The following is a 138,950-nucleotide window of genomic DNA, read 5'->3' on the forward strand; positions in this document are numbered from 1 at the left end:
ATATCTGTTTTTCTGCGCAGGTCTGTTTCTGACCTAGGCTCACTTCTGGCTGGTTCCTAGAAGCAAAATGTTCGCAAAAGATACAATACATGGAAAGGTCAGCAGCTGCTTCCACTCACAAGGCCTTCACCAGTTTAACAACATGTCTGAACAGATCTTACCATCCAGGTTGCCTCAAATATGACCCTTGAAGTTATTCTCTGTATTTTCTGTTTGTTTCACAAAGCTTAGATCTCTGGGAGTGTCCTTTTGGGAAACTGGTTCCAGGTACGGGATTTCCTGATTCTTTTGTTATTGCAACAACACATTGCAGGACAATTCTGTTTGTTTTTCCCAAATAGGCTTATTTTTAGTTTATCCTACCTAATAACAAAAGTTCTCTGGGTGGTGTAAGATGCATGGGGAAAATATATATAAAGGAGAAACAATGAAACAATGGGTGAGAGACAGCAGGTGACAAAACCCTAAATAAAAGCAGTAGCAAAGGACTAGCAGGCGAACTGTAAAGGAAAACCCAAAAGCAAAACCAAGAAAGCACTCAAACAGGAAAGCACTGGGTTTCAAAAAATAATTTGCAGCTAGAAAGATTATAATTATATATGCAGCCTAATTCTTCCTCTTTTAAACAAATGCAAGACAAAAGGTTTAGCAGAGTAAATGAAGATTCCCGCATAATATAGCCCCAAGCAATGTGTGACTGTAGAACTAGGTGTTAAACATATTCCCGTTAAACATCTCTCTCTTTCCATCTGTAAAATGCCTTTCATTTATGTTGTGTATATTAATCATATTAATTAATCATATTAATCATAATTAATCATATTAATTGTGTAATTAATCACATCTCTTCTTTCTTCAGAGGAGTTCAAGGTGGCATACATGGCTTTCATCCTTTTCTTCTTCTTCTTCTTTTAATCCTGACAACAACACTGGGCTCAGCTGCTTTGGACCACTGCACTGGAAGAAATGAAAGATATAAAACAAATAGGCAGATGAATTGATGGAGAGATGGACCAGATATACAGTAGGGGATGGAGAGATGGACCGGACAAATGACAGGGCAAAGGCCACTCAGCAAGTTTCATGACTCAAAGGGGGCTTGAGACTTTCAATAACGTAAGTTCCAGTCCAACCTTCCCACCACTCCTGTGTAGTAAGTAAACAAGAACCAGCCTGCCTTGCATTTGGTCTTGCTGTCTTAAGAGCCTCGTGGCGCAGTGATTAAAACGCTGTACTGCAGCTAAAACTGTGCTCACGACCTGGGGTTCAAATCCCAGGTAGCCGGCTCAAGGTTGACTCAGCCTTCTATCCTTCCGAGGTCGGTAAAATGAGTACCCAGCTTGCTGGGGGGGGGGGGAATGTGTAGCCTGTATAATTAAAAATTGTAAACCGCCTGGAGAGTGCTTGTAGCGCTATGGGGCGGTATATAAATAAGTCCAATAAATAAATAAATAAATAAATAAATAAATAAATAAATAAATAAATAAATAAATAAATAAATAAATAAATAAGGATCAGCATTCTTTCTGAGTAAAGAAGCTACACTCTCTGCATCACACTCTGTCAGGTGCCTTCTCAGATCTTCTTTATTGCTGAGTAGACCAGCAACACCTTGCATTTGTATTTGTATTCTACAGCCTTAAAGACATGCTTTGCTTTTGAGGAACCTAGCAGAGACCTACATTTCATCTTAAAACATTTCATCTTAAAACATACATCTGGCTGCTTTCTCTGTTTCAGAGATCTTCATTCTTTAAGTTCATAAAATCCTTCCCGCAAGGAGAAACCAGCTGTCAGACTCAGAACATGTTGGAACAGATCTCCAATCCACTTGTTTGATCTGCTCTGCAAATGGTGCGTGTGATCGCTAAACCTGAACCAAAGTGGCTGGCTGGCTGTCAATTTGGCATTTATTTTCAATCTCCCAACATCGCGAAGTGAGTTAAAGTTGATGGCTTAGTCACTTCGCAGTACTGGAAAACTGAAAACTTCCTCTCCTCCTCCATAAAGAGGCAGAGGAAGGAAACAGGGTTCTGGTGTTTTGGGGTGTTTTTTTTTTTAAGAATTTAAATCATTTTATTGCTTTACCTGCCATTAGGACAATCTATAACAAAAGGAATATATTAGCACATATAGTAAGTCAGACTAATAGTCCAGCAACAATACAAAAATGGTCCTCTGGTTTACTATAGCATTCTAGTGCAGTAGATTGTGTTTTTTTAATTTGCTAAGGTGACCTAGCCAAAAAAAAAAAAAAGATTACTCAGGGGTGGGGGTGGGGAATTAAAAATTGACAGCTTCCTCCAAAAGAAGGAGGAGACAGAGGGGGCAATGAGGGAGTTTTTTTCCTCCTTAAAGGCTGGCCAAATAGGGTCACAAGGTGCGTAAGTCATGTGGGTGTAAAGATCTCACTGAATAACATATCACACCTTATAGTGACTCTGTTTAGACCGATCCAGCCTGTTGTAATAGATCCACATAGCTAAGCCCTAAGGTTACTTTAAAGGCTGAGCACATATACCCACACCCACTGGAACCAGGCCTCAGTGGCTTAATGCAATAGGGTTTATAGGTGTTGTATACTTGTGTAACTTTGTGAATTGTTATGTGCCATCATGTTGTTCCAAACATTCAAGCTTAATAGGGGTATCAGTGTATGTGAGATGTTCAAGGAATTGTCTACCATTGCCACCTCCCATGATCTGAACCCAGACATTCTTAACCCTAGGCTGACTCTCTGCCCTCTACACTGTCTCTCACAACAGAGTGCAACCTTGGGACATCCAAAGGCCAGGAATGAGGAGAGAGGAAGGAACTGGGGAGGGAGCCCAGTAGGTATATGCAACTTTACCTGTGGGTCATGCATCCCCTTATTTGTCTGTAGCCCTCCTCACCTCTGGAATGTAGCCCTCAAGACTGTTTGGTATTCATCTCTTGGGTCAGAGATGGTCTTTAACCTCCTGCTACATTACACTAAGGCTCTTATCAAGTTAACAGGCCCAAGCGCACCACAGCATTCCTTCAACTATCTACACATCCCCTCAACCTGTTACAGGCTGTACTTATTTACTCTGCCATAGCCTCTCCTACAGGGGCACTAGAAGGCATTCTAACGAAATGGGCTGTATTCATTTTATTTACCCTTAATTGAATGTTTAATCTCACTATGGGATGGGGTGTTATAGTAGAAGGATGGGAAGCACCCATAAATAAACATTTTTCTATGTCTCTGCACGGAGCGGTGCTGTCACAGAATATTCCTTCCACAGCATGAGTTTTCTAATCTGACTCTGTTTTTTTACCCGGGGAATTTGCACCAATTTAAAGAACTACGATTTAATAAATTGCAGGGGTAATTACCTTCTGGTATTCTTTTTTAAAAACACTCTTGGTTTAAGAGTGAGCTCAGAAAGAAATTGTCCCTTTTCTTGCTGTGGGGATGATAATCCAACAGATAATGTCAGCAGCACGTGTATAATAAGCACTGTAAGCTTCTGCTCGGTGGAAAAACATCATTTTTAAAGCTTTGGCCAGAACTGGTTACAGTGACCGATATACATCCATCCAGTTGGATGTTCAAGGATCACTGCTGTAAAGTGAGAAATGAAGAATATTCAAAGGTATTTCAGGTGTCGCAGAGTTCTGAGTTCTTCCCCGGTCCTGTCAGTGTTGGAAGATGTCCCATTACATGAGTGTGGGAAGACCAGCTTCTCCCTCCTTCTCATGGATGTGGGGTGGGGAGTTGCTGCTGCATTAGCAGTGGCAAACATGAATCATCTTCTCCGCCAGTATCCTACCCTCAGGAGCTCTTCCTCAGATGGAGGCTTTGTCATCGAAGAGAGGCCATAAGGCCTGCCAGGTGCTCGGAAGACCCTGGTCAGTTGTATTCCCAATAAAAGCATTTCCCAGAACAAAAGCAAACTTCTCCCAGTAAAAGCATTTGTCAGAACAGAAAAGCAAACTTCTTCTGGAGGGCCTCACGACCCACCCTCTCTCTCTCTCTCTCTCTCTCTCTCTCTCTCTCTCTCTCTCAGGTGCAGTCCATGGAAACGTGGGGCAAATAAAAAATGTTAGTCTTTAAAGTGACATTAAGACTCTTCACTGTTTAACTCTGAGGAGAGGACACTCAGAAGGAGGCACAGGGCCGTCTGTCTGGGAAAAGACCATTACTGGAAGTGGGTGCCCTTCCCAACAGTGTACAGAGAGTCATGAACTGGCACTGCCCTCCAGTCAGTGCTTGAGACAAGGGTCCTTACCTTACTTTCATTTAAGGAAGAACCTTACACGGGACATTGCAGTAAGAGGAGGCAATTTAGCACGGTCAGTGAGGGGAAAAAAAGAAGTGGCTGAAAAGCTGGTTAAAATAAGATGGACAGGGGCTGTGGAAATGGGTGAGAAAGAAGCAACAGCAGTGTCTGTGAACCTTTCTCCTAGCTGGTCTCGCCTATCAATAAATGGACAACCTAACCTCAAGAGCTTAGGTTGATCTGGGTGCCAAAGGTGTATCGGGGGAATATAGAAAAGAAAGGTGCAAGAGAAATAACAGGAAACCATGAAAGGGGGATCATTCCATGGCTAATCACATATCCAGAAAGAGGGGAGAGTCATTGAAGCAAACAAGACATGTATTTTTTAAATGTTAGCCTGTGTAGAGAATTGGGGAAGGAGGAATTAAACTCTGGCTCTAAAATATACCAGCAACAAGGCTATACTAGCTGGGACATTCTGAAAGCTACAGTCAATACTGTATATATATTTCCCCATCTCTAGTTTATATTTTGGCCTGGCGTGCTCTGGTCCATGGGGTCACGAAGAGTCAGACACAACTAAACGACTAAACAACAACAAAAATTTATATTTTAGCCAACCAACCAAGAGTCTGTGGTACCTTGTGCCCTTCTATCTCTTCCAACATATGGCAACCCTAACAGGACTCACCTTATTTTGTTTTATTTCATTTAAAATATTTTTACCCTGCTTTTATCACAAAAAGGACCCAAAACCTTTGCCATACCTCTGTGTGTTTCTGTGGCCAGGCACGGATGTAAACTAATAAATTCATTATAGCATGAGCTTTCACACACTGTAAACCCGCTTGGTCATATGCAGGAAACGAAACCCACATTTCAAATGCATACACCTCTAAGCATGTAAGTCCTGCTCAGCCCGAATACAGGAGAACGGAGCGGGTGAGGAGGGAGTGCTCTGATCAGCCACTCATCGCCACTACTTAGATCACACGATTACCAATTAATCTGAAGAAGAGAGTCTCCACCTGATCAGGGATCCAGATTTCCCAGAATTCTTTGTCTCATGGAAACCCCTTGTGTGAACAGAATCATCTTCTCTTCAGACTCTTTGGTACAGAAAAGAAACTGTTACTCAGGTTCAAATCTCCAGTGATACATAGGAATTTTCAGGTGAATTTGAATTCATCTTTCTCTCACCCTAGGCTCTGTCTGAAGAAGCTGTTTGTCCGCTTGTTTTTTCCGCCCCAGTAGCGACTCTGACATCAGCAACAGAGTCGCCTGTGAGGTAACTCTTTCACCCACTGCATTCCGCATGGCCCATTTTGCCCAATTTAGAATGCAAAAAGATACAGTGGTACCTCGACTTGAAAACATCCCTACATAAGAACGATTCAAGTTAAGAATGGCTCCGTTCGCAAAAAGGTGCTTCGACTTGAGAACGGAGCCTCGACTTAAGAACCAAAAAAAGGGGGGGGGACTTTTCCTGCCCTTTTTTTAACCTAAGTTTACTTTAGGTCAAAAGAACAAAAAAATAAAATAAAAATTCACCCCCTAGTGGTATATACGGATTAACCAGCTTTGTATTAGTTCCTATAGGAACTAACGGTTCGACTTAAGAATAGCGCCTCGACTTAAGAACGAAAAACAGCAGATACGATTAAATGGTTATCAATGCATTCCTATGGGAAATGGTGCTTCGATTTAAGAATGTTTCGACTTAAGAACGCTGTCCCAATACGGATTAAGTTCTTAAGTCGAGGTACCACTGTGCTGCTGACAGAAAACAGCCTATGTCACAAAGGATCAAGTGAATTGTGGTTGATGTTATACAATGTTTCCCCGAAAATAAGACAGGATCTTATATTAAATTGTGCTCCAAAAACGCATTAGGGCTCATTTTCAGTGGGTGTTTTGTTTTTTGTTTTTTCATTTACAACCATCTGCATTTATTCAAATACAGTCATGCTGTCTTCTTCTGGTTGCTGCACAAGGGTGGAGGACGGGGTTTCACTTAACTGGAGCTTATTTTGGGGTTGTAGGGCTCATATTACGAGCATCCTGAAAAATCATACTGGGGCTTATTTTCAGGTTAGATGGAAACGGGGTAGTATTTCCAGGGCAGATATAGGATGGAATGGGATTTTGGAAATGTTGCAGATTGCAACATTTGTGTTATTGGTTGTGTGGTCCGTTGCTGATAGGAAGTAGTGGTGACTATGGCTGGGAGGCCACTTCTGGGCAAGTGCTGACCTAAGGCGTTGATGTGGTTTCAGCAGAAGATATATGTGATAAGTGATGCTTGTCATTTTCTCCTCTAGGTTTGCCTGTAGTAAATTCTTCCTGGTATCAGTCCAGCCTTGTCAATTTGTTTTGTCTTTTCTTTTTTTTTTATTGGGTGGATAATTTGAAAAATGACTAATCTAAGTCCTTAGGTTGTGAGTCTCTGTCCAACAAGTTTCAACAGTGGTGGTTCTACCCTTGAGCTTTGCTGTAGCGCTGTTTTTCTCCATGGTTTGTTCTACCATATAATACAAGAAAGAAACCAAAGGCTTAATTTTTGCTGCACAAGAACAAACACTCCAAACCAACATCATGAAAGAGAAGATCCAAGGAATTAGTGCTAAAAGCCAATGTCGACTCTGCCAAGAAAAAGATGAAACTGTGTCACATCTCATCTGTGAATGTCCAGAGATTACACAAACAGATTACAAAAGTAGACATGAAAACAAAATAGCCGCCTAGAGTGGTCTTAATTGACTAGATAGGCGGGATATAAATAAAACAAACAAACAAATAAACAAATAAACAAATAAACAAATAAACAAATAAACAAATAAACAAATAAATAAATAAATAAATAAATAAATAAATAAATAAATAAATAAATAAATAAATAAAATTAGTGCACTGGTTATTATGCAAAAAATACAACTTGCCAGCCTCCAAAATTTATTCAACTATGGCCCTTTTTTCCAAGTGTAGCCGTGTCCTGAGCTGAAATCAAATACAAGTCCTTTAGGTTTAATAATAACAATGAAGAGAGCAACAGCAACAAGATACAGTCAATTTGTCTCCAGCTAAGGGTGGTCCAGTTTTCTAGGTATAATAACATCGTCTGAAACAGCTCACCTGTCCTTCCATTTGGAGCGCAGTCTGGGAATACAAATAATAAACATCTCTCTTTTTTCTTTTATTTTTGCCAAAATCAGACTCTCCAAACACACTATCCAACTTTGGCACTGATCAGGCAAACAACAGCTGCCCTTCCCCCTTGTGTTCTTGCTCGTAGTAGACCTTATGTGGAACCCAAATCCACAGTTGGGTAAAACCATTATTAGAACCAGACAAAAAGCAATAAAACCTGCATGAGCTTTCAAATTCTCCAGAATTCTTCCTTCAGGTGAGGTGGTACATTAAAAAAGCCCAAAATATAGGACTGTGAGATTTAGAACTGAAACTCAGGGTGTGGTCAGAAGGCAAGAAAGGCGCATTTGCACTGGAAAGGGTTGCTTTGCCAAGAGTGAGGTCCCTTAAAATGACCTTCCATCCATGCGGGAATAGGTCCTCCCCAGCCCCCCAAAAGTAGTAGCCCTTTTGATGGGCCACAAAAGTCCAGGCTGGGCACAGATCACAGTGTGGTTGTCCATATGTAGTAATAATAATAATAATAATCTCAGAACTGCAGAGCTGGAAGAGATCCTATGGATCATCGAGTCCATCCCCTTTTAAGGAGGCACTGTAGGGAATCAAACTCTCAATCTCGGGCTCTGCAGCCAGATGCCTCAACCCAGGGGCTCCTCATGCAATCACTGGGAAATAGATTGCACGGGAATGCTCCATACACAGTCCAAAATGCAAGCCTTACATCCGAGTGATGACACATCCAGTCCCAAAATAGATAAGAGCATAATAAATGAAACACTTCCTTCAGGGATTTAGTGAGGGGTTCAGATTACACCAGATTAACTCACTGGGACAATAATCTTTTTTTTTTTTTTAAAGTACCAGTGTATACTTGAATGAAAAAACAATGGACGTCCGCCCTTTATGAAAACAAAAGCATCCCCAAATCATTGGAACTCAGTTTTTTTCCATTGTCTTAGAGAAAATGCATGAGTCCCTGAATAGCATGGAGCCACGTGGAAATTTTTACATCAGCAGATATGGTGATGAAAGGTATATAGTGTGTGTGCTAGTTATCAAAATGCAAATTGAAACCAAGCTGTGGGTGCTGTACGTGCCCTGCTTGGCCTCCTTCTCCTCCTTCTTTAGCCACCTTCATGGATACTCTGACTTTGGATGCAGCAACCCTAAACAACGTTCTGTTGTATCCAAACTAGTCTTCCAGGTTCTTCAGCTAAGAGGGTTTTCTTCTTTCCTCCTTACGACATTCTTTCAGATAAGTAAACACACAGAGGACAGGCACTCTCTTTCCAAATATGGGGTTTTTATGTATGGAGAATTAGTGCAGGGATATCGCCCCAGAGGGAGACCACAGCTGCGATACAAGGACATCTGCAAGCGGGATCTGAAGGGCTTAGGAATGGACCTCAACAGATGGGAAACCCTGACATCTGAGCGTTCAGCCTGGAGGCAGACGATGCATCACGGCCTCTCCCAATTTAAAGAGACCCTTGTCCAGCAGGCCGAGGCAAAGAGGCAGTCCCAAAAGCAGCCAAATCAGGGAGCTGGACAGGGGGAAGATTATATTTGTCCTCAGTGTGGAAGGGATTGTCACTCTCAAATCGGCCTCCTCAGCCACACTAGACGCTGTTCCAAGTCCTCTATACAGAGCACGTTACCATAGTCTTTCGAGACTAAAGGATGCCTAACGAACAGGACACACACACACACACACAGAGAGAGAGAGAGAGAGAGAGAGAGAGAGAGAGAGAGAGAGAGAGAGATTCGTTCCTTGCCACAAGACAGAGCCAAGTAAAGATGAAGCAGGGGCTACAGGACCCCCTTCCTTATCTCCTTGCTGTAGGAGGTGGAAGCATAGTGCAGTGTAATCCCTATCCAGCAGGGGAAAGCCCTTTCCTCTTATTTATTTATTTATTTATTGGACTTATATACCGCCCCATAGCGCTACAAGCACTCTCCAGGCGGTTTACAATTTTAATTATACAGGCTACACATTGCCCCCCCAGCAAGCTGGGTACTCATTTTACCGACCTTGGAAGGATGGAAGGCTGAGTCAACCTTGAGCCGGCTACCTGGGATTTGAACCCCAGGTTGTGAGCACAGTTTTAGTTGCAGTACAGCGTTTTAACCACTGCGCCACGAGGCGGGTTCTGCCCTGAATGTAGAATTGTCCACAGCCAAAAGGAAAAAAAGGTTCAATTAGGAAACCGCTTATAAGGGCTAACTGAGCATGAACAGGTGCTTGCATGGGGAAATGGATGCATTGTGGAGCGCTTGTGGAGCACTCCATTGCCATCTATTTCCTGGAGATCACTGGCATAAAAAGAAATGCTCTCCAGCCCAACCCCAATAAATACCCCTTTGGCTCCTGCTGGAGTGATTCCCCAACAGATGGAAGGGTCACTTTAAGGGAGACCACGCCATTTCGAATGCAATGAGGTGTGATCAGGAGTGTTTACCCAAAATATTTTGTGTGGTTATTTTCTAAAATAAAACCTGCTCCTGTTTCAAAGAAAGGCATACAGTATACTGTTTTTCAGATAGAAATCTGTGAGTCTGTGTTGTCAGAATTTGAACAGAGCCAGCCCGACCATTTGGCAGAGTGAAGCAACCGCCTCGGGCAGAAGATTGTGGATGCCGTAAAGGCGAGCAGATACTGAGTTATTTAGTTTATTCTGATCTTATTTTTAATTTTTTTTAAAAAAAACATTAACAATGACCATTTTAACAATATTCATCAGTATATTAATTCATATCAAGTCCTGTATTCAGAATTTATTTATGTGCTGATTTTAAAACCCAATTAAAAACTTGGTTGTTTACCCAGGTCTTCCCTCCAGCCAATTCTTAACTTTCCCTTACTTTTTCTATCTTTATTTTATTGTAGTTCTTTTGTATTATTATGTATTTGACAGTGTTTTTATTTTCTGATTTTATATTGGAAGCCGCCTATAGTGGACCGTTGGTCCAGATAGGCGGGATAAAAATCAAATAAATAAATAAATAAATAAATAAATAAATAAATAAATAAATAAATAAATAAATAAATAAATAAATAAAATTTTCATGACAGAAACACAAGTCCTTTGCGATTTTTTTACCTCAGGTACCAAAGTAACTTGGTTACTCTTTAGAGTATCTTGACTTATGTTAGGGGGGATACCATTTGCTGCTCCGCCTCAGGTAGCAAAACATCATAGGCTAACCCTGGGTTTGAACAGACCTCCTGGCCCAATAAATATTTTAAAGTTTACTTTTGTAATTGCTTGTTTACATTTATGCTATGGTCTACTAGACACTTGTGGAGCTTTTAGGACAGGGTGGGTGGGATAAACCATGCATCCCATTTTGACTGTTGCTCAAAAAATTCCATCAAATAGATCAAACTGAAGACAAAGAAGGAATACAGAATGTGCTTTGTTTCTTTCCCACCCTCTGTATCAGTGGTGGTTTCTCCTTAGGAAAAAGTGGCCAAAATCCTGTTTCTCTGTGTAGTAAATTGCACTAAATTAGGTCCATTGAGCGAATGCCTTCATCACGTTTCATTGCTAAAATAAGCTGCAATTAGAATAGGCCCAGACTGGCCTGGCTGCCAGATGGTGCGGGGTATAAATCTAATAAATAAATATATAGGTCCATTTGAATGAGTAGAACTTATGGGAGCTGGGAATGAAACCTCATCTCTTTTGGAATTGCCAGCTGACATGAATCCTCCACCCCTTGGAGCAAAGGAGGGGAGACAGAGAAGCCAAGCACTTTCCCTGGGCTCCTCAGGCAGAAGGGGTGTGTGTGTGTGTGTGTGTGTGTGTGTGTGTGTGTGTGTGTGTGTGTGTGTGTGTGTGTGTGTGTGTGTGTGTGTGTGTGTGTGTGTGTGTGTGTGTGTGTGTGTGTGTGTGTGTGTGTGTGTGTGTGTGTGTGTGTGAGAGAGAGAGAGAGAGAGAGAGAGAGAGAGAGAGAGAGAGAGAGAGAGAGAGAGAGAGAGAGAGAGAGAGGGCTAGAGGGAGGCTAGAGGGAGGAGAAGCACATCCCGACCATAATACGCCCTAAGACACATCCTGTCGCTTCTGTGTTTCCCCCAAAAATAAGACAAGGTCTTATATTAATTTTTGCTCCAAAAATGCATTAGGGCTTATTTTCAGGGGATGTTTTATTTTTATTTTTTTCATTTACAACCATAGTCGTTAAGTCATGTCCGACTCTTCATGACCCCATGAACCAGAGCACGCCAAACCCTCCTGTCTTCCACTGCCTCCCGGAGTTGGGTCAAATTCGTAGCTTCTGTGACACTGTCCAACCATCTCGTCCTCTGTCGTCCCCTTCTTCTCTTGCCTTCACACTTTCCCAACATTAAGGTCTTTTCCAGGGAGTCCTCTCTTCTCATCAGTTGGCCAAGTATTGGCTTACAACCATCTATGTTTATTCAAATACAGCCATGTCATCTTCTTCTGGTTGATGCACAATGCCAGGGCGGGCTTTTGCTTAACTAGGGTTTATTTTTGGGGTAGGGCTTATATAACGAGCATTCTGAAAAATCATGTGTGTTTAGTCGTTTAGTCGTGTCCGACTCTTCGTGACCCCATGGACCAGAGCACGCCAGGCCCTCCTGTCTTCTACTGCCTCCCGGAGTTGTGTCAGGTTCATGTTGGTTGCTTCGCAGACACTGTCCAGCCATCTCATCCTCGGTCGTCCCCTTCTCCTCTTGCCATCACACCTTCCTAACATCAAGGTTTTTTCCAAGGACTCTTTTCTTCTCATGAGATGGCCAAAGTACTGGAGCCTCAGCTTCAGGATCTGTCCTTCAAGTGAGCATTCAGGGTTGATTTCCTTTAGAACTGATAGGTTTGTTCTCCTTGCAGTCCAGGGGATTCTCAAGAGCCTCCTCCAGCACCACAATTCAAAGGCATCAATTCTTCGGCGGTCTGCTTTCTTTATGGTCCAGCTCTCACTTCCATACATCATGACAGGAAAAACCATAGCTTTGACTATTCGGACTTTTGTTGGCAAGGTGATGTCTCTGCTTTTCAAGATGCTGTCAAGATTTGTCATCGCTTTCCTCCCAAGAAGAAGGCGCCTTTTAATTTCAGGGCTGCTGTCTCCATCTGCAGTGATCATGGAGCCCAGGAAGATAAAATTTGACACTGCCTCCATATCTTCCCCTTCTATTTCCCAGGAGGTGATGGGACCAGTGGCCATGATCTTAGTTTTTTTGATGTTGAGTTTCAGACCGTTTTTTGCACTCTCCTCTTTCACTCTCATTACAAGGTTCTTTAATTCCTCCTCACTTTCTGCCATCAGAGTGGTATCATCTGCATATCGGAGGTTGTTGATATTTCTTCCGGCAAACTTAATTCCGGCTTGGGTTTCTTCCAGTCCAGCCTTCCGCATGATGTATTCTGCATATAAGTTAAATAAGCTGGGGGACAATATACACCCTTGTCGTACTCCTTTCCCAATTTTGAACCACTCAGTTGTTCCATGACCAGTTCTAACTGTTGCTTCCTGTCCCACATATAGGTTTCTCAGGAGACAGATAAAGTGGTCAGGCACTCCCATTTCTTTAAGAACTTGCCATAGTTTGCTGTGGTCCACACAGTCAAAGGCTTTCGCATAGTCAATGAAAAATCATACTAGGGCTTATATTCATGTTAGGTCTTATTTTCAGGGAAACAGGGTACCATAAAGGCAGGCAGTTGGGAGGTAAAGGGGGAGGAAACTGACTTGAGAGGCAAGGATTTATTACTGACCAGTCTCTATGCTTTAGTGGGAGGGGGGGCAGGGACAGGCCCAAACAACCCCACACAGAGGCTGCTGTTGCCAACCATCTCCCAGGTAGGAATGCAAAGAATGTTTCAAATAGTCACAGAAAAATATAGGAGAAGGCCACATGGTTGTGGAAACAATACAAATGCAGGACCAGGTTGTACCTTTAATCAACCATTAAAAATATAAAGCAAACAAAAAGCAAAAGCAAATAGCAAGTTTTCAATGATAAATCATCTTCTTCCAGGCTGGGCATCAAGTTCTTGTGGGCAGTTCCAAACTTATGTGCTGTTTTTTTTTAATGTCTCAAATCCACATGGCTAATGACATAGAGGCCAGGTAAGCTTCTTAGATGGAAACAGCTGCTTCACGCATGTTGTTTTCAAGCTCTTCAGCTAGCAATTTGGAATTTATGGCCCGTCTCTTAAAACAGAGGACAGTCACAGGTAATCTTGGGAGGGGCTCCTTCTCTCCTCCTGCCTTTTTGAAAATCAAGTTTTAAAAAGTGTAAAGGTATACCTGGCCTGTACGCTATCAGCCATGTGAATCTGGGACATTACAAACAGCACATAAGTTTGGACGTGCCCACAAGAACTTGAGGCTCAGCCTTGAAGAAGATGGTAAAGGTAAAGGTAAAGGTTCCCCTTGACAATTTTTGTCCAGTCGTGTTCGACTCTAGGGGGCGGTGCTCATCCCCGTTTCCAAGCTATAGAGCCAGCACTTGTCCGAAGACAATCTTCCGTGCTCACATGGCCAGTGCGACTTAGACAAGGAACGCTGTTACCTTCCCACCGAAGTGGTCCCTATTTATCTACTTGCATTTACATGCTTTCGAACCACTAGGTTGGCGGGAGCTGGGACAAGCGACGGGAGCTCACTCCATCGCGTGGATTCGATCTTACGACTGCTGGTCTTCTGACCCTGCAGTACACAAAGGCTTCTGCGGTTTAGCCCGCAGTGCCACCACGTCCCTTTTGATCATCAAAAGCTCACTATTTGATGTTTTTGTTTTATATTTGTAATGATCAATTGAAGGTTTGATCTGCTCCTGCATTCAAATAGTCACAAGAGCTAAATCAAGTCCATTTAGAATAGAGCTTATTGCAGGGCAAATGTAAATGTATGCAAGCCCTAAGTCTCGACTGAGAAGCAGAGGGAAGAAATGAAGTAACTCAGCTCTGCAGTGAGTAAGGTATTTTCCAAGAATGGGGTCAGCACATGCTGGCAGAGTTGATGTATACTTGGCTCTCTTGGGCTCTGGAATCATTTATATAACGTGGTCTTGAAGACTTGCATCAAGATATTGCTAAGAACTCTTAGGGATTCTGCTTTCTCCAAGCTTTCCAAACTGCTTTCAGCTCAGAAACCAATGTTTTTCTCAACAATACATCTTCCTGGGCCATCACGCCCAACCCACTGCTCAATGTAGGAATCCAAATCAGGGCAGATCTGACAGGCGGTTGTCCAATTGTCTCTTGAATGTCATGTTGGAGTGCTCACTACCTCCCAAGGGCATTGGTTCCATTGTCATACTGCTCTAACAGGTAAGCAATTTCTCCTGATATGCAGCCTAAATCAGGCTTCCTGCAGCCAGAGCCCATTATTATGTGGCCTGCACTCTGGGATCATTGAGAACACATCCTGCCCCTCCTCTGTATGACTGTCTTTTGATGGAACATAACAAGGAAAGAGAACTGAACTTGCACAATAACATGGCATTGCAACACCGGTCTTGTTTAATGGACTGCCACCAAATGCCCCTGTGAGGGTGGGGAACGAGAGCAAGCTCTCTTCTCTTGAAATTGGGGGAGTTAGGGTCCAGCCTACCCTTGTGTATATGTAGGTCTGAGATGGGTCAGATGGATAACCAGACAGACTTTGTCCTTGGCTGATGTTCCTTTTACTGTCCGAACATTATTACATTATTTGGCACAGAGGCGATGGCCCAGGATACCCATTCTGTCATAACAAGATCCCCCTCCCATTTTTTTTTTCACAGATACTAATTCTGGAAATTACAGACAGGGCTCTGCAGCACATGGGCCAGCGGGAGGGGCCACACAAGTGGCTGCATTTGGGGGTATGGGGCTGAAGACATTGAGAAAGTGGCGAGTGGTCATCACAGATCTCTCGCAGGTGCGTCCTGTGCCCAGTTTTAGGCCAGGTTCTGGCCGTGCTTAAATTCATTTCTTTCAGGTATTGGCTTCTCAGAGGTGTACATTCATGGTCAGATCCAGCTTTGTTTCTGGGTGGCCAGTATGCGACCCGTTCCACATGGAGGCAGAACCTGGGTCCTGGAGGCCAGACCCTGTGGTGGCGGGTGATGGAGATGCATGTGGTGGGGCAAGTTGTCCAAACAGGTAGTTTATAGGGCACTCCCTCCCAATATTGTGAAGATTTACAAGCACAGAGAGAGAGAGACAGAGACAGAGACAGAGAGAGAAAGAGAGAGAGACACTTTGAATTGAATTCACCTCCAGTAGCATCAAGGGGAGGATGTGAGGAGGCCACACACACACACACACACACACACACACACACACACACACACACACACACACACACACACACACACACACACACACACACACACACATATATATATATATATATATATACACCCTCCAGTAGCATCAAGGGGAGGATGTGAGGAGGCCAAGAATTAGGTTTGTGTCCACTCTTCTTTTTGTTATGTGTCTATCACACTTTTTAACTCGGCCTCTTTATTATCAGGGGTCTTCTAATACTACAGATACACTAAAGTGGAGTGGGTGCTGGATTGGTCCAATGGGGTCCCACCTCAAGCTACCCACATTTCCTGTCTGTTTGCTTATCAGAAGTGTACTGTCAGCCAGTTAGCCTGCCTGCCTGCCCCCCCCATCCCCACCCCCTCCTTCAGCGTGTCCCTCCTCTCCTGAACTTATATCCATTTTGCATTCTTGGGTGGATGGATGGAATGCACCGCTGCTGAATAAGCCAACTGCTCAGCTGTGAATCCAGACATAGAGAGAAGCAGCAGTGAACATGACTAGTTCCAATTTGGAGAAGAAACTGGATCCTTGGCCACGCTGCGGAGTGAGTAAATAATGTACAGTGGGGCACTCTTTGAGTAAATGGCTGCCATTGGGAGTGTTTGCATGTGTGAATGTTTCCCAGCCTAATTTGGTGTTTTTGAGTGTCCAAAACGAAAGACTTAGTTTTGCCCTTGAACCCTGGACTCCTGGCCATCCTTGGCTCCACCCACCAACAGCTGCCCCGCCTTCCGTCCCACCAATTACAGCTAGCACTGGCCGTCAATGCATAAAATTATGTTATCCCATCCATGTAATTGTGACTGCTTATCTCCAAGGGGAAGGGCATGTCTAGGGTTACCCTGGAGTTTCTTCTGTATTCCAGGGCTCCCTCGAAGTGTGTGTGCATTTCAGACACTACAACAATGGAAGACTTCCAGTTCCACATCAACAGGGCATCCATAGAAAGAAAGGCTTCTGGAAGAATCAATCAAAAAGCATTTTGCAGCTGTTCCAGTCACCCCAGATTTTCTTTCTAGAGCGGGACAAGCCAGAGATAGGGAATTTACTTTGGACTACAACTTTGGGGGCATTCTGGAAGCTGAAGTCCACAAAAGTTATTTTTCCATCTCTGGGACAAGCCAATGAGATTCTTAAATGGAGGACTGTTTCATCGATACTTGGCGGAACATCTACTCCCACCAAGCTCTACCCGTGTCACTCGCGCGAGCCAGGAGGTGAGGCTGAGGAGCCTGACGCCGAGGGAGGCCCGGAAGGAAAAAACAAGAAACCGGGCCTTCTCGGTGGTGGCTCTTCACCTCTGGAACAATCTTCCTCCAGAGATTCACGCTGCCTCCTCGCTGGGTATTTTTAAAAGTCAACTAAACACCTGGATGTTCAGGCAGGCCTTCCCCTCCAGTTAATATTTGCTTTTTCTCTTCTCTTTTCTTTGTAGCTCATTTTTCATTTTTTCCCATCTTGAAGTTTTTAATATTGATTGTAATAATTCTTTTTTATGATTGCTATTATTATTGCATTATTGTATTATGACTTTGTAAGCCACCTAGGGTGGTCATATCGATCAGATAGGCAGGATATAAATAGAATAAATAAATAAAATAAATAAATAAATCTGGACATGTACACACCCCATGAAATCCTCTGAGGTTGGAGAATTGCATAACAAAGTCTTCCCCCCTCCCCTCTGTGTGTGTGAGTGATTCATTTTGTCCTAGGCTGGTGTCTATTTTTTGCCACTAAGAATCATATGTTACCCAAGGGCTGGCTGTTTACTCCTACAAAACCCTCCCACCCAAGCAACCTAGACTCATGTAGGTGGGGCATGTATATATATAGTACAGATGGAATACAACCCCTTTCACTGTCTCATAGTCACCCAGATTGGAATAACTTAATTCCCTGCTCTCGCTCTCACTACACACCAAAACAACAACATGGGGAAACTCCTGGTGCTCTGTGCTGTGATTCTTGCTGGCATCAGTGTGGGTAAGACAGGCGGTTCTGTTAATAAGGTTTACTTCTCTTCTTGAGTATTTTTAACTATATTCATTTCTAGATGTTTACTTCTCTGCTTCCCTGGAAAATTTTGCTTTGATTTATTCCACCTTTCCGAAGCTCTTTGGACTGAGAATATTAACCAATGACATGATGAAAGATATCAGAACAGTGGTGGGGGGGGGAATCACTTCTGTTTTTGTGATTGTTAGGAAACCCATTTTGGTGAGGGACCTAAAGAAGAAGCTGGCTTTTTAGATATGCAAGGACAGAAATGCCTTCTAAAAACTTGACGAGCTTTCCCACCCCTTCTTTTAAGTTCTGTTGGTAGCTTCAAATGGAGTGTGGAAAACACTGCTTTTCAGCTAGCTGGGAGATTCTGAAAACTGTTGTCAAACACATAACTTTTCCCAAGTCTGCTTGAAGTGTGCTGCCAGGAATCCTTCTGGTGTGTGTCTGTCTGGGGAGTTCTTAGTGATAACAGCAAAAGGTTATAGTAGCAATTATGTCTTCTTTCCTAAAGGTTTAAATCATTCTTGGTATTTAAAAAGGTAGAATGATAAAAGGGAAAACCGATGCAGTAAAACAGAAAATAATCTCTGAAGATCCCATTAAATTCTTTGAGTGAGACAGTGTAACGATAATGTCTTTATCTGTAAGCTTATGATTCAAATCTTAATGTGAAATCCTTCTAATTCAAATCCTCTGTGCTTTCATCACTGACTTTCACTCCTACTTTTTTTTTTTTTTGTTATTATTGCTGCTGCTATCATTATTTACATTTATACCCTGATTTTCCTGCCATGAGTGCAAGGCTGTGTACTGTCTCTCTTCTCACAACAGATTGTTAGTCTGCAGCACATACCAAAAAATATCCTATGGCAGAGCATTAATGAATAACAACAGGTTTATTCTGGCTATAATAACAGTACTGTATCTCATGGTGTAGGCTGTAGCCTAGAAAGGATTGCAGTGTGATGGAAACAGTTGTCAGATGCCTTAAGAGCCCCCACTTGGGAGGCAGGGGAAAACATTCTTCGTTTCCATAACCTGTCCATTTGGACATCACCCAAGTGAATTCACTAATTTCTTTTTAACGGATGAGGTAACATTTTTGAATTATGACTGCTAGAAATTTGCACCTAGCCAAAAGCAATGAAAGCTGGAGGATACCGGGAGATGTAGTCCAGAAAGGCAACTTTTCCCATCATTAACAGAAGGATTTAACAGTCATTCAGACAGGCATTAAATTTTTCTCTAGGCACTAGAGAGCACTTCAAAAAAAAAAAACCTTGTGAAACCATCTATTAACCCTGTTTTTATTCATTCCTGTGGCCACTTAGAATGGGCTGTTGCATTCCAGAGACCATCCTCTGTTATTACAAAGTCCCAAATAATATTTAAACATTCTTCAAGTAGCGGGTGAATTCCTCCTGAGACCCCCTTCTGCCCCATCCCTCCCCCCACAAATTTCTGCCCATTTTTCCTCTTATGTCTGCCCAATACAGCCTTGCCCCACCCTGTACTTTAAAGATCTCTTGAACTCTTCAGGCCAACCTCTTAAGCTGTTTAGGGGAATAAATCATCATCACACACACACATCCAAAAAAATGAACCAGGGTGTGGCTGAAGGAACAAAATAAAGGAAGTTCTGATGCACTGGGCTGTCTGCCTTAAGGCAGGGCTGGCAAAATTTTGCGATGAAGCACAGGTGGTTTCCAGAACTCTTACTGGATTCCCCCTCAAGGACTGCATGAGAAAGAGGAATTGGGGGTCTCAACAGGGAAGAGGGTGTTACATTCTAAAGAGGATAGCTATCAAAGATTGACAAGACAAAGGGGACATCATGCACTTCATCACAAAACACAAAACAAAAGAAAAGCAAAGAGAGAGAGAGATTCTGACACTTTAAAGACTAACCACTATATTTTAATGTAAGCTTTTGTGGAACATTGCCCTCTTCTTCAGACATATGAGTAGAATTCAGAGACAACATAGCAAAACATTCACTAAGAGACAGAGGTGTAATGAGTTATGACCCCTGTTCGGTATTCAGTTCTTTTAAAGCTACTATTCAGTTCTTTTAAAGCTACGGTAACTAAGTTCTGTAAACAGTAACATGATTAAAGGAAACAACAGAGGAACAACATAGTGGGGTAAAGAATGGCACCTTTACCTTTGAGCCTTATTTTGAAAATATGGGTCTGGTAGTTGTAGATAAGAACAGAATGGTTACACTTGGTAATGCTTTAAGAAATCTTGACAGATATTTAATCCATTGATATGGGTGTCCATCATGTGTATATACATTTATATATTATCTTATTATTTTTTTCCCTTCTGGATTCTTGTTCTGTAGTTTTAATTCTGTAGAACAACATTGAGAAATGTCTTTTGGAAATACTTGAGTTTGGAGTCTCTATCGTGTAGGTTTAAGAAATTTATATCTGACATGAATATATTTGACAGCTTGGCTGTAAATAATAGATTTAGTGGTGTGATCAGGATGGAAACTGGAAACATGCAGGTAAATGTATTGATCAGTGGGTTTTTGACACGGTGTAGCGCTAAGATGTCAGTGCTATAGCTTCATAGTGGTGGAAGGAAAATGAACCTGTTTATTATTTTATTTATTTTAAAATATTTCTATCCTGCCTTTCTCCCCCAAAAGGACCCAAGGTGGCTTATATTATTAAAACAATATTTAAAAAAATAAAAACAATAAGCATCCAAATATTTAAAAAGTATTATATGAAAATGGTAACTAAGATAAATATTAAAACACATTTTTTAAAAGTTCATGTTTGGATGAAAGTCATTGAAATCCTGCTTTGCATGGGTCCAGATCAAAAATATGTCGCCGATGCACCTCATATAGAGGAGCGTTGTTTTGATACAACAGTTGAGAAAGAGTTGCTTGGGGTTGCTCTGGGTCAGCCATACATATATTTTCCTATTATGGGGCCATGCCAGTGCCCGTGGTAGTTCTGTTGATCTGGAAGTAGGTTTTATTGTCAGAAGTGAAATGGTGATGTGTGAATCCAAAGTTGCAAGGGGTGGTGAGTGTGGGTGCTTCATCCTTTTTTCATTGAACGGTGTTCCTAACAGCCTGTATTGCGTCCCTGTGTTGGATATTGGTGTAGAGAGCTTCTACATCCCTTGAGGATAAGGATGGTGTTGTTATTACAGGCGCCTGTGGCTGGACATATTTTTCAAAACACACAAGATAAACAGGGATAAGCGGAGATGGTTAATCCTAGTATACAGAACAAAGATAAGAAAATACATGTGCAAACATGCCGCAGTTCTTTCAAGATGTTTTCACACTAAAGACATCACTTGCTTCTCCAAAACACTTCTCTCTCTCTCTCTCTCTCTCTCTCTCTCTCTCTCTCTCTCTCTCTCTCTCTCTCTCTCTCTTCTCCGCCTCCCTTCACTCACTCTGGTACCTATGATGTTTAGATATGTTTAGTTTGGCAAAAAGAAGGTTAAAGGGAGACAATTGGCAGGCACTTTCCAACAGTGAGAGCAGTTCAGCTACTGGAATAGACTGAACTCTTCCTTCAGTTGAGGCATGTAACCAGAAACTAGATAGCTCTCTCTGGGGAATACTGTGACAGCTTTCTGGATTATGTGGAGCCTGCATTCAGAATGGGTTGGACACTAAGTGATCTTTAAGACTCTTTGCAACCCTTTGACGCGAGGACCAGTTCCTTCTAAACAAGGTGGACGCCCAAGGAAGTGAAAGGGGAAAAAAGGGAAATAATTTGGAAGGGGGGAGGGACTTGCTCTTAAAAAAAAAAAGATTGTGGAAAAGTTAGTTCACAATATGAAGTGTTGCGTCAGCCCGAAGATGACCCAATGTACTGTAGCATGTGATTAAGGAGACAGACTTAATATTCTGCAGTAATAGTAATAGCTGATGTTGCACATGAAAGATCATGCTGAAGTAGAAGTATTAGACTTCAGGTGCTACCATGTTCACTACTGCTAGTAACATCAAGCCTTTCGTATTATTCCAATCCTGAAAGGCAGCCAGCCTGATTTTACTGGTTCTCTGCATAAGAGTTCTCTTTCACTGAAGTCTTATGTAACAACTTGTTTGGTCATCTGACCAATATTTTCATTTATTTGTTTTTTTAATTTTTTTTTTTACACTGGCACATGCTTTTCTATGAGAGCTTTGTCTGCTCCGTTGCTTGCCAAGTTGCCGTCACACTTTTTAATGGGCAGAACAAGCAATAATGTGTTATACAGAATTCTTCATTCTCCTGCTTCCCCGTTATATTTCTGCATATATTTAAGTCTTCTCCCAATGGAAGCATACCACCCTCATCACTTTCTCTACTCTTATCTCTCATGGACAGAAGGTAAGGTATTCCAGGCAACCTCAATACATTTGTGCTATAAACCTGGCCAGCCCGACACATTTTGATCCCTGGGGCAGAGGAGTTTACGGTGCAATTCTCTCACATAACCATGTCAGCATCCAGAGTATCAAAAGTCAGCTAGGTTATTTTGGCATATGAAAGAGATAATGACACCACCCTGTGTCTGGCAGCAAAAACAAAGTAATGATTGACTTAAACTCTAAATCAGCTCTTTTCCTGCTTACTGGAACTATGAGAGAAGGGATCCCAAGGACCACAAGTGAATTGTATGAAAACACCATCTTGTGACTTTGGATGCTTCCAGACAAGGCTTTTACTGTGTGGTCACTCTGACTCATCCGGGGATTTTAAGGGAATGCCAAATGGCTACATCTTCCCCTTCAAACCCTCCTGTGGTTTCCTTCCATGTCTTCCTCCCCCACCCCACCCCTTAATTTCCACACAACATCAACAAAGGGGTGGGAAAAAAGGAAAGACAGAATAACTACAGAATGCCCCCTGACTGTTATCACTATCCCCATATTTTGGCTGTAGGGAAGGCTCCTCCACCTGTCAGCATTCCTAATGCAAGATGTGTAGCAGAAGAATGAGGTGCTAGAATCCTGAGGGGGGATGGAATGGCCACCGATGGTGGGCGGGCAATGCCATTGTTGAATGTGCCTCCGTGGAATAAAGTAAAGCCTAGGCCTACAGACATATAGGTTTCCTCCCTTTTGTATTAGGTGCAAAATGGCACCTCTCCCCGGCCACACACTGTTCGCAATGACATGTCATTGTCCATTCTCCTAGTTCAGACCACCAGGAGTTTGTTTCAGTCTCAGAGTACTGAATGTTTAGACCAGTGTTTGGTGTGTGGTCAAGTACTGAGCTGCGATGTCTGTGTGCCATGCAGAAGGGTGAGGCTGCTTTGTGGTCTCCGTCTAGTACCTTTGTGGCTTATAGATGTTCTGACTGGTGTGGATATCCTGCCTGTGAAAGAAACCACAGGTAAACCCATATCCAAAGAGGTAAAAGAGGAATAGGGTTTGGTCTTCTTTTTCAGTTTTGGGAGTGGTGCCTAGTAGGACCGAGTGGAAGACATTCATTTAAGGACAGAGGGATTAACGTTCACGATCCAAGTTGCCAGCCCATGCAGGAAAACTAAACAGGACCTTTCCTGACACGAACATATAAGATGTAACCCAAGATTTTGAAATGCCCCTTTTTTTTTTTTTTTTTTTTTTTTGGACGACAGTTTCCAGAATCCACCCAGCCAGCTATGGTTACAATTGTTCGTGGATTCTGGGAACTATAATCCAAAACAGAAAGATTTCCAAACTTTGCTGGAACAAGACTTTCCCAAGTTGGATTTTGACTTGTGTTTTCAGACTCCAACCCTTAACTCTGGTGGCTGGGGCTGATGGAGATGGTAGTCCAAAAATCAGAAGGAGATATTTGGGAAGAATTCTCATACTTGAATCGAGCTGATTGTTAACAATTTTACGATCTTTGGGGGTAGCATCTTGTATTTGGACATAATGCGAATAGTAAAGGCTGGTTGCAGCCTTCTTTGGAATATTTTCCTTAATGAGATTCTTCTGACATTGCTGAGACTATTATTATTATTATTATTATTATTATTATTATTATTATTATTATTATTATTATTATTATTATTATTATTATTATTATTTATTATTATTATTATTATTATTATTATTATTATTATTATTATTATTATTATTATTATTATTATTATTACCACCAGATTAAGTCTTTCCTATTTGTTTATATGTCGTGGCTTTTTAGATCTTCTGTTTTTCTGGTTTTTGAACTGTCACGTATTACTCCTTTTTCTGCTGCTCGGTATTTATTCCTAATTTGTGTATTTTTAACACGTTGGCTATTCTGTGGGATTCTGGGAATAAGTGGCTTTAGTAGCTTACAAAAAAATAGTAATGACCAAATGCAGGAACCTATCAGTATGGAAGTAAGAGCTGGACCATAAAGAAGGCTGACCGCCGAAGAATTGATGCTTTTGAATTGTGGTGCTGGAGGAGGCTCTTGAGAGTCCCCTGGACTGCAAGGAGAACAAAGCTATCTATTTTGAAGGAAATCATCCCTGAGTGCTCACTGGAAGGACAGATCCTGAAGCTGAGGCTCCAATACTTCAGCCATCTGATGAGAAGAGAAGACTCTCTGGAAAAGACCCTGATGTTGGGAAAGAGTGAAGGCAAGAGAAGGGGACGACAGAGGATGAAATTGTTGGACAGTGTCATTGGAGCAACCAACATGAATTTAACCCAACTCCGGGAGGCAGTGGAAGACAGGAGGGCCTTGTGTGCTCTGGTCCATGGGGTCATGAAAAGTTGGACACGACTAAAATTGTAAACCGCCCGGAGAGTGCTTGTAGCGCTATGGGGCGGTATATAAGTCCAATAAATAAATAAATAAATAAATAAACTAAACAACAATAAAAATGAGCCTTCAGATCCTATCAGCCATTGCCAGTTGTCAGAGGTGAGGGGTGTTACATGTCCAAAAAAGTCTAGAATGGAAAGCTATAAGTTCCTTACCCTCCTTTTGGATCAGTGGGTTTCAAACTGTTCCTTAGAATCCTGGCTTTCCTTAAAAACTTATCCAATGATGCTCCATAAGTAAGTTAATAGTCAACAGAGCCAGGCATGCAAAGCTGAGAAGTGCAGGAAATGACATAAGATACGCTTTATCAGCACACAGTGCCATGATGGAAAGATATCATTTCATACCTTTACAGTAAACTAAATCTGGTGAATGTCAAATCTTGAATGGTGTTCTGTATGTTCTTTCTTTCTTTCTTTCTTTCTTTCTTTCTTTCTTTCTTTCTTTCTTTCTTTCTTTCTTTCTTTCTTTCTTTCTTTCTTTCTTTCTTTCTTTCTTTCTTTCTTTCTTTCTTTCTTTCTTTCCTGCTAACTTGCTTGCATTCCTGCCTTTCTCCTTTAAAAGGACCCATTGAAAAGCAGTGAAGAGCACGGTGTGTAAAACAGGGAAACAATTTTATTTTCTTGCCTGGGATGCAACATTAGCTTGTTAAGAGTTCCGTCAGCAATGGCAGATAAATTTTTTCATCAGGGAGAACAAGGTTTGCAGACACCGAGGAATGTTCATGAGGGGTGGGAGCAAAACCTAAGCATCCTGACTAAGAACTGTGCCAAATTGATGCCACGCCTTAGAATACAAATCTGGAATCTTTGGCCAACATAGTACAGTTCCCTGGCAGAGATAGATACATTTTGGAAGGCTTCCTTATAGAAACTTTGACCAGGCCCCTTTCTCTGTGTGGCTGTCTCTCTTCTCTTTGGGTCACCACCCACCTGCACCCCAAGACAGAATTCTTGGAAGTCACTCACACGAGGGGAAAAAAGCACCTTCAACAAAGTTTTCTTCTTCATTGTATTTTGTAACCTGACCCAAACGTGTCTGGACATACTGTTGCCCTGGGTTTGATAACTCACCAAAGATTCAGCCAAGAATCGGTTATTGATTGGATGTTGCTGTTACGGAGAGACCTGGAATTTCCCTCCTCTAGCTGGTTGAATTAATCAAGTTATTTTTTCCCTTCCAAAAACTCAGGCAAGGCAGTGTCTTTGAACGGTGATGACTCAGAAGCCTGGAACCCTCCAGCCCTGCCTTGTTCCTAAAATCCCTAAGTGGAATGTTTTTTAACTCACATTTAATAGTTTCCATGCCAAATCCCTTCCTGTTATACATTACCACACCCTACGGCCCAATGTTTAAGCTTTAGAAAAGATTTTCCTTGCTCATCTGGGGTAATAAAAGATTAACAGTCAGTTACCTTTGGAAAGGATAAGATGAGCAATTAGGTCAATACAGCCGATAGGCTGCCATGGTTAGAAGGTTAGACCGGAACCAGGGAGGTAAAGCTTCTAGTCCTCATGAAGTTCACTGGGTGGTCAAGGGTCTGACATTTTTCTCTGCCTCAGCTTGACCTACTTCACAGGATAGTTGTGAGGATAAAAAGAGGAAAAACCACCTTGAGGTCATTAGAGGAGAAGCAGGATATAAACATAGGTAATAAATACAAAATAATTTAGGGCATGACCACGCGGAAGCTTGTCCTGGTTTTATGCAAATTTCTCTGTCCTGCACCCTGACATTTAAATTACTGTCGCTGTTCATGCAGAAATGTTTATTTTCCCTGGAACTGTATTCCAAGTGTCCAAATGTCACATGGTCCTCATCTTCCTCATCCTTCTTTTCCATTATCAGCTCCACCTCTCGTTTTCCACCAATCCAGGTGAGGCAGATTCTGTGCTGAACTCGTGTCTGGACTTGATACTGGACTGGATGAGGGTTAATAAATTGATACTCAATCCAGATAAGACGGAAGTGCTGTTAGTGGGTGCTTCGTCGGACAGGCTTGAGGGCCATTTCCCTGCCCTGAATGGAGTTACACTCCTCCTAAGGGACAGGGTCTGCAGCCTGGGGGTGCTCTTGGACCCCGGTCTAACTCTGGAAGCCCAGGTGGACTTAGTGGCCAGGGACGCCTTCCTTCAGCTGCAGAAATTTATACCAGCTACGGCCCTACGTGGATGAGCAAAGTCTCATGATACTTACACATGTAGTGGTAACATCCCATATAGATTACTACAATGTGGTCTACGTGGGGCTGCCCACCCTGAAGGAAGCCCATAAATCCTCTACAAAAGGTAGGACTTTCTTTGCAGTGGCTCCAACTTTATGGAACCAGCTTCCAGAGGAGCTCCACCTAGTGCCCTCCCTGTGGACATTTAGGAAGCAATTAAAGACTTTGCTTTTCAAGGAGGCTTTCCAGACCAACCTCAGCTGATCACCTTCCCCCACTTTTTTCTTTTCCCTTCCTCTTCTTCTCTCCATTCTTTTCATCCATCCATTCTGCGATTAGTTGGTGACATCTCTGGTATTTTTTTAAAGGGTTCTTGCTACTGGTTTTAATATCTCTAATTTTATCGTTGTTTCCTATTTTATGAGTTGTAACCCACCAAGAGTAGTAGTGCTGTGACACAAATGGAAGCAGCATACAAATGACTAGGAAACTGTGGTACGACAGCTAACACTCCCAGATAACAGGGTATTGACCAGGAATGATAAGAGTTGTCCAAAACATTTGGAAAATGCCTGATGGGGCAAGGCTGCCCTAAGCAGTTCTTGCTTCCCTCAAGTACAGTAGAGATCATTGACCAACGACAAGGATCATTGACCAAAGATTTTTAAACAACCTTTGAAATCATGGCTTTTTAGGCAAGCTTTTCCAGAATTTACCTCTGAATAAAGCGCTGCACCCACCAGTGTTTATTATTTCTTCCGCCATCTTACCTCTTAACTATTTATATCTATGTCGGTTTTATTTTACAGTATATGTTCTTTTTTATGATTTTTCATTTGTGTTTGATTTTGCTTAATTTTGAGTTTATATCTACCACCAATGGTCGTAATTTGACAAGTCTTTATTTTGTGTCTTTTTTTTTTCAAATTGTAAACCGCCCAGAATGGCCTTGTAACCAGATAGGCAGTACAGAAGTCAAACAAATAAACCAAAAATAAATAAAACAGCAGCTTTGTAGTATATTCTAGTATCTGTATGGCTTTTGTACATAGAATGACGGAGGTACCATTAAAATCCTGAGCTGTTCTATTTGTGATGGTTCCTTTATGTCTGCTACTCACAAGCACATAATACCATTACAAAGCAAACAACTCGAGATTTCAATAACTCCTCACATTGCAACCAGGGGTGTTTTTCTTTTCAGAGCATGAATTCATTTGTAAATTATGAAAACTGGAATTAAGTCATGAATGGGAAACCATTGTGACTTAAATTATGAAAACTGGAATTAAGCCATGAATGGAAATCCATTAAGTCATGAATGGGTATGATGCATTAGTAATTCGTTACTCACCACCAATACAAATCCCCTTCTTTTTAGGGCATGTCTCTGCTCCACCCTTGCCCTGGACACTGACTTTCCTCAGCCTTCCTATATCCTTGCTCCTCCTCCCTACAAGGAGGAGGGAAAGAAAAAGCAAAGTCACTCACTAGATCCCCTCTGTGAATGAGGTATCTGGCTGCATACCCAGAGATTGGAAGTTCGATTCCCCACTATGCTTCCTACAAGAACAGCCAGCCTGTGTAACCTTGGGCAAGCTGTACAGTGTTCCCGAGGTACCCCTAGAAGAAGGGAATGGTCAACCACTTTTTTGTATTCTGTACATTGAAAGCTCTGAAAAGGGTTACCATATTCAGAAATGACTTGGCATGCACAATTAATATTATAGACGCTCTGGAGTTTTCTGCCCTATCTCCCACATTCCCTTCATTCAGTATATGAGAAGTCCCACATATGGACACTGACCCTTTTCAGACAGTTTTGTGTAGGCATCCTTCAGTCTCAAGAGACTATGGTAACATGCTCTTGGAACAGCGTCTAGTGTAGCTGAGAAGGCCAATTCGAGAGAGACAATCCCTTCCACACTGAAGACAAATACAATCTGTCCCCGTCCAGCTCCCTGATTTTGCTGGTTTCGGGACTGCCTCTTTGCCTCGGCCTGCTGGACAAGGGTCTCTTCAGTTTGGGAGAGGCAATGCTGCACTGCCTGCCTCTAGGCTGAATGCTCAGATGCCAAGGTTTCCCATCTATTGAGGTCCATTCCTGAGGCCTTCAGATCCTGCTTGCAGATATCCTTGTATCGCAACTGTGGTCTCCCTCTGGGGCACTTTCCCTGCACTAATTCTCCATACAGGAGATTTTTTGGAATCCAGCCATCAGCCATTCTCACGACATGGCTGAGCCAACATAGACGTCGCTGTTTCAGCAATGTATACATGCTAAAAATTCCAGCTCATTCTAGGACTACTCTGTTTGGAACTTTGTCCTGCCAGGTGATACCAAAAATGTGTCAAAGACAATGCATATGAAACATGTTCAACTTCCTCTCCTGCCATGCACAAAGGGTCCAGGACTCATTGCAGTACAGGAGTGTACTCAGGACACAGGCTCTATAGACCTGGATCTTGGTATATGCTGTCAGCTTCTTATTGAGCCATACTCTCTTTGTGAGTCTAGAGAGCATGATAGCTTCTTTGCCAAGGTACACGAAATCATGAACAACCTCCCATTCTTGTGCAGAGATGGTAATAGAGGGAGGTGAGTCCACGCCCTCGCCCATGACTTGTGTTTTCTTCAGGCTGATTGTTAGTCCAAAATCTTGGCAGGCCTGATGATGTCAAGGAGTCGAGGTAAACATCCAATCTTGGGAAGTATTTTAAAAAGACTGTCTCTGCTAACCAAATCAAAGGCCTTTGTAAGATCTATGAAGGCCACAAAGAGTGGTTGTCATTCCCTACATTTCTCCTGCAACTTTCTGAGGGAAAATACCATGTCAATTGTGGATCTATTAGCTCAAAACCCACACTGTGATTCTAGATAGACTTCCCTACAATGCAGAGAAATGTCACGGTAGTTATTGCAGTCATCCATGTCTTTGTTCTTGCACAATGTGACCATGTTTGCATCCTTCATGTCCTGTGGTACCCCACCTTCCCTCCAGCAAAGACAAAATATTTCATACAGCTCAGTGGTGATGGTCTCTTTACACACTTCAGCACTTTAGCAAGGATGTTATCCTTCCTTATGTGCCTTGACGGAGGTGAGGGAATCCAAGGCCACTTTTATTTCTGCCAAAGTTGGTTCGCTGTCCAACTCTTCCAAGACAGGCAGGTACTCAATGTTATTTAATGCCTCTTTGGTTACTACATTCTCTCTGGAATATAGCTCAGAGTAGTGCTGCACCCAGCATTCTATCTGCTGTGCAAGGTCCTGGATGACAATGCCTATAGCAGACTTCAAAGGAGCAGATTTCTTCTGTATTGGACCTAAAACCTGCTTGATGCTGTCATACATCCCCTTGATGTTACCTGTGTCCACTGCTATCTGTATCTGAGAGCAGAGCTGAAGTCAATAATCATTAGAAAATCTCCTGGCAGCCTGTTGGATGTTGCTACGAGCAACTCAAAGAACCTGCATATTGTACTCACTAGGACAGGCTTTGCATGCTGCTAGAGCTCTCCACAATAAGCCTTTGTCAAACAAGAAACCTTCTGACCACAATGAAGCCGTACATGCAAAGGTTATTGATATGTTTTCTGTTTACTGCTGTTGATACGGGTCTTAATGATGAGATTTAAAAACAATGCTTTCCTGCCCTTTGTTTTGTTGGCATATTTTTGTTGTTTTTTAGTTCCATTGTGTAAGCTGTCCTCAGCTGAATTTACTCATTGAAGGGTGGAAAATAAATGACCAGCCAAATAAATAAACTGAGCATATTGTTTACATGGTGTGGGCATACATTGACAATGGCTAGAACTTAAATTCCATGTTGAATCCTCTCATTTCCCCCCTCGTTATTACACTGCATCAGTCTGAGGTTTATATATATTCTTTTTCAAATAAAGTGTAATGACTCGTGCATTTTTAAAACAAATCATAAAACACGTAAAAGGCAATTAAAAAAACATTTCATCAGTCTACATTTAAAAGTCAATTGAGATTAGTAGAGTGAAAACTAAAAACAAGAAAAAGGTGCAACAATTCAGTATGGGGTGTAGACAGAATATTATCCCACACTAGACACTTGGTAAAATGAAAACAAAGAAGTCATCGTGGTAAAGGGCTAACCATGCTTACGGTACAGTAAGAGGTTTGGAAAGCTGGGTAATATAACAGAGTGTAATAGAAACAGGTTGTGGGGCTAGCCATCTATATTCCACTTCTCCTCACCATGACTAGTAAATGTATTAACTCATTTTTTAAGGTAAAGTGAGTATCAACAGAGTCACAGAGCTGGAGATTGAGAACTATATTCTCATTTGAACTATAAGCCCTTCCTCATGCATTTGCTTGGAACGAAAGAGCCATGTATGTTTTCACTGTTGTACTTTTCAATTGAACCATGGTGAAATTACTGCTCCCAGCCCTACCATTAGGCAGAGTGAAGTGGCAAGGGATCTTGAGAGAAGCAACAGCAGTCCCCTGGGTCCTCTCCCACAGACCGCTTAACAGCCTAACCAGTCTCCTTCTGTTGAGTCTGTGTTTGCCTTTCTATACCCTCTGAACTAGTTTTCTGCTCCAAGGTGCGGAATCAGAACTTATAAATATTCCTGCTTGGGACTACAGCTCCCAGAATTCCCCAACCAGTATGGGTGGTGTGTTCTAAATGACTCTATCCCTTCGCCAGTATTGAAAGAAACTTCCACTGGCAGTTCAGTCCACTTCAGTTCTGTAAAATGGAGAGCCCTCTTGTCCTTTCCCTCAAGCGGCAAAAGGTATTGGTTTGGCCCTGTGAAATCATAATATTGGCGCTCATATTCATACTCTACTTTTCTTTTTCTTTTCTTTTTAAAATACATTTTATTGGTTTTTCAATCTATCTACATTCGGTTCATGCTTATCAAACATCATGTTACATGGTTGCTTACAATTATTTGTTTTTTGCCTCTTGGCGTCTTCCCAATTGTCCCTGCAAGTTCCACACATCATCTGATCATTCAAACAGTTCATGTATGCATTTTAGTATACAATATTGGCTATTATCCTAATATTACTCTCATAGTATGCAATGTTTTCAAAGTCCTCTAATAACATACTTAATAAAAGTCATTCCAGTTCCAAATCTATATAATTTCAGGTAATTTAACCGACAAACTTTGTAATTTATACCAATGATAACTGAGTAAGTTCTTAACATATAATACAGTGGTGCCTCGCTAGACAATGACAATCCATTCCACTGAAATCGCTGTTTAGCTAAATCATTGTCTAGCGAAAAGCATTTCCCCATTGGAATGCACTGAAACCTGTTTAACGCGTTCCAATGGGGAAGAATCATCGTTGTCTAGCGAAGATCGGCCATTGGAAAGCCGCTTTGTGAACTGCCAATCAGCTGTTTAAATCGCTGTCTTGTGAAGCTTAGGTCCCGAAAATACCTGTTTGTGAGCGCGGAGGGAGCTGTCAAAATCGTTGTCTAGTGAAAATCGGTTTGCGAAGCAGGGACCAAACATTGTCCAGCGAAATTCCCCCATAGGAATCACTGTTTTGTGAATCGCTATAGCGATCGCAAAAAGCCAATGTCTAGTGAAAAAAATGTCCTGCGGGGTAACTGTCTAGCAAGGAATCACTGTAGATATTATCTAGAACATCTTATACAGGTTTTCTTTGTATAGTTGTTTAGCCATTTCTATCTCAACATTTTTTATCCTGTCTATAACAATGTCATACTGTATCTAATGCATGTTCATTATGTACTTTTGTTTACCCCAACCTTATATCGAGCTTCAATTTACCTTTAAAAAAACACACCATATTATGCCTTTACCCTGATTAGTGATCCCTTATTTCAGTTTAATTCTCTTTTTTAATACTTCCGGACCTCTGGCTTGATGCTGTGACAAGACAGCAGCAGGAGGACGGGGCTCCATCTCCTGGCCTGAATTCCAACCTGTTTGGGACCCCCAGGAGGTTAAAACCACCCCAAAGAGGTGGTGAAACAGGGGAGAAGCCTAATGATCATGAGGGGAAGGCAGTGACCCACGCTTGATCCAGGAAACTCCCCAATTGACCTGTGGGCGGAAACAAGCAGCTGAACTAGCTTGCTTGCAAGTCTTCGGCAGCCGGGTATGAAGAAGCGATACATTGTGCTACAAAGGGGTGAGAAACATCTTTTAAAACTGTCTATTTACTATCCCTGGACAAGACAACTTCTACAGCAGAAATAGCATCTCATAGCTCTCCATCATCATTGACTGAGCTGCAGAGAAGCTGGGGAGAGGAAGAGATGGAGCGAGACACAAGGAAAATAAACTGGGCATTAATTAGACACTTAATTGATAACAACTTTGGAAAACAAAATCTGTTTATGCTATGTGTAACAGCTACTTAAGGCACTGGTAAAATGCCTAGAATCAATGGCCTTGAATGTTCTATGACTTTTTGGAATTCCCTTTCTCTTTGAGGATGGAACTGAAGTACAGTACAGACAAATTAACCCTTAAAAGCCTAATTTAGCCAAAGTGGAACTTACAAACTGTATCCTGGATGTTGAACTGGATGGGACCTCGAGCCTTTAGGCGGGGAAAATTCTTTATGTCGGAGACTGGATTCAAGCTTCAAGATCCCACAACGAACAGGCAAAATTATTCACGGCACAGTTGAAGAAAAATTATAGTCAACAGGAGACAGGAAATAATGAACGAAGGAATGAGAGTGTGGTGGATGGTGTATGCCAACCTAAAGAAGGCCTGGGGGAAATTAATAGAGAAAACCTAGTGGAGTTGAGGAGAGTCTTAAGGGAAGATAAGAGGAGAAAATCAGCAGAATCCATTTATAATAGCCTGGAAGATCTATTAGAGATAGACCAAATGTATAAAGATCTATTGGAGGTAAATCAAATGCATAAAGTGGCCTCAGAGGACACAAAAGATGGCAGAATGGTTAGAAAAACAGAAACAAGAATTGAAAAAAGATTAAGAGAAGGAATTATATAGAAAGATGAAAAAGGGAAAAACAGGAAGGTGCCCCTCAGTGTTGGAAAGCAGGTACTGTATATACCTAACTTCTGGAATAGTCTACTTTTCATATTGCCTCTTCTGAACTCTGCCAGGCTATAAACGGAATATAATTAATAGTAAAGTCCCATCTATACCTTCCTCATCCCTTCAGCTAACTCCCTGTGAAGTAAATTTAGGATTGTAACCTAAGGGGTTCCTTATTGACAAAGTAACAGCTACAGCAATTACAAAGAGTTTTAGTCCAAATTTTTTGGTCTTAAAACACCTCGATTACTGAAGGTTGGGAACTACTGCCTTTGGGCATTAACATTTTAGAAGGTGCCAAAGTCTAGATATGAATGGATCAGTGAGTGTTAGGAAAACAAAGAACAATACTATTCAGCTTCATCCACTCTCCCTTATTTTGAAACCATAAATGTTCTCTTCATATGTGGAGCACAATACCTTCTCCTCTGGTTTTTTTTTGGGGGGGGAGGGAAAAAGGGGCTTTGCCCTCACCTCAGGGTGGTGTGTATGAGAGACCATATTGCTTGCTCTGACTACCAAGATTGGTAGTTACAGACCTGCACCGATCTGTTCTAAAAATAAGTTGTTATGATACAAATATGAGGGGTTGTGCTTAACAACAAGCCTGTACTATCCAAGTCTAATACTGTACCTTGAAAATACAAAAATATAAAACATGAACACAAAACAGTACTTCACTTGACACTTTGGATTGAGGCTTTCAACTTGTACTGTGTCAAAATGACTCTAAAATGCTAGTTTGAGGTAATCTTTGAACATGAGAGAAAACTTTGTGTGTGATACAAAACATGCCCCCTTTCTCTAACACAGGGCTGTAAGTTTATACTAGGATCTGCTCTGTTGCTTGGTACAGTTGTGAGATCTACAGACAAAAACCAGTATTAAAACAAATAGCAGCTTATGCAGAAGCAACATAGAATTACTGAACAAGATGCTTCTGCTTATACTATATGTTCAACTCAGGATTCATTTTAAGCACCAGAACTGGATCTCATAGAGACATCCTTTCCCACACAGATTTCTTTTCTTTTCTTTTCCCCGCCTTTTCCAGTTTAATTTTAAAGGGAGTGGGAGGGTTTTTTTTTAAAAAAAAAAGTTAAAGCCATTCCAGTGGTGCCTCGACTTACGAACTGTACTACTGTTTTTGTTGTTGCTATTAACCAATATTATTAAGTGCTGCAAAGTCAATTCTGACTGATGGTGACCATTTCTAAAGTTTTCTAGGCAGACTATTCAATATTGGTTTCCATTCCCTTCTTCTGGGTTTTTTCTTAAAGTTAGAAATGCAGAATGGCTTTTCTCCTGGGGAATCAAACTCACAACCTCTGGCTCTGCAACCAGGCACCCAACTTGTTGAGCTACCCAGTCAGCTTTTAAGACCCACAGAGCAATGGTTCCCAACCTTGGGTCCCCCCCCCAGATGTACTTGGACTACGACTCCCAGAAATCCTGGCCAGCACAGCTAATGGTGAAGGCTTCTGGGAGTTTTAGTCCAAGAACACCTGGCGGTCCAAGGCTGGGAACCACTGCTCTAGAGTCAGCATCCAAAGTTTTTAAAACTTTGTTTAAAAAGTATCCAGTTTTTAAAAGTTTAACGGATGAAGCGTTCTTCGGTAAGCAAACATCATGATTGGTAAAACTTCAACAGTGAAAGGTATGCTCATCCTACCTCAATTACAGGCACAAAAGAAATGTCAGGCAGAAAATGAGGCAACCACGATCAGGTGGAGTGTAAACAGGATGGGACATAACCGTTAACATGCCAGGGATGTTTAATTATATGTTTTCTTGAATTTTTTTTATGTCTAGCGGTTTGGAAACTTCCTCAAGTAGTACTGTTATTAGTGGAATCATTAACAAGAGCAGGGGAAGCAACGCCACCCACACCAGCATCTTTATACTTAATTGTCACATGGGTCTACAGAGGGTCTTCTGGGTCTTTTATATCTAGAGCAAAACAAATATTGCTGTATATTATGACTTAATTTTGATTTGGTTGGGTGACTTTATTTCTCTTTTCCTGAATGGTGCATTGTGCATGTGTTTCTAATCATTATTTTTACTGCTCTTTTATGGGAATGTCAGACAACCTTTGGGGGCCTGTAGCAGGATACAAATAGAGCACAACATAACCAAAATGTGATTTAATAAAGGCAGATCTCAGATTTTAAGCAACCATGGCTGAAGTCCTCTTTTGTAAATTACATCTTGTAAGGCTAATGGGGATGGGGATGTGGTGGCGCTGCGGGCTAAATCGCAGAAGCCTTTGTGTGCTGCAGAGTCAGAAGACCAAGCAGTCGTAAGATCGAATCCACGCGACGGAGTGAGCTCCTGTCGCTTGTCCCAGCTCCCGCCAACCTAGCGGTTCGAAAGCATGCAAATGCAAGTAGATCAATAGGGACCACCTCGGTGGGAAGGTAACAGCGTTCCGTGTCTAAGTCGCACTGGCCATGTGACCACGGAAGATTGTCTTCGGACAAAATGCTGGCTCTATGGCTTGGAAACGGGGATGAGCACCGCCCCCTAGAGTCGAACATGACTGGACAAAAATTGTCAAGGGGAACCTTTACCTTTACTAAGGCTAATGGAGTGTCATGAGCTGGGGTGATTTTTCAGAAGTAAACAATTTTCCATTCCACCTCCCTAAAGGTGCCCAAGCTGCCATCTAATCCCCTTCACCATTTGGAAGTTATCAGGGATTGTGGGCTAGGAGTCGTCTTTAATTTAATCCTAACCAGTAACTGCAGTCCAAAAAAAAACATCTGGGGAGCCCAGTTTGAGAACCACTGCTCCAGAGCACTGGGGTAGGCAGAGGCATTTTGCTGCTTCATATACCCACTGCCCCCCCGTCCAAAAAAACAAACCCTTGGCTGGTCTTGGGTGCTAGACTTGGGGACACACAAGCCCAGGAAGGAGGAAGTATTTGTTATTCTGTCTCAGACGGCTAAATGGGTTGGGCAGCCCTGTCCATAGAATGGATCTAAGATTCCTAAGTAGGATCTGTCATATGCAGAAGCAGGGTGGCTCCAAATATCAGGCCGTGAAAATAAATAATGAAATATCACTATTGCATTCATGTCCCATATGTGAGATTCCTTAAAGGTATGTACTACACTGTAAGCTGCCTTATAGTGGACACTACCCATGATTGGAAACAGTGCCTCATGGAATTGTAGTCCAGGATGCAGATCAGTAGAACACTGCCTGATTCACGCGAACACTTGCAACTGTAGTCCGGCGTCATCTGAATCTCTCCCTTTATTGATGAAATTCCTTCTACTGCACTATGGTTAGAGGAGACCTGTCTTCTGTACCAGTGGTTCTTAACCTTTGTTACTCGGATGTTTTTGAACTGCAACTCCCAGAAACCCCAGCCAGCACAATTGGTGGTGAAGGCTTCTGGGAGTTGCAGTCCAAAACTCCTGAGTAACCCAAGGTTAAGAACCAGTGTTCTATACCACTTGGCCGTCTTCCCCTTCCCTGCTGTCTCCTGAATAGAGATGGCCACGAACCGAACCAGAAGCCAGAAAAACTGACAAATCAGCCCGGTTTGTTGTTCAGTTCATGACCCAGTTCAGGGATCCTGTTTTGCCAAAGCAAAGCAAAACACCGGACTTTCCCCCCTCCTCACTGCCTTGTTTTGCTTTGGCAAAACATATCCCCACCACCCCTTCCCACTGCCCCCAATAGTCTCCTTATCTCCTCCAGTCAGCCAGCTTCCCTTCCAGGTAAGGAGGCAACAGGGACAGGGGGCAGTCAGTCCCTCCCCTGGCACGAACCTGAAAAACGAGCTACAAACCAGTTCATTTTTCGGGTGGGGGTGTGATGGTTCATGGGTAACTAGCAACCACGAACCATCACAAACCACCAGTTTTCCAGTTTGTGCCCATCTCTGTTACTGAAGTAACACCACCCTGACCTGTAAGGAATAAAAGGTTCACCTTTATATGAGGACAGCAGAGGACCCACATTGGATTTAGTCAATATTGATGGTTGCTGCTGTTGTTTAGTCATTAAGTCATGTCCAACTTAATATATTTGCGAAGGCTTTCATGGCCGGGATCTAATGGTTGTTGTGGGTTTTTCGGGCTCTTTGGCCGTGTTCTGAAGGTTGTTCTTCCTAACGTTTCACCAGTCTCTGTGGCCGGCATCTTCAGAAGACTGTAACTATGTGAACTGTGCTCCGGTCTGCTAAGTCCATTATTCAGGTGTTGCCAGGCGACACTGAGCTCCTTCCTCTTTTTCCCATCTTATCTTTAAACCAGTCACAGAGTGGACAGTCTTTCAAACTGACAAAACCTTTTCAACTAGAAGACTGTCCTCTGTAAAGCAAGCTACTCTACAGGTAGACTATTTATCCTGTTGTCTGAATCAGGTAAGGGTTACCCACTTTCCAGGAATCCCTTCCTCTTTCCCAGTATTATCACTAGCCACCCACTTCGCTGATGCACATAAACAGGACAAACTGTACCAGCATGCAGGAAACACAAATTTTGCTTAGGCTTTGGGAGGGGTTCTGTTTTCCATGAAAGGCTGTGGTTTTTGGAGCAGAGTTATTTTTTCCAGTCTGAGCATCCGCTTCACTCCTGTTTTCCAAATTCTGCTTTCTGCAAACTTCTGGTTGCTTTTTTCTATCCTGGCTCTAGAAACCTCCGCCTTGTTTCATTCCCAGGAGCATACAGTGAATATCGGCCCTCTTGAAGTGAACACGCTTTGGGTTATTTGTCTTTCTATCTGCGGTGATGGGAGCACACATGTCTCGGATTAAATCTGTATGTGCCTTTTCATTCACACCCTTTCGGGGGGTTGTTTGCTCAGTCCAGGACATTCCTGCTTCTTTAGCTGTGAGGCAGAAAGTGGAGTTAAATAAGAACCAAAAAAACTAGAATCAGCAAGAAGTGAGGCTGAGCCGTCACATTTATTTTCTCTGCCCAGAGAAATCCAAAATAGAAAACTTTGCATAATTTTTGTTGCAACTGCTTGTTTAGCAGGGTATTTTCTATACTAATATATAATCAGGGCATCGTACAAAACAGACGATTCGTAAAATTTCCTAACCCTGTGCCTTCCAAATGCTCTGCATGACAATAAAACCCAAATGGAGATTTATTTATTTATTTTATTCATTAGATTTGTATCCCACCCATCTAGATCAAGGATCACCTCAAGTTTGGGACAGGCGTTCTGGGAGTTGTTGTCCAAAAAGGATACTTTTCCAAGCCTGTTAGAAATATCCAAGAAATGCCAGGCTGCAGAAGGTTGCAGTAAAAGATGGAAAAATAGTATTATAATGATGCACCTTTGCACATAACAGCTGCAGTTGAAACAACATTGCAAGAATACATCTCACCATAAGGCTGAAGACGTTGACCCCGCCGGGTGACACATATGTGTTTGCTGCTCAAACTGTTCATCGGTTGCTAACTGTTGCTGAACAATTTCAAAGCTCTGACTGCTTTCCCTTCTTATTTTTTTAAATCTTTAATTCAAACCAGGACTGAGCAGCCTGCTGAATCATAAAGCACAGCCTTCTCTTGTAGGCTTCTTGGAGCTGGCCATTGTACAAAGCAAGACTCTGGCCTAAAGGGGTCTTTAGTCTGATCCATCTAGCAGTGCTCTTCTTACACTCCTAAACGGATGTTTTCCTTGATAGCACAGATGAAGAATCTGTAAGCCTCTCAAATATTGTTGGACTTCACCTCTCATGATCCCCAGTCAACATGGTCAGTGGGCAGGATATATGAGAAGTTTTGCTCAAGGAAAAAAAAAATTTTTTACGTGATCGAAGTGATTCATCACATCAGTGATGATCTAGCAGACACAATAATAATAATAATAATAATAATAATAATAATAATAATAATAATAATAATAATAATAATAATAATAATAATAATAATAATAATAATAATAATAATAATAATAATAATAATAATAATAATAATAGTAATTTCATTTCCCCTGACCATCCACAGTCAGGAGAAGTGTTCAATAGCTAATATCCTGAAGTGGCTCGTAAACCAATTGAGAATACAGGAAACTGATGCTGGAAGGAGCTGCAAGCCTCTAGTTAAGTCTATTCCAAGTGACCACACTTCCTGGGAAAAGACTAAACTGAAACCCTTCAACCGAAGCCAAAATAGTAGAACCCCCTGACATGGATTCAAGATAGGTGTGGGTTGGGGTAAATTGGTCTGCTCCAGCAATGACCACTTGCGGACACAAAAAAAGGAGAGTTCAGCCTTATCCATCAGCATGCCAAACAGTGGGGCAAATGCCCATGTGGACAGGATCTTAGCTCAAGCTGCATTTAGGTACTGGTCCTTGTCTGTCCCATCTCCTTTTCCTATGCCTCTTCTCAACTCCACTCCCTTAATACTTTGGACTAAAAAAAAGGAAAATACATCTGTTTTGCAGGTGTCGTCGTTGTTTAGTTGTGTCCGACTCTTCGTGACCCCATGGACCAGAGCATGCCAGACCTATCTTCCACTGCCTCCCATAGTTGTGTCAAATTCATGTTGGTCGCTTCGGTGACACTGTCCAGCCATCTCGCCCTCTGTCGTCCCCTTCTCCTCTTCCCCTCACACTTTCCCAACATCAGGGTCTTTTCCAGGGAGTCTTCTCTTCTCATGAGATGGCCAAAGTACTGGAGCCTCAGCTTCAGGATCTGCCCTTCCAGTGAGCAGGCAACCTATCACAAACACAGTCTCTTGCTGCAACACGTCTCACAAGTTGCAATTAAATGGCAGCTCCAAAGATCGTCAGGCCCAGACAGCTGGAACAATTATTTTTAAAGGCCACTGTGTGTACCTCATGGTGCGGTGTGTCACAGTGGGATTAAGAGATGTACAGTACTTTCTACTGACTTTTCAAATTAAACCATTAAGGGCAGTGACAACATTCAGAAGCTTGGTTTATTGCGACAGGCTTGGAAACAGGGTTAATATTCAATCCCAGGAATTCTGGGAATTGCAGGGCCTTGGCTTTTTTGTTTTGGGGAGAAGGCATTAAGAATTTCTAACAGAGAATCTTTAAGGGAGAGTTATGATAGTTTAAACTATAAAGGATTGATAGACATTTATAGAATTAAGTAATTTAGGAGATTGTGTGATTCCTGGCATCTTCAACCAACATTATCACTGGCTCCTTTCTCTGTAATTCTGCCCAACATCTGGCCATCCTGGCTAGGAGAATCTGGGAATTATAGTCCCCCCTAAAAATATTTCTGAACTTTTAAAGGCTGGTTCCAGGTATTACACTGTTTATCCCAATTGAGCTTTAAAATCAAGGTATTTAGATCCAGTCCTCACTACTTGGAAAGAACACAGTATCTGGAGTTGTTGTTTAGTCATTAAGTCATGTCCGACTCTTCGTGACCCCATAGACCAGAGCGCGCCAGGCCCTCCTGTCTTCCAATGCCTCCCGGAGGTGGGTCAAATTCATGTAGCTTTGATGACACTGTCCAGCCATCTCATCCTCTGTCATCCCCTTCTCCTCTTGGCTTCACACTTTCCTAACATCAGGGTCTTATTAGATGGCCAAAATAATGGAGCCTCAGCTTCAGGATCTGTCCTTCCAGTGAGCACTCAGGGTTGATTTCCTTCAAAATGGATAGGTTTGTTCTCCTTGCAGTCCAAGGGACTCTCAAAAGTGCCAGCACCACAATTCAAAAGCATCACTTCTTCAGTGGTCAGCTTTCTTCATGGTCCAGCTCTCACTTCCATACATCGCTACTGGAAAAACCATAGCTTTGACTATGCAGGCCTTTGTTGGCAAGGTGATGTCTCTGTTTTTTAAGATGCTGTCTAGGTTTGTCATCGCTTTCCTCCCAAGAAGCAGGCGTCTTTTAATTTCGTGGCTGCTGTCACCATCTGCAGTGATCATGGAGCCCAAGAGAGTAAAATCTGTCACTGCCTCCGTATCTTCCCCTTCAGTTTGTCAGGAGGTGATGGGACCAGTGGCCATGATCTTAGGTTTTGTTTTTTTGTTGTTGTTTTTTATGTTGAGCATCAGAACATTTTTGCACTCTCCTCTTTCACCCTCATTAAGAGGTTCTTTAATTCTTCCTCACTTTCTGCCATCAGAGGTTGTAGATATTTCTTCTCTATATTGGAGATTGGAGATATTTCTTCCAGCAATCTTAATTCCGGTTGGGGGTTCCTCCAGTCCAGCCTTTCACATGATGTATTCTGCATGTAAGTTAAATAAGCAGGGAGTCAATATACAGGCTTTTCGTACTCCGTTCCCAATTTTGAACCAATCAGTTGTTCCATATTCAGTTCTAACTGTTGCTTCCTGACCCATGTATAGGTTTCTCAGGAGACAGATAAGGTGGTCAGGCAGTCCCATTTCTTTAAGAAGTTGCCATAGTTTGCTGTGGTCCACACAGTGAAAGGGTTTGGCATAGTCAATGAAGCAGAATTAGATATTTTTCTGAAACTCTCTAGGTTTCTCCACAATCCAGCGCATGTTAACTGGAGTACAGAAACACAAATCAGAGTCTGGTGGTTTCCCTCAGTGAGTTGCCCAGACTGAGGCAGTATAACAATACAGAGTAGATATGAGGGCTTTAGCCGGCTTTGGCATGAAGTTGGCTTCTTTTCCAGAAGTACAGTATCTGCTGTTTATACTGTTATATCCTCCCTGGCTTCCTGATGGTCCAGAATAGATATTGTCCATGAACTCCACATTCTTCTCTTATCTCCGCTGTCTTCCAAGATGTCTTCCGCTGTCTTCCAAGTGGTCAGGGACAATATCAAGTTCAGCAGAAACCTTGGCACTACACCCAATGGGCCTTCTCCATCATGTGGTTCCCCTCCTACTTTTGAGAGTGGCAATTATAGGCCAGTATGTTACTAATTTTTTTTTACATTTTGTGAATTTGTCTAATCACTGTGGAAGTCTGGCTGCAATCACTACCTCATGAGTTTGACTATGTGCAGCTTGGTTGTCCTTATGTCCTTCATAAGTGAGATGAAGAGAATTCATTCATTCATTCATTCATTCATTCATTCATTCATTCATTCATTCATTCATTCATTCATTCATTCATTCATTCATTCATTCCTTTATCTTCATAAGCCTCGTGGCGCAGTGGTTAAACCGCTGTACTGCAGCTAAAACTGTGCTCACGACCTGGGGATCAAATCCCAGGTAGCCAGCTCAAGGTTGACTCAGCCTTCTATCCTTCCGAGGTCGGTAAAATGAGTACCCAACTTGCTGGGGAAGGGGGCAATGTGTAGCCTGCATAATTAAATTGTAAACCACCCAGAGAGTGCTTGAAGCGCTATGGGGTGGTATATAAGCAGCACGCTTTGCTTTTTGCTTTATAAGCCAGCTTTTTCCCTGAAGAGGACTGAACTTGAGATAGAAAAAAACCTATGAGACTGAGCAGATTGAGAGAGATGTAGAGTAAGTCTGCGAAGGTGCCACAGGCTCTTCATTGTAGAAGAATATACTGACTCATTCCAATACATCAAACAACAATTCCCCTCATGCATCCGGATGCAAATACTGGGATGACTGATTCAAAACCATTCAACTCAACAACAAAAATCCTGGAATCTCCTCAGAATGATTAAGAACAGCACCCTTGTGTAGACAAGCTCTGAGAAAATGTGCCCTTGGCTTGAGATCTTGGTTGTTTGAAAGAGATATCCATGAAGGCTTGGAGGAATTGTGGGAAGAGGTGTGTGCATGTGTGTGTGTGTGAGCGAGAAAGAGACAGAGAGAGCAAGAGTGTTGGAAAGAGTTAGCTAAAAGTAGGAATACAATTTTAGACAGACGACTAAACTGATCTTGGGTGTTGTTGCTTCCCATTAGGAGTGCCTGCTTTTTGCCATCAGCTGTGCTTTTATGTGGAAAACAAAGAACAATTTGTGAGGATGCGATTAATCTGTGCTGTTGCCTTATCCCAAGGAATCCAAACACAAGTCAACTCCTCCTTGGTACTTGTTACCACTTGAGGACACGGTGAAGAGTTCTCAGCAGTGAAGCATAACAGCACCTGCCAAAAACTGCTCTCTATATTGTATTAGGAATATGAATGTTCCAGAGCTAATCTTTGTGTGAAGTGAATGGTCAGGAAAGAGCAAGGAAAGAACAGAACAACAAAAGAGGACTTCTAATTGTCCACCCCAATAAGCAAGCCTTACCCAGACATTTTTATAGGATGGTGGAGTCTATAATCTATGCTGTCATAGAGAATTAATCTCTGGTAGGCAGCCCGGGAAACTGTTGCATGGGGTCTACTCCTGAACAGACAGGCATACTGTTGATCTGTGCTATATATGAGTACTGGGGAAATGCCCATATTGGTAAGAGTTGCTCCTGGTCCTGCCTACTTTGCTTTGGCCCTACCTATATCCTTGGTTTGCCTTGTTGAGGGAGTACTGTCCTCATGATCCTTCTCAAATTGGAATTCCTCCCTTGAATCTGAAAAAGGTACCTCCAAAGTCCTCTCTCCCTTTTTGACAGTGCACACAACAGAATCCCAAACTTGAGTTGTTCCCACAACAGACTCAAGTTCATGGCTGAATTGTATGTGGTGAGACATCATGGTCTGCATCTCCATCTTTGATTTTTTTTTCTCTCTCTCTCTCTCAACCATATACTTCAAGACTGAATCTTGATCTGGACTGCAGTACTGTACATGGGTTGAGTGTTTTCCAGCAAGCAATAATTCCCCTCATTGTTTGCCTGCAACAGCAGGAAATAAAACACTCAAAATAAAACTTCAACTCAAAGCTGATGTTTGCCTGATAACAGCCGCCTAGAGTGGTCGCAATGACCAGATAGGTGGGGTATAAATAAATAAATAAATAAATAAATAAATAAATAAATAAATAAATAAATAAATAAATAAATAAACAAACAAACAAACAAACAAACAAACAAACAAACAAACAAACAAACAAACAAACAAACAAACAAACAAACAAACAGATGCCTTGGAATGCCAACAGCTCATAACAACATGACTTCCAGAGACATATCACTTCTGGTAACCACGAGTTGCCTACCAGGAACAGAAAGTGAGTTTGGAAAAACATTGTCTGTTACCCAGTCCCTTAAATACCAGAGCTAGCCCTACCATTTGGCAAAATGGGGCAGCCGCCTCATACATCAGCTGCTAGCAGGTGGAGCTGGCAAGATGCTGGAGCCTTATAGCTATGTGTGCCATAACAGTGGTCTGCCTTAAGCTAGCCTTCATTTCTTGGTCATGGTGGGATGATGTTGTACCATCAATAGTGCTAGTTTGTCCAATCACTTTTCCTATGTGGAGTGGGAAAGGAATGCCATTTGTTCTTTGCCTCAGGTATCAAAAGGGGTTGGGTTGGCCCTGTAAAAAGGCAGAACCCCCAGAGTCCTACTGAGACTAGCTTTGTATGTCTTTGCAGTCAAACTGAGTTCCTCATATTTTCTTTTCTTTCTGTCTTTTTCAGGAACTGCTCTGCAATGCTTGAAATGCTCATTCACTGTTTTCAACATCCCATGTCACACTACCACCGTCACTTGCGAGGCTGAGCAAGTCTGTGCTACCATCCAGGGAAGGGCAGGTAAGGCGGCCATTTTGTTTTTCCCCATGCATTCCATGCCCACATCTACACCAGAGATGGGAAACTGGACATAATGCTGGGTTACTCTGGCAGCTATATTCCAAAACAAGGAATAGAAAGGAAAAAGAGTGTTTTGTATCTCTGCTGCCTCATCTGAGAAAAAGTTTATTCTCCCTGTCTTGGGTTTCTGTTATTTTACTTTCCTCCAGTTTTCTTTCATTCTGTGTGGCTAGCTGTGGATCCTTTCTTCATGGGTGAAAAATTTGTGGGTAAACCAACAACTCCTAAATTAAAGTACCGAAGACCCTTAAGCTGGCCTGCTCGCAGGTCTGCTCAGGCAGCCATTGTAGAAACACCCTATACTGAAGACCACAGAGTAGGACCTCAGAGGGAGGAGGAGGAGGAAAGAAGTAGGCCTGCGAATAGCAATCTAAACTTATGATGTGATACTAGGGGAAATAGACTGCAATCCAGACCTCTTGTGGAATGGTCCAGTCTGATATTTTCCCCAGTGATCAGATGGCAAATGGAGGATAGCACTCCAGCCAAACTGCTATCCATCCTTAAGCTGGATAATTTGGGGGCTTCTATTTTTTGAGCCAGACTGGAGAAATTCCACAGAAAACAGAAGGATGGCTTTAAGAGAGATCACTCCTGTTAAAGTGATGCTTTCTGGTACAATCAGGCAAGCACCTTTGCAGCTGTATGGTGGCACCCATAGTTTGCAAGAAAAGATAAGACAGTTATCTGTTTCTAGTGCCTCGTTGGCTCAGGTTAGTGGATTCAGCTTTCTATGATCCTGTGGAATGCCCCTCCAAAAATTGTCATTGATGCCTTTCAGCAAACGATGGATACAAATTAAAAAACAAATCACCAAATATGTTCCAAAAAATCGCTAATTTGTCGATTTGTATTGGTATGTATCATCCCCATGACTCTCCTCCACCATCCCTCCTAATTTGGTGAAGACTGAGTTTTCCCAAGCAAGCTGCTAAAGGACACTTTCCGGGGGGGGGGGGGGCGATCCAATTTGTGAGTGTACAACTTGGATGTCTGAAACTGAATCTTCACCAAACTTGGCAGGATTGTAGAGGAGAATCATGGGAAGCTTCTCTGTGATTTTTGTTTCTCTAAGTGCTTGGGAGCCATTTTATAGGGTTTTAAAGTGAAAAAAAATGAATTGATAAATTGATTTGTCAGGAAAAAAAAATGTAAATTATTAATTTGTGATTTGTTGACCTTGATGAATCATGAATCAAGATGAATCACCATTTTTCTGATTTTGTGCCCATCTTTACATTCAACAAATGGTGATTTCTTTTTTCCTTTCCTGCAGCTGGACATAGCCTTATCATGAAGAGGAACTGTGTGGATAAAGACAAATGTAACAAGAATGAAACTGCCTCCTATGCAGGAGTCAGCTACATCACCACGTACCAGTGCTGTGAAGGAGACTTTTGCAATTCAGCTGCCACCCTGCCTTCTGCCCACTTCTCCCTGTCCCTTGTCCTGGCTCTGTTGGGTATCTGGTTCACTCGTTTCCTCTAATCCCTCTCCCCAGGAAGCAATCTCTATAAGTTGGCCAAACTGGGGGAGGGAAGCCCTCCCAAGATTCAACTTACCAAATAGATCTTCCTATTGAAAGTGTATTTGTTCATCTGTCAAGGCATATGTTTATCTCCCTGTACCTGCTATCTTAAATCATATGAACCAAAACTTACTTTTGAAGAGACTAGAAATGTGTTTGGAGAAGAAAATCCTCTTTGCCTTCTTGTTGATTATTTGTGTTCCCTTACTCTGGGAGAGATGCAGACATCCGGTTTGCCATTCATTATATTCTACACGTCTCTGCTTGATGTATAGTCAAATTTTCCTTGCTATTGGAATAGATGGTATAGAGCAATGGTTTCCAGTCTTGGGCAACCCAGATGTTCTTGGACTGCAATTCCCAGAAGCCTTCACCACCAGCTGTGCTGGCCAGGATTTCTGGGAATTGCAGTCCCAGAATGCCTGGGTTACCTAACATTGGGAATCACTGGATGGATGACCAACAAGGTCACCACTGGATGAGATTGTTCCACGTAAGGTGATTAGTCAACAACTAACTTACTATAAGTCATTTACCATACACACTACAATGAAGTCATTGGTCAGTAAAATGGTTGCCTGCATCTGTCTTCTGGCTAAGTTCTGCCTGGAGATGATGCTAGGCACCAGCAAGGTCAGATCACAGACCATTGCAAGAGCCCACTGACTGAGGAGATGTTCCCGAGTTCCTTGTAATCATATAGGATTCTGGGACATGTTGACACTGGGCTGAAGAGCAGGTCCCATAGAAGTGATTGTATCCTGGTTGGAGCCCGTAAGAAATCAGAAGTTATAAACACAGCTTTATCCTTCATCCTTCTTTTCCATCTTTCCTACATGTATCTGGACTATCATGTTATGTCCATTTGATTGCCGGGATTCCTTTCTAAGGAATTCTGGGATTTGTAGTTTGGCAAGGCGTTTTGTATTCTCAGCTATGGAGCTTATCTAGCACAATCCTCTGAATCATGGCCGAGAGAAGCCTAAGAATGTTCCCAAACCACAAACCCCAGGATTCGTTACAATGGTGCTGTGACCGTTCAAAACTGTATCGATTTTTTTGGTAATATCTGTAATGCCTGTTGTTGTTTTTTTCTTTTGCTTTCTCCACCCACTCCTTCCCTTTTCACTCGTTTCTATTTACCCATTGCCACATTTTCTCTAGTTGAGGATTTTTCAGCCTGCCTGATTTTTTTAGATTTTTTTTTTACCTACAGATCCCATCAGCTCCACCCAGCATGGAGAATAGTGGGTGGATCGTGGGAGATGTTGTCCAAAACAGCTGGAGAAATAAAGGTCCCCAATTCCCCTTCTGTTTTAGTTCATTTAAAAAAAAAAAAGCCCTTTCAAGAACTGGACTCTTTGCCATTTTCTTCCACCTCCTTATCAGGGATGTTGGCCAAGACTTTTGGTTTGACTCCCAAGTCCAGGTGTGAGTCTTCGATACCAAGTCCCAAGTCCTTATTTAAAAGAAGCTCAGTTCTTCAGAACAGGACAGGGTCATTTAAAAGAAACCTCTAGTTGAGTCACCAGTACGACTTAAATTGAGAGTGAGTCCTGCAGCTCAAGTCTCCACACCTGCCCCTTATCTCTTGTTTCCCCTTTCTTTGGATCATAAGCTTTTTCTGAGCGCTTCTGTTCACACCTCCCTGCTGCAGCAAAGGGAGATTATGTTCTCTCCAATCCTGCGCTTTCTTTTTAATATAGCACACCCAAGAGAGGATAACTCTTTTCAGGACTGCTTTTGTATCTGTCATGTTCTGCCTCTCCCTGATGACTCCTGATGACAGCATGTTGTCAATGAGGGAGACAGTCCCCACCACAGGGAGGACTCCCGAGCAAGCCTTGTTCTCTCAAAGCAAAGTGCACTTTTCCAGCCAATGCCCATATATAGAAACCAAGAACTGAGAAATGTAGAAAGGGAGGGCGGAAACCCTGTCTTTTGCAGAAAGTTATTCTCGCTGCCCGCATGTTGATGAATATCTGCCAGCAGCTGCACATGTTTGTCTGCCTGGGAAACAAATGCTGGGGCATATATATTTTTAAATCAGAGTGGGGAACCTTTGGCCCTGCATGCATTCTGAACATCAGCTCCCAGAAACCCCAGCCAGCCAGCATGGATTTGAGTAAAAGACTGGGGGGAGTCATTTTTCAAACATCTGGAGAGCCAGAGGTTGTCCACCGTAGTATAAACAGTGAATACATAGCCATTCTGCATACCTTCAGGTGTGCATTTCCAGCTACTTGCACTGCAATGTTTGGAAGGAAAAGCATTGTCTTACATGCATGTGTGTGTGTGTGTGTGTGCACGCGCACACACACACGCACGCACGCACGCGCGCACGCGCACACACACACACACACACACACACACATTCAGAGCTGCATGCAGGATTCATGTGGACTCTCAAATTTTGGCAGGGACCAGCATTTCAAGCACGGTTCTCTTGCCCAGCCTGGTGCCTTCACACCTCACACGTGGCTTTTCTGAAATCATATGAAGATGTGAAAGTAGAGAAACCCAGATCTTTTGAAAAGTTGCTTTGGAGGGGGCTATTGTGGCAAAAAAAAAAAAAAGTCTAGAGACACTTTTAAAGGAAAAATGAGTTAGCTTTCATGGCTTGTAGCTCAGTTTGCTAAATGCAAAAACAGGTTAAGTCTTTAAATTGTCCCAGGACTCTTTGCTTGTTTTTCCTGCCACAGACAAATTTCCACACTCACCTTCTGGAAATCGTTGAGCTACAGTTTTTAGAATCCAACAGCTACCATAGCCTGTGGCCATGTTGCCTGGGGAATTCTGGGAACTGTAGTTTTAAAAAAGCAACTTTAGATGAAATGTGGATTGATCTTCTTGCAATGATCTTTCTTTGTTGTTCTGCCTTTTACTTCTTAGGCTAGAAGCAGATGCAGGGGGTAGCTAATGACTGAAAGAGATCATTTCTCAACTGGGGAAAGCCTCTGAGTGACAGAGCATGAGGTTTTCTTTGGGGAGGGGATGCAGATTAATTTGCTTTGTCTTCAGAATTTAAGCATGGGATTCCTTTAAAATTGCTTTCACAAGGAAAGACCGCTCCAATCACATCTCTGCCACATAAGTGTGCTTTTCAGCTCAAGTTGCTAACTATCTCCGTCATCTGTTTCCGACCTGGGGGGGGAGTCTGTTTTGTAAGTTTCCAATATGGCTTTGAAAAATACAGTGCTTCCCTCTGCCGGCATTTCTTGAGATTGGCACCATGCCTCAGCTCTTGTCTTCTGTAATTTCTGAAGCAAGTCCGAAATGACCTCTGTGCCAAATAAAGTTTGACTTAATGCTACCCCTGATGTCTGAAAGTCTTTCATTGTGCTCCTCCAACTGGGAGGCGGTAACAAGTGGGGGTAACCCAAGGCTCAATCTCGGGTCTGGTGCTCTTCAACATTTGTATTAATGGCTTGGATGAGGGAGTGTACAGAATGCTTGTCAAATTTGTGGATGACACAAAATTAGGTGGAATAGCTAATACCCTGAAAGACAGAAATAAAGTTCAAAATGATCTTGATAGGTTTGAGCACTGGGATGAATACAACAAAATGAAATTCAGCAGGAATAAGTGTAAAGCGCTGCACCTCAGAAAAAGAAACCAACTGCCCAGTTACAAGATGGGGGATACCTGGCTCAGCAACATGACAAGTGAGAAGGATCTTGGAAATGTTGTAGATCACAAGCTGAGTATGAGCCAACAGTGTGATGTGGCTACAAAAAAAAAAGGCTAATGCTCTTTTAGGCTGCATTAACAGAAGTATGCTAGTTCCTCTCTATTCAGCATTGGTTAAGCTTCACCTTGAGTATTGTGTCCTGTTCTAGACACCACACTTCAAGAAGGATGCTGACAAATTGGAACAAGTTCAGAGGAGAGGAAGGCAACAAGGATGATGAGAGGGGCAGGAAACCAAGCCCTATGATTGAAAGAACTTATCGTTTTCAGCCTTCAGAAAAGAAGACAGAGGGGTGATATGATAACACTCGCCAAATACTTGAAAGGCTGTGATACAGAGGAGGGGCAGGATCTGTTCTTGATCTTCCCCGAGTGCAGGACACGCAACAATGGGCTCAAGTGACAGGAAGTCAGACTTAACTTGAATACCAGGAGAAACTTTCTAACTGTTAGAGAAAAGGTTTGCAATCAAGAACTAGGGCAGAATAACAAGGAACATGTCCCAGGGTGCCAGATTTAGAGGCTGCACCCTGTGCTTCAGACTGCCTAGCCTGGTGGCCTGGTCTACCACCATAGGAAAAGAAATGATTAACCAGACCTCCCCCATCACAGGGTAAGTCTACCTGGGCTCAGTACACTAGGTCTCCGGCTCAGACATGGAAGAGGAGGTAGCATCCAGAAGTCTCATCTAGAATCATAGAATCATCGTTGTAGGGTTGAAAGGGACCTTGGAGGTCTTCTAGTCCATCTCCCTGCCCAAGGCAGGAGACCTCATACCATCCCGGACCTCATACCTTCCTAGACAGATGGCTGTCCAATCTTTTCTTGAAAAGCTCCAGCGATGCGTCACCCACAACATCGGGAGGCAAGCTGTTCCACTGCTTAATGGTTCTCACCATCAGGAAATTCCTCCTTATTTCCAGGTTGGATTGTCCTTCCCTCAGGCGCCGTAGAGAAGAAATCAATGCCCTCTTCCCTGTGGCAACCCTTCAGATATTGGAAGACTGCTATCATGTCTCCCCTCAGTCTTCTCTTTGTTAAGCTAAACATGCCATTATTTATTAGGATAATGAGTAGACAATCCCTCCCCTCTTGAAAGAAAGACTATCAAGTCTCAGCAAACAAGTCCTCTGGGCTGGACAGAAACTCAGTTTATTTATGTAAATGGCATGCCAAACAATACATTAAACATACTTTTGATTTCTTTTTAGTTGTTTTTTTTAAAATAATTTATATTCCGCCCACACTACCCAAAGGTCTCTGGGCGGCTTACAACATTTAAAATACAATAAAAAGTTAAAACAATTAAAATGCAATTAAAATATAGACTCTAAAAATTGCCATCGGACCCACAGCTGATATTATTTCGATTAAAAGCCTTCTAGAACAGGAAGGTTTTTGACCTGGCGCCAAAATGTCATCAGCATTGGCGCCAGACGAATCTCAGGCGGGAGGGCATTCCATAGTCTGGGGGCAGCTGCCGAAAAGGCCCTTTGTCTACAAGCCATCCCTCTTACCCCCTTAAGGGATGGCTCTTTCAAAAGGGCCCCCTGGCTTAGGGTTGCCAAATACACAGGTACTAAAAGGAGGACATAGAAAGACAAAAAGGAGGACAAAGGAGGACATATTGAATGTTTCATTTGATTCTTTCCAGATTAAACCCATAATCAATACAACTTTATTACAATAGCTGCCAATAAATGTCTCTTAGTGAATCAACCAAGAAACAGTCATGTTAAAAATAAAAAATAAATTCAATAGAGGCTTTTTTTCAAAATACCGGGGGTGGATGGGCAGGTGGGGGGGGCGGGGAAAGCCAGGGGGAAGGGGGTTCTTCCACCTCTCCCCCTCCCATCCAAAATTATAACATACAATATACAAAAGCCTGACATTTTAAAGGTTTTTATCTTTGCCTGCCTGACGGAGGACATTAGGCTAAAAAGGAGGACATGTCCTCCTTTTGCCTGACATCTGGCAGCCCTACCCTGGCTAGATCTTAACTGCCTGGTAGGCTCATATGGAAGGAGGCAGTCCTTCAGGTATCCAGGGCCCAAGCCGTTTAGGGCTTTATATGTCAAAATAAGCACTTTGAATTTTAGCTCTGATAGCGTTTGTGATCCTCTGGGAAGGAAGTGGATATTATTTATTTATTCATTCATTTATTTATTTATTTATTTATTTATTTATTTATTTATTTATTTACATTTATGAACCACCCAGCTAGTAGCTAGGCTGCTGCTCTGGGCGGCTAACAGAAGGACACACCGTCATATACAATGATAAAAACAATAAAACAACAATGAAAAAAAGGGATTCCTTTCAAACATAGCTACAGAAACCAGAAAAGACAAAAAAGGGGAAATAAGGGCAGATATGTTGGGAACCTGTTCAGTGCTGTAATTACTTGTATTATTTTCATGCCATGATCTGTAAAGTCGGTTTGAGGGTGCCAAATTTGCTACCATAGTTATAGCTGTGTCTGAGAGTTGAATCCACAGAGACGTCTGAGAGTTTCAGCCTTCAAATCCCTCTTGGAACGCCCAGTGTTAAGAATTCCTGTTCTACACAACCATCATTTGGGGCTCATATCTGCAGAATCCTTGGAATTTTTATTGTCCACTTCTGGACGGCCATTGACTAAGGACAGCTGATCTAGAAATTTACAAAAGGTTGGAGAGGATGAGATAGTCTCACTGGAATAACCCACAAGAAAAAAAAATTCCTGGAAAAGGTTAGAAGTGAGGAAAATGTAATAATATTCAAGTGCTGCTGGCTATGGTCCAGGGCTAGATGAGTCAGTGAGAAGCAGAGTATTTCCCATGTCACAGGATCTCTGATCGGGTCTTGATGTTCTCATATACTTGTGCCTTGTATTCCAACTTGGAAATATCTGTAAGAGGCAGAGGTATGAGTAAGACTGTTTTTGGTTTTTTGATTGAGCTGTATTTTGCAGGAAGCTGACAGAAATTCTGCCTCAAAACAGCGTTCATGAGCTTTCTGCCCCTCCCTTCTCCCTGAAAATGCAACCCAAGGGAACAATAAAATGCGCCAAGGGAAAGCAGGCTAGAAGAATAAAACAGAATGCTGAAAACATCAATCAACATGGAAAGCAATTAAAAACAATCTGCCTTTAAAAAGGGAAAGGAAAGAAGCCAACTGCCTGTAGAGCAGCCCAGCTTCTTCCTGAACAACAATCTGAGAATTAAAAAAAAAAAGAATAATGACAGGGAGGAACCTGGACATTTTAAGGCAACATAACCAAATGAAAAATCCCTACAGAAAGAGCAATAGAGAGCTTCTCCCAAAAATCAAGAAAGCTTGAATCAGCGAAATGTATGGTTTAAATTTAAAACTGATGGTTCTTCCACAGCAATTGCAGGAAGCAAACAGCAGTTGGAAATTAGAAAAGGGACACATTTCCCCAGTGGGCCCAAAAGTCAGTTCAGAGATTTGGTTAAACTGGGGGGGGGGGTGTATTTGAATTGAGTTTACCATGTTTGAAATTGATGTTTTAAAAGGTGACTTCATGCAATGCACAGGGAAGCTCGGACTTTCCCCTCTCTCAGAAGCATGTTTTTTGGTCAAAAAGTGGGGTGTTTTACTGAGCAGAGGGAGGATCGATTATTTTAACTCACTTCTGAAACTAAGATTGAATTATTTTGACAAATGAGTTGGCGTAAATTGTGTCTGTGGGGTTTGCCACACCCATCACTCACTGGTGTACCTTCCCTTTTACCAGCCCCTGCTGGAGGTTCCCTCGAACCTATCAATCCAGGAAGATGAGGAAACTTCCAGATTTCAGGAAACACATTATTAGACTTGTTAAGTTAACCAAAAAAAAGTGCAATGTGCAATGTAGACAGGACAAAACATGGTCCATCTTCACCCAATTTTTACCAAAACGTGAATACCTGATGATGATGATATTAATGTTCTGCTCATTCTAATAATTTTATTATCCAATTCATTTCAATTTGCTTCCAATACACTTTAATAATAATTGTAGGATGCCCAGGGCATTATTTTCAAAAGAAAGCCAGGACAGATGTTTCATAAATAAAATTAATAAATAGATGATCATCCAGACCCTTCGTTTCCTCTCTGAAATCTGGGTCTAGTGATGCAGTTAGTCCAACTGAGGCTCTGAAGCTGAGTGACATAGCCTTCTGACATGCCCACCCTGTACCTGATCTGCTGATATGTATTACTTCACTTGCTTCGAAGTGTGGTGCGGCCACTCTGCTGGGCTTGGAGACTTTCCTGCTCATTCTACTGATGGGGAACCGAGACATCCGCCCTATGGCCATCAACACCCCAGGATTATGTTTGCCCAATCCCATCAGAGAATGTCCCCAACCTAAGAAACCTGTGTCTGAATGGAGGCACAATAAGTCTACAGAAATCTCTGTCCTTACCTTTGCTGAGTTCCTTTAGATGGTCTTGATGCTTCCGACTGCAAGGAGAGATGGTGAAAATCAGGCCACCACAGCAGAACAAGAAATGCCCAGTGCCCTCTCCCCAGCCAACAGGGCCATGCCCATTATGCTGTTTCAAGCTCCGTCACAGTGCAGACATTTTAAAAATCAGTGCCAGCCCTACCATTAGGTAAAATGAGGTGGCATTGTGAAGCACTGGAGAAAGCACCAATGAAGAATACCTAATGCAGAGCTAAGTGGATTCGTCACTTTACTTGTTACAGAGCTCTGTATATCAATTGTGGTATCAAAATAAAAAAAAAAATTAATTAAGGTGTCATTGGCACATTTCTTTGTGGTGGATTTTTCGGCCATCCTGGCATATGAATTTAGATGAGTTTAAGACTTCCCTTACACACACATACAGCAGCATGCTATTAAGCACAACTGTGCTGAACAATCGGACCCAAGGCCTATCTGTTCCCACATTCTATTTCCCATAGTGGCCAGTCAAATGCCTGTAAGGAAGCCCACAAACATGATCTTGTGCTACAGCACCTTCCTTCTTGCTTCCAAACAACTGGCCGTACGAATCTGTCTCACTAGGTTCACAAAAATAAAAGAGAAAAAAGGGACAAAAAGAATACAGAACAGTGTAACACTTTAAAGACTACCATATTTATTCCACGAAGTGCTTTTGTGGACCAAAATTCTATTCTCTGTGTCTGAAGAAGTGGATTTTGATACAGTGGTGCCTCGCTAGACGATGATAATCTGTTCCACTGAAATCGCTGTTTAGCGAAATCATTGTCTAGCAAAAAGCAATTCCCCATTGGAATGCATTGAAGCCTGTTTAATGCATTCCAATGGGGAAGAATCGTCGTTGTCTAGCGAAGATCGGCCATAGGAAAGCCGCTTTGCAAACCGCCGATCAGCTGTTTAAATTGCTGTCTTGCGAAGCTTAGGTCCCGAAAACACCTGTTTGAGAGCACGGAGGGAGGTGTCAAAATCATTGTCTAGTGAAAATCAGTTTGCGAAACAGGGACCAAACATTGTCCAGTGAAATTCCCCCGCAGGAATCACTGTTTTGCGAATTGCTATAGCGATCGCAAAAAGCCAATGTCTAGCGAAAAAACTGTCATGCGGGGTAACTGTCTAGCGAGGCACCACTGTACTTGAACGTTTGCACTGAAAGAGATTTAGTAGCCTTTGTAGTGTTGCAACATTGTGCTTTTGCCCCCACAGAAAAGTCCTCTCACAAGAAGAAGGTGAAGAACATGGCATATAAACAAATGTGTGAAGAATGGGTATATGAGCGAATAAAGGTAAATATGTTGTTTGGAAGGAAACACAGATATAGTTGAAGCAAATTAAGCATAGCTTTCACCAGCCAACAAATCATAGGTTCCTGACTTACCTACAGGTTCTTCTCCACAACAACACCGTAAGAACAAATATGATGAGCAACTGCAGTATGATACAAATAGTCAGTGAGATCCATAGTGCCCCACCTCCACTGTTTTCAGGGCACTGAGATGACAAGCATTCATTCTCTGTACCTACAGATCAAAAAAACACAAAGAGAGAACTGAACTGTGAAATCCAGGATCCAACTCCTCCCCAGGCACCAAGGGGTACAATTCCCGCTAGCTCTGGATTTCCAGAATGCTCATACCAGGCCTGGATGGGGCATGTGAGGATGAGAAGCTAACAGCACTTTCCGTTCACTTCCACTGCTCTCTCAACTAACCATGCTTTCCATTCACTTCCATGATGTGCTGCATCTGTGCATGGGTGGGAAATCAGAAAAGGACATGGGTTCCACTAGATAGGGAGCCAATCCCTAGTGGGGCCAGTCCAAGACATTTTGTTGCCTGAGGTACTGTCAAAGTACACAGTAGCTAAGGTCAGGCATGTTATTTTAGTAGAAAAGGCAGAAAATCATAGGAGCAACACTCCCCACCCCAGGCAGTAAAAATAAAGCAATGAAAATAGTAGGAGAGAAAAAGTAGTTGATGTTTCACCATTTGTTGTTGTTTAGTCGTTAAGTCGTCTCTGACTCTTCGTGACCCCATGGACCAGAGCACGCCAGGCCCTCCTGTCTTCCACTGCATCCCAGAGTTGGGTCAAATTCATGTTGGTTGCTTTGATGACACTGTCCAGCCATCTCATCCTCTGTCGTCCCCTTCTCCTCTTGCCTTCACACTTTCCCAACATCAGTCTCTTTTCCAGGGAGTCTTCTCTTCTCATGAGATGGCTGAAGTATTGGAGCCTCAGCTTCAGGATCTGTCCTTCCAGTGAGCACTCAGGGTTGATTTCCTTCAGAATGGAAAGGTTTGTTCTCTTTGCAGTCCAGGGGACTCTGAAGAGCCTCCCCCAACACCACAATTCAAAAGCATCAATTCTTTGGCAGTGACCCTTCTTTATGGTCCAGCTCTCACTTCCATACATAGCTTTGACTATGTGGACCTTTGTCGGCAAGGTGTTGTCTCTGCTTTTTAACATGCTGTCTAGGTTTGTTATCGCTTTCCTTCCAAGAAGCAGGCGTCTTTTAATTTCATGGCTGCTGTCACCCTCTGCAGTGATCATGGAACCCAAGAAAGTAAAATCTGTCACTACCTCCATATCTTCTCCTTCTATTTGCCAGGAGGTAATGGGACCAGTGGCCATGATCTTAGTTTTTTTCATGTTCAGCTTCAGACCATTTTTTGTGCTCTCCTCTTTCACCCTCTTTAAGAGGTTATTTAATTCCTCCTCACATTCTGCTATCAGAGTGGTATCATCTGCATATCGGAGGTTGTTGATATTACTTCTGGCAATCTTAATTCCGGTTCAGGATTCATCCAGTCCAGCCTTTCACATGATGTACTCTGCATATGTTAAATAAGCCGGGGGGACAATATACAGCCTTGCCATACTCCTTTCCCGATTTTGAAACAATCAGTTGTTTCATATCAAGTTCTAACTGTTGCTTCCTGTCCCACGTATGGATTTCTCAGGAGATAGATAAGGTGGTCAGGCACTTTCATTTCTTTAATAACTTGCCATAGTTTGCTGTGGTCCACACAGTGAAAGGCTTTTGCATAGTCAATTAAGCAGTAGTAGATTTTTTCTGGAACTCTCTGGCTTTCTCCATAATCCAGTGCATGTTAGCAATTTGGTCTCGAGTTCTTCTGCCCCTTCGAAATCCAGCTTCTACTTCTGGGTTCTTGGTCCAGATACATGGCCACTGGTCACTGAACCCTACTTTGTAGGATTTTGAGCATAACCTTGCTAGCGTGTCAAATGAGTGCAATTGTATGGTAGTTGGAGCATTCTTTGGCACTGTCCTTCTTTGGGATTGGGATGTAGACTCATCTTTTCCAATCTTCTGGCTACTGCCAGAGTTTTCCAAACTTGCTAGCATATTAAGTGTAGCATCTTAAGTGCGTCATATTTTAAGATTTTAAATAGTTCAACTGGTATGCCATTACCTCCACTAGCCTTGTTGTTTGCTATGCTTTCTAAGGCACTGTTGAGTTTTCCAAACTTGCTGGTATATTGAACGTAGCACCTTAACAGCATCATATTTTAAGATTTTAAATAGTTCAACTGGAGTGCCATCACCTCCACTGGCCTTGCTGTTAGCCAGGCTTTCTAAGGCCCACTTGACTTCGCTCTCCAGCATGTCTGGCTGAAAGTCAGCAACCACACTATCTGGGTTGTCCAGGACATCCAGATCTTTCAGGTATAATTCTTCTGTGTATTCTTGCCACCTCTTCTTGATGTCTTCTGCAAGGTCCCTACTATTTTTGTCCTTTATCATGTCCATCTTTGCACAATATGTTCCTTTAATATCGCCAGTTTTCTTGAACAGATCTCTGGTTTTTCCCCTCTCTATTATTTTCCTCTATTTCTTTGCACTGTTCATTTAAGAAGGCCCTCTTGTCTCTCTTTGCTATTCTTTGGAAGTCAACATTCAATTTTCTGTAACTTTCCCTATCTCCCTTGCATTTTGTTTCCCTTCTCTTCTCCACTATTTGTAAGGCCTCGTTGAACAGCCACTTTGCTTTCTTGCATTGCCTTTTTTTGGGGATGGTTTTTGTTGCTGCCTCCTGTACAATGTTACGAGCCTCTATCCAAAGTTCTTCAGGCACTCTGTCCACCAAATCGAGTTCCTTAAATCTGTTCTTCACTTCCACTGTGTATTCATAAGGGATTTGGTTTAGATTATACCTGAGGAGCCCAGTGGTTTTTTCCTACTTTCTTCAGTTTAAGCTTGAATTTTGCTATGAGAAGCTGATGATTAGAGCCACAATCAGCTCCAGGTTTTGTTTTTGCTGACTGTATAGAGCTTCTCCTCCTCGGGCTGCAGAGAACATAATCAATCTGATTTCGGTATTGCCCATCTGGTGATGTCCATGTATAGAGTTGCCTCTTGTGTTGTTGGAAAAGAGTGTTTGTGATGACCAGCTTGTTCTCTTGACAAAACTCTTGATCCTTTCCCTCAGGCAAACAGGAGCGAGCCTGTTGCAGAGCCCTAACTAGCCCTTTTTAAACCTGGGGGAAATACGGTAATCTTTGACTCTCACTCTGCACTAAAGCACAAGGGTGAACCACTACCCCGATGAATGAGGGCATGAATGTTGTGCTCTCCCGTACAAGAGAAAGAGGAAGTTTATCCTTCTGAAGAAAGTGAAGAGGGCTAGGAGGTGTTGTTATTTTCTCAATATTCACAAGGAGATTTGCCTCTAGAAAAAGATCATCAAGTGTAAGGACGTGTCCCTGGAGAGAGAGGCCAAGATCATCTACACGATCACCATGTATGGGTGTGAAAACTGGAGTGTGAAGACAGCAGACGGGGGAGGGGGGAATGATTTGTTTGAAATGTGGTGCTGGAAAACAGCTTTGAGGATATTCTGGGCCGTTGCTCTCGACCTGCAGTATACACCCTTCAACTCTGTATAATGAAATTGTGTGGCTGATTTGTACCCAAATAAATTCTGGCGACACATCCAGTTTTTACCTCCAAACATTTGTCAATGGTTTTAGGAAAGCAGCATTTGGGGAATAAGTACATTTAGCACATACATATACAGTGGACCCTTGACTTACAGACGGCTTGACTTACAGACTTTTTGAGTTACAGACTTCTCTGGCTGCAAAATTCAGGTTTGACTTGCAGACTGAGATTTGACTTACAGACCAGAAAAAAACCAAAATGGAACAAAAACAGCCTGTTACGGGATTAATCGGTTTTCAATGCACTGTAGGTCAATGGAGACTTGACTTACAGACTTTTTGACTTGAGAACCACCTTCCAATACGGATTAAGTTCTCAAGTCAAGACCCCACTGTACAGTACCTCTCAAGAGATCAGCATTTCCATAGTTTCCTTCCTGACACATTCCCAGTTAGGTTTTGGAAAAGGTATTATTTTGGACTACCATTTCCAGCCAAATAACACGTCCAGGCTCTTCATTTCCCCCTTAAAGCATTGGAGGATTTGCAACCTTGCATGCTGCCTTTAGCAGGTTTGGCTGGTAGGGATTTGGGCTGTGGTGACTGTCAATCTATCTCACACTAACCAATGATACTTCCTTGCCTCTGAATTCAAAGAGATCCCCACCTCTCTGCTCAGAGATTTTTCCCTCTCTTAAGTCTTTGGCAGTCTGAGTCTAGTTTAAGTCTATTTGCTGAAAGCATCCACATTTGTCAGTCTGGTGTTCAATCTGTTCAACTGTAAGTAATAAAAGCTTTTATTCTTTCTCTTACTAATGTTTCAGAGTGAGTTACTGAGATGTTAAGTGACCGCTTAAGGAGTGGATTAATCTAAGGAACTTGAAGCAATTCTGCCCGGTGAATCCCTGCATTTCTGCTGCGCAGCTAGAGAAACTTAACCAGAAATTTAAAAAAAAAAACAACCCTGCAACATAAAGAAACTCAGATATTTGGAAAGCACCTTACCTTGGGGAAAAGTCCGCACACTGTTATAAATACAAAAATGCTGGCCCTGTGCAGTCAAATTGAAGTTGATCTCGGCCTGCCGATCAAAGCGACACTTCACTCTTCGATCTCTGGGTTTCTTTTTCAGACACATGTGGAGCTGAGATGCTCTTTGCCCTGTGAAGATGTGGTACCCTCTTTTCTCATCTTCCTTCTGGAGCTGCTTTCCGCCCTCCCACCAGCTCACCACGTCCACACCACGCAGCTCCCTCTCCGAAACAGAACAGCTCAAGACGTAGCAGGCCGTCTCGGCCTGGCAGCTCTCCAGCATTTGCCTCTTGCCTGGAAGGGAGAAAAGGGGGGACCCTTGATGCTGTGGCATGTTGAATTCTAGGCCTAATTTGAAGGCAGGCTTGTGGCGGGTTAGGGTAGTTTGGAGGTTTCTTCTTCTTGAGGGGCAAGAGCAGCAGCGGCCATTTTGAAGTCCCAATGCCTGGCTCAGAGCCAAGAGGGTGAACCACAGTAGGAGAAGCCCTTCCACCATTTAGAGGCAAAACAGATGAAAACATACTTAAGGAATGGCCTTACATGGATTAGTGTCCTCATAAGAGCCTCACCTTCTTAAAAAAAAACCCATCTTAAAAATCCAGAAGGAAGCCCCTCCTTCTAGCACAATCTCTAACTCATACTTTGGCTTAATATTCACCATTCTGACTATGTCCTCAAGCCCTCAGTCGCTGAATGTGGATTCTGTTGATAAACAAACCCACTTATTTGGCCTTGTGGGGGAATAGGCAAGATAAAGCAAAGCAAAAAGCAAAGCGTGCTGCTTATATACCATCCCATGGTGCTTCAAGCACTCTATGGGCGCTTTATCAAATAATTATGCAGGCTACACATTGGCCCCTGCCAGTAACTCCATTTCCATCCTCAGAAGGAGGGAAGGATCAATGAACCTTGAGCCAGTGAGCAAAGTTTTGGCTGTAATACAGCAGTTTACCCACTACACCACTATAAACAGATACACACTCCCGCTCTTTTTGTCCTTTCATTGGTCTGCATGTAGATCATACTCTTAGGCTTCCTTCCTTCCTCCTACTTCCCCCAAGGGTACTTTCTGTTTGTACTTCCCCAGATCAGAGAAAAGTTGCATCACATAGCTTCTCCATAATGACTGCCTGTAAATTGGTGAGGAGGTGGCTCCCAGGAAATTTGGGCTGAGGTGCCCCCCTTCCATCTGGCATTGGTTAGGCCTCATCCAGTTCTAGATTCTGTACTTTAAGAAGGATGATGAAAAATTGGAACAAGTTCAGAGGAGGGCAAAAAGGAAGATCAGAGGGCTGGAAACCAAGTCCTATGAGCAAAGACTAAAAGATCTGGGCATGTTTAGTCATGAGAACACATAATAGAGAGTTCTGTAAAGAGAGAGAAAGAGAGAGAGAGAGAGAGAAATTTTTTGTCTCCTCCTCTACCCCTAATTGGATCTCCTATTGACAATAAGACCAAGCAGTCGTAAGATCGAATCCACGCGACGGAATGAGCACCCGTCGCCTGTCCCAGCTCCCGCCAACCTAGCGGTTCGAAAGCATGCAAATGCGAGTAGATAAATAGGCACCATCTCGGTGGGAAGGTAAACAGCATTCCGTGTCTAAATCACACTGGCCATGTGACCACGGAAAGATTGTCTTCGGACAAAACGCTGGCTCTATGGCTTGAAGAGCGGGATGAGCGCCGCCCCCTAAAGTCGGACACGACTGGACAAAAATTGTCAAGGGGAACCTTTACCTTTACCTTTATTGACAATAATTATCTTCTTTTCACTGTACTACCAGACTACAAAGTAATTAATTTCTTCAATAGTCCCATGCTCAATCTAATATAAATAAATAAATAAATAAATAAATAAACAAACAAACAAACAAACAAACAAATAAGCAAGGAAGGAAGCAAGCAAGCAAGCAAGCAAGCAAGCAAGCAAGCAAGCAAGCAAGCAAGCCTCATTCCAAGTGAAGGCTCACCAAATTCCTAGCCTTTGGATTTTTTTATGAATTCAGTAAAATCTCGGGCAGATTTCATGGCCCAAATCCACTTGCCTAGTTACACCAGTGTGACACAAACCTTGTAATTTGTGGAGGCGAATGGCCTGAAATTAAGAAATCACTGTAGATGCTGTCAACTGCAGATGGAGTTGTGTGATTCCGCATGCAGTTGATAATGTCTATAGTGATAACTTCAGGGAATTCACCTCCAAGAATTATACCATTTTCATAGCGACACAAGAGGATTTTGGAGGATGATGGATCCTGTAGTAGCAATCAGCTTTTCAGCATCCTTCAAATGAGATTTGGCTCACCTGTGACAATCACAAGATCATAATAATTGCCTGATTCACACCAGTATCTACCAGTTTCGTTGTCTGTCACATTGATTAAGAGGAGGGAGTAGTTGTGAAGCAGCTCCAGGCGGTCCCAGGCAGCCAGAGACCGCTCTATGTGGTTTTCTTTTTTACGTAACAGAAATGTTGTTTTCTCTTGATGGTGAAAGTACCAGGTCACCATTTCATGCTCTCCAGAGCAGGTTGGGCACAGACATGGCAGTTGTGGTGAAGAGCCCTTCTGTGCATATATGACTGAGGGAAATAAAATAAAATAAAACAAATGAGACCCCAATCACAACCTTTAATGATGATGAGAATGGCAAAGTAACAGAGGATACTACAGTTGCACTACATGCTTACAGTATCAGTATCATGGCTTCATTCTATAGACATGTCTTGATGGAGTATGTAGTTTGGTGAAACACAGCCTGCTCGCTGGGCCATAATTCACAAGCTCAGCTAACTGGTTATTTTTGGATGATTAGCAATGTAATGAATAGCTACAAAGTTGCAGTACAAGTAAAGTAACAGTTAGTTACAAAGTTATGTTTTCTGTGTACCAAATATTTCCTAGGTACAGTACAGTAGCTAGGAAATTATTTATTAATAAATAATAAAATACAGTACAGTATATTCCACAGTTTTGCTTAAAGGGCATTTTTAAGGCATTTTAGAGACATTTTGACAGAATTTTTTCAGGTCTTATGACATGGTTCACTTTGTCCTAAATGGCAAGAGAAGAAGCATCCCTAGGTTTTGGTTTTCACATTTTTAAAAATAGACATAAGGTGAAAAATCAGAATTGTCTGTGAGAGAACCAGAGAGTTATTATTTTTACTCATTATTTTTATGGCTTGTGGTTGGATATATTGAAATGCATTAATAACGTGCCAAGCATAGAATTACTTCAGAGATTGGACTAACAGCAATGATAATGACAGCCTGGCTGTGGAAAGTAGCATGGAATAGAAACGCTTTTTAAAAACAAATAATAACTTCCAAACTCTCATACTAAAGTAGGAATAATTTAATTATTTTTAAATATTTGTATACTTAATGTTTTCAGCTTCTACATATTGACTTTTCCCCCTTCACAGATTGCCTCCTTCACAGATTGCTGCCTTGTTGCGGCGAAGGGGCTTGAGTAACTCAGAGAAGCTATGGGCTATGCCATGCAGGGACACCCAAGAAGGACAGGTCATAGTGGAGAGTTCCGACTAAACGCAATCCACCTGGAGCAGGAACTGGCAAGCCACTCCAGTATCTTTGCCAAGAAAACTCCATGGACAGAAACAAAAAGCTAAAAGATATGATACTGGAAGGTGAGCCCCTAAGGTGGGAAGGCATTCAACATGCTACTGAGGAAGAGTGGGGGACAAGTAGCTCCAGAGCTAATGAAGTGGTTGGGCCGAAGGCATGCCGTCTGACAAATTATACAATTATACAAAAATATCTGTGCAAGGTATATAGACCAACAATGTGATTCTGTCTTCCCCCACCCACACTGTGCAGGTCTTTTTCAGGCTTTAAACTATTGACAGTTTTAATTTTTATACATGAAATCCAAATTAAACAACTATAATCCCTATCATCTCCCACTATAATGGCCAACTGTCAGGGTCAGGGGGGCAGGGCTGAGGTTCCCCCATGTCTCTACCACCCTTTTACTCTTGCATATGATTTCAGGCATTAATGTGAGAGTTTAGCTAATATGTTATGATTTCCATAACCATTTGTTCAAGTTAAATGTCCTTCTCCCAAATACTCCCTATACAGCACTATCAGCTACATTCGAACCAATCCCCAGAGCCCAGAACCCTAGAAGCAAACGTACAAAATGTGGGCATCATCCCACTTTTTATACATCTATATTTACAGACTCACATCAACCCTCAAAACAAATGGAATCCGAAAGGCAGGCAGCTTGCCTCTTACTTTCTGCATGACAGAATCGCAGGGACAAGAAGATGCCACCAATGAAAGCCAGGAAGGTTTGAGAAACTCTGTCCCTCATTTTGAAAGGAAAGTTTCCTCTGTCTGTTGATTGGTAGGAAGAGGCTATCAATGTGGATGGATCCTTGCTTTGACCTCGCCAGACCCCCCTGTTCTGACGCCTGTGCTTCTTGTGCTAGGACACACCTCTTCTGTTTCTATAACACAAACTTTGTCGAAGGAAGACCAAAAATACAGACACCAAGCCACATCTGCATCCTGCATGGCCTGAGAAGGCTAGATTGCGTGGCTTATCAAAAGGAACACAACTTGTACGCTGAAGAGAAGGGAGAGGGAGATGTAATAAATATATAACCCATCTTTCCTGAACCTGATGTTGTCCACATCTGCTGGACTAAGATACTCATGCTGCAGACTGGAGCCCACAAGATGCAAGAAGGGGAGAGTGTGCTAGGTGGGAAGAGGGCAGAGAAAATAGACAAAAGGGGTGGACCCATTTTGGGAGTGAGAACCTAAGGAGCAATTCCCTCTGCGTGTGGACAGGTATGACCTAGCACATCCCAGCAACACCTTTCCTATGTGTGGACAAACAGTATCAGAATAATCTAAATCTGCAGCCAGAGCAACTGTAGTACAACCGGGAGTGATATTACACTGTGGACAAGTCCCAATGAATGCTCCTCGTCTGTTCCAGGAAATTGAATTTTGGCTCATTGGGAGTGTTGCTGAGATCCCATGGGAATCTATAAACTAACATGGAGAGGGATGGATGGCTCAGTTAGGTATCCGGCTGCAGGGTCAGAGGTTTGAGAGTTTTATTCCCTGCTGTGCCTCCTGGGAGAAGAGCCAGCCAGTGTGCACCCCTAGAAAAAGGGAATGGTCAACCACACTTCCTAGTGCTTTCAACCTAGAAAACATAGGAAAGGGTCACCATACGTCAGAACTGAATTGATGGCACACAGTTATTATATAAAAACTGTATTACGGAAGGGGTGAGTAAGAAGATGAGATAATAATGAAGGGGAAGGGGGAAACACACAGGAGGGTTTTCGTCAGGGTGGGGAAATGAGAAACTAGTTGCTCAAAAATTTATACAGTATAACTATTTCCGTTTCTTCCAAAGCTTGAAAGAGAGTTGATCAGGAGAAGTAAAATAATGGATAGGATCTTTCCAGTTGGCGGTTGGTTGGTTGGTTGGTTGGTTGGTTGGTCTGATTTATACCCCGCCCATCTGGTCTAAAAGACCACTCTCTCTTAAAGATTTATTGTAGTTGTTTCTCTCTCTCTCTTGAAGATTTATTGTAGTCATCTAACTTAAATTAAAGTACCATAGCTACTTAGCATCAATGTAACTATCAAAAACTGCCTCCTCCAATTTAAAATTACCTGAATTAAATTTGGGGGACTCTCTAACAGTTAACCCTTTTCTAGAAATTGTCCCATCTCTGCTATTCTAATGTATCTTAGAATATCAGGTTTGGGAAGGATGATATAGATCAGTTCCCAAGAAGCCTTGTTAACTACTTTCTTGACAGAGTGTGAAAACTGTGGCTAGAAACCTCTAAGTATGTAGCAGCGGGTGGGAATTAATGGACATAGAGCAGACCTAGCTTCAAGTCTTTCGTCAGTAGACCACCCTTTATTGGTTATTTCTCATCAACTTGCACCTATGTCTCAATAATTCACTGAGAGACACTGGTAAGAAAAAGATTAAATCCTCAATTTACTCACAGTTCTGAAAAGATGAAAACAATCAAGACTCTGTAGTGAAATAAAGTCCAGTTACATAAACAGAGCTTAACTGATTAACTACACTCATACTAACTACATAGTGATTCTAACTATGTGACTAAAAAGAGCAGGAAAATGAGACTTGAGTAGAGAGGTGCAGCTCTCTTCAATTTCTGAGGCAAAGAGGGAATAATTGGTTGCTGTTAGAGTGACTGACATTCACCTGCCCTGATTTAATTGATCTTCTCCCTTCCCTTCCCCCCCCCCTTATGTGGCTCTTTAGGAAGGTTACTGCGAGTGTCAACACCACCACATCTGGAGACCCACAAGTTGGGAGCAATGGATTTTCTATGAATGCAACTCTACTCACAGGATGCTTCTACACAGGAGGAAAACTTGAGGTTGGGATAAAACCCAGGTTCTCCTTTCCTCTAGCAGCTCCATAAAAAGCTGTTTCCAAATGCTGGAAGACCCCTCCAGAACTTCTTGAGAGATGGTGTGCGAGACTCCAAGGGAAACTGAAATCAGAAATCATCTTGGCTTCCCTCTGTTGTAAGGCTGACGTGAATCATAGGCCAGAGAAGCCTCACGGCTTAAAATAAGTACTGAGGAAAACATATATGATGTGAGGAACGCCCTTCTTGTGTGAAGGGAAGCAATGGCTGCTTGGTGAGGCAAGGGGTTCATATGTATCAAATCCGTTAAGTGCTCAACCTGATGCTGTCTGGGGATGATGGGCTGTTACCATCCCATGATAAATCCATCTTTCAAATGCTTCTAACATTTTCACTGTTGTCTTGAAGTCCATTATTTTATGTTGTACAGGAGAAAGAAGAACGAACTGCACCATCCATTTTGAAAGCCCAATTTCTGACTTTTGTTTCCCCATGCCTTGCTTGATCTTAGAGAAACTGCTTCGGGTCACCTTTGTTCTCATTTTTATTGCACAGTTGTTATGCTGCTGTGCATCTGACCAGATCCCAAAGCAATCACATTGGCCAATAGAGTCCACATTTTCATTTTAGATCCTTAACTGTATTTCCTGGGCTGCTTGCTTTCATAGAATCATGACGTTGGAGGAGCCTATAAGGCAGGAATACAAACCAAAGGATGTCTGCCAGGTGGTTGTCTAAATTTCTTGAGTGCTTTCCAACTGATTATTATTTTATTTATTTTTATTTATTCAAACTATTTTAACCCCGCCTCTCTCTTTAAAGAGGACCCAAGGTAGCATTTACAGCCAGCACTTAATTCCCCACTGAGCTATTTTTTTAGCTTTAAGTGCAATAATAGTTCTCTGGACTCAGTGATACAGTATTTATTACTCAGCAAAAGCAAAATAAAGCTACGATTCCCTTCAATGTTAGAACTTTCATTCTTTGGCAGAATATTTTTTTTAAAAAAATGACGGTAGCTCCGCGTTCTAGAAAAACCGAAACCATTTTTGTCCCCTTTGCCGCCCTGTACGAAACCCGGAACTATCGTTCCTCCTGCTTCCCCCATCCCCCCACCTGCCGCCGCTGCCCGGCTTTGTCCCAAGATGGCGAAGCTATTGAGCTGCATTTTGGGCCCGCGGCTATACCGGGTCTATCGGGAAAGAGGTCCCCCCAGACTCCGCCGTATTAGGGATCAAGCAGACGATCCGTCCCAACCCCTTCTAGAACCATCCTGGGTGAGTCCACCGCCGTCGCTTTCTTCTCCCCCCTTCCCTCTCCCAAGATTTGGTATTTCCCCATGTCGCTCGCCCTACTGAAGCTGGGGCGGGCCAAACCATTTCTGCCAAAGAGGGGGAGGACAGTCTGGTTTGCCTTTGGTCTCCCCGTGTTGTAAAGGGACCCCATTGAGATGGGCTCTGGGAGGAGGAGGTAGAGGGTGCCGGAGAATTGGAGAGGGGAGACCCTCATCCGGTGTACGGCACACCCACCTTCGAGAATACACCCACCTTAGGATCTGAGCCTTTCCCCCTCGCCCCCCTCCCCCCGAGAGAGACCATTGTGTGACATAGGAAAGGATTTACAGTATTCATTTTCTCTTATAAATATTATCAAAACAGGAGGAGGTGATCGATGTGGTTGGAGGGGGTCAGAAGTGAAAGTAAAACAGAATAAACCTCTTAGAAACAGCAACCAGAAGGAGATCTTTTAAAAAAAAGCCCATGTTATGCAGCATTTTTATTATTATTATTATTATTATTATTATTATTATTATTATTATTATTATTATTATTATTATTATTATTAAATTGTATTTATACCCCGCCTGTCTAGTCATTTCGACCACTCTAGGCTTATTCTTCTTCCCCATCATTCTTAAATTTGGGGTGACAGACGCTTTACTGAGAGGACCATTTTGTCAGTCCCTTGCAAAGAAAGATCCAACCGGTGAAACTTTTTTGATCTGGCAGGGCTGCCCCTGTTGGATATTTGCCTCTCTCTTAAAATCTCCTAGTCTCTTAAATAAAATATGGATTTAAAAAAAAAAAAAAAAGCCCCATCTCGGTCCATAAGTTTTCAATGCAGTTCCTAACTTGCTCAAGTTAAATCAGTTACACAAGCATTGTAGGAAAGCAAAGAGAATTGAAAGCAAAATTAGAAGCAGTCAGTAAAAAGAAATCTACATATAGCTTCAGGCGAGTATCTGAAGAAATACTGTAAAACTCTGTGCCTTTAGTAACTGGCATTGTTAGTGCTGTGAAGTCATCTTGACTTATGGGTCACCCTATAAATTCATAATTCCAAGAGGTCAAAAGGTCTTGATATTAACAGCCCTGTTTGGGTCAAAGCTATGGGTTTTTTTATAGACTATCTTACGTTTGGTCTTTTTTTTTCTTGCTGGTAGCTACAGTCCATTAAAATTGGTATGCCTCCAGTATCTTGACAGGGAATTTTAGATATGCGAAATTCCTCTCTCAGTCTCTACCTGACTAAATTGATAAGCCTATTTAATTCAAGCCAGGTTAGCAAGAATGATTTCAAAGGTCAGTCAGTTAGAAAAAAAGGGTATTGTCTCATATTTTGTCAGGCTATCGGTTACATTGTGGCTCATTCATTAATACTGAATGGTAACAGCTCTCCAGAGTTTCAGTCTATGATCTTTCCCAGTGCTACCTGAGGGGAATGAGACCAGGACTGTGGAGTGAACCTACAACAGTCTTGAGTTTGAAATATGCTCTGTTGTGATTATCTGCTCTTCCCCAACTTCATATGCTCTCAAATGTTTTTTAACGGTGAAACCAGGCATTTAGAAATGCATCCGTCTGCAAATATGAAGCTCATAAAGGTTTTTTAATACATTCTGATAACAGGTCCCAAATATTAACCTGGCTTCATTCTGATCCAAATGAAGCTTCTTGTCCAATTCTGTGTGCTTCACATCACAATTAGATCAGATTATATTGCATGAGTAATGGATGGATGGATGGATGCAGGAATGTGAACCTTTGGCCATCTGGGTGTTTTGGTCACTCAATCATGGGCTGTCCTGGTGGCGTTGATGGGAGTCAAAAGGCACCCACCCAAGGTTAATTCTCACAAGGCTATCTGTTGGTAAATAGCAGGCAGTAGATGTATCAACACAAGATATTAGAGGTGACTACATGCAATGGAGTTTCCCACCCCCACCCACAAGGCTTTCAAGAGGAAGCTCTTATAAACCTGTGAACCTGATTCTTAAGGGGAAGTGTAACCACCATGCAGGAGGAGTTGAACAACAAGTCCTAATTAAATGACATCAAAGCTTCGGAGAATGTTATCTGCCTTGACTGGGCTAATAAACAACTCCTAAGCGTCTCCCAGGGATCTGCTGGATGTTGCAAAGAATTTGGGAGCCCCCAAAGTCCTGTTAGCTCCCTTCAGCGTTTCCCTGTATAAACTTAACAGTGCTTCCTGCAGAATGTGGGGTTGTGACCGCACCATGGGAAGAGCAAACGAAGAGAAATCCATGAGACTTAGCTTAGCCACAATTAACATGTCACACAAGTTTTGGTGGATATGGGCTAAGGCTGGCTTCAACTCATGGTACTTCAAAAAGATGTGTGCAAACTGCTTTTTGCAAACTTTTATTTTCCTTCCAGGGTGTATGGATGTGGTAGCTAATACTGATCTCCTCAATAAGGTACCTTTGCTAAGCTTTCCAATGGCTCAGGGGGTTCCCAAAACTCAGACTGAAAATCATTGTCATGGCATGTCTCTCTAGTCAAACCTATTTGGAGGAAAAATATTAGTTACATGGTATATTTGCATACACTGCTTGCACTCTGAGAAATGGGATGACCAGGTTACTTCATCTCCTGTGTTAAAGGTAAAGGTTCCCCTTGACAATTTTTGTCCAGTCGTGTTCGACTCTAGGGGGCGGTGCTCATCCCCGTTTCCAAGCCGTAGAGCCAGCGTTTTGTCCGAAGACAATCTTCCGTGGTCACATGGCCAGTGCGACTTAGACACGGAACGCTGTTACCTTCCCACCGAGGTGGTCCCTATTTATCTACTCGCATTTGCATGCTTTCGAACGCTAGGTTGGCGGGAGCTGGGACAAGCGACGGGTGCTCATTCCGCTGCGTGGATTCGATCTTACGACTGCCGGATCTTCTGACCCTGCAGCACAGGCTTCTGCGGTTTAGCCCACAGCGCCACCACGTCCCTTCTCCTGTGTTAGTGGCCTCTTTATATACATCTCCATTGGCTTGCCTGCAGACAGTACAGTACCCACTGCTTTTGGATAATTTAATATTAGTTCTTACAATGTGCTGTGTTCTTCCCAGCATACACATTGGTGAATCAGTATCTTCGAAACATTATATATTAATGACTACTTAGCCTTTGTAGGGAATAGAACAGAAGTTTTGGATAATCCTCTTTGATTCTCCACATGATAAAAGGTTCTTCAGACCCATAGTTCAAAGGTTGTGGCGTCCTTAGGCTCTTGGTTCCTGGGATCTCGCGTAGCAGTGATACAGGGCTTCTCAATCTTCTACCATTTTGGATTTGCCTCTCTGCCCCTCAGCTTTCTTTCCTCTCCTAAACTCTGTGCAACGTTCTGCCTAACGCCTCAGAGGGCTCTGTGGTGTCACAGCATGCTCTGAGCACCCTCCTGCACCATAGAGGACTGTCACAGTTGTGGTAGCAGTGTGGCAATAGTAAAGTAGACACTTCCTCTTTGGAAATAGCTAGAAAAATCAGGGACCTTCTTCCTGTTTTGTAAGAACATCCATAAAACGTCCACCCCCTATCTTCTGGTGATAGCTGTTTTTGTATGGTGTGACACATACATCTGAAGTCTGTAGCCTCTGAACTAACCGTGTCACATAACAGCCGGGGCGGAAGACTGTTTGGCTCTCCTGATTTTTGTGGGATTGCAGCTCCCAGTGGTTGGAGGAAGTGCAGCTGATGGTGGAGGCTGATGGGAATTGAAATCGAACAACCTCTGGTAGACCTTATGACCCTCAACCCTGCCTGCACAGATGTATTACCTGCCTTGATTCTCCTCTTTGTCCCAAATTCTGAAACAGAAAACTTCAGAGTTTTGCAGCTGGCATGTCTTGCAGCAGTAAGGATAAACACATTGATGGTTTCTATCGGCAAGAATGAGCTTTCCCGGGAAAATGTATATTTCTTAATCACATTTGTGCCTCACCGTGATTCTGCAAAGCAAAGGGTAACACACCCGGGCTTATCTTTTACCATTCAGAAGATAATGTTCTGTGCAATCTTTGATGCGATGCAAAAAGATCTTGCCCATTTTTCTTGATCATCATCATCTTATGCCATCCTAACCCACACAGATGCTGGCTGTATATGCGGTGCATATCACACTGCTAACAAGTGCATTGTGTCAGCTGCCAGCTTTTGTTGTGCCAATTTGGAGGGATTTGCTGGTTCTGTACTGTAGGAAAGATAGTGTTGCTACGTTCCCCAATGCAGTGTCCCTAGGGCTTAATTTTCCACTAGAGGCTTGGTTTTTATAACACAACCCCAGGCCCTCTCAATAAGAATCTGGTGCAAACAGCCACGTTTGAATTACAGGATTCTGAGCCCAGTCATTTGTCTTGAGCTCCAGGACTGAAAGGAGGCTAGTATTTCTGTGCAAATAGGGACTTCTGCTTATTCTATAGTTGTAGAAGAGGTAGCCATGCTAACCTGTGCTAGCATATCAGGCAAAAACAAATACCAATCTCGGTGGATTCAGGTGGACAATGTGTACCAGGTTTTCTTAGGCCACTATCAAATGTAAAATCTTACATTGTATCTGCTATTTCCGAGCTAGATTTCCTTACTAACAAACCAGCTCCACCTCACAAGCCCTATTGGTGACGAGAGATACTCATTCCCATGTTGCTCCTTCTAGTCATCTATAACCTGGTATTAATTCAGCCACCGGTCATCCTGGGAGGTTAACTGAATATCAACAAAGGTCTTAAAGGTCACTGCTGGGTGTGAAATGCCACACTATCAACAACTTATGCCCAGGAAACAAACAATTTCTTTGGTTTGTGGGAGATGTATAAATATTTACCATGTAGTCCCACTTTCATGTCTGAGGAAGTGGACTTGTCCATCAAAGCTCACAGTAATATGGCAAATACAGTGGTGCCTCACATAGCGACGTTAATCCGTGCAGCAAAAATCACTGCTAAGCAATTTCATCGCTATGCGATTTTAATAAGCCCATAGAAACGCATTAAAACCTGTTTAATGCGTTCCTGCGGGCTTAAAACTCACCTTAAAGCAAAAATCCTCCATACAGCGGCCATTTTCGCTGCCTCTTAAGTGAGGAATCCGTCCCTAAACATAGCGGCCGGCCATTTTTTTTACCTGGCAGCCATTTTGGAACCGCCGATCAGCTGTTAAAAATCATCGCTTTGCGATGATCGGTAAGTGAAACGGAACCAATCACCGCAAATTAAAAAAAACCACATAGGAGACATCGCAAAAAGTTCGTCGCTATACGGTTTCATCGCTAAACGGAGTGCCCGTTAAGTGAGGCACCACTGTAAATATAGCAATTAGTCTTTAAGATGCCATAACATTTTGTTCTCATTTTTTAAAAAAATTCCTGATATGCTCATCCTAAGATTTGTTCCTTTCAATAGTATAATGCATAGGGAGAGTGAGAAGATCATTATGTTGTTGCCATTTTTCAAGTGGCCAGAGGTCAATCTGCTGTAAATCCCCTCGATGTGTACAAGTAGATCTGGGTGTGCTTTCCCCCTACAACTGCAGTAAACAACCTCTTGCACCAAACCATCTTCCGGTTGGTGGACCTTGAGATTCTTATTTTAAAAAAAGAAAAAAACATTTGATTTCATAACCAGCCCACAACTTCCCCGATTTACCAGTCTGAATGCAAGACTGAAAGCAACCTTTTCCAGTAACGTGGCTTTTCAGATGGATACCCCATTTTACAATTCTCTTCTGGGCTAATTACCTGCCATTGAACAGTTCAGAAATAGAGGATGGCTAGTTTGTCCAGATGTTGAACTACAAGTCCTCAACTTTAGCATGGACAGTGATGTGGGATGCTGGGAGTTGATGACCAACAATACAGTAGTGCCTCGCTTGACGAGGATAATCTGTTCCAGCAAAATCGATGTAGAACGAAATTGTCGGCAAGCGAAAGTAAAAAAAACCCATTGAAATGCATTGAAAACCGGTTCAATGCGTTCCAATGGCCGAAATACCTCAGCGTTCAGCGAAGATCCTCAATAGGGCGGCCATTTTCTGGTGCCTATATAGCGAGGAATCCATCCTAAAACACAGTGGGAGCCATTTTGAAAACCCAACTATCAGCTCTTTTGATTGTCGTTAAGCAAAAAATCGAAGCAGGGAACTGATCGTCGTTAAACAAAAAAACCCCATAAAACATCATTTTGCGATCGCTATAGTGATCACAAAATACTCATCGTTAAGCGATTTCCTCATCTAACGAGGTAATCGTCAAGCGGGGCACCACTGTATCTGGAGACACAAGTGTTCCCCACCCCAACTGTAGTCGTTGCGTAAAATCTTGTGTACCATGTGAGTCATCAGAATGGCTGTTTTGGTGCAAACCTATGAAGGTTGCAACATTCATATGGGTACCAGACCATTATCAGAAAAGAGGTCAGTCTTCCACAAGTGGGAATATTGTTCCCAGCAAAAATGAATGAAAAGTTGACTGGTTAATATCTTTAGCGCCTGTGAGTCCTCTGAAGATTTAAAAAAATAAATAAATCAAGAGCTCAGAACTTGGAAAGTGACTTTTTTTGGGTGAGAGCCTCCAAATCTTCTAGCCTATAATCATGCTGGCTGCCAGTTCTAGAAGCTGAAATCTAATCATTCATATCTCATTTCATCCCACAGGAATCATATTACCAACCACGAACTCTTGAAAAACATGCAGACAGCATCCTTGCACTGGTGAGTCTCTCCTTTCCCATCACCCCTATAGTGATGTGGTGCTGATGTACTTGTGCAGCAGAATAAGGTGTAGAATGGAATCATAGAATCACAGAACCATGAAGTTGGGAGGGGCCCATAAGGCCATCAAGTCCAACCCCCTGCTCAAAGCAGGAATCCAAATCAAAGGATATCTACCAAGTAGTTCTCTAAATTTCTCTTGAATGCCTCAAGCGTTGGATCACTCACCACCTCTCGAGGTCATTGGTTCCATTGATGTACTGCTCTAACAGGAGGTTTTTCCTAATATTCAACCAAAATCTGCCTTCCTTTAACTTGAGCCCACTTTGGATAAGTTTAGGGCTGTAATAGTTAACCAGTCGTCTATCTGAAACAAGCAGTTTGTTGAGAACAGGTGACTGACACAGGAGTACAGCCTAACCTACTCACGTGCTAGTACGTGAAGTAGAATGATTGTAGTCGTTTGAACTCCCTGCTGTGTTAGTGGCCTGTTGTTTTTCTTCTAATGATTCTTTCCATTACTAGTGTTACTATTGGGGATATTTTATCTTGGAGAGGATATTCGAAACATAATTTGGCTGTTTGCAAAAGAACTGGTAATACTAGCACCCCATTGCTGCTTCTAGGATCATGCAAAAGATGTTTTTATAAGCATGTCAGCTGAGAGGTTATGGGCATTGTAGTCCCAGAAAAGTAATAATGTCAGGTATTCGTTGTTATAGGTGTTATTGTTGTTTAGTTGTTAAGTCATGTCCGACTCTTAGTGATCCCATGGACCGGATTACACCAGGCCCTGCTGTCTTCCACTGCCTCCTGGAGTTGGGTCAAAGTCATGCTGGTCGCTTCGGTGACACTGTCCAACCATCACGTCCTCTGTCGTCCCCTTCGCCTCTTGCCTTCACTCTTTCTGCTATAGGTGTAGTCCAGATCAAGTCTCACACAGGGAGGCCATATAGACAGAGGTGACAAGATTTTGGATTGAACCACATCAAATGCAGGGGGGCATATTAATGCCCCTGTGCAGTTTGTACATATATGCATGCTTTTAGTCTACAATTTTAGCAATAATAATCTGGTAGCTTGTTAGGGTTAGGAAATACCATACCCAACTGTCTGATGTTCTGGCTACCTGCACTTTGGATTTTTGAGAAGCTCCTCGCACCTTCGTTCTGAAATGGTAGGCCCCTGACGTCTACCGCTTTGTTCTGCATGCTGACTCCTTTCTTTCCCGTTTCAAGCGCTCCCTCAGTTCCCCTGTTGCCTGTTTCTTAAGAGGCTGTTGAGAGAAGCAGAGACTTCTTAGGTGTAGATAATGAAAGCATCTTCACTTGCCCTTCGCTCCTTGAAGGTTTGTGGGTTTTGCTGGTAGCTATGGATACCCCCCTACTTCTGGGCAATGCACGGCACTTTCCGGTTCCCTATTTAGTCAAGCTCTTAAACTTAGCCTAATGCTCTTGGTTTCCTTTCTTAACCCAGTGCATCTATGGAGAGCCCTCCCCTTTCTTCAAAACACCTCGGAAAAATTGGTTCTCAGTGTGTCTTAACCCCCTTCCTTTACTCTGTCCTTGCAGGCTTCCGTACTGTGGTCCATTTCCTATTACTCCTCCCCGCTCGCTGTGTTTTACCTGTACAGAAAAGGTATGCGCTGCTGCTCGGTGTGAGTTTCTTGGCAGGATGTGTGCTAACTTTGCTGTAGGGCTCACAAACAGAGTAAGCCTATGGCTAAGTGCCACTCGACATGAAGAAAACAGCCCGGCTCTCATCTCCTGGTTGGGTTAACCTGTGAAATCTTGGGAGAGCTGGTGTCAGCCATTGTGAAAACAGTGTCCGTGGGGGTACGGCCTTCACAAATCTTCCTGGTTTTAGGAGGCTCCCCTCCTGAGAGGCTGCAGAACTGCCAAGAACAGGCAAAAAAAACAAACAAAAAACACAGCCTTGCTGCAGCTCTTTATGGTTTAGGAGAGTGCCAGATGGCCTTGCTGTACCGTGGAGACCTTGCAGACGGGCAGGACAACTTATCTCCTTTTATGCAGGGGAAGGAAAGGGTAGCGGGCCTGAACTTTGGCATGCTGCTTATGGCATGAAAATGGCCAGAAGGGTAACTGCAGGCCCCAGATGGACCACATTAAGAAGATTGTGGTCTTCCTATGCAGGACAGCAGGTCCCTCATTTCATGCTGGAACTCTCAACTGTCTCTCAAAAGAGAGACTTGTTGGCGTGCTGTAGGAAGTAAATTGGACATATTGGAGAGACGCCCAAAAAGGCACCCCAGATGCCTCTGTGTGCCCGATTGCTCAGGTCATGCCACCTTTCGTCCAGCGCCTGCACTTTGAGTTGGTTGGTGCTGGATTTTTCCGTCCGTGCCAGTACGCAGCTGTTCATCTGCAGTGCCGGGTAGTTTCCTGTCCAGCTGCTGCATCTCTGCCGAAGACCTTCCTTTAGAGATCTCACCTTGCCTAGAATACTCATGCATAATGATGCCCACTAAGGGTGGTCAACTCCTGTTACCAAAGCCATTTAAAAATATCGTTCCCATTTACATTTGTGGCAAGAAGGGAGGCTCTCAACTGGGAGAAGATAGAGCAGCACTGTTTGCCTAGAAGACTGTGTGGCTTTCTCATGGTTGCTACTTAAAGAAGTACAGCCCAGAGTGGGGAGTCACAAGGCAGTTGCTGCGGCACTGTCTGACAAAGGGCCCTTTGTGCTGCTTGCATGACAAATGTCACAGCGTGTTGGGAAAACTCGGTCCTGCCTTGCAGATGTTTCCTCAGAACTCTCACTGTTTTTGCAACAGCTGTCCCTCAACCTGGCATCCTTCACATGTGGTGGGATTACAGTTCCCATTATCCCCAGCCACTGGCATATAATTTCCTCTGTAAGGAAATCGTCTAGGACAAAGCAGATTTTGATTTCCAAAGCCTTATTCTGATCATTTTCCCTTTCTTTTTTTGTCTCCACCTTTAGGATATCTCACCGTGTCAAAAGTGGTTGCTATCTCCCATTATGTCGGGACCTTGATGCTCTTGTTGGCCGGGATTGCCTGCCTCAGAGGTGAGCCCTTCCTGGGATCTGAAAGGTACAGTATAAGTCTGCTTGGTGTCAAAGTAGATATTAAGGGAAATGCCTCTGATTAACCTGCCCACAAAATTTCCTCAGAGATACGTGACTCAGGACTCAGACTTAAGCCCGTGTTTATCTTCCAGTGACTAGTTGCAGAACAGAGTCCACTACATGTAAGATATATTGTTGAGAAAAAGCACATGTTGTGACAAGCAAATGACTTTCACCAATTAAGAGAGCACTCCTTCTGAATAGGGCTAAGCTTGTGTCTGTTTTGACCCTGAGTCGGGAGATGTGATGTCCCTCGATTTCAGCGGGGTTTAGTAGCAATGATAAGGAATCAGATGACCTTAGTTGTCTTGTTAAGTGGTGCCGCCAGTGAATGTGGGCAGATAAAAACCAAATGTGCAGATAGAGGGGTCTCCAGTGCAGAAGAAGGGAGAGAATAAGCATGGAGGAGAAAGGATGACAGGTGCAAGAGTGACAGGGGAGAAAAATATTTGTATTTGTGAGGGCCGGGGACAGGTGGAATCAAAGGCTTTCCGGAAAGGGTGGTTGTTTCAGGAGAGACAGGAAGGGAGGGGAGAGGGAAGTTGGCACCATGGAGGTGTGTTCAGGCAGAATGGACCACAAAGCTTTGGGCTCTAGTCACTGACCATGAGGACTCTTCCCTTCAGGCATAGGCCGCTGGACAAACCCTCAGTACATTGAGTTCATCACTATCCTTGAAGATGCACATCGGTATGGGACACCCGAGCACAAGGTAAGGGCACCGTGACTCCCAGGTACTGTCCCGAATGGCTCTTTATTGGAATTACAATCTTCCTTACTTGAGCCAGGGGGATTCTGGGAGCTGTAGTCAGAACCAACGCTAGGCTTCTTGAACAGGAAGAGCTGTGGCTCAGGAGGCTCTCTCTCTTCTCTGTTCACCCTGGAGGGAAAAGATTCAGTTACTGCAGCTATGAAGGCCGCAAGAAAAACTATGACCACCCTGGAGAGGTCGTATAAAAAGTGTTTCCTCGAGAGCAAGGGCGAACAAAGGGCAGCCCATAAGCTGCATGCAGCCTGCCAAGCTTTCCCAGACACTGCAACACATACCTGCAAATGGGTCTCCAAAATGGCAGATGATGTTTCCAGAGACCTCTGCGGAACACAATTTGCCATTTATACACAATCCTTCCCCTGCCTCTTTCTCGGGCTTAAAAGCACTTTTTTAGAAAGAAGAAGATGACCCAATCACTTCTTATTTCTATTTAAACCACCATTTTTTCCCAGGAGGAGGGGAGATTGTGGTATGAATAGCAACGCTGCCAAGGTGCAAATTGCAATTTTGGGGGCTGAATTTCCCTCCACCCCGGATTTATTGAGACCTGCAGGATGGTTAAAAAGGCTCTAGACCCTCAAAACTGTCGTCACTTCCAGCTCTATAACTATCAGTAATGGGTGATATCATAAGGAGATGCTACAGTCCCTCTGTATCTGTTCCACAGCTTGTCCTCTTGCCAAGTATTTCTTTTATTTCCTTGATCTGTTTTACTTGTAGATTCCACTTGTATCTCGCTTTTCCTCAAACCCCCCCCACCCCCAGTGGTTTGCCTGGCTGGCTTTCCTCTGCCTCACAACAGCCCTACGAGGCAGGTCCGGTTGAGAGTGTGAGACTGGCCCATCCAGTTAAGTTTCAGAGTGGAGTGTAGATCCGAACCTGTATTCCCAGGTTTTTGGCCGGCGCTCTAACCATTGAACCACACTGGGTCTCCATCCCTTTAGAATAGTTCCTGTGGGACTTGCCATCTCTTCAACCTGTTCTTTGTTCTGTGCTTGTCTTGATCTGCCAGATGGGCTCATTAACCTTTGCAATTAAACCGGGAGAAGGCTGATCTTATGACCGGCTTGAAAGCAAGGAGGTGGATCTGGATGTCCACCATCCCACACCATTGGCTTTTTAAAACTAGGGTTGATGGGAGTTGTAATCCAGCAATGTTCAGAGGGCCACACATTTCTTCTCCTTTGACCTGCGAGATGCTGTAATCCAAGTTTGTAAATTTTGATTTCTTTCTCTTTTTCCCCCCTTCTTTTTCTTTTCTGGGCCTCACAGAAGAAGCTTGCCAGCTACAACTTTGACTTCAGGAGTTGGCCCGTGGATTTCCGGTGGGACGAGGCTACAAGCCGGTGGGTAGGCAGCAAGAAATAACGAAAGCCTTGCATTTTCTAATCTCCTTTCACCTGCCCATCCCTGTTCTCTTTCTTGAGGAGAACCAGTTCTTTCTAGAAGAAGCTGATGTCAGACGATTCCTGCTCTAATTCACAATATTGTGTTGTAGCTGGCTCACCAACATCTTTATGAGACCCTGTTTGAATGGCATTTGGGAGGGGGGGGTTACATCTTAGCCAGTCAATGTGAGCTTCCAAAAATGGCATTTGGGAACTTCAGGAACATCTGAGATCCACAATAAGGGATTTTGCACATTTCCAGGCTACAACGCCTGGTGTCCACAGATTTAGCAAAGCAAAAGCAAAGTGTGCTGCTTATATATCACCCCACAGCGCTTCAAGCACTCTCTGGGCAGTTTACAAGTTAATTATGCAGGCTACACATTGCCCCCCCCAGCGAGCTGGGTCCTCATTTTACTCACCTCGGAAGGATAGAAGGCTGAGTCAACCTTGAGCCGCTACCTGGGATTTGATCCCCAGGTCGTGAGCACAGTTTTAGCTGCAGTACAGCGGTTTAACCACTGCGCCACAAGGCTGCACATTCACTAGCCAGTCTGTATACATTTCACACCATCCTCTAGCAGTGGTCCCCAACCATGGGCCTCCAGATGTTCTTGGACTTCAATTCCCAGAAATCCTGGCCAGCAGAGGTGGTGGTGAAGTCTTCTGGGAGTTGTAGTCCAAGAACATCTGGAGGCCCAAGGTTGGGGACCACTGTCCTATAGGACTAATTTCCAACACTGTCTGGCCGTGTGTATGATTCCTTGTTCTCCTCATGTGCCCATTTTCTGTGGGGGCATGCACAGCGACCAGCTTTTATGCACCTTCACCATTCATACCGGAATGGAGAAAGTTAATGCTTTTAATCGCTTGACCTGTTTTGACTAAGATGATAGTTTAGTTTGTATTTTAATGTGCTGTTTATTTGGTTTTAATTTGACTTGTTTTAACCTTGCGAGCTGCCTTGAGTCCTGTTATGGGGAGAAAGGCAGGTTAAAAATAGGAAGCGATGCAAATTAAATTGAATTAAAAATAAAAATAACATACTGCAAGTGCCAAAGCTCACAGGCCAAAATCCTGTTGCTTAGTTATGGCTCCAAAAAGGCACGTGGGTGCAACTTGCAGCAGCTTCTCACTGATATTTAACAATCTCCCTCCTGGATTTGGGGGCTCTCACCAATCTAATAGATCAGTACACACCCTAAAATCCAAGCAGGAACTTATGAATTGCCAAGAGGGGAAGCTGCTGCTACTTTGCACTGTCTACCTTTGGCAGGTGTAACAAAGCCTCAGGAGGTTAACCACAGTCTGAAAGAAAGGTCATCATGGTGGCCTCCCATATTCTCCTGAACTCCTCTGCAGGTCAGATTCGGGCCATGTCCCCCTCCTGCGGTCGGAACCAAAGCACCGAAGTGCAGTCAACGGCTTTCTGCATACCCTCAAGAAGCTGCCCTGCCAGATTGCCAGGTAATCTCCGTGCCTTTGCTTTAATCTTTGTGATGGAAGGGAAGAGTGACTGGGGGAATCAGGAGCTCCTGGACAGATTGAGGTCAAATGTAAGGCAGGGATGGATAACAGCCAGATATTTCAGTGGTCTAAGTCTCCGATTGCAGAACCAGAGCTTGGGAATTGAATTCCCCACTGTGCCTCACTTTGACCGGGGCTGGACTTGATGAGCCATAGGGTCCCTCTTCCAGCTCTGCAGTTCTCAGATGATGATGATGTGTGGCCCTCCAGATGCTGTATTTCGATTTTTCAAAGTCCTAGCTAGTATAGTTGATGTGGGGAAATGGGAGAATTTTAGGCCAATAATGTCTGTAGGCCCATCCTTGATAACAGTGATTGGTTTGGCAATAAGAGTGTCCTCCTGCAGCTGTGCCATTGGCTTCTGTCTATCTGATGTATAGGCTTTGGTATATTAGAGGCTGAGCGATGGAGTGAGCCCCCGTCGCTTGTCCCAGCTCCTCGCCAACCTAGCAGTTCGAAAGCATGTAAAAAGGCAAGTACATAAATAGGTACCACCACGGTGGGAAGGTAACAGTGTTCCTTGTCTAGTCATGCTGGCCACATGACCACTGATAACTGTCTTTGGACAAATGCTGGCTCTACAGCTTGGAAACGGGAATGAGCACCACGCCCTAGAGTTGGACACGACTGGATTAAATGTCAAGGGGAACCTTTACCTTTAATACATTTTAAATGTTAAAGGGAACCTTTACCTTTAATACATTTTCGGCAGAGACTTCAGGAACTTATGGCTCATGGGAGTTAATGAGTAGGGATGGTATTTTGGGATTTTTTGGAGTATACGTAAATCCCATAATTCTCCATTTTGGGAGTTCTACCCGACATAGAGACATCTTACAGATATCCAAGTGTGGCTCCCCTTGAAGAGAGGCCTAAATTGGAAATCTTTGAGACCAACTAAGCCCAGCTCTGCGCAAACTTCCCGTTTCTGTCCTGGTGCAACTGGGAGCTTTCTTTCTGAACAGGAAGCTAGGTAGAGCTAGGCCTGCTTTCCAGTTTAGGCCTTTTTCTCAGGTGAGCCACATTTAGGTTTCTGTCTGTCAGGTGAAAATCATGGAATGGAGAATTATGGGATTTGTTAGTCCCAAAAATCCTATCCATAGTGATGAGACAGAATTTTCTCTCCCTCTCTCTCCCTCCCTCCCTCCAGTATGTGATAGGCTGGGTAGGCCTTAAAATGCTAGGAATTCTGTCTAAGTGGTGATTAGTCAAGATTGTTAGACAGAGCTATTTAGACTATAGACTTTAGCTCTTTAGTTAGTAGGTTTTATTATGTCTGTTATTTTATTGTGTTTTATTACTCGTGTAAGCCGCCCCGAGTAGACTTTGTCTAGAGGGGCGGGGTATAAGTTCAATAAAAGAAAAACAGTAAAAGTAAAAGTATTGGCTGAAATAAATGGAATGTTGCAGTTGCCTGGCCAATAGGAAAAGTAATGGAATTTGAAAACTGGGATTATAGTTGTGATTTAGTTTGACTTCGGAGTCTTGCTTGCTTATGCCCAGGGTGAAAAACACATAATTTCCCATTAACAAGATTTGCCATCCATGGCTGGGGAGTCTGTGATCGCCTAGGCTGGGTGATTCCTTATTCCTGTTTCTCTTTGTCTGTCATCATGTCTCGCTAGCTTCATAGTGGCTCACACCTTTGGACGGCGAATGCTGTACCCAGGCTCGGTGTATCTGCTGCAGAAGGCCCTCATGCCCATGTTGCTTCAAGGACAAGCCCGGTTGGTGGAAGAAGTAAGTAGAAACTAACCAAGGCCAAAAGAGCCCGGGTTTCCCAACTTACCTCCAAGTTCTTTTCCAGAACTTGAAAAAATTTAGTCTCGGGGATTCAACTCCCACTAACCACGCTGACAGGAATTTTCTGGAAGTAGTCGTCCCCCAAAATTAACTTTTCTAAGGTACAATTACCCCGTCCCCAGCTAATGCAAAAGTCCTAATTTGTTGCTCTGTTCTCCACCCCACCCTGAGATGTTGGGCATTTGGGAGTCTTTGAAACAGGAAGCAGATGCTTAAGGTCCCAATTCCTCTCTCTCTTCAGTGCAACGGAAAACGAGCAAAGCTGGCAGCTTGTGACGGAAATGAAATTGACACCATGTTCATGGACCGAAGAGGGACCTCAGAACCGCAAGGCCAGAAACTGGTAGATGGATGCTTTATTCCAGTGGTGCCCAGCCTTGGGTTCTCAGATGTCCTTGGACGAAAACTCCCAGAAGCCTTCACCGCTAGCTGTGCTGGCCAGGATTTCTGGGAGTTGTGGTCTAGGAACATCTGGTTTACTCAAAGTAGGGAACCACTTCTGTAAGTGATCTTTTGAACGCTAGATGCCTCATTGCCAAATCAGCCTCAGCTTCACCAGTACCCTTGTTTAAGAACCACCCATGAAAATAAGCCCCTTGGAGAACGTTCCCACTCACTGCATTGCACCTTTGGTAAGGCAAAGAATGCTGCTGACACTTCAGGTTTTATTTATTTTGTTTGGGCTGATGGCACTCTGTCCCAGAGTGGCTCTCGTCTAATCTTTTGTTTAAGTGTTAATAGCGCTGTGCTTCAGTGACTCAGCATCCAAAACCTGTTAAGTGGTTTGAAGCATAAGGAGATGGGGGGGGGGGGAATTGCCAAAATCAGCCTCAGCCATCCCAAATTCATGTTGCCACACAGCTGAGATCCATCCTTTACCATCCAAACCACCAGAAGGTCTGCACACGAAACATAGCACAGCTTGAAAATATTCCCTGTCTTTTGTTGTTGTTTTTTTGGGGGGGTGGGAAGCCATACCCAGAATCTCCTGGCCCTCAGAGTTAGGAGTGGGAGACTGTGTGTTATAATTTAAGAAAGGAGAATTTGAAAACTCCGACACTGCCAGGAAACAGACAAAACCTCCAGCTTGTTGCAGAATAAATCAAGTTTCTGATGGGTTTTGATAGAATTGCTTCCCTCTGTCTTGGTAGGTGATTTGCTGTGAAGGAAATGCAGGCTTTTATGAAGTTGGCTGCCTTTCCACCCCTCTGGACGGTATGGTGCATCTCTTTGATTTCTTCGATTGTTTAACCCTTTGAGTTATAATAAAAGGTTCCCAGGGACACGGGGTGAGGTGGTGAATTGAATGCACCTTTATATTAAGATACTCTAGCTGTTTTTTGCATTCTGCAGGTAAGCCTAAACCAAGGATCTTCCCAGTGTGATACAGAGAAGCTTTGATTACTTAACCAGGTTCCTTCCGCCTCTTTCTTAAGATACCTTTGAGTTTAATTAGAAAATTGGATGCTTTACAAGCATAGCAAACCCGCTGGTAACTTGTACCCTTCCCTGGAGTGCAGGACCGTGATCCCTGGTGGTTTCTTAACAGTAGAGCTTAAGAGAGTTACTCTGTTTTGCACTTGGAACTATGCTGGCTAGGGAATTACAGAAGTATGAAAAAAGAAAGAAATCTCTAGGCTGTAATTTATAATTGCGATGGGGTAGAAATCTCCCCCATTCCCTCCTTTTGACTCAACACAGTTTCCCTGTTGGCTTTGTTTCCCTTTGATCTAACAAAACGAAATTACTGTTACATCTGTTGGAAGCAGCACAGCGAGAATAAGCTAAGGGCGAGAAATTCCCTTTCTTCAGCCAGACTGAGAGAGATGACTTTGCAAAGGATTGAAGCCGCAGTGCGATGCCTCTTCCGGTGCTTGTGGCAACCGTATACAGTTGCCAAAGTCAGCGCACTGGACATGAGTCTGGTACTGCAGATGCTGTAGGGTTCCTCTGCGCTTGGCCTGTTTTAACCAATGATGTAGTGGAGGCTGAGCTTGCAGGGTTAAGGCTCTGGGACTTTTTGACCAGCAGGGATCACAACATCATCTGCACCCACATCAAGACCCTTGCCACCTGAAGCTATCCCATTTCCCTTTGGGTTTAGCTGTGGAGTGGGAGAATGTTGTCTAGGGGAACATTTTTCCCCAGTAGCTGTACGGTGTTGTTACTTTCCCCATTGGTAATTGAAAGTATTTGTTGGGTAGCTTGATTTTCAAGGTACTTTTGCTCTTGGTGGGGAAGAAAACTGCTGAGCTCATGGGTGCGTAGGGATCAAAAAAGTTTGCTTCGTTTTGGAATTCTTCTTGGAAAGTTTTCAGAATGCCTTGACATCTCGAACAGGGACTGGCAAGCTCTCATGTACTTTGCCACTGTGGTGAGGAGCCCCTGCCCTTGAGCCTTTGCCACTCCACAACTGGTTTTGCAAACAGAGGGAGAATTCCCACAGGACATTTCCTCCAGGTTTCCTTCCCTCTTGTGCAGTGCTGTAGAGATGATGCTTGCCTTGGTTTGGTTTTCCAGCAATTGCAAGGAAAATTATCCTGGGATAAAAGAGGAGGCGAACCCATCTTGTGTATGTAACTCTTCCTCTTTTCAAGCTAAACGAAAGGGGGAAACAGGTATGATGTGCTGGACCGAAATACTGTTGAATCTGGAATACAGTGGTGCCTCGCTTAACAATTGCCTCGCTTAACGAGGAAATCGCCGGTTAGGTTCTTGCGATCGCAAAAGCGATCGCAAAACGATGGTTTAAATGGGAAAAATCTGCTTCACGATGATCCCGAAGCAGGGAACCGATTTTCGCATTACAACGATCTAAAAACAGCTGATTGTCGGGTTTCAGAATGGCCGCCGGGTGTACAAAATGGCTCCCTGCTGTTTTTAGGAGCCATTTTTCGCTATACAGGCACCCGAAAATGGCCGCCCCTATGGAGGATCTTTGCTGGACTGTGAGTTTTCAGCCCATTGGAACGCATTGTAGGGGTTTCAGTGCATTTCAGTGGGCTTTTTTATTTCGCTTTACGATGTTTTCACTCTACAGCGATTTCGCTGGAATGAATTTACATCGTCAAGCGAAGCACCACTGTACTATGTGCCATGATGTAGTAGACAGAGCGATGGGAAGAGTGTTATAGACTAGGAGTCAGGAAACCGGGGTTTGAAATCTTGCTCAGCTCTGGAAACAAACAGGGAGTTAGTGGTTAGCCACTCCTCCTACGTCTAATGCATCTTGAAAACCCTGTTAAGAGTCACCATAAGTTGAAGCAGTTCAACAGCACATACCAACAAACAATATTGTGTGTTATCCTGACCCTTCTCGTCCTCCTGGTTTTTTTTCTCCTCCTCCTTCCTTTTTTGTTGTTGTAGCTGGATACTCTGTGCTGGGCTGGAACCACCCTGGATTTGCAGGCAGCACCGTGAGTTTTATCACAATGTTTCATTGCTTTCCTCTTGGGCCTATGGTAGATGCCATCCATTTAAATCTAACAGAGATGGAGCCCATTCCATGTCTTATTCAGCTTTGCGTGGGAGGAGGTTTATCAGCCAAGGTCTGCCAGTGAGAAATTTGCCTCCTCCATTGAGTTGCTTCCCTTTTGCTCAGAAGTTCTGGAAAGGCTGGTTTCTCTCACTCCTTCTCTTACCCTTTTCTCCCTGTCCCGGAATGTTTTGTATTTTGAGATGTTTTCCTTGAGACAGTGGATAAAACAGCAGGGCATGCAGTCTGTACAAGAAGTAGTTTTAGAAGAGGTAGCTGTGTGGCACTAAACCGCAGAAGCCTGTGCTGCAGGGTCAGAAGACAAAGCAGTCGTAAGATCGAATCCACGCGACGGAGTGAGCGCCTGTCGCTTGTCCCAGCTCCCGCCAACCTAGCGGTTCGAAAGCATGCAAATGCGAGTAGATAAATAGGGACCATCTCGGTGGGAAGGTAAACAGCGTTCCGTGTCTAAATCACACTGGCCATGTGACCACGGAAAGATTGTCTTCGGACAAACGCTGGCTCTATGGCTTGAAGAGCGGGATGAGCGCCGCCCCCTAGAGTCGGACACGACTGGACAAAAATTGTCAAGGGGAACCTTTACCTTTACCTAGCCGTGTGGCACTCCACTGCACTCTCTTCTGTTTGAGCCCAAAATTTAGGCATTCAAGATGTGCAGATAAGAATTTCTGGGAATTAGAGTCCAGGGATACACAGCTGCAAATCTGCACACCTGCACTGTAATTGTCTAGTTTCAACCCGAGTTTTCCCAACTGCAAAAAAAGTAATCAGTCTTCACTTCAAAGGGAAACCTGCTCTCAGGAGGCAAATGAAGTTAACAGTAATTACCATAGGAATTTGTGTGGGAAAACAGAGAGGGAGGCAGATCAGGTACCTTATTTTCTCCTCCCACTTTGCTCCCAAGTGGCTTCAGGCCTAGTTCTTTTTTTTCTATTTTATTATTATTCATACATACAAAACAGAGTAAGACACAACAAAAGACAACAAAAGCAAGGCATCCATACTACTTATATAGAGCAGAGATTTCACCATCGTCTAGGACAGTGGTTCTTAACCTTTGTTACTCGGATGTTTTTGAACTGCAACTCCCAGAAACCCCAGCCAGCACAGTTGGTGGTGAAGGCTTCTGGGAGTTGCAGTCCAAAACTCCTGAGTAACCCAAGGTTAAGAACCAGTGGTCTAGGTCCCTTAATAACATCCACGGGTTCTCGTAAGTACTCGTTTGCCACCATCATTTCTTCCCCCGAGTTCCTGTCTCTTTCTGGACCCAATTGTGCATCATCTTCCAGCTTTCCTTTATAAAGTGTCTCAGTTGTGACCTAGTTCTAACCACGTCCCCCTCCTGCTTCAGGGGGTGCCGTTGCCTCAGAACGAGGCCAACGCCATGGATGTCGTGGTGCAGTACGCCATCCACCGCCTGGGTTTCCTTCCGGAGGACATCATCCTCTACGCCTGGTCCATTGGTGGCTTTACAGGTATCCAAGCAAGGCCATGTGGTTCAGTGGTTAAAGTGTTGGAGGTTGCCTGTTCTAGCATTCCCCCCCCTCCCCACGAGCCATGACATTCAACTGGATGTCTCTGAGCCAATCCCTCACTTTCACCCTACTCATATCTCACAGGGTTGTTGTGAGGGAAAGAGATACTCTAGAGCACTGGTTCTTAACCTTGGGTTACTCAGGAGTTTTGGACTGCAACTCCCAGAAGCCTTCACCACCAGCTGTCCTGACTGGGGTTTCTGGGAGTTGCAGTTCAAAAGCATCTGAGTAACAAAGGTTAAGAACCACTGCTCTAGAGGTCTCTAGCTCATTGAAAGATAGGCAGGGGGGGTAAACATTACTGATAAGGAGAAGGAGTTGCAGTATACAGAGATAGTAGAAGGGAGGAGATAGTTAGGAAGGGACTCGGGCAAGGCCACAACACACACACATACTAACCCCTGCTTATAACGGAGAATAACTAGAATCGGGGCAGGCTCAATCTGAGTCTTTGGTGAAGTACTTCATCCCTCAGTTTGCATGGGTGGAGGCAGGAAGAGATGGTGAGCAAGGATCATATCTAACAGTAAGCTATGTTATGGTTTTGCAGTATTGCTGCTTGTTGCTGTCCTGAAAGAACACCATTAGAAATTATAGCATGTTATTGGTTCATGAACTCTGGCTTGTCTGAACTCTGGCTTGCTGTTCGTTTAGAATCGGTGGATGTGGCTTGTTTCCTCAGCTGCCCATTCTGAAACAGGAGCTGACCAAAGGGGGCAGGAGAGAAGCAAGCCAGAAATAACACAAGACGGATTGGTTTATTCAGCCATTTATGGGACAATTCATGGCTAAAGCATCAAATTGTGCCTCGTCTAAAATGTAGTTCAGCATCATGTATAGTATTAATGCAGCTGGTCAGGAAAATCTAAACCGTTACCTTCCTTCACACTAATTAATGAGTGCTGTAGTCCTTATAAAGTCTCCGACTATGAGCAGGCAAGATTCTCTACCCCCCTTTGCCCTGAAAAAAAAATTCTTTTAAACTTTTGTAATTGCACAAGCTAAAAATAGAACTTGAGGTGATACACTGTTGTTAGTCCTCACTAAAGTAGACCCATTGACTGAATGGGAGTGTAGCATTCACCCTTATTATGTTAAGTAGCTATGAATATTCATGTTTTAGGCTAATATTGCTGAGAGGCGGAGCTGAGAGATATGTAATAAAGAGGCGGAGTCAGAGAGTGAGTCAGTCAGTCAGAGTCAGAGTGAGAGAGTGGAGGAGGAAGCAGAGTGTGGTATTTGGGAGATCTGAGGTATGATTAGAGTGAAAAGTGAATAAGAACTGTAATGACAAATAGAAGGTTGAGATTGATGATAATAGAAGTTACCTATGATTAATATTCAGATATCTGCAATCAATAAAAACGTTTTATTCAAAAGACAGTGAAGTTTGGACCTGCATCTTCATCCTTCCATAATTAATGTTGATTTAGTGATCAACTGGTGGCAGCGGGGTAAAAAGGAGCATTAGTTTGCCTTCCTGTGCTCTGTATTCGGAGGGTCAGGCGGGGGCACGAGGGCGAACGCCACAGGGAGTTACATAAATGTTGACATCCTATTGAGCAGTTGACTCAGCAGGTATGCTCGTAGCTGAGACTCGCAGTAGGACACTGACCCCAGAGATTAGAGCTCAGAATGGTTGACTTTTCAAGTTGTAAAAGCTCAGCTTAGGATGGGACTTTCGTGATAGTTAAACAGCTAATGAGACAGGAGGCGTGAAGGTTTCTTGATTCCCCTACTCCATCAAGAGATAACAATCATAACTGTATGCCCTCAACTCAGTTCTATCTCACAGTAACTCTTTTTAGGGTTTTCCAGGTAGAGAGTACTCAGAAGTGGTTCCCCATTTCCTTCTGGGGCCATCCTGGGACTGTGCAGCTTGTCCAAGGATTTTCTCCCTTGATGCACAGTGGAGAATTGAACTTCCAGGCTCCTCAGCAAGATACTTAAACCACTGAGCTATCCAGCCATCTATCAAGAGATAGAGGAAGATTATTTTTCAAATGATAGGACCAGCATCCCTCTGTCACTGTAGCTGATTGCCTTGTGGCTAGCATATTCTGAGAGTTGGGGTTCAAAAGATTACATTTTGTCTCTCTAACTTCTCCCGGGCAGTATTCAAAAGCAACCAATAACAGCTTCTTTCTTTCTTTCTTTCTTTCTTTCTTTCTTTCTTTCTTTCTTTCTTTCTTTCTTTCTTTCTTTCTTTCTTTCTTTCTTTCAACAGCCACTTGGGCCGCCATGTCGTACCCAGATGTCAGTGCCTTGATTCTGGATGCCTCCTTTGACGACCTTGTTCCTCTTGCCCTCAAGGTCATGCCGGAAAGCTGGAGTAAGAGGAGAATTTTAAAAACACATTGCTTTAATGGCCAAATAGTTTCAGTACTCTTTAAAAATAATCCCATTGAATGATTTGACCCAGGAGAGAGTTCATCACTGATATGCCACATGAGTAGACCCTCAGTTTTTTATTCTTAGCTTTTAAGTCCATATGGCCAAATTTAACTGTTGATCTCAGCTAAGGTAGTCCCATTGAATGAATGGGACTTGCAAAGTGAACACCATGGATCTCATTGATTCATTGGCCCCGCTCCATTTGGTACTAGCAGTGGGATTTAACCTGTGCCGTGAAACTGGCTGAAATCCTGTTGGTGTACATTTATGCCACACAGACTGGGAGGTTTTCATCATCTGATGATGAACTTAATTAAATTAAAAATTTGTTAAAGCTCTTCTTCAGGTTCTGAGGCTCCCCAGGAATCCCCTTAGCCCTTGGGAAGCCCTTTTTTTTGCAAGGGAGCCTTTAATAATTTTCTAATATGAAAGACCTCCCCACAAGTCCTGAGGCTCCCAAAGGTTTCCCAAGGGCAAAACTGAGCCCTAAAGAGCCCTGGATTCTAAAGGGGGGCATATAAATAAAATATGAATATGAAATAAATTAAAATAAATATAGGGAAAAAAATGTAATTTAACAAAATTAAAAAATTTCCATTGCCAGACAATGACATCATCACGCTTGGGTGATATAAATTTACACCAGCAGGATTTTAGCCGTTCTCTCTCTTCCCATATTCTTTAGCAGCATTCAGTTCAACAGGGGAGGAGAAGAATAAACAAGTCTTCCCTTTGATGTATTACCTCCTGTTTTATAATTTTGTCACAGAATGACACAGCGTGTTCTAGATTTCACTTCACTGCTAAAACTCCCAGTCCTGGATGCCTTCTGGATTGGCCAAATAGTTCAGCTCAGGTTCTCTCTTTCTGAGTGATTTAACCTGTGATGGCACTGGATTGGGTAACTAACGTCATCAGAGTTATTTGAATTGGCTTTGGATTATGACCTCTTCTTTTCCTTCCACAGGGGGCTTGGTCACCCGCACAGTAAGGCAACATCTAAATTTGAACAATGGGGAACAGCTCTGCAGGTGAGCAGCTTGGAGAGTTGCAGAGGAAAGGCTGAAGAGCATCTCCATTCATTCATTCATTCATTCATTCATTCATTCATTCATTCATTCATTCATTCATTCATTCATTCATTCATTCATTCATTCATTCATTTAATGCCATTTATAGGCCACCTTTCTCCAGATGAGGGACTCAGGATGATTCACAATGTGAATGCTAGTGTTGTTGTTCTTGTTTTGATTTCCATACTGCCCCGTAGTGCTAGAGCTTGGGCAGTTTACAACAGAATTACGCAAGGAACCCTACGGCAAGTAGAATAAAAAAACACAATAAATTATGCATTTAAAAGGAATTAAACCATAATAATAATTTAAAATACATTAAATAATTAAAAACATTTAAAACTTTAAAAAGCAACAGACTTCTTAAGCTAGAAACCAGAGTGCAGAACTCGGTTATTAAACGTCTGCCTGAAAAGGGAGGTCTTCAGTTGTCCATGGAAAGATTATAAAAAAGAGAGCCAGCCCGACCTCCTGAGGGCAAAGCATTCCAGAACATGGGAGCTGCCACCGAGAAGGCCCTCTCTCGTGGGTACCTGTCGTGTGTCCCCTTCAAGTGTACCTGGAAAGGCAATAGGACTAGGAGGAGGGCCTCCTCGGAGGAGGAGGAGGATCTTAAGAGCTGAGGAGGCTCCTGTGAGGAGATACGGTCCTTCAGACCGTCTGGACCCGAGCCATATAGGGATTTATAGGTAATGACCAGTGCTTTGAATTGGGTCTGAAAATGGATTGGTAGCCAGTGCAGTTGTTACAGCAGGGACGTTATATGCTCCCTATAACTGGCCCCAGTTAGCAGTCTGGCTGCCACATTTTGAACCAGGAATTGCATAAGGAATTGAAAGGAAATAGAACCAAGACGCTGACACGCGAGCAGCTCATATTTTAAATCAAAGGCGAGAATCGTGAATTGGACTATGGTATGGTACAGGATTGTGCCATACAATATGGCCTGTATGGGGCCATACTGTATGGCCTATTTGGGGCTCCCACTCACCCACCCATCCTGGTAGCCCTGGAGTCTTCCAAGTTGCCCTGTCAGCCGAAGTTTTGAAATATGAGTAAAAATTATATTTTCCGTGTGGAAACCTCCCAAGAGTTGAGCTACTGCCTTAAAACAAGCTGTGCACAGACCATGGGCACATCTTTTGTCCCCACCTAACACCCCCGGCATCTATATAAAATGGGGTTTTATAAAAAGCATCCACTTTCAGGTTTGCATTTTGAAGGTGGTGAGGCACCAGCAGGTTCTAGGGGTTCAAAGTTGACATCTGGATGTGCCATGAAATTCACTAGGCAACCTTGGGCTGGACACTTTTATCTTTCAGTCCGGCCTGCTTCACAGGGTTGTCGAGAGTAACTTGAGTAGCAGGAGAAAGCCACGAATGTCCCCTTGATTTCTGCCGGAGGAAAGGCAGGGGTATAAATAAAAGCTAACAAATAATAAAGAATGTGGGGTTTGCATTTGTGTTTTTAACAAACCGTGGCGATGGGTTCAATGGGAACATTAGCAGCCCCTTAATATGAACAGTAGCTGAGATGGTTGTTGTGGGTTTTTCTGGCTCTTTGTTTTGCACAAAAATTCCAGCCACCACTTACAGCAAAAAAAAGAGGCATAATCAAAATACTGGTAGACCATGCAAATCGGAACAGTGAAGCTCAGTTTCTCAGCACCGAACTCAACCATCTGAATTGGGCCCTACAGGCAAATGGCTACTCCAAAAATGAAATCACAAGAGCCATCAAACCAAGAAAACCACACCGAACTGAAGAGGGAAAAACAGCCACCCACAAATAAAGTATGTCTGCCATACATCAAAGGGGTCATGGACCGCATGGGGAGACTTTTGAAAAACCCTTCAGAACACGGCCAAAGAGTAAAAAAAAAAACCACAACAACCATCAGCTCCCGGCCGTGAAAGCCTTTGAGAATACAGATCTTGGAATCCATCACTTCAGGGCAGTGGTTCCCAACCTTGGGTCTCCAGATGTTCTTGGACTAAAACACCCAGAAGTCTTCACCACCAGCTACGCTGGCAAGGATTTCTGAGAGTTGTAGTCTAAGAACATCTGGGGACTCAAGACTGGGAAGCCCTGCTTTAGGGTAAAGACCTGAAACAGGCACAGTCTGACTTTGCTGCAAAGTTCTAAAAATTTCTGACAATTTAATTGGTTTAATTAGGATTCTGAGGAAAGATTATAATGACTAAGGGAATGTGTCAGGGACTGCTTAACTGTGCTAAAATATCTTTTTTAGTGGTCCTTGGGTGTCCCATGCCTTTGGACCAAGAACATGCCTTAACATCGGTCTCCTTTTCAGGTACCAGGGGCCTGTGTTGCTGGTGCGCAGGACCAAAGATGAGATCATCACCACAACGTGAGTTTAAAAATAAAAATAGAAATGCCTACTTGTCTGGCCAGAATTGCTGAGCTACATCTGTCCTGATGGAGGTGTTCAAGAAAGATGAGACAACTAGAATGTTAAGACTGTAATAGTAATGGTAATAGCGTGCCTCAAGTCAGTTTTAGTTATCAAAGTTTTCAAGGGAGAGAATACTTATTGTGGGGAAAACTTATGCAGTTATGCTATTACAATGTATATATATCTGTATGCTAGTAACAGACATCATGCCCTAGCTGCAAGACACGTACATAACTGCTAACTTGGATTCAGAATTTTCAAATGTTTACAACAGCCAAAGTCTTCAACAAAATAAATAAAAAACGGTTGGGATGTGGGGAAAACTTATGCAGTTATGCTATTACAATGTATATATATCTGTATGCTAGTAACAGACATCATGCCCTAGCTGCAAGACACGTACATAACTGCTAACTTCCAGTAACGGATAAATCATTGACCTGCTGTCTATTGTCTCTGGATAATGTAGTTACAGTCTCTACACTGTTGTGTATTCAAGAACTTGTCTAACTTGTCTATGTACTCAGGAAATTATCTGTTGACCATTATCTGTGTCTGTTTACTATTAACTGTCTGTTTACCAGCCTGTCTGTTTACCAACCACTCTGTTTACTGATGCTTGTGTATTCAAGGAAATTAGTTACCTCTGTATTGATTAACTAGTGCAAAGGTAGTAGAGTACAATAAAAAAGGGGGTGCGGCAAAGGAGGAGAGATTCCTCTGGACAGATGTCTGAGGGTAAGCTGTCCTTGTTCATCCGGATCCCGCCCTGAAACATACCCCTGAGCGCTCGTCTCCATTCTCCTTGCTGGTCAAGAGGGGAGGGAGGCTTCATCTGCAGATCCCAAGACTGGCTTCATCTGCAAGACCCCTACTTCCCCTCATCTTGCAGATCCCGACAACTTATAAGTGGTTTGCATCTTTCCTTCTTCTGGGGGGACCCTGGGTTTTTCCCAAGGTCACACAGGCTGGCTCAACTTGCAGGAGGCCCTGTGGGGAATCAAACTTCTAACTCTGGCTCCGCAGCCAGATACGTAAACCACTAAGCTACCCAGCCCGCTCTTAAGACTGGGGTTTTTATACAATGTTCCTTCAGAGAAGAAACAGAGTAGAGGATTCAATAGAACTCTTGCAGCATCACTAACACAGCATATGTTGCCACGTACTTCAGCCTCCTTCATCAGATTCATGCTCTGGCGAAGTGGATCTGCAAAAGCTTATGTCAAGATGAGAGATGTTAGTCTTTAAGGTGCCCCAAAACTCTGCTGGTTTTCGTTACCCAACATGGCTACAACCCTCGTGCCTCTGAGGGAGAAGAAGGCTGGTATTAGAACCTTAACTCTGTCCTTCCCCGGATTTCTAGGGTTCCCGAAGATATCATGTCCAATAGAGGGAATGATCTGCTTTTGAAGATGCTACAACACAGGTGAGTGAAGGAGAAGTCGGGGAGGGGAGCCAACATATTATAAGTCATTCCTCCACTCAATGAACACTTGAGGTGAGGTACAAATAAAATTAAAAGTAATTATAAAAATTTTCAGAACATTTCAACCATCAGTGGAGATAACAGATAGGAAGATAAACAATAAACCAGGAAGCAGCCATCAGATCAAAGGGTGGCTTTCATCCTTAAAGGCTGAGCAGGACAACATTGTCTTCACAAGCTGTCTAAAGTCATGCTTTGCAACCTTCAGTTCTCCAAATATTTTGGCCACACTTTCCAGAATCCCTAGTCATGGACGGTGCTGGCTGGTGCTTCTGAGAGGTGGAGTCCAGAACAGCTGGAGGGCCAAAGATTAAGAACCCATGCCCTAAAGGATGGTAAGGAAGGGGCAAATATCCCTGCAGGAGGTACTTTTGGAGGTAGGAACATAATACACAGAAGGGCCCTATCAGTAGCATGGGCCAGCCCCCCGTCTCTCACCGAAGGGACATCTAAGAAGGTCTCAGAGGAAGCATGCAAATTACCAGCAGGTTTCCTTGTGATGAAGTAGTATTTAGGATATGCCAGCCCAACCCGTGTAGGTAAGAACCTGCATCTCACAATTATAGGCTGAGATGAGAAATGATGTGAATGGCTTCACATCATGTCCTTCATAGTAGGGGCCCATTTCCCCCAAAGTAACTTCTTTAAAGCCAGCGGTTCTCCTGTTGGGGTTTCCTTCTAGAAAGGACTTCCACCTGGAGAAAAGAGAGGAGGGAGCACACACACTTGCTTGTGGAAAGGGAAAGTATAGGTTACGTGGGGTTTGTCTGCCACCCTCTGCCCATCGGGTGCTTTAAAGCGGCCATTCTCAACGGGGGCCCTGCAACATCAGGAGGGGGCCCCAGGCTGGAAAAAATACTTCACACACCATTTTGCAAGGTTGGTCATGCAACTTACATAATCCTGATTCGATCTGTATTTCTTTCATATTGTGCTAAGGCCGTGGCTGAAAAGAAGGTTTAGATGGCTGCTTTAAAGCTCACCCTGCCTCTCTGTAGCAGTAATGGCAGTGACAGGGAGGTCAGCCCTTGGCCTGTCTGGTTCATCTCCCCTTGAAGGAGTTTTCCAGAATCCATCTCTTGGATTTGCATCTCTTGAAGAAGCTATTTCTGTGCCTTTTCCCTGCCTCAGGTATCCCAAAGTCATGGCAGAAGAGGGTGTGAGAGTCGTACGGGAATGGCTAGAAGCTTCCACACCCGTGGAAGAGGGTAAGTAACTGGGCCAACACTTCACCATACATGTCTCCCAGCGCAGGTATTGAACTGTTGTGGTCAGATGGAGTGTACCTGTGGTAACATTTAATTGTGGTGCCATCGCACTTCAGTAGGCTTGAAAATGAAAAACGCCCTTCAAAAGCGAAGCAGAGTGTCCTGCTTGTATACTGCCCCATAGCACTTACAGCACTCTCTGGCTGGTCTGTTTCTCCCTCCCAAAAGTGAGCCAGGTATTCACTTTGCTGGCCTCTGAACAAGAGAAGGCTGAGTCAGTCTTGATCTGGCTCTCTGAATCCTCTGAGATTGAACACAGGTCACGAGCAGAGTCTTGACTGCAGTGCTGCAGTTTAACCATTGCGCTACAAGGCTCACTTTAAGCTTGTGAATGTGGCATGCTACCAAAGGAGACGTAGCAATGTCTGGTTTATATTTTTGTTACATTTATTTGCCCCCCTTTCCTCCAGTGAATAGAATCACCCCATCCTCAGATGGATCCTATGTTGTAGGTCAGTTAGAGCGGGTGTCCTGGTCCAGGGTTACCCTCTGGGTTTCGTTGCTTCCTGGGGACTACAGTGTGGCTCTTCCGGGCCCTGGGCCCACCTGCTCGCCAGAGAGTCCCCGCTGTCTGAAATGGCTGAGTTTCTGTGCCAGGTGCCCGGGGGTCTTGGCCTTGTCTGGTAGTCCTTGCCCTTTTGTCCTAGGAGGAAGTCTCGTTCCTTCATGTCAGGTTTTATGTGGATGAGCAGCAGTTGCTCAAAATGGAAGCAAAGGAAAAGTCCCCGAGTGTGATCAGAGGTTCTTTGGAAGAAGGTTTGTGGCCCAAGATGGGAGGGGAAACTAAATATGGATGGTTGGGGACACTGAAACAAAACCAACAGTGTGTGAGTGTGGTGTAGTTGTAATGCCTTTTCCAAAAGAAGCCAGACTTTCCAGATCCACTGAACTGGTTGACTGTGCTTGAGTGACGAGGGAAGCCCAGCCGTTCAAGCCCCCTCTTGCCCTTCAGACGGGAGGGTGACTCCTCAGGGCCCTGCTTTGTCCCCTGCAGCCGCCGTGTACAGCCGCTACGAAGTGGAGGACGACTGGTGTCTGTCGGTGCTGAAGTCCTACAGAGCTGAAGAAGGAGACGAATTTCCCTGGAGTGTGGGTAAGGCCTGAGGGAGAGAGTGGAGGCGCAAGCAGGGGAGGGTGGGAGGGAGGGAGGGAGGAAGAGCGGTTGGCCATGGGGCAGTTAAGTTCCAGAACTACAACCAGTCACGCTTCAACTCCACAGTGGAAAACCTCGGGGGACGGTTGTTCTCAGGCCTGCACTATGGCTGGGTAGAGGGAATTGGCTACTCTAAGCAATTGCTTTGAGGATCACGCTGCCTGAGGATCATGGGAGCAGCAGTCCAGCACGATGGACCGGGGAGTAGCCCACCCTTGCAGTAGAGGAGGCGACTTCAGCTCGATGGGGAAAGCAGTAACAGGACCTCGTCCTTGGCCCCTGGGGCACCCGTTTCGACTTACCTAACCTTTTATTGATTGATTTATTTTCACACCAGGTGAAGACATGACTCCGGAAGGGAGACGGCAGCTTGCACTGTTCCTGGTAAGTTCCACCAGGGTGCACCAGCTGCACACCTGTGCAAGGATACTGAGCCACCATGAATCTCACACATCCGTCACTTGCCCTCTCAAAGAACTTTGGACCATGTTTGACACGTGCACTGTTCGGGTGGTTTCTCTTTCCGGGTCTCTAATTTAAAAAAAAAAAATCCTGTTCTGATGCACTCCATTCTTGTAACACAGTGTGTGCATCATAAACTGTTTTATACACAAAAATGGACCCTTTTGCATATCCCAGTATTATCCGCGTTGGCTTCCAGCGGCACTGGGGGTGGGTGGGAGGCACGGCAAGCCGCAAACATTATCCTTGCTCTTTGCCTGTTCTTTCGGCAGCGGAGGTCACTGGCTCAATGCCGTGCGTTCTGCACAAAAATAAGTGATTTTTAAAAAAATTGTTTGTTTGTTTGTTTATTTATTTATTTTATTTATATCCCGCCTATCTGGTCGGTGTTTCTCAAATTTATATATGGCCCCATTTGTGTGATGCCCACTATTCTGGAAGAATAGAAGTTGAAAACATATAATAATAGTGAATTAAATGAGCAGTTCGAATCCAGTAGCAGCTTCAAGAGGCATAAATTGAAGGATAAAACACAGAATGCAAGGCAAATAAACGATCAGACAGGAGAAACGGAAGGAGAAAACAATGCCTCAGGCAGGTTTGCAAATAAATAAATAAATAAATAAACGCGGTAATGCTGTCTCATGCATGCCCCCCACTCCATAATTGCCTAGAAAGTGCCATTAAGAAATCTTTGAAGGAGCAACTGAGCAAGTTCGGCACTCAGACTTTGGTAGATAAGCTCAGTTCACGGACATTTAGCATAGATGGGGACGAGGAAGGAGGAACGGTGAGGAATGCCTGGGTCTTTTTTGTGCTGCCTTTGGTGCCTGGGGAGGAGCTGCTGAAGGTGGAATATATACACTTGGGGAAGGTGGGTTCACACATTTACAGCAGTGAATACCAGCAGGTAGATTCGTGCCCTTCCAGTAGTCAGATGTCATGCCCTTGAAACTTCTGTGCCATGGTGGCAAGCCCCAGCCATCCTTGTGTAGTTAAGATTCTTCTGATGTGAGCTAGTTTTTTTTGTGGCCAGTGCTACACCAGTCCATGGAGGTGTTCCTGTGTTTTGGACCGTAACGTCAAGGTTCCCCCATTCTTGCCGGAGCATCCCGTAATACAAAAAATAAGTTTCTCCAACTTTTTTTTACTCTGCGTGCCTTAGCTTGGCTGTGATTCAACCTTTTGCTTTGGAATGGCATCTTTCAGTGAAGAGAGGGTTAATCCTGGAGCATGAATTAACGAGTGGCCGGCCACCAGGGTTTCTTTCTCAGCGTTGCAGGCAAGATGGAATGCTGTCCCTCCCAAAACAAAAAAGCTCAGAAACTTTTCCATGTACACTTGAATCATCCTTTGCTTAAGTAACAAAAAAAAAAAAAACCAACCTTGTGCTTCTTCCTGATACATTTGTGTGGGCTGAGGAGTCACTGTCTCTCGTGTTAGACGTTGCTGGCGCCTGGCGCAACTTCTTTACTGCTAGAGCAGTACGACAATGGAACCAATTACCTGGGGAGGTGGTGAGCACTCCAGCCCTGGAGGCATTCAAGAGAAAGTTGGACAAACCGTCAGATCTGCTTTGACTTGGATCTTGCACTGAGCAGGGGATCAGTCTCAGGGGTCTATATGCCCCTTCTGGCACCATTATTCTATGATTCTAAATCTTGCATTAATTGTCACCGCCAACACCACTGAAATTCGTTTTAGACAGAACTGTATGTCTAGCAAGTCGCCTACCGAGCAAGTGAAATATTTTTCTGTCACCCAAATGTATGAACACATGCTCTGTGCCGGGTCTTGTTCTACACTGGGTCCCAGAACTTTGTATACCCCTTTTTAAAAACCTATTTTTGTGCTTTAACTTGTCCTAAACTTTCTTCTTCTTCTTCCACAGGCCCGGAAGCACCTTCAAAATTTTGAAGCCACCCACTGCACTCCACTCCCTCCCCAAGAGTTTCACCTCCCATGGAGCTTATAGCACTCCCTTCCCTGGCAGCGCTCATTGCTTTTATGTATTGGTGGATTTCTCCACCCATCTATGGAGTGTGTTGGCTTCTCTTGTGTGTGCGCGTGTATATCTGGCTGTCCCTGTTCCCTTCCCAGCTCCGCACTGTAAATCGGCATCCTCTCCTCTGTCATGTTTGTCCTGTAAGCCCCAAACCAACACATCGTTAGAGGACGTTGATAATAAAGATGCTATTTTTTATAGTTGCTGTGTCTCGCGTGTGTTTGTGTGCACACACAGGTGTGTTAGTGCACATTTGAAAAGAACTTCAACAGTAGTGTGTGATGCCGAAAAAACACAGATTGATTTATTTACATTGCTGCCTTTATATTACACTGTATATCAAAGGCTTTCAGGGCAACTGGCAGACTCTTTGAAACAACTGAACATTTCACCAGGGCATTCTCACCAATCTGAGCCCATGAGTGATGCTCTCCTGTCATTGGTTGAGATGCAGCTGTCCTGGAATGTTCATAAATATTATGGCTTGTGAAGGCAAGAGGACCTTTCACAATGCAGTTTCTGTGAGAGATGACAGTTTGTAGATGCCTTTAGATGACCCAAGTCTGAGATGGGACTCAGAGCCATTGTTTTAAAGTGGCTCCAGTCCTTCATGGAGGAGTGCACTCAGAAGATGGTTCTGGAACTCTCCTGTTTGACACCTTGGCTGTTGGTCTGACTTATTTTGCCCACTATGCTATTTAAGATCTACCTGAAACCACTGGAGAGGTGGTCCAGAGTTTGGGGATTCAGTGTCACAATATGCAACCCAGTTTTATCTTTCAGTCTAAATCCAAGGAAGCTGTTTTGGCTCCAGATCAGTATCTCGTGTCATTAACGGACTGGATGAGGGTGAATAAACTGAAATTTGCCATGATCCAGACAAGACAGAGGTGCTCATGGTCAGTCAAAAGGCAGAGCAAGGAATAGAGATGCGTCCTGTGCTGGATGTGGCTACACTCCCTCTGAAAACATAGGTGCGCATCGTGGGAGATGCTCCTGGATTAATCTCAGCCTGGATGCCCAGGTCTCTGTGGTGGCCAGGAGCGCCTTTGCACAATTGAACTAATGCACCAGCTGCACCCATTCCTGAGCAGGTATAATCTGGCCACAGTGACACGTGCCTTAGTCAGATACCCCTGCCAGATTACTGTAACACACTTATGTGAGGCTGCCTTTGGAGTGTTTAGAAACTTCAGCAGGTTTGGAATGCTGCAACATGGGCATCTGCCATAAATTTTTAAGACTCTTTAACCTGCAATTTTTGGGGGCGTGGTGTCGCTGCAGGTTAAACTGCTGAAGCCTCTGTACTACAAGGTCAGGAGCTCCCGTCACTTGTCCCAGCTCCTGCCAACCTAGCAGTTCGAAAGCATGCAAATGCAAGTAGATAAATAGGTACTACCACAGTGGGAAGGCAACAGCCTTCTGTGTCTAGTCGTGCTGGCCGCGTGACCACAGAAACTCTTCGGACCAACGCTGGCTCTACATGAGCACCATCCCCTAGAGTCGGACATGACTGGACATTTGTCAAGGGTGCCTTTTCTATGGAGAGGTGGTACCCAGCCTGATGAAGTGGGATTTTATCCATGTACAGTATATTTTTAGTGGTTCAACCTTACTCTTGCATTTGTAAAACTGTTGTGCTTCTTTTTAGATTGCACAGGAATAGAAGCCCATTTTATTCTTCTAGGGCCCTGCAGATACGTTAGCCCAAACAGTGTCCTTTTGACCATCTGAAATTGGAAGAGCCCTCCTTATCTTCAAATTCCTGTTTCTTCCTCTTCCTGTTCCATTCCTACCAAACTGACCAAAATATATCATACCACAACTGGTGTATGACTCATAATGTTCTCTTTGTGTTTAGGTTTGTTGTTGTTTAGTCATGTCTGACTCTTTGTGATCCCATGGACCAGAGCACGCCAGGCCCTCCTGTCTTCCACTGCCTCCCAGAGTTGGGTCAAATTCATGTTGGTCGCTTCGATGACACTGTCCATCCATCTCGTCCTCTGTCATCCCCTTCTCCTCTTGCCTTCACACTTTCCTAACATCAAGGTCTTTTCCAAGGAGTCTTCTCATGAGATGGCCAAAGTACCGGGGTCACGAAGAGTCGGACATGACTAAACGATTAAACAACAACAACAACAAAAGCTAAAACAATAAGTATACAAATATTAAAAAGGAACAAACACAGTCAGAGCAGTAAGGCATAACAAGCCATCTAAAAGTCACATTCATGTAGCCAGTCACTGAGGGAAAGCTTGCCTGAAGAGAAAGGTCTTTGCCTTTATAAAATATAAAGCTATATATGCATTTGATACAGCTCTGTGTGCTCCCCACTCCCACATTCATCCAAAGTGAAAATTCCATTTCTTTCTCTCTTTTTAAATTTGTTACATCTTCTCCGTGAGAAGAAGTTCAAAACCACAACAGTGGGAGATAACATTTCCGGATGAACCATTTTCCTGCCTTCCCCTTGCCCAAGAAACATTTGCCGTTGTCTAAACAAATGGCAGAGTGAGCTGGGAAGATGGAGCTTTGTCTACTGAGCATGCTGATACAACTATTCATCTTGAGGACCGGGCAAGGTAAGGATGGATCTGTTTGTAGGCCAAGAAAAGCTAGGAGATCGATGTGGAGAAGGTACAGCAATTTGGGCTGACAAGGAGCCACGAATTGAGTGTGTGGAGCATTTCTTTTCAGTGATTCATCAAACTAAACATGTCAGTGAGTCTAAACATCAGGACTCTACTTTTTTCCTCTGTGTTTTTAAGATTTTTGAAGTAATAGAATAGACAGGCTGGGAGCTAGAAACTGATGATGGTTATGAATGAAATATTTGAGGGCAGAGCGGGTCAGGAATGCAAGCATACATACATACATACATACATACTTACATACTTACATACTTACATACATACATACAGTCGTGCCCCGCTTAACGATTACCCCGCATTACGACAAATGTGCCTCACGACGATGCGATTGCAAAAGATTTTTAAATGGGGTTTTTTCACTTTGCGAAGATCAGTTCCCTGCTTTGGGAACCGTTTCTTCGCATTACGACAATCAAAACAGCTGATCGTCGGGTTTTCAAAATGGACGCTGGGTGCTCAAAATAGCTCCCCGCTGTGCTTAGGGACGGATTCCTCGCTATACAGGCACTGAAAATGGCCGCCGTATGGAGGATCTTCACTGGACAGTTAGTTTTCAGCCCATTGGAACGCATTAACTGGGTTTTAACGCATTTCAATGGGTTTTTTATTTTTGCTTTACGACGTTTTCGCTCTACAGCGATTTTGCTGGAACAAATTAACATCGTAATGCGAGGCACCACTGTACATACATGCAACCAATGGAAATTACCAGAGAAAGACACAAGATGGCGGGCCTGGAATGATACACAGTGGGATTTGAGCAGAGAGGACGCTAATCCCTTCTTCTCTTCTCCCTTAGCTCTCATGACAAAGATTGTTTGTGAATCTGGGGAACAAACTTCACTTCCCTGCGAAGCCTCAAGCTCCCATACACGTTGGTTCTGGTTCCCCTTGAATCCCACATGTGCCAACATAAGTGGGAATTGGGTGGAGATAGCCCAGAATCATACCACACATGAAGTAACTCCTCTTCGGTTCAACCAGCGCCTGACATTCTACAATCAAAAATCATTGCTTCTCAGGAATCTGGTCATGAGCGATGCCGGTATCTATCTGTGCCGCCTCCCCAATGGCTCAGAAACTCACACTGAACTGCAGGTGGACCCAGGTATGTATCTAAGCCATCACCTTTTTTTTCCATAACAACTTGTGGAGCCTTGTGGTGCCGTGGTTAAACTGCAGTACTGCAGTCAAGATTCTGCTCACAACCTGAGTTCAATCCCTATGGGCTCAGGTAGCTGGCTCAGACCAAAGGAGCTAATGAAGTGTGGTTTCTAAAATCTTGCTCCTGAAGAAGGCCCTGTATGCCTAAACTCATTGACCATGTTAAAATCAGAATAAAGATTATTCACATCTTTCTACATCCGGAGATCTTGTCTTTCAAGGCTGACTCAGCCTTCCATCCTTCCGAGGTTAGTAAAATGAGTATCCAGCTCACGGAGGAGAGGGCCATGTATAGCCTACATAGTTAAATTGCAAACTGCCTAGATAGTGTTTTAAACGCTATGAGGCAGTCTATAAGCAACACACCATCAAGGCCAATTTTAACTACAATTGTATAATCCTCCCAAGATGTTCCACCTTTTGTTTCATGTGGGAAACCACTGGGAAAGGAAGGGAGAGAGAGCGGATAAATTTTTTAAACCTGCAATACCTACATGTGATGAGCACCTTAAATGAATGTACCTTATTCTTTGTGACATTTGAGAATGGCACAGTCCCTGTGTAAGGATCTGAGAGTTAACTTGTTTGAACATTCAAAATATTCTGGGGGTCTTTATTCTGGGAGTTGTTGTCTAAACCAAATAATATGCCCCATCTACTTCAGCCCAAGATATTTTGCTGCCTGAACTGGACAAAAAAAGGGTGCCTCTTCCCCACTCACTAGATCGGTGGTCCCCAGATGTTCTTGGACTAAAACTCCCAGAAACCTTGACCACTAGCAGTGCTGGCCAGGATTTCTGGGAATTGTGGTCCAAGAAAATCAAAGGACCCAAGATTGTGGCCCTTAGCCAAATTAGGGTGTGTGTCTGATTTTGGTTCAGATTATTAACAATGAGCCTCACAGCCCTCCATAGTTCTAATAAAAACATGTTTGTGTGTATAGACCCACAATTAAGTAAACAAAGACTGGAGACATTGGTATCCATTTAAGGGTGTCTTACCATTCAATGTTTGCCTCACAACTATCCATTAGTCCCTTAGTCTGTACTCAGGCTGATTGTTTGTAAGGAAACGGGCATATATAACATAAAAGGTGTTGGGAATGAAAGTGGACATTTCCGAAACTGAACTGTATTGAATTGAACAAATAGCCAACAGTTGGCATCATCATGGAGTTCAGAGTACAGTGGTGCCTCGCTTAACAAGTGCCTCGCTCAACAATGAATTCGCATAACGATGGCCTTTGCTGGAAATTTTGCCGCCTCACCTAACGATGTTTCCTATGGGGGATTTTCACATAACAATATTTGGGACCTTGTTTCACTTAACGATGACAGTTTTAGGTCCCCTGTTTCGCTTAACTTTTTTTTTACAGCCCTGTTTTCGCTATTTTAAAAATATTCTAAAATGTTTAAAAATGTTTAAAATGCTTGGAATCATTAGTGCACCTAATAAAACCTTTGTTAAAGTAATTTGGCTTCGTTCTGAGTCTTTTTGAATTTTTGGTGATTTTTTTTCACCATTGAAATATATTGAATAGGCTCCTATTGGAATGGATTAACCGCTTTTCAATGCATCTCTATGGGAAATGGTGTTACGCTTAACGATGTTTTCACATAACAATGTTTTTAATGGAACCAATTTAACATTGTTATGTGAGGCACCACTGTACATACAGTATATTCTGAGTGCAAAAGAAGCCAGCTTCAGTTGCTGGCAGGGATGTTGGCAAGTTTTTGGGTCCAAGACTGAATTTTTGGTACCAAGTCCCAAGTCCTGAGTCTTTATGAAAAACCAGCTCTTTTCCACATGAAAAGGGTGGGTGGGTTCTGAGTCACGAGTCGAGTTCGAATCAATGGGGGGGAAAACCAAGTTGAGTCACTGCTGCAACCTGAGTCCGACTTGACAGCAAGTCGTGTGACTCAAGTCTGCAGCCCTGGTTCCTGGCATATTGCGCTGACAAAAAAAAAGCACTCTGGGGAGCTCAAGAATTCGGTTCCCCTGTACCTCCAATATTGTCTTGTGCGAGCTTGAGCACAGCCGCTGAGCAACCCCAGAAAGATGGAATCGTAAAGCACTTCTGAGTACTCTATACCTAAGGAACTTGGAAAGGATCACCGTATCTCATGACTGACTTAACAGCACGTAATTATTATTGCGTGGTTGGAAATATCTCCTTCTGAAGCTGGCTAGACCAAAACATGGGCCTCCACTGATAAATTGCAGTTTCCTGTTATTTGGACATGTGTTCTCTGAAAATAGTTTTTTACGTTGCTCTACCAGGGCAGAATGCAAAATGTAATCTCGAAAGCGTAATTTAGTGCACAATAAAGGAAAACAATAACTAAACCAGCGCTATCGCACTTTGGACATCTCACGAGAAGGCAAGGTTCACTAGAGAGAGAGCAGTAGAGAAAGAGGAAGACCGTACGTGAGATACTTTGACTCGGTGAAGGAAACCCTGGGCTCGAGTTTGCCAAAGCTGAGGAGGGCTGTTAATGAGAGCACATTTTGGAGGTCACTCATTCACTAACCCAGAAGTGATTTAAGGTTGCATAACAACCCCAAATTAAAGACAAAAATGGAAGAGTCTTGCAGCATCGTAAAAGAGTAACACACTTGTAATGGAAATGTTAGGATGATGATGATAATAATGATGATGATGATGATGATGATGATGATGATGATGATGATGATGATGATGATGATGATGATGATGATGATGATGATGATTAAATGAAGAATCACTGTTGGCTGTTTTAATGCTTCCAAGAGCTCACCTGTTTAGAGATGCAAAATTTCCAGAAATTTTGAAGGTGTGTAAAAAGCTTGGGGCAGAAAAAATACCTGTTTTTTTTCCCAAACCTCGTCATCTCTAAGCAAGATGCAGTCCCAGCTAGAGATGTAAAATTTCTGGAAATTTTGAAGCCATATAAAACAGCTTGGGGAGGCATTGAAAATCTGGGGGTGGGGAATGACAGTTCCCCCCCCCAAGCTTTTTATATGGCTTCAAAATTTCCAGAAAAGTTACATCTTTACACCTATCTGATGCAAAAACACACTTTTTCCTTTGCATTTGTTAAAATGCTTGCCTGCCAACATAACCTGTTCTGAAACTAGCAAAACCCTGAGAACCTTATACAGTATACATTTCTTTTGTTAGACAACAACTTCCAGAAACCTGGAAGTCCATTTGGGTTGTCAGTTTGCTTGCTTGCATCCGCCAAGAACAGGGCATAGGTACTAATGGCGTGGTATAGAAATGAAACTAAACCAACCAACCAACCTTCCATCACTGGGGGATTCTGCGTGTTGTTTTCGAAACAGAGCAAAACTTTCATCTTCTTCCACATCACTGTTCCCCCCCCCAAAACATAAAATCAAGTGTTCTTCCTTTGAAATGTAAGGGTTATTTCATTGGATCTCATTTATGTCGTTTGTTTGTTTGTTTGTTTGTTTGTTTGTTTGTTTGTTTGTTTGTTTGTTTGGTTGGTTGGTTGGTTGGTTGGTTGGTTGGTTGGTTGGTTGGTTGGTTGGTTGGTTGGTTGGTTGGTTGGTTGGTTGATCAATTAATTGATTGATCGATTGATACACACACACACACACACACACACAGAGAAAGAGAGAGAGAGAGAGAGAGGGAGGGATTTCCATTTCTGTACCAGGTACCGCCTTGAAGCTTTTTGTGAAATGTGTCATTGCATGAGAGGAACATTTGTTTGTTTGTTTGTTTGTTTGTTTGTTTAAACTATTTTCCCCCCACATTTCGCCTTAAGAAGGACTCAAGGGGGCTTACTTCATTAAAAGACAATATTTAAGAACCATGAGGATAAAGAGGCAGCTTACAGTACATAGTTTAAAAGACAACATTAAAACAATAACTAGACAAATATTGAAAAGGAATAAACAAATATCACTCTGAGAGATGGTAAACACAAGCAGTACTAAACACCCAGTCAGAGCAGGAAGGCATAACAACAACCCATCTACGCTCAGAGTGGTATAGATTTACCAGATGAGCGGGATATAAATCAAATAAATAAATAAATAAATAAATAAATAAATAAATAAATAAATAAATAAATAAATAAATAAATAAATAAATAAATAAAAGTCATACTCAGGTAGGCAGTTCCTGAGGGAATCTGGTCATGAAATGGCGGTGGCGTCTGTTCCCAGGGTTCACCGGTTTTCCTTTTCGGTCTTCAGGCTGCCACAACAACCTGCTTGTCTCCTATGAGTGGCTTCATCCTTCTTTGTTGAAACTCAGTTGCCATCACTGCGTTTTCCCGAGGAGGACAGACTCTTTCCGCTGGGTGGTGAATTCAAAGCCACTGGGGAACCGACGCTGGGCGAAGAAGAGCAACCATGGGTCTACCGTCATGCTGCATCCCTTCCGGCAAACCGTTTGGGGCCGCTGGGAGTGTCATTCCCTCGATTACACTTCCTGGGTCTCTGAAATTTGTTTGGTTGCGCCCATCAGTTACATGGAAGCAGGTAATTAATAGTTACACAGTAGAATTCTGCTAACAGGGCTGTAATCGGACTAGAGTGAATGGGTCATTGCCCCTGATGTCAAATGTAGAGAGAGTCCCTCAAACTTCCAGCAGCCTGGTCTACCGCCACGAGAAAGGATAGAGTAAACCAGGGCCCCGGAGCAAACACTCATTTTTGGCAAGATGAACAAACAGTCTGCCAGGGTAGAGCAGAGGAAAGGTGATTGGTATACCAGGTCCTGGGTCTCCTGTCTCAAGAGAGCTTCCTCATGCTTTATCTAGTTGTGTGGGAAGCCATTTGGCTACTTTGGGGGGGGGGGAGGCAGCACCCCTGGCCCAATACCCTGTTTTTTTTTATCTTTTTTTAAATTTAAAAAAAAATGGGCCACTAGGAGGAACGAGGGAGTTTCTTCAGTGAAAAATAAAATAAAAATATATATTTTGGAGTCGGTAGAAGGGATGAGACCTTGCAAAGTCAACGGTGCGGTGTGGATTGAAATTTGTAGAGATTCCATCGCGTCCTTTCCTCTTCTTCCAGCTCTCTCCCAAGAGTAGTTGTGTGGGAAGCCATTTGGCTACTTTGGGGGGGGGGGAGGCAGCACCCCTGGCCCAATACCCTGTTTTTTTTAATCTTTTTTAAAAAATTTTAAAAAATGGGCCACTAGGAGGAACGAGGGAGTTTCTTCAGTGAAAAACAAATAAAAAATATATATTTTGGAGTCGGTAGAAGGGATGAGGCCTTGCAAAGTCAACGGTGCGGTGTGGATTGAAATTCGTAGAGATTCCATCGCGTCCTTTCCTCTTCTTCCAGCTCTCTCCCAAGAGTAGCATGATCGCATCTTAAATAACTTCCCAAGAAGAAGTGAAGTTTCTACAATAATTAATCCTGTTTGCTCCGTTTCTGCCAAATGGGTCTTTGCTGCTTAATCCCACATTGTAGGTGACATTTAAGCATGTGAAGAAAATGTTTTGTATTTTGTTGTTGGTTGAGCAAACGATTTGCCCTTGATGACGAAGGTCTGAACGACGACAAAGCCACCTTTCTTGTGCCTCCCCCAAACCCTCCATTATTTATTTTGCGCCACTTTGTATAAGGCACTTCTAGGGAGCCTGACTTCAAACCACACAGGTGTTACGGGTGTGTTTTTAATTGGGTTTTTTTTTCCTGTCAGTTTCAAAAAATAAATTGTTTTGTGGTTTGTGCTGTAATCCTTTGCTGCTTTGAGTGACATTTTTTGTTTTTTTGTGTTTTTTTTGGAAAGGGGAATGTTAATGGCTAATTAATATTGCCGTTTCTTTCTTCTCTCAAAAACTCCTACCATCATACAATCATTCATGAAGATTTCGGTTCGGCAGACACAACATCGTGGGCCTCCTTCCTTTCGTCAAGTTCTCCCCTTGCTAGGACCACAGATGTTACACCCACTGGGCATGCTCTGAAGAGGATAGCTGTCTGGATTTGGACCTTGCTGTTGGTGGGGCTGGTTTTGCTTCTGGCTGCTCTCGGAATGGCTGTGTGGTTGAAGAGGTGGGTCAAGATCCTTGACATGGAGGGGTTTGGTAGCAAAGCGTGTGGAGCCATTTTGTCAGGCTGATATTCCTCTTCTCCCCAATATTAACCTCACTAAAGTACTGTGGGGTGGGTCAGACAAGTGTGGGGGGGACGGAGAATTGAGAAGAGAGAATTTAACCAAGCTGGATAGTTCAGTGGTTTTAGGTGTCTGGCCGCAGAGACAGAGAGTTCAATTCTCCACTGTGCCTCCTGGTAGAAGAGCCAGCCTGTTTGGCCTTGGGCAAGCTGCACAATCCCAGGGCACCCCTAGAACAAGGGAATGGTAAACTGCTTCTAAGTAGTCTCTACGTGGAAAAATCCTGGAAAAAGATTTCCATATGTCTCAATTGACTTGATCCTGAAGCTGAGGCTCCAATACTTTGGCCATCTCATGAGAAGACTCCTTGGAAAAGATCTTGATGTTAGGAAAGTGTGAAGGCAAGAGGAGGAGGGGACAACAGAGGATGAGATGGTTGGACATTGTCATCGAAACTACCTACCAGAATGAATTTGACACAACTCCGGGAGGCAGTGGAAGATAGGAGGGCCTGGCGTGCTCTGGTCCATGGGGTCACGAAGAGTCGGACATAACTTAACAACTAAACGACGGTGAATTGACTTGACAGTACATGTTGATGATGATTAGAGAGTCAAACCCAAATCTCCAAAATCCTAAAACTAACACTCTCCACTGACTCTCAAGAGATGAATAGAAACCACAGAATATTGGTACACACCAAGAAGGCAGGAGCTCAAAATTGGGTGCCATTTTCGCTGGTGTTCCCTTATCAAACTGAACATGCCTAACTACCAGTGCTGCGGTGGAGCCATGGCTTATAGGGGCAACACCCCTAGATTTTCTGAGGAGCACAAACTATGGCATAATGCGCCACCCAACTCAGGAATGGATTTTCTCCAAGAAAAATAGGTGGGCTGAAATCCTGTTGCTTAGCAGGATCTTAGCAGGATAGTCAAAGCTATGGTTTTCCCTGTAGTGATGAATGGAAGTGAGAGCTGGACCATAAAGAAAGCTGACTGCCGAAGAACTGATGCCTTTGAATTGTGGTGCCGGAGGAGACTCTTGAGAGTCCCCTGGACTGCAAGGAGAACAAACCTATCGATTCTAAAGGAAATCAACCCTGAGTGCTCACTGGAAGGACAGATCCTGAAGCTGAGGCTCCAATACTTTGGCCATCTCATGAGAGGAGAAGATTCCTTGGAAAAAACCTTGATGTTAGGAAAGTGTGAAGGCAAGAGGAGAAGGGGACGGCAGAGGACGAGATGGTTGGACAGTGTTATCAAAGCTACCAGAATGAATTTGAACCAACTCCGGGAGGCAGTGGAAGATAGGAGGGCCTGGCGTGCTCTGGTCCATGGGGTCACGAAGAGTCGGACACGACTAAACGACGAGCAGGATCTAGTAGGTCACAACTAGAGTCAGCCCATTGGAATAAGTAGAACCTATGGTGCAGTTGGCTCACTAGATCCCTGCTGATTCAGTGGGATTACTCTAGTTGTGACTGACTGACCATGCTAAGCAACAGGAGTTCTGCTATTATTGCAAACTGTTCCTGTTACAATGTAGTCTTTAAGGGTAGTTTGGTCTCAAAAGACCTCCTCCTTGACTGTTGACATGCACAAATCTTACATGTTTGCCCTCTTCTTAAGGGGCACATGGGCCATGGAGACGGTCATAATGAGCACCTGCATATCCCTATTTACACTTATAACACCGGTAACTAACCTAAGATTCTTGCCATTTCTTTCTAGGAAACACCAAGAAAGAAAGAAATGGACAGGTGAGGAATGAATGAAGGCCTCTTTCCTTTCACCATTGATTTATTTGCTCGCACACGTGCTTGGTTAGAAACCCATTAGTCCAAGCCCCACCACTGAAGTGACCAATCTCTCCTTCTCTGAATCCCCAGGGTTGGGACTCTGAGGGCACAATTTTCAAAATGCAATCAACTGAATTATTTAAGTCGGGAAATGCCGACTTAATATCAGTAATGCCTCATGCCATTTTAGAGACCTTTCAGGACAAATAAAGACACTTTATAAATAAATTGAAAAGGATTTATATAATAAATAAATAAATAAATTTATTCAAATTTTTATTCAAAAATATTTTATTCAATAAGGTCTTTTCGATAAGGTTTATTCAGTAAGGTGTAATTCATATTTTTCTGGACCACTCTTCATCCATGAAAATGAGTTTAAGGTAATTTACACAGGCAACGTCGTCCACCACAAAATAATAAAATAGAATCAATGTCATGCTCTAAAAGTAAGAAAAATAAAACAACTATCCTCCCATCGACCAGTTTAAAACTCTCTCAAAAAAAAAAACACCTCAAAATTATCTGGAAAAACAGAATAGGTATAGATACCTAAAAGAATAGGGCAGTGGTGCTGAGAGGGCACTCCAGAGGCCAAGATGCTATCACAGAAACAGGCCTCCATGAAAGACTTTCTTTTACCAAAGGCCATCCATCTCACTTCCTTTCTCTCTTGACTCTCTAAGGCAGTGGTCCCCAGCCTTGGGCCTCCAGATGTTCTTAGACTACAACTCCCACAAGCCTTCACCACCACCTCTGCTGCCCAGGATTCCTGGGAGTTGATGTCCAAGAACATCTGGAGGCCCAAAGTTGGGGACCACTGCTCTAAGGAACAGATATACAGTTGCTTTGTTCCTATATACCTTTGTGGATTCACATCTGTGTAGTTAGGATGAGAGTTTAAGCCTGTCTATGTGGAATGTAACATGCTTATAAAGTTCACTTGTTTATAATTGCCTTTTCTGTTGAGTTGTGGATTTGTCACAGGACTGGCGGCCCGCATGCCTATGCAGCATCTGCTCTGCTACAAGGAAGGGAAACCTTAATATTTTTCTTCTCTGTCACAGTGTAAATACTCACAACAAGCAGGACATGAGGCGCCCTTCCTGGTATTTGGGTCCCAAAGCTGCTCAACATTTTAAGGATAAGCACCAATAAAGCATTTTACAGTTCAATCAGCTAATCTATCTTGCCTATGATATTCATAGGGGAAGGAGTTGCAAAAATTAATCAAATAGTTCTTTCAAATCCATTTATTTGTTCATTGCAGAATTTGTAGGGTCATTTTTTTAAAAAGCACAACTCCAGGAAGCTCATAATACACAAAGCAAAGTATGGATCAATAAAATTAGTATTTTCATAAATGTTGAAGTATCATAGGTATATTTGGACATTCTTCATTTGCTGTTTAAAAAAATGAAACAAAACAGGAAATATTACTCAAATATTTGCCAAACTGTTTCTGGGGACTGTTTGAGGGAAGATCCCTGTGATGCCACAGGTATTGATCAAATGGCATCATCACTGGTGACGCTGGAACACGATTTGGGGGATAGATGTCCAAAGGTACCCCTCAGCGGAATGATTAGGAGCCCCTCCCCTGACTTCCAACGAACTGGGGCTGGTTTATCCCATCGTAAAGTATTTCTGTGAGGGGAAAATGTGAAGGCCTTTCCAAACTGACTCTACCATCGGCCCGACTGTAGCGTCCCCCGGGCCTTGGACCCCTTCCCTTTGACCCTTTCATTCTGCCTCATCATTTGTTTCTTGTTCTGCTGTAGTTATTTTTCACTCACTGTTTTCCTCCCCGCTACCCTATTCATCATGAGGGCACAACAATCTCAAGATCATTATTTCTCTGACAGATCCAACCAGACAGAAGGAAATAATGAAAAAGGAGAATCTGGATGAGGTAAGTATCACCTGGGTATCCCTCAGGTGGGTTGTGTCTGGCATAACATTGGGCTTCTTAACACCCTGTTCAGATCTTCTCTCCTTGTGGTTCCTCCTTCCAGAGACCTGCTTCCCTTTATTATGCTCAACTACAACATCCCCGAAGGAAATCCACCAGCATTCGAACTGCAGACAGCTCCACAGTGTATGCAGTCATCGTCTGACACCATTTCCATCATTTTTCACTCATGCCTTAAGAGGGAGAGAGAGAGATACACACGCCATTTCATGACCTACAAACACTGCTCTGTAAAGTACTAGAAGATTATAGTAGACTTTCTACATATTTCCATCTCTAAATGTTTGGATCAAACGAGATGTTAGCGGAATGCTGATTCTGTTTGATTACCCCTTTTCCCCTCCCACAATAGCATCTCAACACAATGAGACTTGCAAAATAAACTTGTTTGTACTTTCCAATGGGCAACCACAAATCCCCTCACTCTACACACAGAATACACCGAATAAGGAAAATCATGTGTTATATATAAAAATATTACCATCTGAGGGAACATCTCTTCTGAAAATTTCATAAGCTTATTCTCATTCCCAACATCTGAAGACAAATACAATCTGTCCCGTCCAGCTCCCTGATTTTGCTGGTTTTGGGACTGCCTCTTTGCCTTGGCCCGCTGAACTAGTGTATCTTCAAATTGGGAGAGGCCATGATGCACTGCCTGCCTCCAGGCTGAACACTCAGATGTCAAGGTTTCCCAGATGTTGAGGTCCATTCCTAAGGCTTTCAGATCCCGTTTGCAGATATCCTTGTATCGCAGCTGTGGTCTCCCTCTGGGGCACTTTCCCTGCACTAATTCTCTATACAGGAGATCCTTTGGAATCCGACCATCAGCCATTCTCATGACGTGCCAACGTAGACATCGCCGTTTCAGTAATGTATACCTGCTAAAAATTCCAGCTTGTTCTAGGACTACTCTGTTTTGAACTTTGTCCTGCCAGGTGATGCCAAAAATGCATCGGAGGGAACGCATATGGAACATGTTCAGCTTCCTCTCCTGCCGTGCACAAAGAGTCCAGGACTCACTGCAGTACAGGAGTGTGCTCAGGACACAGGCTCTATAGACCTTGATCTTGGTATATGCTGTCGGGACTAGTTTTTCAACAGTAGGAGTGTCTGCTTTTCTTGTGAACTCAATTATAGCTGCTGTTTTAGATATATACCACCCTAAACAGCTGAGGACCAGGATATGTGAAAGATTGCCTTCTTCAATATTTACCTCAAGAATTCAAAATTTTCAACGGAGGTCTCTTATGGGTCTCCTGCCCCTCACCCCTGAGGTTGTGCTGGTGAGGAGGTGAGACAGGGCTTTCTCTGTAGAAGCCATTCAATTGTGGAATTCCCACTCTGAAGAAGTTAAGCCAGCCCAGCTACAGCAGCTAATTGTATTGTTTTCAAGGGCTTTTGGTCTCTAGGGTTGGCTTTAATAACTGGCTTATGAAAAAACATTTTGGATCTACTTTTAAACAATGCTTTTTTTTCTAGTATGAATCATGTTTAATAGCTTTAACTTACTGTAAATTGCTGTGGGATCCCTAGGGGGTAGAAAGGCAATATAAAAATGTTTTAAATAAATAATAAGTATTAAGAAATCAAAATGTTTGCAGAAATGTGCATGTTCATTAGGGGAACTATTTGCATCCCCCCCCAAGTTATATGTAGATCAGCCTGATGAACAAAACCAAGCTAGTGGATTCTGTTGATAAATCTTGGAAGATGTAATTATACAACACAAACCTGCCACATTCCAGTCTTTCCCTTATAAACACACACACACACACACACACACAAGCAAGCTACAGGAAGTCAGATTTAGGCTGAATATCAGGAAAAACCTCTTAACTGTTAAAGCAGTACAACAATAGAACTAGTGACCTCAGGAGGTGGTGAATAATCCAACACTGGAGACATTAAAGGGAATATTAGACAACCATCTGTTAGCTGGTTGGATTTGGATTCCTGCCTTGGTCAGGGGGTTGGACTTTCACCCACCTTTCTCCTATAAAAAGACCTAGCGTGACTTGAATATTAAGCAAATTAATAACATTACATTAAGAACATTAGGTGAAGCATGACTAAAACAGATTTAGAAGGAACAAAAGGCAAACCATCCCATTTTAAAACCTCTCCTAAGCAGTCGGTCACTAAAGGAAAAGTGACAGAGAGGGGCGTCTTGGCCTGCTTGTGGAAGGACGGCAACAAGAGGACCAGCCTGGCGTCCTGTGGGAAGGAGTTCCAGAGTCTGGGAACAGTGGCAGAGGAGGCCCTTTGAGGGCACAGAGCACCTGTGAGGATGATGGGACAGAGACACAATTCCCAGAATTCACAATAGAGAGTCCTAGGCGTTGTAGTCCCAGAAATTGTTTGGTTTTGTTTTTAACCTCTGCCAAGTTTAGACAGAAGGGACGTTCCTTTACTGCCGATCTTGAAGACCTGGGTACCATAACTGGGAACACTTGCTGAGCTTGTGTGTATACCTTTAGTGCTGAAGTGGCATTAAGGGGCACCCACCAGCACGAAGCGGGAAGAAAGAGAGGCTCTTTAGGGACTGACCTCCCACATTGCTGCTCTAAATCATGAAGTGTGAAAGAAGCTTCTTGCATTGTCGGAGTTTCCTTTCAGTGACTGAGAGTAGATGGTAGGACACTAAACATGGTAACAGATGAGTGCTTTCGAATTTAGCCACCACAGCTTCCTTTTCTTGCTTCCTTTTTCTGCTCATCATCTTTCTACAGCCTCCTTGCTCCTCGCCTTCCTCCTCCTCCTTAATCTTAATGCCGTAACACCTGCCTTTAAGATGTCCCCCTGGACTTCGTGTTGGTTCTGCTGCTTAACGCTGGCAAACGTTTGGAGAGTAATCTCCCGAGGTACTTTTCTATTTGCGTGGCTTTGCACATTGAACTGTGAAATCCCTCATAGTTTATTACTCATATTTGAATTCTAATATTTGAATTCATTGTGATTTTGAACATATGTATTTCTACATGGTCTTGAGGACAAAGGTAGGCAACAGGGATACTGGCCATTTTAAAAAATTCTGCACTGATACCTATGAATGAACATGTGCGAATTTAAGGAAATCAATGCCTGAGGAAGGGGACTTGTCCACGAAAGCTTTTAGTCTTTCATGTGCCATAGCGTTTTTAGTCTGCTGTCCTACTCTTTGGTGAGGAAAGTCCTCCTTTTTCAGGCTATCTCATGCATGAAAACTCATTTGCTTTTACAGAACATAGACGTGGACTGATCCTGAGGCATCACATAGGAAAGTTATGTCTAAATATAGCTAGTAATCATGATCATCATCACATGCCACCAAGTCAATTCTGATTTGCGGCGACCTTTTTCCAGGGTTTTCCAGGTAGCCTATGTTCAGAAGTGGTTTGCCATGCCTTTCCTCTGGGGGTGCCCTGGGACTGTGTAGTGTGCCCAAGGCCACATAGGCTGGCTCTTCTTCGATGCGCCAATGGGTAGAAGTTTGAACTCCAAACTTCTGTCTCTGCAGCCAGATACCTAAGCCACCAAGCTAGCCAGCCAGCCATATAGCTAGAAAACTGTAAATTTCTTCTCCCGGTATTGGTCCTTATGGAGCTGAAACACGAAGCTCAGGGGAGTGGAGATGGATTTGATGCGGTTTTTTTTAAAAGACTACATCTCACCGAATCTCACAGCTAACATGATCATTGGTCATACTGGCTGAGGGAATACTGGGAGTTCCAGGTTTTTTAAAAAAATTAATATAACAAAATATAACAAAAACATAAATGACAAATGGAATCACAACTCAAATATACAGTATAACCTACCACCATCAGGAATATAAATGTACATACTGTGTATTCTCATCCATATGTTTCATCTTTATTTATGTCATGTGCCACATCTCTTTCTAAAATCATAATGATTCTTGTGTTGAGGTATAAGCGTTATGTTTTGTAAATTCATATTCTATATACGGTTCCAGATCCCATGAAAACTATTTCCCTTCAATAAACCTTTTCTAACTTTCAGTTCACAAGTTGATTGTGAATAGCTAGATTCCACATCTCCTTATACCATTCTTCCAACATCAATTATTATTTTTCGAGATCTTTGCAAATATCCATCAAGCTGCTGTTAACATAATAACAATTAGTTCCATTTCCCCCCCTATCTAATTGACTGTTTCCAAATATATTTAACAATGTTAACACTGGACATCTTTGTATATCTGTCCCTAAAATTTATCTAATCTCATTAAATATTGTCGTCCATTCCTTCTATCTCTCTTCACATACCCACCATGAATTATGGTATGCTCCCCCTTTCTTTTTTTACATCTGCAACAGCAAGTTGCAGATTTTTAAAAGTTACTTTTTCCACCTCAGCCAAACCATGGCTACAAATTATGGCCTCCATGTGAGTATCTTTGGAGCTACTGGTGCTCATACTGAATCATTCCAATTGAAAATATGTGGCCTTGTGAACATGCAGAAAGACCTGCTAGCTGTACATCAGATCTGTGGCAACTACTTCAGAAAATCAATCTGTCTGAGAAAAATATAATCTCTTGACTACTATGCAGTGAGAAATGAGTAGACTGACTAAGTTACAGAAGTTTTCGTTTTCAGTTCCACTGGGGAGTTTTTTTGTTTTTGTTTTTCATAATGTTAATTTTGACAACTTCCTCCCCAGCATGGGGAATTCCTCCACTCCATGGTTCTGCAGCCAACCAAGTTTTTCCTTACCTCAAACTGAGTATATCAAAGTAGGGGAAAAGTTCTGGTTTTACACAAAAGCTCAGAAGGAGCAGAAAGAGGGACAGATGTTGGACAGCTGAAGGATACAGGCAAAAGGGGGGGAAAAAGAGGTAAGTGGCTGTTAAGTGAATATGGTATCCAGGCCTTTCTCTCATTCCTGCCATTTCTGCAGGTGCATTTGAGGGAGACCTGGGAAAGGGCCTTTTCAGTGGCTTCTCCCAGATCTTGGAACTCCCTCCCACAAGAATCCAGGCTGTCCTTCCTTAAGCAAGCAAAGACCTTTCTCCTCAGAAAAGCTTTCTCTTAGTGACTGGCTGTGGGATTTTTAAATAGATTGTTGTCCCTTACTGCTTTGAATGTGTTTTTGATGTTGTTTTTGTTTACCATATTTTAGTTGACGATTTTTGGAATTTGTATATTTACTAGGTTTAACTTTGAACAATGTATTTCAATTGATCTGAAAGCCGACTTGGATCCTCTTTAAGGAGAATGGCAGAGGAAAATATTTTAAATACATAAATAAGTGTTGAATGAATGTTATGTTTGTGGGGCAAGGCTTGTTATAGGAAGGAAGGAAGGAAGGGGTTATTAAGAAAGAGGATGGCGGTATGAGATGGAAAGCAGACGTTCCTTAGCTAACCAGCTTTCCTTAGCCCTTGGACTTATATTTAGAATAGCCCTTGCCCTGAAGCAGATAAAATTTAAAAAAAAAAACAGATGTTATTTTGAGGTACTACAGTGCTCAAAACGTCACAAGGTCCAAGAAGTGACTTTTCTAAGTTCTGGTGATAATAGACAAGAGTACCTTTGAGCATCTGCAGAATTCTTGCTTTCTCTTTGTGTCCCTCTTGAATATGGATGGATTGGAGCAAGTTATAACTGCTGTAGTGAATAAAAATAAGAATTGGTGATATAAGTGTATATATGTATAAGTGGTTAAGACAGTGAGCATGTAAAATTGAAGGTAGACCTTCTTTTATCTGTGTTTTGGACTGCGAAGGTAAACCCCATGTTGTCCAGAAATGCTCACATGTATTACAAATGCTTCTCCTTTTTATTTTTGGCATATTTAGTGAAAGGTGGGGCATATGTTAATTAAAAGAAGAAAAATGGAAAGGAGACAAGAAAGAGGCCCTGATCAGGACAAAAGTGGCCTTTAAATAAAACAAACAAACAAACAAATAAATAAAAAGGCCCCAGGACACATTTAAAATCCTTTTTCTAAAAATGTTCAAAAGGACATAAACTCTGATGCATCTCTGTTCAAAGAGACCATGGCTTAAACACCGTGCTTTCATACTGAGATGCTGATGCAGAAATTACTAATTAAAGAGATACTTCTCAGCTTTATTTATTAATTTCTGGTAAGCCTAGGCCACATACTTTTCATAATATAGCCTTTTCACCCCAAACGAGGAAGGGAAAGTATATGCTTTGATTTGGAGAAGAAAGGGGGGAAAGCTTACCAACTTGCCTAGCGTAGAGGCTGGACTTGATGACCAATAGGGTTCCTTCCAGCTGCGCAGTTTTAAGATGATTATTACCGATAATAATCTCCCAGAAATTTCAGATGGTTTGCACACATAATGAGATGGAGATGACAGCGCCAAATTAGGTGGCCCCAAACGTTGTCATTCTTGTCTTACTTTAAACAAACGAAAGGCTAAAATATTCCTTGAAGCTATTAAACTACCTAATTATATATTTCACTGTGGGGGCAGGGTTGAGATTTTGTGTGTGAGAGAGAGACAGAGAGAGATCAGAGAAACAGGTGAGATTATAGCAGCTCACCGTTAACTGACCAATTAATTCTGTAAGAAAAGAGACTCCTAAAGTTCAACACCCCAGTTCTTAGGATGGCCAATGGGAATGATGGGAATTGTAGTCCACAAAGTAATCATATTTGTACAGGGACATTCGATTATCCAACTGTAGTGGAGGCTATGTTAGTCATAAGACAAACACTGATGATAACAATCGAGCAGTCAACCTTTTAAAAACAAAAAGTAGCATCTGGGGCATTTGGCGTTTTGTCATTGAATACTGTATAATCCCCTGCCACTTAGTAGGACAAACTCAGAAATCTATTTCTGATAAATAAAGCAAGTAAATGATGAGTAAAGCAGGAAAAACACTAGATTTGGTTACCACGGCGCCTCTCAATTCAGAAGACAAATGGGCCACCCGGAAAAGAAGATCAAGGGTTCCACTTTTGAAAAACAAACAAAAACAAAAAGCAGTTTAATATCTAGAGATACTTTAATATCTGTACATCTGAAAGAAAAGCAAATGCTTGCCTAAGCAAAAACAGGTTGTCCTTGGTAGCTTCTAAGACTCCTATGGAATGTGATGTTGTTGGAAGGAAGGAAGGAAGGAAGGAAGGAAGGAAGGAAGGAAGGAAGGAAGGAAGTTTGGTTCATGAAGGAGAAAAGGTGAAAGGATTCTGTTTCTTCTTCCCATGCTTCAAAACCTTGTTCATCTGTCAGCAGCCAACAGTGGTGCAATTAGAAAATTTTAGCTTCTGGACTGAATTTTTCTTACAACCCACTCCCCTGTGCTGCCCACTCTCATTAGATGGTAATATGTAATGTTTTGCTTATGTCAAAATATGGCAAGTGCATGGGGACCCATACTTCTGCCCCATTTTAGCGATTCAGGCGAATATTTTAGTGAGAAAGAAAGGAACAAGATGCTCTTTTTTCCTTTATTTCCGTAAACCAGTGGTCCCTAATCTTGGGCCTCCAGATGTTCTTGGACTACAAATCCCAGAAGCCTTCACCACCACCTCTGCGGGCCAGGATTTCTGGGAGTTGAAGTCCAAGAACATCTGGAAGCCCAAGGTTGGGGACCACTGCTATAAACAACATGACAAAACTAAGCTGTTCACAGTTGCCCTTCAGCATCTCTCCCTGGGGCAGATATCTCACTCTGTCTAATGTTAGGGCCAGTGTTGCTAAGCCTGAAATTTAGAAGAACTCCCATATAGGTTAGAAAGATACCACAACATTTTGCTCTGGTTTATTCCACACCTGTGTACGGAGTGTGAAAAATAGAAATGTGGGTGGGAAGGGGCTCCTGTGGCACTCAAAAATGTTCCTCCACCTCCTCTACCTTGACTAAGATTGGTCCTCTGTTGCCCGCCACTACCCTTCAGTAACCATCTGCTTCCACTCTTCCCCACATTCGAGAAAGAGGGGGATTCCCCTGGGGATCTCTCTGTCTCTCTTTCTGACTGCAGAAAAAAATCCCCCAAATTTTGGAGCTATAGGGTGATAATAAGTGAAGGGAATAAATGCCTGTAGTATCTGGAGAGAGGAAAAAATGAGCCCTCTGTATGAGTACCAGATGCACTGGAGGGTAAATCCAGTCCACTGCAGACTGTGGTCTGAGTAACCAGGAGGGAGATACCAGGGTGGGAATCCCAGAGTTTCAGTTGTTCATTCTCTTCAGGAAGGCTTTCCCTTAGAGACTGTTTTTCTATTCAGGAGGGTGTTTTTTTTTTTAATGGATTGTTGTGCCTTACTGTTTTGAATATGTTCTTGGTGTTGCTTTTGTCTACCATTTTTAGTATGGTATTTCCTTGATCCTTTTTAATATTTATATCCTTACTGGGTTTTTTCAAGCTTTAAATGTTGTATTTTAATGATGTAAAAGGGGAGGTGGAAGGAGCTGTGCATTTCACCCTGAACTCACTAGAGCATAGGTTTCCAAAGTGGTCTGCGAGATCCCCCAGGGGTCGATTTCGACTTGCAGGGGGTCCACATCAGAGAGAGAAAAAAACTGGGGGTGCACAAGATGTAAATGGGGGTCTACGTGAGCAGATCCCATTAGGCAGATCATAAGAAATATTTAGGCAATCTGGAATTACATCAAGCACAGATTCTGTGTACATAATATTTCATAATATTTTTAAATTAGGTACTGTGTACTATCTGTATTGTGGTGTGCGACATTCATGTGTTTATCCTGCATTATGGGCTATCGCAAGAAAGTTTTTGATAGCTTTTCCATCTTCGTACCTCATGGAAAGGGGTTTTAGAGCAGTTTCTAATCTTCTTTGCAAAAAAAAAGTCATTGCAAATCACTGAATGTGGAGATTTAAAATTATACCTAACTAATTTCAAACCAAATATTGACAAACTATTATCAGAACAGCAGGTTCATCCCTCTCATTAACATCATTAGCTGTGTATTAATTTATTAATTTGACTAAGTTCTGATATATTTTTTGTTCCAAGTACAAATATTTAGTTGCATTTTGTGTTTTTTCAATAAAGGTATGAATAAAAATTGTACGATTTTTCTACACTTGTGCACTCTTTCAAAAAAAACCTTAAAACACATTTGAAGTAGGTTTAGGAAAATGCGATATTAGGTAGGCAGGAGGTCTACGGAAAACAAAGAAGTTGGCAAGTGGACTACAGGGCAAAAAAGTTTGGGAACCTATGCACTAGAGCAGTGGTGTCGAACTGTGGCCCTCCAGATGTTCTTGGCCTTCAACTCCCAGAAATTCTGGCCAGTAGAGGTGGTGGTGAAGGCTTCTGGAAGTTGAAGTCCAAGAACATCTGGAGGGCCACAGTTCGACACCACTGCAGAGGAATGGCAAAATATAAATATTTAGAAAAGAAAACATACTCTTAAACTTCATGTACAAGGGCATTATCCACACAGTTGGCCATGGAGCAACTGGAGAATGCAAATTGGCGATATGGGTGGCACTGCCACCGTCTTTATTGTGCCACCTGAGTCAACTGCCTCAGTTTGGCTCATGGCCATCCTAGCCCTGTGCTATTTTCTAGAGATGCAAACTGTCCCGGGAACACACCCAATCAGAAAGGATTCTGACCTGCAAATTGTAGCCCTCAGAGTATGATGGGTTAAGGAGGAACTGGGGAGCCTCTCAGGGTGATGCATAAAGTGGGGCACGGTGGACCCCATTTCTTTTTCCTACTTTCTGTTCGCATGGATGAGGACTGTAAGAGCGATGCAATTTGTAGGCTTTGTTTTAAATATATATTTTTCTGCTACAGCACTAAACTGAAACAGTATTCATTCATAAGAGCAGAACTAGTATAGGAGCTCACTGGAGGGACAGATCCTGAAGCTGAAGCTCCAATACTTTGGCCATATCATGAGAAGAGAAGACTCCTTGGAAAAGACACTGATGTTGGGAAAGAGTGAAGGCAAGAAGAGAAGGGGATGACAGAGGATGAGGTGGTTGGACAGTGTCATCGAAGCGACCAGCATAAATTTGACCCAACTCCAGGAGGCAGTGGAAGACAGGAGGGTCTGGCATGCTCTGGTCCATGGGGTCACGAAGAGTCAGACACAACTTAATGACTAAACAACAACAAAGTGTAGGAGCACAGGGGACAAGGGAAATGTGTGACATGTGGAGATTTGAAACCCACCCCTTCCCAGGATCATTTCTGTGTGGATGATGACAGCAGTTTCAATGCCAGCATGCGCTATACAGAGGTTTGCCTCTAACCAGGACAGCCTTCCATGTGATCACACCCTGAGATACAACAAAAATCACATGTAGGTTTTGGGGCAGAAATAACTTTGTGAAAGAAGTTGAGGAATGAGATCGTGTTGTGAGAAGCATGAAATCTAAGAGGCAAGAGGTAATCTGGAAAATTTGAAGCGTTGTTTCCCATACTAGGGAGTGAATCCGATAGGGAAGCATGAAGAAATTCCAAGAGAGGGGTGTGTGTGTGTGTGTGTGTGTGTGTGTGTGTTGGTTTAAATAAACATCTGTGATAGACAGGATTTCTAGAATTCAGGATTTTCTGGAAAACACTATGTGTCCTTATCTCTGAGAAATTTTAAATTTTAAAATATTTATTTTCAGCAACACATTTCAAAATATTCTCCCTGCACGATAGCTTATTATGTCGTTATATTTTATTTTTGCTATATTTTATTTTTGCTTTCTGACTGCTGTCATCATTGGGGGATTCTTGGGGGGGGGGGTTCTTTCTTTGATGAGATGTTAATTTGGTGAGGGATTGGGCATTTTTTGTGTTTATACTCTTTTATGTATGCAAGCCACCCGGAGTAGTGGCATGCCAGTAGATGGGCAGGATAAATTTCTAATAAATAAATATATGATAAATAAATATGTTTAGTTTAAAATATTTTTAAATTCTTATTATTTTTAACGTAAAATAATTTTGTTTAAATGGAAAAGGAAACAGAAAATGGGGTATGACACGGAAAAAGTTGTGAATCGTTGCATGAAGGGATTGAGAAGAGCCAAGAAACCATGAGGTGAATGATAACTCATACATCGCCCTTGAAGTTCCTAGTCAATTCTTTGGCTACAGATTTTTAGCAGCATATTTAGGGTAACGCATGATTTCTGTTCATCTGACCTCAGACCAGCACTGGTGAGGATAGTTATTTTTGGATGAGGAAATTGAACTGAGAGAAAAAGGATGAGATTGACAGGGAAAAATGTACCCAGAAGCACTGACCACTGGAAACCTGAGGTGAATTCTGAACTCATTGATGAAAAGTTGGCCTAAAAATGTATCTGTCTATGTCTGTTCTTAGCAAGTCTAAGCTTTAACAGCCTGCTCTGATTCAGGAGATATATTGCTATGCTGGCATCTTTATGAGCCAATGAGGATACAATATTGAATTGGTGATGACTTTGACCAGGATACAAAGCTATGAAAAGAAAGAAGTAACAAAACATGATAACCCTCCAGTGCGAAAGCTTGCTAGACCGCGTTCTCTTAATGTTTCTCATTCCTCTGTCTTGCAGCTGTAGCGAAATGTCTTCCGAATACCCAAAGGAGAAGGAAATTGAACCACTCAGCCATTTTGACAAGGTGGGTTTCATGGAATGGCTTGTATTTCTCACCTTCTTCTCTCCTTCTTGCGGGCACTAAGGCTCAGAGCACTGAAAGCTACTTTTACAAAATAAATGGTTGCAGTTAAATCTCCAAACCCCCTCCCTGCCGACAAAAATAGTACAGTGGTGCCTCGACTTATGAACTTAAAATCCGTCCCAGATGTTCATAAGTCAAAAAGTTCGTAAATTGAATCAGCATTTCCGATAGGAACGCATTGAAAACCAATGAATCTGTTCCGGCAGTTTTTTGTTTGTATGTAGAGACGCCGTTTGTAAGTCAAACCATTACTGTAGTTCCCATAGAAACCAATGCAAAACCAGTTAATCTGTCCTCTACCACTAGGGGGAGAATTTTTTTTAACCTAAGATGACTTAGGTTAAAAAAAGGGCAGGAAAGGAGGGAGGGAGGGAAGGAGGGAGGGAGGGAGGGAACAAACACCTTTTAAACAAAACACCTTTAAAACCAAGCAGCTTTAAACCAAACCAATCACCTTTTAAACCAATTTTTTCATTTTAAAATTACATTACCACGCAATACCAGGCAGTCTAAAGTCCATTTCCCGCTTCCCCTGCTTTTTTTGTTCGTAAGTCGAAATGTTCTTATGTAGGGGCGTTTGTAAGTCGAGGCACCACTGTAATTAACCTTTATTGCTGTGGTTTGAAAGCAACTTTTCACTTCTCCATTTCTCAAAACTAATTAAATTGTTTAACTAATTGTGTTTGTGTGTGTATAAAACCTAAGTATTGAAGGAGCCTTGTGGCACAGTGGTTAAACTGCGATACTACAGCCACAGTTATATATATTGTACCTCATGTTGCTGTTACCTTAGAATTCACAACAGAGCATGAGGTGCAATGTGAGTCATGTGATATTATTTCTCTACCATGTATTGAGCATTTGAACCTTGTGAAACTCCTTTTCCATCATATAGTTAGGCAGCACTACCGTAACAATAAAAGGAACTCTAAAAGTTACAGTTACCTATAATGGATATGAGGTCATCTTTCTTAAGTTACAACAATCATAACATAACTTAGTTACACATTCTTTTGGGGAAAGGAACTATTGATTGATTGATTGATTGATTGATTGATTGATTGATTGATTGATTGATTGATTGATTGATTGATTGATTGATTGATTGATTGATTGATTGATTGATTGATTGAGTTGAGTTGAGTTGAGTTGAGTTGAGTTGAGTTGAGTTGAGTTGAGTTGAGTTGAGCTGAGTTATGTTAAGGCATCTGGGACAAAGAGCCTTTCCAGTGGGATGATTGAGGAGGTGGGGAAACATTTTTTTTCTTGTTCCTTTGGCCACTCGGAAGTACTGTATAATCATTCACATTCATTGTGGCAACAATACTCTCACAGGAAAGCTGTCTTGACTCCAAGATGACAATCAATGACTCTGTGTGTTTCAGGGTAGTCTTCACTATCAGAACATACGCAGTGGACAAGGGGAAGAAATTGTGGCATCTCAGCTGCCGCATCTCCTTGAGGCTTTGCATCAATTGGCAGACCTGGGCTTCCCTCTTGAGAAGGTGTGGGAGAGGCTGAGGACTGGCGTTCCGTTTAATCAGAAAGTGGCTGAGCTGGAAGCACGGCAGAAGACCTTGGAGAACATTATCTCGGTCTTGAGCCATGAGTTGGGTAGAAGAGAGGAAGACCCCGGAGTCACCCTTGGGGAGGCCATGGCCAGAATTCTCTACCTGGAGGAGAAGGTAAGATGAGCTGCATGACCTAGAGCGGTCGTTCTTAACCTTGGGTTACTCAGGTGTTTTTGGACTGCAATTCCCAGAAGCCTTCACCACCAGCTGTGCTGGCTGGGGTTTCTGGGAGTTGCAGTTCAAAAACACCTGACTAACCCAAGGTTGAGAACCACTGACCTAGAGTGGTCGTTCCCAACCTTGAGTCTCCAGGTCTTAGACTACAACTCCCAGGAATCCAAGCCAACACAGCTAATGGTGAAAGGTTCTGGGAGTTTTAGTCCAAGAATAAAGCGGTTGAGAACCACTGTGGTTGAGCACCACTGACCTGGAGAGACCATATTTCACTTTAATGAAATGACCTACCACCTAAGTCACTGGTTCTTAACCTTGAGTTACTCAGGAGTTTTGGACTGCAACTCCCAGAAGCCTTCACCACCAGCTGTCCTGACTGGGGTTTCTGGGAGTTGCAGTTCAAAAGCATCCGAGTAACAAAGGTTAAGAACCACTGACCTAAGTGATAACCCTAAGCATTTCCCTCTTCTTCCAGATTATCTTGTAACCCTTTAAATACATATATAAGTTAGGTCAGAATTATTATCATCTCCACATCAAGAGCTCTGGAAAAGGCCCTTCCTTGAACTAGGTGTATTGACTGAAGAATGATAAGAGTTTTGGTCCAAAAAGTTAGCTTTCCAAGCCTGTGATTTTAGACAACGCTGATGAAATACCAATTGTCTGCTGGAAAAATTCAAATTCCATGCTCAAAATTATGTTACTCTGGTGGGTTGGAGAACCGCACTTTGTCTACTTGTTTTTTTCCTTTGTTGTAAAGAGGCAATAGAGGAGCAGGGGCAAGGGAAAGGCAAGAGATCCCATGTAGATGCTGGGCTTGAGAACAGATCCTCCTGGTTCCAAAATGTTGAATGTCCTCTAGACCAGTGGTTCCCCAACTTGGGTTATCAAGGGCTTTGGGAAGTTGCCGTCCATGAACATCTGGGGACCCAAGATTGGGAACCACTGCCCTAGGCCTATAATCCAATGCCTCAGCCTTCTCCAACCTGATGTCCTCCAGATGTTCTGGAAGGTGGAGGGATCCCAATGGATCATCAGTTTCAGCCCTTATCTGGATCTTCATAAAGAAAAGTGGGACGGTGGTTAAACTGCTGTACTGCAGCCAAAACTGTGCTCACAACCTGGGGTTCATTCTCAGGTACCCAGCTGAAGGATGACTCAGCCATCTATCCTTCTTAGGTCAGTAAAATGAATGCCCAGCTCACTGGGGGCAGAGGCGTCAATGTATAGCCTGCATAATTTATGTACTTGTAAACTGCCCAGAGAGTGCTTTAAGTGCTATGGGGCAGTATATAAGCACCACACTTTGCTCCCCCCCTTCATAAAGCCAGGCCAGCAGGGACAATGGATAGACAATGTGGGAGCCGTAGTCCGAAATATCTTGGCTGGGGAAGGCTGTACTGATTGGAGTCTCACGTTTTATCTCCATGTTCATTGTAGACTGAACCTGTTCTATTTGCACATTTGATTCTGTAATAAAAATAAGTCACAATCTGGTTCTGTGGGTTTTGTGAATAGCTAAAAGCACCTGCCATTTTCTGCCTATGCAGAAAATGACTATGCTACTGCTTCAAGCATTTATTTTATTTTATTTTTTGCATCATGTCAAGAGTATTCTTGGGGGGCCCTGCACCTTCTGTCTCTTTGCGTTCCCAGGTGTCTCGGCCACATTCGACTACTCTCAGTGCGGTTTTAACCAGCATTGCTTGTACATGTAAATCACAGGTTGCCAAAAGCTGGTTCACTCGTGGCACAAGCCAACGAAGCCCAATGCAGTTGAGGGGAAGGCAGTAAAAACGAAATGAGGTGGAGGTGAACCGTAACAGCTACTAACAAGGGAAGAAGAGGAAAGTTAATGACAAACGTTTGGAAAAGATGCCTTCTTTCCTCTATCAGATCTGTTTTGGCCCCGCACATTTCCTATTTTCAAAATGAGTATCAGATTTAGAAAACATTTGGTGCAGCCATATTTTCAATCTCTTTTTGGAATAACTGTTCCAAGACCAGATGGCAGTGGGGGGAAAATTTGCTCTTCAGTCCTTGCCTGCTTCTTTTGAGGAAGCTGCCATGCACGGCTGCGTCTTTTCTTTGCCTTTCTTTCAAAATATATCGATAAATGACTTCCCTCTGAAGATATCGATACAGCGTTCGCTAATAACAAAACAAACAGTAAAGAACAATAGATGAGACATGAAGATATAGTACTGTACAACATTTATTATCTTACCCAGAAGACAAATGGGCCGAAGGACACCAGGAAGGCTTGCAAACATGGGTGTTTCTTCAAGACATACCCCAAAATAATAATTATTGCAGCAGGTCCAGCATCAAAAGGAGAAGTACTCTTAATCATCATCATCTTAGAACTGCAGAGCTGGAAGGGACCCCTATGGACCCCCGTCAAGGAGGCACAGTTGGGAAATTGAACTCCCAACCTCTCGCTCCCCAGCCAGCATTCCTTTAGAATAGGGTGAGAAAATGTAGCCAGCCAGATGTTTTGGGGTTACACATTCCAGCAGTATTGTTTTCAGGAGTGCTGGCAATTGTAGTCCGTCATCTGGAGGGTCACACTTGACTCACCCAAGGCTAAAACTACATGCTGTGGAAAAACCAGCTTGAATCTGCAGCAACTCCTGTCACAGCACACAATGCCAAGCCCTACTGAGGTTCACAATAGCACCTAATCTTATTCCTTTCTGCTCTGTTTTTTTTAAAGACATACCACCGTTTCAGCTGATACAGGGTTACCCTTTTTTTGCTCTTCCTTGCATTCCCACCCCCGTTAGCCTCTTCCCTTAACCACTGTTGCGTCTTCAATTCTTTTTCCTCTTTTTCCCCTCTGTCCATGCATATGGATTTGTAACCCATTTTTCATAAAGTTGTAATTAAAATTAGACGCATCTGAAGATGCTCGTAAACATCTTCTTTTTTAAAAAAAAAAATGTAGGCATGACATCACATGCCATTCCTGCCATGTGATGTCACACCCACAGCAACGGCATGCACACTGAATTAATACAACAACAAAAAAGGTACAATTTGGGAATGTGTTACAATCTCAGAACTGCAGAGCTGAAAGAGATCAGTGAGTCCAGCCCCTGTCAAGGGGGCCCAGTGGGGAATCGAACTCCCAGTCATTGGTTCCTTTCTAAACTAGCACTTCAAGCAACATCATGTCAGTTTGTAGCTTTATTTATTTATTTATTTATTTATTTATTTATTTATTTATTTATTTATTTATTTATTTATTTATTTATTTATTTATTCCATTTATACCTCGCCTATCTGTTCGTCGCGAACACTCTAGGTAGCTTTGTTGTAGTAATTTAGTCATTAAGTCGTGTCCGACTCTTCGTGACCCCATGGACCAGAGCACGCCAGGCCCTCCTATCTTCCACTGCCTCCCGGAGTTAGGTCAAATTCATGTTGGCAGCTTCAGTGACACTGTCCAACCATCTCGTCCTCTGTCGTCCCCTTCTCCTCTTGCCTTCAAACTTTCCCAACATCAGGGTCTTTTCCAGGGAGTCTTCTCTTCTCATGAAATGGCCAAAGTACTGGAGCCTCAGCTTCAGGATCTGTCCTTCCAGTGAACACTCAGGGTTGATTTCCTTTAAAATGGATAGGTTTGATCTCCTTGCAGTCCAGGGGACTCTCAAGAGCCTCCTCAAACACAACAATTTAAAAACATCAATTCTTCGGCGGTCAGCCTTCTTTATGGTCCAGCTCTCTCATTCATAAATCACTACAGGAAAAACCATAGCTTTGACTATGCGGACCTTTGTCGGCAAGGTGATGTCTCTGCATCTGTTTGTAGCTAACCTATGGCAAATGCACTGTCTTCAGTCCACTGGAAATGGGTAGTTCCAGTTCTGGTTTAGGATTAAATGTCTCATTCTCAATAACTCAGTGGTTTAGGGCTCTGGCTTCGAAGCTAGAGGTTGGGAGTTCGATTCCCTCCTTGTCCCTCCTTTCCAGGGACTGGACTTGATGATCCAGAAGGTCCCTTCCAGCTCTGCAGTTCTAAGGTTATTATTCTGAACAACTCGACAGCAGGCTTCTGGATAACGTGCCTTTGCCAGAAGACCCTCCAGGTGGACAAGGATATACCTATGAAAAGTACAGGATTGCTCAAAGAGGACACACCTGTAGAAGTGTACAATCTCTGTACGTCAGGGTTCTGTTCACCTTCAATTCAGACCCATAAAATCCCCACTCTCCCCTTCTGTGTGGACTTTTCAGGTGGAACAGCAAGAGTCACTGCTTGCCCTGAAGGATGTGATGATCAGCAACTTGGTATCTCGAATCCATGCCCTGGAACACACCACGTACGATGGGTGCTTCCTCTGGAAGATCCCTGAGGTGGGGCTTCGGATTCGGGAAGCACAAACGGGAAGCCGGAGAGCACTTTATTCCCCTGGTGAGTAAACTTCAGTGTGTGGTAGAAGGAAACAGAGAAGTGGCTTTAAAGCACCTGTCAGAACAGAGCAATCCACAAAAAGGAGGGGGACCTCAGAGTCTGTAATCAAAGCCTCTAAAATCCTGTGACCAAGAAATTTGAAATTTTGAATGTATCTCATACCAAAGGAAAATGTTCATGCTTTAAGAATTTCAGAACAGGGGCATGTTATGAAATAAGGAATGAATGGATGAGAAACAAGTGCATTTATTTTCCTTTTATATTTTATCAAACCTTGTAGTAAATTTATTACATTTAACACTTATAATTTATAAGTATAATTTATTAGTCTGTTTTTATATTAGTGATCCTGCAGCAGTAGGCAGGACGTTAATCAAATCTATCTTCGACTTTACCTGATTGTCCTTTCCTTTAATTTGGGTCTGTGATTGATTTCTTGCCCCTGGGATGTACCCCAATGATCCTTAAAAACCTCTGGGTGTTGCAGGCCATGAACATCTGGGGATTCAAGGTTGGGAATCACTGTAGTAAAAGATGTAATGAGCTGTTGGCCAGCAACGTCAGTTCACTTTGCTGTCCTCCCCAGTTCCATGCAGGCTTTTTGCTGCAGATTCACTGTTGCAGTTGTGACAGTACATTAACAAACACCATCTGCTAAAGGGTCCCGTTGCCCAATATTCTTGTACATCATCCGTGTGTATTTTTCTCCCTCTTCATCTCCATAGCATTCTACACCAGTCGCTACGGTTACAAAGTCTGCCTCAAGCTCTTCCTGAATGGAGACGGCACAGGATCTGGAACCCACCTCTCTCTTTTCTTGGTTCTGATGAAAGGGGAATATGATTTCCAACTGAAATGGCCTTTCCAGCATAAGGTAGGGGCCATTTGGTACTGGGTTTACAAGAAAGTCATGTAAAGGAGCTTCTTCATACTTCTGAAAAATATGAGGCCTTATTTTAGAAGAGCGGGTGCTCTGACTGTGAAATAGTTATTTGGAGCCTGGATATGGAGTTTTAACAAACGACAGTACCTATGAATTCACTGACTTGCAGTAGCCCTAATAGGCTTTTCGAGGTATGTGAGATATTTAAGGAATGGTTTTACTGGTGCCACCACCCAGTGGGTTTCCATGGTTGAACACAATTTGGGACCCATGTCTTCTTGCTCCTAGTCTGTCACTCTATCTACTAAACTACATACCCTGGCTCTTCATATACACGTCACCAAACAGTCATTTAGAAACCAATTACCTAGGAAGATGGTGAGCACTCCAGTGCCAGAGATACTCAAGAGAAAATTAGACAACCATCTGTCAGATCTGCTTTGACTTGGATTCCTGCATTGAGCCAAGGGGGTTGCACTTGATGGCCTTCTAAGTCCCTTCCAACTCCATTATTCCCTAATTCTGTGAAAGGAGACTACACACGACTGAAGTTGGTCCGCTCTTGATTTGTATCATCATGGCTCAAATCCAAATGTGAACCTGTATTACGAAATGCTGTTCCCCCCTCCCCCCGGTATCTCTGTAGATCCATCACCAGGAACTTTGTTGGGTTCCGGTTCCAATCAGCCCCACCTAGCATGTTCAGTAGTTGGAGATTAAGGGAGTGGTCATCTAACAACTTATGGAAGAGTAACGATTCTCTGCCCTTGTATTGGCTAAAAATTTCCAAGAGTGAAACTGGGAAACACACCTGACTCTTATTCTCCAGATGTTGTCAGACTTCATTTCCCAGCATCTAGGGTTTCCCCTTCCCAGCCAAAAATGGAGGCTGAATCTCAGTCTCCCTCAATCTGATAAAAGTCCAGTTCAACCACCATAGCAATCTTCCTGTTTGGAAAAAATAAGTATCTGTCACTTCTCTATGCAATATACTATGCAGGTACAAGGTATACCACAGAGAGGCTATATTCGCTGAGATTCAAGTTACATCAGTTCCTTTTTGAGGCAGAATTGCACCCATCAGGCCTTCCCAGTCCTCAGAAGTGTGCCTCAGACACTACATCACACAGGGTGTTGACCACATGGGAATTTGTTCCTCTATGTGGTCTGCTCTGAGGGCAGACTGATTCTCTCCTTTTCCTAGCAAGAGTGCAATGTAAGCACCAGCATGAATTAGCCTGTCCCCATGGCTTTCCTGTTATATCTTTCTGGCTCCCTGTCAGGGGCTACTCTATTTTAGGTGCAGGTAGTATCACTTCGTTTAGGGTCATTTCCAGCACATGCGATCACTGGAACCAAATCAAAATGGACGGCTTGCTGTTTTTAATTTCCCAATATCATTAATACAAATGCAGAAGAAGGTGATACCTTTATTAGACAACTAAAAACATCAAACAATCATTTAATTTTGTGAATTAAAAACCACTTCTTCAGGCATACACCAGTATCTTGTGGATAGTGCAGAAAAATTGTAAATGAATGTCTCAGAAATTCATGGCTTTGTGCAATGGGAAAATGAGGGGGGGGGGTTGAGGTGTTTTCCTTTTTTAAAAGCCTAGCTAGGGCAGTGCTGATGCACTGTACCTTTTAGGAGGAAAATTGAAAACTTCCTCCTGGAAATTTGAAAATTTCCTCCTGGAAAGAGAAGACAGGAAGGGGCATCTTTTTGTTTGTTTTCTTATTTCTTTCCCTTTAAGTGAGCCAAATAGAGCGCATATGCTTTGTGGATGCAAGGATTGCACTGAATGGCATACTGCACATCTATGCAAGCTTATGTAGCCTGCTCCAGTATAGCCATCTAGCCAAGCTTACATGCAGAAGAGAAACCTTTGCCTTCTTCTCCAACACATGACCATGGATGTGGGTGCAGTAAATGTTTGAACCAAGCTGCTCTTATTCCATGAGGACACATGGATTGGGCCTCATGATTCTTTTAGAAAATTACAGTCTATCTGGTACTTGTGGCAAAGGCATGTCATTAGCTATCTTCTTTTCATCAGGTCACATTCACTCTCCTGGATCAAGTCAACAAGCATCACGTCTCATCCTCATTCGTTCCCTTGGAGTCTTCCTCCTCATTCCAGCGGCCTGTGAATAAAACCAATGTTGCCAGTGGCCTTCCTGAGTTCTGTCCCTTGAATCTACTCCACCGCCCCCAGACTACCTATATCTGCAACGACGTGTTAGCCATTCAAGCAGTGATCAACACAAAGGCTTAGGACTGGGGTGACTTTGACCCTTTTGGAAATGGCAATAACGGACTACCTGACAATTGTTGAGAGACAGCTGGCTGGTTTCAAAATGATTGTCAAGAGAGAGAAAGAACCACTGCTTTCTTCATGGTCTCAACTGAAGGCAGGTTTTGGAAGCATTTCCCCCCTAACTCCCCCCCCCCATATACTCACGACAACTGTCCTGAAGAGTCATGGTAGAACTGCAGAGTGATAGCTCACACACAGAAAAAAGAGGCCTAGGATTGGATCCAAATGAGTGTTTTTCTTAGTACAGACCCACTGCAGGGCCTTTTTGGTGGGGGCCCTTGGCCACGTCAACATTCTTCTCTTTGAAAGCATCAGTGAGGCCCATAAAGCTAAGTGGGAAATGACCCAACCAACCAACTCTGCCAGTGGCAACAGCATCCTTTTTGCCATGAGAGCACAAGCAAAATGGTTGTGCCTGTGGACAGTGCTGAAAAAGCAAAAACTAGTCTCAGCCAAACCATAGCCTGATTTCTCATTATATGTATATCCCTTTTTAAAATCCAAGACTGGACCATTCTTCTCAAAATAATGGTACATTGGAAAGAGATGCAGAAACTTTGGTGACAACCTACTTATTGTCTCTGTCCTCTGGATAATGTCCTTTATTCCTTAGATGCAGCAGAACGTTGGGTCCCCAATTGGGGGACTTGCCTTTATTGAAAATAAACTATATTCCACAATGGGACATCCAAGACTATTGTTATTATCTGCTCTATCTACAGAATGGGATCTTCTTCTGAAAGAAATACCTATTGGAATACCTAATCTTAGAATTTGCTGACAAAAGAGGATAGTTTTTAAAATAATCTGAACACAGAATGTAAAAGTATTTTCTTTAGGTCATAAACTCTTAATATTCTGATGCCAAATATAGTTTTTTTAAAGTACTGCATGCATATTTACATTTTTCCTCAGCTGACAAGAAAAAAACGACACAAACACACAAGATTCTGCATGAAGGGGGTGAGGGTCTCAAATGAACACTCCTGACCTGAGATCCTCAGTCTCTTAAAAGGCCCAGACCCACTAAAATCTTGACTAACTAACTTATAAGCAACTGCTCATACTTATAAAAACTTACTAATTTATTGCAAAAGCTGTGTACAGAAATAAGTGTTTTGGGTGGAAATTTCTTCCAATATTTTGGCACTTCTTTGACACTTGAACAGCTGTACCTGTGGATCTGCTGCCTGTGATATTGGATGATCCTGAGAACTTTATCAAGAGAAAGTGACAACTTGGCAAGCTTGCTAAACAGAAGGGAGGTTGGTGACATGAAAAGAGGAACACAGATGGCCATTTGCTAAACCTGTGATTGGATCCTCAGAGATACTAGCTATGTACCCGATGCTGGCTCTCCGTTTGGGATTGATGACTAGCCAGACAACATATAAACAGTATTTATCAACTGTGAGGCTAACAGGAAAGCATGGACGGACACCATCTACTTCACTTCAAGGAACGGCAAGACCAAAATTGTTCTTCCTGTCCCCACGGTAATTATCTTGAAGTGTCATAAAGGAGTGCATTTCCATTCTTACTAAAACTAGTTCATTGACTAGTCTTTCTTCCAAAATATCTTATTTTTCTATGAAACCAGGAGGGCTGGGTTTTTCCACTCCCTATTTCATGAAAGATGCCCCTATATATGTCAGACTCAATAGCGCATTCTTGATACACACACACACACATGCTTCTTATAGTATCTGCATGTACAAGCTCCATTTTGCTAATAAGCTTTTTATGCGGCAAATACTTTCTCTCCCTCTCCTCTCTTCCACTCATAAATACTTTATAATTCTGTTATTCTCAGTCTCACTACACTCACAGAAGCCATTTGGATAGAATCAAAGAAGACATTTTACACCTAGGTCTTTTGAGAAGAACATCTTTGATGTCTTAATTGGAAGTAGTTTTCAAAATGGGGAGAGAAACGCCTAGCCTCTACACGGGGCAAATCAGTACCATACGTGACCCTCTGAACCAAATGAAGCTCACAGATCATGTATTATGGTCTCTGAAGGGTTGTTTCTAAGACATCCACTGGCCATCTGGGGCTGCAAGAAGGAAGCTACTGAGCAACTGCCAACCCTATGTATATAGCAGGCCCTGTTTGATGTGGCAGGTCATAGGTATTGCAGTCTTGATGTACTCTAGGGCTGGGGGGGGGGACATTTTGCTGCCTGAGGAAAAGAAGATGATAATGTCTCTCACCATCATCTTCTTTGTATAAAACCTGACTGGACAAACAGATCGATTCTTCAATGCTGATGATTCAACAGTGTCCACCACAGCGCTGAAGGCAGTCGGTTAACTTTGTGAATGAAGAGGGGGCTGGGCTGTACACACCTCTCAATTCCAATACTTTGGAGCTCCATGATTTTCTCCCTCTGCCAAAACATTTGTTTAGTTGTTAAGTTGTGTCCGACTCTTCGTGACCCCATGGACCAGAGCATGCCAGGCCCTCCTGTCTTCCACTGCCTCCCAGAGTTGGGTCAAATCCATGTTGGTCGCTTCGATGACACTGTCCAGCCATCTCGTCCTCTGTCGTCCTCTTCTCCTCTTGCCTTCACACTTTCCTAACATCAGGGTCTTTTCCAGGGAGTCCTCTCTTCTCATAAGATGGCCAAAACATAGGGACAGCCTATAGGCTACTGGAAGAAGAAACTCCATCTCTGTGACAGTGTTGCTTCCCAAGGCCTCACCCATGGCAGCAAGCATAGAAAGCATCCATTTCTGAAAAAGAGGTATTTAAGGTGACGTCCAAATATAGATCTGCTGCCGACTTAGTGGCTGGCTGTGGGGCAGAGATTTTTAAATGGATTGTTGTGCCTTGTTGCTTTGTACGTGTTTTTGGTGTGGATTCTGTTTACTGTTTCCATGTGGTATTTGTTGATTCTTTTGTAATATTTGTATATTTACTGTTTTTTAGCTTATAAATATTATCTTCTACTGATGAAAGTTGTCTTGGGTTCTTTTTAAGAAGAAAGATAGGGTAAAAATAGTTGAAATAAATCAGCTTCATAAACACATTTCAAGTGGCTTGGACCCCAAATTTCAACAATATATCCATGTAACATAAC

General features: G+C 43.0%; 5 protein-coding genes and 1 long non-coding RNA gene across 9 annotated transcripts in view; 5 read left to right on the forward strand and 1 right to left on the reverse strand.

The window, feature by feature from the left end:
- Positions 1-3,293, forward strand: part of LOC144587573 (uncharacterized) — a 3,510-nt gene extending 217 nt beyond the window's left edge. The window contains exons 1-2 of the long non-coding RNA XR_013542719.1: positions 1-267; positions 862-3,293. The exon at positions 1-267 is cut by the window's left edge and continues 217 nt beyond it. This is a non-coding gene — a long non-coding RNA (uncharacterized LOC144587573). The remainder of the gene's footprint in view (positions 268-861) is intronic.
- Positions 3,294-16,112: 12,819 nt separating this feature from the next.
- Positions 16,113-50,138, forward strand: LOC110090958 (protein Bouncer). Of its 2 annotated transcripts, none has more exons than XM_072989085.2 (3): positions 16,113-16,233; positions 45,124-45,237; positions 46,574-50,138. In XM_072989085.2, exons 1-3 carry the CDS (start codon positions 16,179-16,181, stop codon positions 46,783-46,785), a joined length of 381 nt encoding a protein of 126 aa, XP_072845186.1. In that variant the 5' UTR covers positions 16,113-16,178; the 3' UTR covers positions 46,786-50,138. The 2 variants fall into 2 exon arrangements, with proteins under 2 accessions (XP_072845186.1, XP_020670518.2); XM_020814859.3 differs by lacking the exon at positions 16,113-16,233 and adding an exon at positions 16,285-17,671.
- Positions 48,163-65,386, reverse strand: LY6G6F (lymphocyte antigen 6 family member G6F). The gene is made up of 6 exons (XM_020814867.3): positions 65,169-65,386; positions 63,210-63,485; positions 60,878-61,198; positions 56,349-56,490; positions 54,932-54,969; positions 48,163-53,406 (listed from the first exon to the last, which is right to left on the reverse strand). Exons 1-6 carry the CDS (start codon positions 65,245-65,247, stop codon positions 53,339-53,341), a joined length of 924 nt encoding a protein of 307 aa, XP_020670526.3. The 5' UTR covers positions 65,248-65,386; the 3' UTR covers positions 48,163-53,338.
- A 2,999-nt stretch (positions 65,387-68,385) lies between these two features.
- ABHD16A (abhydrolase domain containing 16A, phospholipase) lies at positions 68,386-101,396 on the forward strand. Its single transcript, XM_078388679.1, has 20 exons — positions 68,386-68,589; positions 75,251-75,307; positions 76,879-76,945; positions 78,272-78,358; positions 79,045-79,130; positions 80,463-80,536; positions 81,941-82,045; positions 83,731-83,845; positions 84,150-84,251; positions 85,060-85,123; positions 87,275-87,324; positions 88,756-88,879; positions 91,167-91,271; positions 92,301-92,364; positions 94,721-94,777; positions 96,186-96,248; positions 97,440-97,516; positions 98,571-98,669; positions 99,067-99,113; positions 101,083-101,396. The coding sequence occupies exons 1-20, from the start codon at positions 68,458-68,460 to the stop codon at positions 101,164-101,166; spliced, it is 1,659 nt and encodes a 552-aa protein (XP_078244805.1). The 5' UTR covers positions 68,386-68,457; the 3' UTR covers positions 101,167-101,396.
- Positions 101,397-101,439: 43 nt separating this feature from the next.
- LOC110090959 (uncharacterized) lies at positions 101,440-116,464 on the forward strand. Of its 2 annotated transcripts, none has more exons than XM_020814862.3 (7): positions 101,440-103,778; positions 104,647-104,955; positions 109,221-109,508; positions 110,849-111,035; positions 112,830-112,858; positions 114,763-114,809; positions 114,913-116,464. In XM_020814862.3, exons 1-7 carry the CDS (start codon positions 103,721-103,723, stop codon positions 115,012-115,014), a joined length of 1,020 nt encoding a protein of 339 aa, XP_020670521.3. In that variant the 5' UTR covers positions 101,440-103,720; the 3' UTR covers positions 115,015-116,464. The 2 variants fall into 2 exon arrangements, with proteins under 2 accessions (XP_020670521.3, XP_020670520.3); XM_020814861.3 differs by having other exon boundaries at positions 114,883-115,270.
- A 9,388-nt stretch (positions 116,465-125,852) lies between these two features.
- LOC110090965 (TNF receptor-associated factor 1) lies at positions 125,853-136,754 on the forward strand. Of its 2 annotated transcripts, none has more exons than XM_078388680.1 (6): positions 125,853-125,875; positions 126,375-126,441; positions 127,887-128,186; positions 132,486-132,663; positions 133,389-133,537; positions 135,607-136,754. In XM_078388680.1, the coding sequence occupies exons 1-6, from the start codon at positions 125,871-125,873 to the stop codon at positions 135,823-135,825; spliced, it is 918 nt and encodes a 305-aa protein (XP_078244806.1). In that variant the 5' UTR covers positions 125,853-125,870; the 3' UTR covers positions 135,826-136,754. The 2 variants fall into 2 exon arrangements, with proteins under 2 accessions (XP_078244806.1, XP_072845189.2); XM_072989088.2 differs by lacking the exon at positions 125,853-125,875 and adding an exon at positions 125,965-126,096.
- Positions 136,755-138,950: the final 2,196 nt, after the last annotated feature.

Source organism: Pogona vitticeps, chromosome 2 (genome assembly GCF_051106095.1).
Source record: "Pogona vitticeps strain Pit_001003342236 chromosome 2, PviZW2.1, whole genome shotgun sequence".
In the NCBI taxonomy this organism is placed as follows: Eukaryota; Metazoa; Chordata; class Lepidosauria; order Squamata; family Agamidae; genus Pogona; species Pogona vitticeps.

Bases quoted from the DNA above. Each gene is read 5' to 3' on its own strand.
- LOC110090958 (XM_072989085.2), top strand. From the start codon at position 16,179: ATGACTAGTTCCAATTTGGAGAAGAAACTGGATCCTTGGCCACGCTGC. The intron at 16,234-45,123 runs GTAAATAATGTA...TGTCTTTTTCAG, and splicing joins TTGGCCACGCTGCGGAGTGA to GAACTGCTCTGCAATGCTTG. The intron at 45,238-46,573 runs GTAAGGCGGCCA...CCTTTCCTGCAG, and splicing joins TACCATCCAGGGAAGGGCAG to CTGGACATAGCCTTATCATG.
- ABHD16A (XM_078388679.1), top strand. From the start codon at position 68,458: ATGGCGAAGCTATTGAGCTGCATTTTGGGCCCGCGGCTATACCGGGTC. The intron at 68,590-75,250 runs GTGAGTCCACCG...TTCATCCCACAG, and splicing joins CCCTTCTAGAACCATCCTGG to GAATCATATTACCAACCACG. The intron at 91,272-92,300 runs GTAAGAGGAGAA...TTCCTTCCACAG, and splicing joins GGTCATGCCGGAAAGCTGGA to GGGGCTTGGTCACCCGCACA.
- LY6G6F (XM_020814867.3), bottom strand. From the start codon at position 65,247: ATGAGGGACAGAGTTTCTCAAACCTTCCTGGCTTTCATTGGTGGCATC. The intron at 54,970-56,348 runs GTAAGTCAGGAA...CTCTCCTTGCAG, and splicing joins TTGTGGAGAAGAACCTGTAG to TCGGAAGCATCAAGACCATC. The intron at 53,407-54,931 runs GTAAGGACAGAG...TGCCTCTTACAG, and splicing joins TCTAAAGGAACTCAGCAAAG to ATATTTCCAAGTTGGAATAC.
- LOC110090959 (XM_020814861.3), top strand. From the start codon at position 103,721: ATGGAGCTTTGTCTACTGAGCATGCTGATACAACTATTCATCTTGAGG. The intron at 103,779-104,646 runs GTAAGGATGGAT...CTTCTCCCTTAG, and splicing joins CATCTTGAGGACCGGGCAAG to CTCTCATGACAAAGATTGTT. The intron at 104,956-109,220 runs GTATGTATCTAA...TTCGGTCTTCAG, and splicing joins TGAACTGCAGGTGGACCCAG to GCTGCCACAACAACCTGCTT.
- LOC110090965 (XM_072989088.2), top strand. From the start codon at position 126,062: ATGTACCCAGAAGCACTGACCACTGGAAACCTGAG. The intron at 132,664-133,388 runs GTGAGTAAACTT...TCATCTCCATAG, and splicing joins GAGAGCACTTTATTCCCCTG to CATTCTACACCAGTCGCTAC. The intron at 133,538-135,606 runs GTAGGGGCCATT...TCTTTTCATCAG, and splicing joins AATGGCCTTTCCAGCATAAG to GTCACATTCACTCTCCTGGA.